Source organism: Cibotium barometz, chromosome 30, assembly GCF_041138505.1.
Source record: "Cibotium barometz isolate CiBa-2024 chromosome 30, ASM4113850v1, whole genome shotgun sequence".
Taxonomy (NCBI): Eukaryota; Viridiplantae; Streptophyta; class Polypodiopsida; order Cyatheales; family Cibotiaceae; genus Cibotium; species Cibotium barometz.
Genome location: NC_141075.1, coordinates 17,767,812 through 17,911,990, shown reverse-complemented (window position 1 = coordinate 17,911,990; position 144,179 = coordinate 17,767,812). Strand labels below are relative to the sequence as shown.

At 39.6% G+C, this 144,179-nt stretch overlaps 1 protein-coding gene across 2 annotated transcripts; it reads left to right on the top strand.

Moving 5' to 3' along the window:
- The first annotated feature begins 41,092 nt into the window (after positions 1 to 41,092).
- Positions 41,093 to 95,122, top strand: LOC147621228 (MADS-box protein AGL72-like). Of its 2 annotated transcripts, none has more exons than XM_086824514.1 (6): positions 41,093 to 41,185; positions 41,499 to 41,689; positions 72,029 to 72,087; positions 72,719 to 72,777; positions 73,791 to 73,830; positions 95,021 to 95,080. In XM_086824514.1, the coding sequence occupies exons 2-3, from the start codon at positions 41,508 to 41,510 to the stop codon at positions 72,036 to 72,038; spliced, it is 192 nt and encodes a 63-aa protein (XP_086680640.1). In that variant the 5' UTR covers positions 41,093 to 41,185; positions 41,499 to 41,507; the 3' UTR covers positions 72,039 to 72,087; positions 72,719 to 72,777; positions 73,791 to 73,830; positions 95,021 to 95,080. The 2 variants fall into 2 exon arrangements, with proteins under 2 accessions (XP_086680640.1, XP_086680641.1); XM_086824515.1 differs by having other exon boundaries at positions 41,176 to 41,230; positions 95,021 to 95,122.
- Positions 95,123 to 144,179: the final 49,057 nt, after the last annotated feature.

Here is a 144,179-nt window from a genome sequence, read left to right as displayed (position 1 = left end):
CATTGCTCACATAGGGAAAGTCTTTGCTTGGCTAATGCAGTAAAGAGATTAGCATGTGCACAACAAATTAATAAGATGGTGAAGGAGAGAGGTAGAATATTCTCCAAAAGTGCCTTGAATTTAGTGCCTCATTAAAGAACCTAGAACTCGATTTGGATGTGTTGAGTTACACATGAGTCACAGTCATAAAGTGAGATGGTTAAACATATCTACTGCCATTCATAAAGTATGTGAATCTTACGAGCCTCTACTATTGTTTTTAAAATCTGAGAATGCACATTTGTATGGGAGAGAGTAAGCAACTTTTAGTTTATCTACTGCATTCATTTCATGGCCAATATGCTTGAGAGGTTGGGCTATACTGAGCAAAACTTCTCAAAGTAATTTTATTGACAGTTAGAAACAGAAACATGCCTAATCCGTGTGCAACTCATTGAGAAACAAAAAGTTAATGTAAATGCTTCTACGTGTGATAGCATGGGTTATCACGTTATTCTTGACCACGGGCCTCCCAAGGGTCATCTCTCACTACCCTCTTTGTGACAATAGGTATAGGTATCTTTTGATTGAAATAAAGCTTGATGGTAGTGATGTGGATAAAGCTATTAAATTTCAAAAAGATTTTGCAAATTTGTGATAAAAAGTTTTTCAAACAAGGATCTCATAGGATGCTTCAAAGCATTGGCACTGTATACGTTTCCAAAAGGTATGCAATTTAAAAAACTATGGTATTGCTAAAATTGAAACATTAACCTCTTATGGTTAAGCAAAATTGCAAGAAAGTGGAGAAACAATTGGTCCTCTTATTGATAAGAGAGATGTCAAAAGCGAATATCAATATTTCAAGGCCCAAGCACCTTGCGAATGGAATGAATGGAGCTTGTGGGACAGTTGGGTATCTATAGGCAAAAATCAAACGATGTGTACTAAATATCCCACGTTGCTTAGATTGGCACATATTTCCATGCACCAATGTGCTAGTATAATAGCATGTGAAAGGGGTTTTAGCATCCAAAGCATAATCAAATCAAAGCTTTGAAATTCTTTGAGTTCAAGAAGGTCGGATGCACTCACGCATGTGTTGCTTCTTGAAGGTTCCCATCCTGTTGATTATGATTTAAATATTACCATTGATATGTGCTGACGTAGCGCAAAAAGTAGCCGCCATATTTATGGTGAAAGCACGAGGTACGTTGCTTAGATTTGTGAGATACTTATTCATAAATATTGAAGTGTTAAATTCTTACTTTATTTGTTTAAACATAGGGTTAATGGGATTCAAAGAGATTGAGGACATTTTGGTAATAATAGTACGTAACTTTTGTTCCCAATGGCTTTTATTATTTATATAAACAATAATTAAAGTTTAGTTTTTAGTTGTATTTACTCTAGGCATACACATCATGGAAAGAGAAAGGCAAAAACCTATTCTTGAAGGCAGCAACAATTGTAATGTTTTGGAAATAATGTTGAAGTAGCATAGCTAGCAATGTTGCTTGTATTTTTTAGCAGATTTAGCTTTGGCAAGCATAGTTCTTGAAACATCATGTTTAGCAAAGGAACTCTACATGTGGAAGCGTTATTAGAGTTCAATAGAGGATCAAAAATAATCTTGGGAGTTGATTTAAAAATTATTCTCCTCATTCAAACTAAAAAGTAGACAATACCCTTTGTAATGTGGTAGTTGTAGTGCTAAGGGTTACATACTTACATGTTACTGAAGTCTTCTAATAAATTTGAAAAAGTTTTCATGTGAATTTATGCTGTAAAAGGCCACTAAAAAGCAACACTCTCCTTTTATAAAGGTTTCATGATGGGAATGTGTGCCTTTATTAGAAGACCCATCAAAATTTACATCTCTCTTTGAGTCCCAGTTGGAATTATAAATTATCACTTGTCTTAGAAAGCTATCTTTATTTTGATTAGATGATAAAACTAGTGGCATGACCCATCCTTGAACAGAGAAGAGTATTCTTGCATGCATAAAAACACAGTGGTGGATGCATCAAAAGAATGGGTTTTACATCAAATGGATGCTAAGAATACACTTATCCTTCCCAAAACAATGAAAGTTAAATAGATTATGGTAAAAAATGTTAACTATATTATAGCAAACGTTGATAAAAATACCTTCAATATCTTATTCATCACCATAAATAAATGAAAATGATCTCCTTGCCACATCCATCCTAAGCAATATACCCGTGATATCAAATACAACACTACACTACACTTATCATTTACATAAGATTTTGAGGTTAGTTTCTCTCTCTCTCTCTCTCTCTCTCTCTCTCTCTCTCTCTATGGATGTTCAAAATTTTGAGCCAAGCAAGAAAAAAAATGCCACTATAAATAAAAGCAAGTCAAAAGAAAAACATTTGCTTATCCAAATGTTTAAAAAAACAAAAAGGAACTCACCGAGTCCCTACAACCATCTCAACAATTTGAACCACCCCTTAAGCAATAGATGGGACACTCCATACTGTGGATCTACATGGTGGCTTTACCTCAATGTCAACCATTTAATCCACAGAATATAAGTAGATTTATATCTATCAATTCAATATTAACGACAAGGGTAGCAGTAGTGTGAGATAAATTGAAGGAATTTTTTCATCCAACTCCTATTTAACTTCATGTCTTCATAGTACAATGAAATAATTTTCATTCTAAATGAAACATCAATCAACTTGAAAGCATGCACACGTATTGAAAGACAACATAGATTGCACCTGTCACATCTTTGCAGACATTCTCCTTTCAAATTCTTACTTGATTGATATAGAGATATCAATCAAGTAAGAATTTCTACTTGATTGATATAGAGATATCAATTCTAAATGAAACATCAATCAACTTGAAAGCATGCATATTTATTGAAAGACAACATAGATTACACATTGATAGGCGTTTTTTTGACTATCCACATTACCACAGGGAGCTATCTCGGCCAAGGAAAATCACATAAACTCTTTGTCATAAATACCTTTTCATTGTAAATAGGCATGTGTGCATTAGGGACTTTACCCATATCTTCTATATATTTTTATATTATTTAAAAAAAAGTTTTTGCTAGCTACTTATCAAAAATAAATAAAATTATTAGACCCATTTTGTGTAAATATTTCATTTCATATAAGGGCCTAAATATGGGAGTCTCTATTTTCTCTAATTATGTAAATACTTCATTAGGTGTGTGTATTATAAAACCTAAGTATATTTTTATTTATTTATTATTATTATTTCATATAAGGGCCTAAATATGGGGGTCTCTATTTTCTCTAATTATGTAAATACTTCATTAGGTGTGTGTATTACAAAATCTAAGTATATTTTTATTTATTATTATTATTATTATTTTCTTCATAATACTTTTGGACCATCATTATACATATGCTTCAAGTTCACCATGCATAAGTAAATCCTATGTCCTCACATTTCTACCCACACCGTGTAGAAAGCGAAAAAAAATAAAAATAAAAATAAAATAATAAAAAATCTACTACCTAAATCACTTTTTTCCTTAGACTATTTCATCTTTTATTCTCTCATCTACCCTAAAATAATGAGGGTCTCCCTCCCTCTTGACTTCCATAGTATAGTATTTTTATATATCAATTACTTTTGTATATTTTATTTTAGTATTTTTATTCACAATTAGATCTTTTTGTTTATTTTATTTTCCTATCATAATAACCATATTATCATGATATGTTAACTAGTTAAAGTACTAGCTTGTTTTTTTCTTATTATGTAAATCCTTCTATAAAATGGAAAAAATCTCCTCTATGCAAGTGTCCACATACACTTGAGTCTCTAAGGTCAGGATATGATGTATTGGGGGCTCACTCTTGGAACTATCAAGAAATTCCACCGATGGGGACCCACACAAAGATTTTGAAAATTCAAAAAATACATGATTCTGCTGAAATTTTTGCGCCCACCTCCACTCCGAATTTGGACTGGTCATCAACAAGAGACAAAAGTTAGCTCATGAGCTCAGGAATATGCTCAAATTTTTTGAGAATTTTAGAGCTAATGGCGGTGAGATGAATTTTTTATTGGACCCCAGTCTGTCCACTTTTCGACAAGGTACACCTAGTCTCTTCTCACCTCCCTTACACATTCATCACCTACACACTTACTCATTCCTTTCTCACTCCATCAAACCTGCAAACTTCATGTCCTCTCTCACCCTCTTCACCTTTGTCCTCTCCTTCCATCTCCATTTGCTCTCATATCTATTCTATACCCATACCTCATCTCCATTTCTCTCCCTACCACTCCCATATTACTAAATTATTTTTCCAATCTCAAAAAATACATAAAAATTCAACATGACTGTATCATATTAACCTCTGCAAATATGGGATTTTCATCTACAAAAACCCCCATGTTCTTTACCTCAATCAACTTTTGTGGTGTCGAATGCAAGAAGGAGACCAACGGTTAACTTAAAGATCTACACATGGGAGAGTCCAAGCTTCTTTGCGGCTTTCAACCACACAAAGGATCTTTCCAAATCTTTACTCCTCTCACTCAACCTCTGAGCCCTTCTCACCCATTTGTACATTGTACTACTAACCTTTTATAGTAACTACTAACCACTAAACATATGTAAATAAGCACCCACTCTACTACTTTTTGAGTAGGCATTACTATAAGTTATTTGCTCAAACCTCTACATCACACTCTCCTCTCACCTTCAATAATTCTCTCACCTTGAGCCCACATCCATGAGACTCAAGGGATAAGACGAGGCCCACTCTCATTTCAAAATAAAAAATACATAATCTATGATTTCTCATAATAAAATTGATTAAGCTTAATCCTAATTGGGGCTTCTCAAACCTATAAATAGAGCCCCTCCATTCCTTGTGAAGGGGAATTACACACATTGTACACCACTCCCAACTCTAGTGTGTAAGGAGATAGTGAACTTGTGAGCTCTCTCTATACATCAACACCTTTGATTGCATAGAAAAGCTTGAAGCTAGTTATGTCATTGTGAGGGCTTGAGTGATGCCATACTCCCTTATCACAATTATATCTTGCCCTTATTGCATAAATAAGATTAGTAATTTGGGTGCAATTGTGTACAAAGTCTTGGACTCCTACATCTCCAAAGTTGATTTAGCAAGCGGTCCGATGTTTGATTTAAGGTAAATTCGATCCTTGTATTTTGTGGTGTGATTTTATGCTTGGCAGCTTGAGGGCCTGTTTTTGATTTGTTGCCTTTTAATCCATGGTAAGAGGGTTGTATGGTGAGAGGGCTCCCGTAACCTTAAGACCATGTGCATACCGACAACAAAATCAAGCTTATATTGTCTCTCTAAGCTCTTCTCCAAGTTTGGTGTGCATCTATTTGTGTTATGCTAGTCTCCTCCACACACAATATCATATGTTTATGAGTGTATGTTGATGGTGGGTGTGCCTTTTGATTGATGTATATGGTTAGCTTGTATTGATTGGCTACAAGGAAAGATCTTTGGTGTCCTAGTTCACACACATAACTAGGTGGTGCCCCTTTTCTTGTTGAGTATGTGGTTTTGGGGTTCTTTATGTTTGTGTTGCATTGTGTCCCAAGCCCATTGAGCAACACGGGAGCCTTGAGGAGTGATTAGAGGCTGCTCTTCTTGTTGCCCGTCCCCCGGAGACTGCCTCAATTTTGGTGCCCCCACTGAGGAACGAGCAGTTTTTGAATGGATTTTTAAGGTACATCGATCTCTATAACACATAAATTTCCTTGTGTGCTTGTTGGGTATCATATTTTAAGAAGGAAAGTTGGTACTTTTGTGTGATCTTTCATGAATAATCCACCTCCTCCTAATCCTCTTGGGATTCAATTCAACCAGTTTCATTGGGTGCGCTCCATTAGAGTGAATGTTTGCATTGATAGAAAAATTTTCTACCAACAATGCATGGTTCTTCTTTTTGGTCCAGAAAGACTAAGAGAGGTTTTAGCATCACCTAATCCTGTCATACTTCCCATTGTAGATTACACCATTTCCTTTGATGTGCATATTTTCATCTTGTTTTAGCTTTGTTTTATGAATCAAGAAGACTTATACCGTAGGCTAATTTCTTATGCTAGGCAAGAAATACACATAGTTGTTGGTAGTAAGTTGCAATTTCAGTGTGTCATTCGTCGTATGTTTGGACCTAGGCAAGTAGCAGCCATTAATGCCTCAGTTAATCCATTTATTTTGCCTTTGATTCATTATGACATAAGCTTTGATGTCTAAATTTTCATTCTACTTTGAAAAAAGAAAAAAAAGAAAAAAAAGGAGTGAGAGAGAAAGAGAGTGAAGGAAGACCTTTGTGCAATCATATTTGTGCTTCTTTTTCTTAAGCATGGATACCACTAGGCAAATGAGTGGCTACCCCTTATTCTTTGGAGAGCCCGGTGAGGATGCCGAGTTGTTCTTATCAAACTTTAGAATGGCACTCCACATAAAGAGAGTGGTAGGAGACCAAGAGTGCTTAGACATGTTTGAGTTGGTCCTACGAAGAGATGCTTCCACTTGGTTTCAATCCCTACCTACACATGCACGAGTAGATTACAAGGGGGTCATACAACTTTTTAGAGACAATTACTTCACTCCTTTGAACACAAAAAAGCTATGGCAAGAAATAGTTGCTCATAAGCAAAAGGATCTAGAGGACTACTTGAGTTATAAGCAAGAATTCTTACGTCTTTTGACTCTTTGGTTGCGTAGTCTTCCTAACCCTGGAGATGGTGCAGAATTCTTGAAGAAGGAGAGATTTATTGCAGGGATGTACCCATCACTAAAATTGTAAGTAGAGTCAGGAGAGCCCACAACATTTGATGTTGCTGAGGCTAGGGCTACCAAGAAACTCCGAAAGATGAGGTGTATGCTAGGGGGGGCTTTATCTTTGATGATTCAAAGCCTAGGGAAGAGGTACAATCTTGCACTCGTAGAGAATTACCTGAGGTCACAGCAGTCGAGGTGATAGAAAAGTTAAATGAGTCTTTAAATAACTTGTCTATCCACTTTGCACAAGCTGTGGAACAGAAGGGCCAAGCCAAAAGGGTTGAAGAACGAGAGCCACGACCTAGGCGACTCTTGCAATGTTGGAATTGCAGAGAGTCAGGGCATGGGATGTATAATTGTCCTTGGCCTCGTGGGGAGCCAGGGAAGCCTAACATGAATTATCCAGTGATGAATGCAGGTGAAGGTACTAGTCAACAACAACCGATGCTTTTGCAAAGGCCCAATGCAACAAGACCACCTCCACGAGGAGTGGAAGGAATGCCGCCCTTGCCGGACCCAAATGTACATGTGGTAGAGGTAACAAAGGCCAAGGAGGTAAACATTGAAGCATATGGTATCAAACGAGGGCGTGGAAAACAGAAGGAAAAGGAGGGTGTGGCATCACAAAGTGACCATGGATGAGGAAAGAAAGTGAAGGAAAACAAGGAAGTCAAGAGGAGACGACGTCGTATAAACCTCCAAGATTTTTCCCTTGGACATGGTATGGCTCCATACAACCTTTTGGAAGACATGAGAGGTAAGGGTCCTGATATCTTGTGGCCTCAATTTCTAGCCTTATGTCCACAAGTTAGGAGAGAATTAACAAAGGCCGTGAGCACTAGGAGAAAAACAAAAGAGAATGTGCCTGTTGTAAAAATTTCACAAGCCGAGATGGATGAGGACATTACACCTATATTAGATTGCTACATCAAGGGAAGGCTAGTTAAGAAGGGTCTAGTAGATGGGGGTGCACAAATTTGCATTATGACAGAGGACCTTATGCAAAGACTAGGAATGCACATTCATGAAACACCTGAAATTAAGGTGAAAATGGCAAACAATAGCAAAGCAAAGTGTCTTGGGATTTGTAAGAATGCTTCTGTGGAAGTTTTTGGCATTAAGAAGGTTGTTGATTTTTATGTTATGTCTACCAAGGAAAGTGGTTATCCATTTATCCTAGGTAGACCAGGGCTAATGAGAATGCGAGCTTTGCAGGATTGGGAAAATGGAAAGTTAATTTGCAGGAATGAAAATCATAAGAAGATTATCTTTGACATGAAGGAGCAACGACAAGAGGAGATAAATGAAGAATCTTCTCAAGGTGAAACAGAGGAGGATTGGAGCGATGACACCTCAGAGGAAGAAAGCAGCAGTAGCACTACGAAAGAGGAGTCTTCCATTGAAGTCATGGGGGTAAGATTCAGAGCAAAAGACCAAGAGACACCCTGTCAAGGTTTGGAGGAGGTAGGCTCTCAAGAAGACCAAATTGTGCATGATGAAGAAATGTTTGATGCTATGCTCTCAAAAAAGCTTACATCAGAGTAAGGAGAGGAGTTTAAATGTGTACTAAGGAAATTTCCTAGGTTTTTTGCTAAAGATTACACAGATGTGCGTGGCGTAGAGGCCATTCAACACAAGATCGAGCTAAAGCCAGAAGCTAAACCTAAGGCACAAAAGCTACGAAAACTAGGAGTCATCAAGGAGCAAGCACTACTCAAAGAGGTGAGGAAGCTTCTAGCAGCGGGGTTCATATATCCTGTAGAAAATTCAGAGTGGGTCTCTCCCATCGTGGTCACTCCCAAGAAGAACGGCAAATGGAGGGTGTGTGTGGACTATCGTCCACTCAAACGAGGCGACAAAATGGTGTCCTAGTTCACACACATAACTAGGTGGTGTCCCTTTTCTTGTTGAGTATGTGGTTTTGGGATTCTTTATGTTTGTGTTGCATTGTGCCCTAAGCCTATTGAGAAACACGGGAGCCTTGAGGAGTGCTTAGAGGCCACTCTTCTTGTTGCCCGCCCCGGACTGCCTCAACATGTCACATCTTTGCAAACATTCTCCTTTCAAATTCTTACTTGATTGATACTACAGAGATATCCACCATGAATGTAGTCTCTGGTGTTTGTAGGTTGCTATATCAATAGCTCATTCTCTACCTTAAGGCATAGACTAAATTTACATTTTTATGCATGCCATTTGTAATACCTCTTTGTAGACAACATTAGATGTGAAGACTTCGTTTGAACCTTCTACGCTGCTTTCATATTCCACAGTATCCTTTACACAAACTTTCATTGCATCAGATGATCCAACACGTGACATAGAAACATACAAGTGTACATGTGTGTGTGGCTAAATAAAGTCCCAACACACTCAATGTTTATCCTTGGGACTTATTTATTGACATGCCAAAAGCTAGCCGCATAGGAAATTGTCTCCTTCTCATGTCAAAAGGTAATTGAAGCATAGTTGATATGAATGTTATATTGGTAATAATTTCTACTTCTATCACCTTTGAGTGAAATTGCTTGCATATCAGTCTAGTACCATTACAAAGTCCCTACCGAGGGTCCAAATTGCAGAGCAGCATGATAGAAGCATTCATCTTTAGAAGCAAGCGGCAAGGAGGGTAAACACCACGTAAGTTCAAACTATTCAAGTAATCAATTGGATACAATATTTTGTCATTCTCAGAAGAAATAACCAAATCTGCACTGAGGCACTTTCAAGACCGGGATCATTGATCTCATCAACCTCTAGATTTTGTGGTGCAAGAAAAGCACGGTCTTTGAAGAAGCATGCATAATCCTCCACTCTTTGAATATCTTTGTACACCCATTCTACCAAACTCAAAACAAATTTCCCATGGATCAACATTCATGGTGGAATTACCACTCTACCATGATTATTTGGATGGCTTATAAAGATCTCTAATTTGTAAATCCCATTTGACAAATTCTAGTTCTGTACAATCAGAAGCACTCAGAATGACCCACATGTTTTGGGTGAGCTTTGAAACATTCACATATCTCCAAATATATGATCGGCACAAAGTTGCATCAACAATATCCTCACGTGATCCCTTTGCCCCACAACAGGTAAGATATGCCTAAAGTCACCACCAAAGAGCATAATTTTTCCACCAAACACTATATATTTTGCATAATGCCTTTTAATGTCATGTCCAATGCTTTAAGAATGCTTTATATGCATATCGATGCATCATTGGAGCCTCATCCCAAATGATAAACCTAACAAGCTTCAACACCTCAGCAAATGGGCTATTACCTTTAATACCACATATGCTAGAAGCATTGAGAACCAATGGGATTGATTCTCTCTACGTAATCGAGATAACAAGGCATTATAAAGATATGTTTTACCTGATCCACCTGATCCATCAAAGAAAAAAAACACCACCATTGTTCAAAGAAATGGCCTAAAGGATAGTATCAAATGCTCTTGATTGACAACTATTTAGACTCCTTTCCATGGAAATAGACAAATCATCCTGTTGAATAGAATCAAACATCATCTCTTCCATCTTAGCAAACCATTGTTGACAGTAGTAACACTTGATCTATCAGGAATAGGCAACCCTTCAAAATCATGCATGGCAACTCTATAGTAGCTCTATCATGTCCTTTGTATACATACTTGTTACAAATACTTCACTGTTGTAATGATAGAGCATACTTCTATGTTAATATTGGCTTTGTATATCATAGAGAGAAAAGAGTTACTATGTAACAACCCATTGACTATCCACACTATGATCCTTTATTTAGATGAAACTACCATCATCTTGTTACATGTAAGTTGGATACCCATTGTCATTAATGATAGTGGTCTCAAAAAACTTTTGAGGAGGATAACGATGTTTATAACTTCCATTAACCATGCAAGGAGAGTACATATTTTGTTCCCCACATGGTCCATTTACATTACAATGACTGATTATGTGTTATGCAACTCAGGACATATCACCTTATCAGGAAGTTCAGCAAATACCAACATATCATAGTGAGCAATCTCAATCGGTTTTTTATATCCACTTTCCAATATCAATAATATATGTGCATGTGGAAAGCCTGTTTTATAAAATTCAATAATAGAAATAAATCTCACTATCATTCAAAATAATGCTTTTTTCACCAATAAGTGCATCATATCCTTATGCTTCTCATAGAAGACCCGTGTTGTCAACTCAAATAGATCTTGGGCCGCCTAATCCGACAGTAAAGCATTACTTATTTCATACCACTTAGGATTGCAAGTAAAGTAATAAAGAGGTCAGGTTTACCCATCTTCCTAAAAATTACCATTAAATCCTGATACATTTGATGCATGTATCGAGGCCCCCTAGTATATGTAGATGGTAAAACTATCCTACATCCAATTATGTCCCCAGAGACTCTATTAACCCCATCACTGATTTTAACCATATCTGCAAGCCATTAGTATACTTCAGCATCATGCAATGCTTTTTGGTTATTACGTATCCATACTAATCTTGATTCTTCCATGCTACTATATGCATCAACAATGTATTATTGCAAAAGTCGACCGCCATGCAAAAGGCAGGAATTTGTATCTTCCCTTATTTGTAATCTATATTCATTATATTGCCATTGAGTTATAGTCTTTATCTCCTCATTTGAACCTTGTCTATTCCTATCATGGAGTGGAATTCCAACATGCCAAGCATCATCTCCTCGAGGAAACATAAGAACATATAATAGAGGCATATATGAATGATGCAAATTAGATATTCTTTTTATAGCACCTGTGCAAGAGATCATTTGAATATCTCTATGACCTATATGAAAATCATCTCCTCGACCCGACATGATAGTAGCTACCTCACTTCTTGTAGGAACCAAGTATTGCCTAGAGGTTGATTGAGCTTTAGTATGATGACCATTCTCAAATCCACATGTGGACTTGACTGAGTCTAGTCTCCAGTTCATGCTCCATATCATACACATATAATTGGGCAAATTGAGGAGCCGCATCTCACGTTTCATCAGGTATTACATAATCAACATAATGATAGGTAGTACCATGGATTCGAAAATTAAATACTCCTCCCCTCTAGTGAGCTGATTATCCAAGTGAGCACCTAGTGAAACGAATGTTAAGGCATTGTTATAAGAGCATATATTCTTCCTCTATTCCTTACTTGAATTATCATTACCAAGTAACAACTCAACCAATGTAGGAGGAGGATTTTTCAAAGTTAGTAAAGAGATATTCCCACTTGCACAACAGTGTTTGCCCACATATTGTCAAAGCTTTCTTGATGCCTCACATTTCCAAATTAGTGCACCATAAAAATGGCACTTATAAGCAAGGGCTCCAAAAGAATGAAGAGTACAATCTCCAAAACATATCACCATAGTTGTGCTGGCTTAACATTCTAAGAAAATGAAAACACATGCCGTATAGAGTGACATTCGGATTTAATACCTTTCACATCGCCAACAGCACAAGAAATAGGTTGAAAATTATTTATAGGACCAATCTCATTTATAGGACCAATCTCATTTATAGGTAGCTCATTTAAATCAAAAGGAATAGGGCCTCATGCCATATCTCTATGTGCCTAAACATTTTGATGTTCATTCATAGGTTCTTGAAGGACTGTAGCACTGAGAGTTACTTTGTTACCCGGATCTAAGTGGATTCTAGCATAGAATTCTCTATGCTTCTCCCCATCTTTAACCCTTCCAAATGCTTGGATTTCATTTACATTAAAGTACTCTATTAAATTAGCAACAATTTATTTTTGAATGCAAGTCCTTGTTCGTGAACAATTACAATGAGACACGCATGTTGCATCCAAAATTTGAAGCTGGCGAACTTGGTTTAAACTTAGGTGTATACATCTCCTAAGAATCTTCAACCTCCTTCGAAAAATAAAAATGCAAATACTAATTTGCTTTTTACAAACATTCTTAGCTTTAAATGGACAACATAATATTACCTTATTACATTTATTGTACTTCAAGTGCCATTATCTTCACCTATGATCTTGGACACATATATTATGCATTTTACCCTACTCTCAGTGATAGAGTCTGCATAGTAGCAAACATGATGTAATTATTAGAGAATTTTATAATAGATAAGTGTGTATAACATATACAATCAATCTCCTTATGATACTAATAAGCGAAAACCTCTCTTCTTCTCTCCAAGGAGAGAGAGAGAGAGAGAGAGAGCAAGAAAAAAATATAGAAATATAAAACATGTTGAAAGACATAAAAAGAAGAGCGAGAGAATAAAATAGAAAGAAAGATATAAAGACTTTGAGAAAATAAAGAATTCAAAAATATCACCATGGAGAGCCAAATTTGGAAAGTTATAATACAATTTTTTCCTTGAACAAAAACATCATTACTCTCACAAAATCTCTACACAACTACCCTAGTTTCCAAACGGCTCATCTTTTTATAATAGCATTGAGTCGATTAACGAATATCTTTAGACTCAATACCTCTAAGCCTAATGCACATACTTGCTCTTTTAGATAATTGGCTTGTTCTTTACATTCCCTACTATTACATCCACCTAGACGTTCCCTAACTTCAACATGCAAATTTTCCATGAAAGAAATCATGTCTAGTTAGTTAGCCTCAATGCGACCACTACTATCGAGAACGCAATGAAGATGATGTGTCAACTGATCTCTTAGCGTATCTCCTCTTTGGCTGCCACTTCCATGGATCTCATCCCAAAGGGAATCTAAGTACTCCTTGCAAAAGCAACTTGATTTTTCTCCGTGTGCTCACATATGTTTGTAATATTTTCTACACGTTTAGAGCTTGGCTATCCAGATGGAGACCTTGATTGAGCAAGGTGTTTTGTAGCTCCAACGTTCATCATTGGGCGGGGTAGACAAAGCTACTTCAGAATTGGAAGCTCCATTTGTAACCACTATAGCATTTGAGTGGTTGTTATCATTTTGGATCTCCATTTTGCTAAAATCCAAAATGAATATCTTAACTAGGTTCTCCAAATATCTCTTTTTATATTTGTCAATATATAACATAACCCTAATAATCCAACTATATACCAATACTATATACTTGTAGATACCTCGTTTATGCAAAAAGTACACACTGTGTACTCTTAGTGAGACACATAATTGTCTCTCTAAAAGTCTAGTAATTGGCCATAAAGAAAGTTCTTTGCTTTTTAAGCACATTTCTCTATTGTTTTAAGGCTAATATAGTATGTATATTCTCTTATTCCCATATATTCTCACTCTAGAACTCTCTCTAGAATCAAAGGCAATGGTCTAATAAATGAAAAGTTTCTAGCTTAGCTAGCCAAGCATATCAAAATTATAAACTCTATTTATGTGCACACACTAAAGTATTAGACATGAAAAAATCATTATTACATTCACATTTGCCATATAAATTATCAATATTAAAACACTCAATGAGATAGAAAGAGATATAGAAAGTATTTTAATGTGTAGTCTCTCTCTCTCTCTCTCTCTCTCTCTCTCTCTCTCTCTCAGCTAACCAAATATATGAACATAAATAAATCTCTTTATCTATGCATCACATATTAACTACAAACACACAAATAGATAGAGAGAAAAAGGATAACAATAAAACTAACCTCAAATTAAAGAGAGAATGATATTCGAAACTGCCAACTCTGCTAGCTGTCGTCCTTATGCTTGCCTGTACACAATCACACACACAAAAACCAAAAAAACATAAAACTTATGGTCTTTCTATTTTTCTGATGCTATCCAGCTACGTTTCATACCAAACACACAGAAAAAGGAAAGAGTAACTATTTATGTATATTGTGTGTGTGTGTGTGTGTGTGTGAGAGAGAGAGAGAGAGAGAGAGAGAGAGAGAGAGAGAAGAGACATCCATCAATAATCTCTAAGATGATTACATCATTATCTTTATCAATTTCCTTATTGGAATGCACTTCAATATTTTCCTAAAAAAGAAGCGCTTTTCCTCGAAGCTCCTACATCTGCTACCCACAATATAAAAGCCATCTAGTAATCCCAATGCCTCTTTGATTAAGAGGAGATTGAGACTGTCATCTAGCCTATATGGCTCTAAGATTACATAAATATACTGTGGATTAGCATCATCCCATCTCATTAAATCCATGAACTTCCCATTTTGGGCTAGGTTGGTATCCATGGTATCCAAAAATACCATATTGTGGTATCTCCTCAAAAAATATCGTATCTGACAATCTATTATTTTCATAAAACAACTTTAAAATGTCTAATGACATGTCTCTACATAGAACATAATCAAACTTTATATTTAAAAAAAATCATGATCTTTTTTATAGTGAGAGAGAGAGAGAGAGAGAGAGAGAGAGAGAGAGAGAGATAGTAGAAGAAAAGAATGAGAGAGATAAAGATAATATATATACAAACTATTAAAATACTAAAAGAGACCTTCTAGCACCAATGGTCACAAAAGAAGAACACACCCATAATTATTTTCTAATGAACTTATGCTTCATAATACATTTACTAACTTTATCAAATACTTGGCGTACTTATGAACTTATGCTTCATAATACATTTACTAACTTTATCAAATACTTGGCGTACTTGATCTCTATCACCAAATACATTATACTTTGTTTCATAAAAATCTATCAAGCCTAGACTTTCTTTAATATACATTAGTGCAATATTTTCATCTACTTTTTTTGCTCTAAACGTATGATAATTTTATAAACATCATCCCATCGAGCAACTTCAACCCGCCATGCCCCAACCCATCCACTATGAAAAAAGCGATGCTCAAACTCTGTAGCCAAATTCACCCTTTCCTTAAAGATAAGATTGCTCCTCATATGCTTAAAAAAAAAATGCAAGTCACCACTTCCATCTCTATCAATCATACATACATATATAGTAAGGTGTTAACATAGGTAAGTAGATGCATGACATATATGTAGATTTGATATGTAAATAAACACGTGCAATTACAAAACATGAAAATTAAAAAGCAACAATACATAAAAAAAATTATATTTAAAAAAATCCTCTAACAATATTATTTTTTGGGTTATACATACACACACACACACACACACAAACAGCAACATCTTCCAAGTCTTTTCCACAATTGAACGATTATAATCTTAGAAACAATTTGTAAAACTCACAAAAGCATCACTATTATGTGTGTATAAAAAGAATAATTGTAACTACTATGTGTGTGTGCATTTGTGTATAAATCATTATTGTAACTACCATGTGCGTGTGCATGGGTGTAAAAATCATAATTGTAGCTACTATGTGTGTGTACATGTGTGTTTGAATTTGTACATTTGGGTGCTTACCCTTTTATATGTGTGTTGAACAATTCTAATTTTAGCAATAATTTGTTAAACTCATAAAAGTGTAACTACTATGTGTGTATAAAAATCATAACTCTGACTACTATGTGTGTGTGCATGTGTGTATAAATCATAATTATAACTACTATATGTGTGTGCACATGGATATAGAAATCATAATTATAACTACTATGTGTGTGTAAATGTGTGTTTGAATTTTTACATTTGGGTGCTTACCCTTGTGTGTGTGTGTGTGTGTGTGTGTGTGTGTGTGTGTGTGTGAGAGAGAGAGAGAGAGAGAGAGAGAGGGAGAGAAAGCACTTCTAAAAATTTCATAAATTTCAATACAAGCCTTTGATGAGGGAAAGTTTTCTCCACATGCAATCAAAGGCAACAAACATGCAAATGTTCATTAAAAATTCAATCAAAGATCAATATTACATTTCAAATTACCATGTGATTGAGCATGTGTGATCTATGTGTTACATGTATCTACAAGTGTGTGAGTGCGGGTGGCATGTCTGTGTGTGAGCACACATGCACACACATATATATTTATCTTCAAGGTAGGCGTATAGAGAAACTTTACTACAAATATATGTAATAACTACAAATATATATTACATTTCAAAATAGCATGTGATTGTGCATGTGTGATTAATGTGTTACATGTATTGTATGCACTACACGTACACATAAGATACCAATTGAACATCTCTTTACTTCATGCATGTTTTTCTAAAATAATAAAATATTATTGAGCTTTATTCTGTGTGTGTGTGTGTGTGAGAGAGAGAGAGAGAGAGAGAGAGAGAGAGAGAGAGCACTTATAAAAACTTCATAAATTTCAATGCAAGCCTTTGATGAGAGCAAATTTAATCCACATATGCAATCAAAGGCAACAAACATGCAAAACTTCACTTAAAGATCAATATTACATTTCGAATTACCATGTGATTGAGCATGTGCATCTGTATGTGATATATGTGTCACATGTATAAATATGTGTGTGAGTGCAGATGTGTGTCTGTGTGAGTGCAGGTGTGTCACATGTATCAATATGTGTGTGACTGCAGGTGTGTGTCTGTGTGTGAGCAAACACAAATATATGTATTTATCTTGAGGGTAGGTGTAGATAGATAGATAGATAGAAAGATACATAAAGAGAGAGAGAGAGAGAGAGAGAGAGCACTTATAAAAACTTCATAAATTTCAAAGCAAGCCTTTGATGAGAGAAAATTTGTTCCACATGCAATCAAAGGCAACAAACATGAAAATGTTAATTAAAACTTCACTAAAGGATCAATATTACATTTCAAATTACCATGTGATTGAGCATGTGCATCCATGTGTGATCTATGTGCTACATGTATCAACATATGTGAGTGCGGGTGTGTGTCTGTGTGTGAGCAAACACATATATATATATTTATCTTCAAGGTAGTCTTATAGAGAAACTTTACTACAAATATATATTGTATAATATATATTACATTTCAAAATAGCATGTGATTATGCATGTGCATCCATGTGTGATCTATGTGTTACATTGTTATGGGATACCACACCTCTCCAAGAGGGAACTCAATGCATTCACCTAAAGGAAGAGCAATAGAACACAACTATCGTATGGCACTTACCAATGCTTCGAACTTGAGTCTCTTGAGGCCTCCAAGCTCACTTGTTAAGCTCCAAACCTCCAAGCTCCACCTCCATGATGTCACTATAGAGTTGCTCACACCATCGCCACATAAGGAAATCACTCTCTCTCACTCTCCCACACATAAGCATGAAACATACAAGCATAGAAGAGGCACAAGTGCTAGAATGCTCTCTCTCAATCTCTCTCAAGACACACAAAGAAGAGCTCTAAATAGCACAAAGGGGGATACATCAACTTTGGCTTTAACAATGGATTGTGAGATCAAATGAAGCCTTCATATTTTGCACCAGAAAATGATTCCAAAACTGTGTCATCTCAGTAAAAGCTTCAATATTGTCTTGGGGGACAATATGGCGTACCTCTTAAGGTTGCCGTTTTGGGAAAATGGATGAGGTGCTAGTATCTCCTCTGGCGGCGAGAGGGTTAGTGGGAAAATCTATATGTGGAGGAATGAGAGTAGAAAAGATGCAGTCAGCATGAGACTTGTTAGTAGGTGGGGCATTAGGGTATGGATTAAGTAGTTTACTAGCGACATTAGAGTATACTATTAGGTAAGTGGAGATGGAAGATGAAGATCGTGTTTCTTCTTGACCATGACCTGAGCTGGGGGGTGGGTGGCTAGGTTTGTGAGATTTCATAAAATCTTGAAGGTCAAGGATATCCTTAAGGATTTATGTTAGGATATTCAATATGGGTGGCATCAAAAGTGTAAAGTACACTGGTTAACATGGATTCTAAATGTTTGTAGATATCATAGTATAGTTTTAGAATTTTGAAAGGGTGATATAAAGAAGACTCACATAAGTTTAAGTGCTGGTGAGTATTGTAGACTTCTAGCCACCCATGGCTTATAATCCATTGATGACTTTGTGCTACCACCTCGTAGTTGTCCGGTGTCTCAGGAATATTATTTGGAACAAACAGGTCTAATTTTTTGACACTGTTGTCTAGAATTTCAAAGTTTTGTAGCACCCGACACCAACTACGAAGGTTTAACACAATAGGGTGTAATGGATAAAAGTAGATAACCTGTGCATTAGTTAATGCTATATCTCCCCGCAAAATTTCCATTATGATAGTGGGGTCAGCATCACGCTCAGTATTCTGCTTAATGAGGGTTAGTTCACCTAGGCCTAGGTCCTCAGTTAGATTTATATTGTATTGAAGTAAGGAGAGGGTTAGTGTAGAAAAAAATAGAGTAAGAGTTTGACGAGGGGCCCGAGGGGTTACTTGCAACAACTGACCTATTTCCAAGGCTCATTCAAGGAGTAGGTGCATTTCATCCATAGACTCTTGTCTTTGACTACGATCCTGTAGTGCCAATTGGCGTTCCAATTCTTGTAGACGTGAGTCATTGGTGCTGAGGAGGTTTGATATGGCTGTTTCGCGGACCATCTGTGTAGCATCCAACTCCTCGAAGAACCTCATTGCGTCCTCCTGGGCATGTTTGGCAGTAGCCTCTCTTTCTGGAGCCTCTGTGATTCTCTGAAGTCTTTCGACAGCAGCTAGTCTTTGGCTATCTTGTAATTGTTGGGTGACTTGTGCAAGCAGGGCTACTCACTTACAACAAGAAAGGAACAAACAAACAAGGCACATGTAGAGAAGGTGAGAGCCCTTAATGATGCGAATAGAAAAGAGAAGAATCTCCAACTTACGAAGGAATTTGAGCGCTTTCCTTTGGCTTGATGGTTTGAGGGCTTGAGGATAACTGTTGAATCTGGCTTTGCAGCCCTTCTTCTTTGGCCATGGACATATGCTAGAGCTCTTGTACCTACTGGGTAGAAATAACTCTTAGCTCGTGGTTGTGGGTAACCTCTTTCTGTAATTTCTCCTTAGCCTGTTCCAACTTTGCCTTGAGATCCGTATTCTCGTTAATTCTCTTAACAATAGTTTGGCTTAGAATCAAATTATTGCTTTCCAGTGATTTGTACCTAGCCTCTTGCTCCTCAGTGGCCTTCAAACTCTTCGTTGATTACATCTCGATGCATGGCCTTTGCTACTATTAAGTGTTCTTTTAAGGTCTGTACTTGTGTGTTTGACTCTTGAACTTGCTTCCAAAGTGCTGTGTTACGATCTTGAAGCATGTGTGTAGTGAGGAGATGGTAGTGCCATATTCTTTGCTCCTGCTCCCATAGTGGTTCACTTGTGCTCGTGGCCCCTTCCAGTCTAGCATGCGGCAAGTGTAGTAGTCCATCCAAGCCTTCCATAGTTTCCTGCATGAATTGTTCATAATCTATATTTTGTAGGAATGACAGCTAGGGTAGTCTTTCTTCATCCTCCAGATGCCTTCTTTTGCTCGGACTGGAAGTATCTTCACCTCTTAGTCTTTTACCTGTATCAAGTGGTGCTGCTGGATCTTGCATTGGGATTAATGTTATTGTCTCAACTTCTTGTGATTCTTCAGCCGGCACTGCTTCGGCTGCTGTCTCTGGCTCCATTTCTCCAGGTGTGTCTGCCATGGTAGAATCCTTAAGCGGGGATAATTTTTTGAATATAAGTTGAGCCGAGCTTGGAGGAGGAGTCATCTACTGCATTTGTTCTTATGCAGAATGTCAGACACTATGCTCAGTTGCACTTAACCTTGACCCTTTTGAAACTGGCTAGCTTATGCCAATGTCTTCTTATGCTTGAATTTAGCTTTAGCTGGCCAGAAGTAATGTCTGCCTTCTTATTCTTAACACCTGCTCCCCCCTCTCCGACCTGAAAGTCATCCATTCCAATTTTCCTCCTTCTGGATTTAACTCTCCCCTGCTTACTGGACTCTGGCTTCTCCATGGGTGCCTTCCCTTTTTCTCTTTTCTTCTTTGCCCTTGTTTCCTTTCTAGCTCCTTCTGCTTACTGGACTCTGCCTTCTCCATGGGTGCCTTCCCTTTTTCTCTTTTCTTCTTTGCCCTTGTTTCCTTTCTAGCTCCTTCTGACTGAGACCTCTGCAATCTGGTTCTTTCGTTAGCTAACATGTCTGCCTCATCTTCCTCCTCTTCTTCTTCAATGGTCTCAAGCACATGTACATTTCCTAAAGGACCTTGAGGTGGTACCTACCCTTAATTCCCATTATTCATCTCCCTATTTCCCACTCCTCTATTTCCTTCAGGCCTTTGAATTATTGGGTATACTCCTCGTAGCTCCCTCCTTGGCTGGGTACACTATGGAGCAATATGTTCTCTTTCCCGACAATTAAAAGTTCTCCATTCTGTTTCTTAGTGGTCTGTTAACCTGTGGTCTTCTAACCTAATTCTGAATGCCCTACATAACAAGGTTCAAGTTCCCAATCTGTTCAATTAGCCTTTGGATTTTTGGATCCAATCCCTCTTGTCCTCTATCTCTCTGACCTCTGCTGCCCTTGCCACTTCAAAACTATGGTCTCTTTCTACATGCACTTCAACTAGCAACAATGGCTCAACAACATGCCCATAAGTACCATGTTCATATCTACCTAACAAAGCTGATTCTCTCTCTTTACGGGCCATCTCTTGCCTCCACATCCTCTTCTTCCACTGTTCTGATGTAAGCCTAATAGCCTCAACATAGGTATCAGGTTCTTTCAGTTCAACTTAATTCTTGATAACGCCATGCAACAGCCCTATGAATCTATCCTTTTTCAAAAAAATTGAGAGGTATCTGATTCTCTGATTGATAGTGGATTCTTGCAGTGTCAGTACTTCATGGTATAATTTAATTTCTTGTGCCAGTTTAGCCTCTATCCTTTGTGATTCCTCAGCCACATCGGGAATGATGCCCCTCATCTTCCTTTCTATTTTCTTTTTCCTCCCTTTCTTTATCTCCTTCATTATGGCTTCTGTTTCTATGAGGATAGCTTGGCTTTCTTGCATCTCCAAATTCTATAGCATCCCCAAACAACGTAGGCTACCATAATCTTGCTTGAAGTACTTTGCAAGCCATGATCTCTCCAGTAAAATGCCCTTGTACTATCCTTGAATGAGCTTCATCCAATATCGTGATGGACTCATCTTCTCTCACACATCTTCTTAGGACATTTGTCTTTACCTAGCTTATATAGTTCTCCTGCAATTAATTGATAAGGTGCAGTAAGCTTGACAAGCCGCCACATTTTATCTTTGTTCAAGGGTTTTTCCTATGGAAAACCATAAGCTAGATAATCCGATATCTCCTCGCTCCATTCGGGTACCATGTCTAGTTTAAACAAACAAGCATCAAGGAGGTCATCATCAACACCAATTACTGGTTTCCCATTTGCAGTTCTTGACATATGATCGGCTAACACATGTTGTACCCCTTTCCTTATCGTACTTGTAAAGTCGAATTCCAATAGTAATAGCAACCAATGTTGTGTGATTCTTCCCGTGGTGCAAGGCTTATTCACCAAGTATAATAAGGCTTGATGGTCCATGAAGAATACGAATTTTTTGGCCAATAGGTAATGTCAATACTTCTTGACAGCATAAACCATGGCCAACCCTCTCGCTCTGTGGTGGTGGTGTAATTCACCTCTATATCATTCAATTGATGTGACTAGCGAAGCAGACTAGATAGTCCAATTTGAACTCACCGGGCTGCTGTGCTTGTACGCATGCAATAGCAAAGTTTGATGCATCAATATGCACATGAAATATGAGGTCCCGATGGGGGGGGTCTTAGAATTAGCATGCTAGCCGCCAATGCTTGCTTTAATCGATCATATGCTTCCTGGCATTTCTCAGTCCATTCAAAGACAATGAGTAGATTGTACAATGGCCTGGTGATTTCAACATAGAAAATTATGAAGCGACGGTAATACCCAACGTGGCCCATAAATCTTTGCACACCTTGAAATTAGTGGGCGGTGGAAATTCTAAGATCAACTTGACCTTGCTATCATTCATGGATATACCATTCTTTGAGACAATGTGTCCTAATATCACACCATGTTTGACCCAAAATTGACACTTTAAAGGGTTTAGGGATATACGATACAATCGACGTCGCTCAAACATCTTCCTTAAGCAAGCCAGATAGTCTGCCCATTGAGAGTGTGCACATAGATCATCAATGAATGCCTCTAACCACTTTTGCAAAGTAATCTTTGAAGGTTGTGCACATCAATTGTTGGAATGTTGTTGGGCCATTAGTGAGACCGAAGGGCATGACTTTACATGCAAACGCCCCCCACATTGTATTGAAGGTTGTCTTATGCTGCTCTTTTGGTGCTATAGATACCTGATTATAGCCTGAAAATCCATCCAAGAAGCTATAAGCTTCTTCACCAGCCACTCTCTCCAAAACATGTTCTATACAGGGCAATGGATAATGGTCTTTCCTAGTAGCTGTGTTGACCTTTTTAAGATTTACACATACCCTAAGTTTTTCTTTTTTTTGGCACTATTACAATTGGTGACAACCAATCTGTGTGTTCTATCTCATAGATAAAATCCATAGCAATGAGTTTCTCTATTTCCTCCTTTACAATTACCGCATAATTAGGATTCATCTGGTATGGTTTTTCTGCCTAGTTGGTCTTGATCCTTACATGATCGGGATCGTATGTTGCACCACCTCAGGTGGTACACCCTTCATCTCCTTGTAATTCCAGGCAAAATAATCCTTAAATTCCTTGAGGAGGGTAATGACCTCATCTTCTTCAGTTGAAGTCAAGTCAAGTCCTTTAAGCAATATATGCTGCACCACCTCAGGTGGTACACCCTTCATCTCCTTGTAATTCCAGGCAAAATAATCCTTAAATTCCTTGAGGAGGGTAACGACCTCATCTTCTTCAGTTGAAGTCAAGTCCTTCAAGCAATATATACAGGTTTGGCTTCCTCCCCTGGTCCCACAATATCAACTTCCTTGACTTCAACTGGGTAACGACCTCATCTTCTTCAGTTGAAGTCAAGTCCTTTAAGCAATATATACAGGTTTGGCTTCCTCCCCTAGTCCCACAATATCAACTTCCTTGACTTCAGCCGGGTAATGACCTCATCTTCTTTAGTTGAAGTTCAAGTCCTTTAAGCAATATATACAGGTTTGGCTTCCTCCCCTGGTCCCACAATATCAACTTCCTTGACTTCAATCGGGCCATCGTATGATGTGGACAGCCCATCTTCCTTAACCCTTTTGCCATCAGTTGGACCACTTTTCGTTCGTTCAACAGTGTAGGTTTTGAAGTGATCTAGTACTGAGAGAAAGACTGGTTTATCCTCATTCTCACTTTTTGTTTTAGCCATGACTTTTCTAGCCTCTCGCTCAGCTTCTACTAAAGCTTTGTTCTGTTTTTTATGCCCAGCTTTTGTAAGCTTAGGTGTTTCTGTCTCTTAAAGTATGTCTTTCTCCTTATGTTTTCCCTCAAATGAGATCTTACTCAATTCCTCACCCCAATCCTTAGAAAACTCATTGTGTAACTTAGTGGCTTCGAGGTATCTCAGCCCCACTGGGCATCTGTGGGTTTTCTTCGTCGTAAATAGAGCATTTTGTCAAGCAATATATCATTTCTGTTTTTGCCATCTTCTGAGGCGTTGAGCATTGGTTAAGGCCTTGTGTTATAGTCCCTTCTATGTTAGAGGCCTCCTTCTGATTCTTCATCAATGGTTTGCCAATTAACCATACAGACAAAGGTCGTAGAAATAATTCCAAATTCCACAAATCGGGTCCCCCTAGGTTGCATCACAGCTATGGTAGCTAGCACATGCATCCAGTTCTCACTAAAGTCCGAACGAGGTAGTGATGCACACATTTCTGTTTCCTCTTCTTCTTTGGAATTTTCCACCATGGACTGGCATATTTGTTCGGATGTGGTCTGCTCCGTTCTAACCAAATCATTACCGAACAGTTGCCCTTCCATGGGGTGTGCTCCCACGTTCTCAGATCTATCTTTAAAATTTATGAATCCCTATGCACATTCATGTGATCTAATGCCTAATCGTGCACCAATTTGGACTCCCTCATAAAGGGTCTCCCCAATATTATGTCATATGAGTCAAGTTGGCGTAGGAAGTCCATTACCACAAATGTATGATGGTAGTAAAACGTAAAGAGTTTGAGTTTCACATTCTCCAAAAGTGCAATGGGTCTTGAGAGATGTTCCGTCTACCATTTTAACGTATATCTGCTCTTTTTAGATTGGGTTTTCCCCAATTTTCCCAGCAACATTTTGTGATGATGTTAATCCCCGCCCCACCATCCAAGATAGCCAGTGCCTGGTAACCATCATGATGAATCGGGATTATAGCATTTGTGTCATCACTTTCATAATAATGTCCCAATTAATTAACTGGTATCTTGATGACTTGAGTTTTCCTTGTGTGTTTTAGGGTTCTTCTGCTAGAGGTGGCAGAACCTCCTCTGTAGTGTCAGCTGGCTTAGTCCGCCTTCTACCCATTTCTTTATGTCTGTCCATAGGGTTGGTGAACTACGTAGCAGTTGCCCCAATAGTATTTGCACAGACGTGGACAGTACAGTCGAGGGGGCGAGGCTTCCTATGTCTCTCGGTTTGGCGATTGAGGGTTCCCTCCATGTGTGTGTCTCGTATTCATTCCTAGGGAAGGAATGGATGGACTCACTCTGCCCATTTTCCTCAAGCATCCTAGACATTGTGTTTGCTTGAGATCCCTCTTCCGTTTCTTCTGGAATTGGAGTAGGTACGTCTAATTCTCTTTCCCTAGTTGGTTTATTTCTTGGATACATTGTATCCCTGACGACCTGGTTAGCCCTTAGCTTGAGCTGTTGACATTCTTCTACTAGGGCCCTTGTGTCTTCGAGCTTCCTTATCTCCTCTTCAGAGCATTTGGATACTCATCAACTCCTTTAGGGATTGATGGTCTCTCCCTTCGCTCCTCTAGGTCTGGCTCTTTTTGGTTGATCATTTAATCCCCTTATTCTCTCGATTGGGTGGATCCGGTGTCGATCGTATCTTCTTCAGATCCATCTTGGATTGTGACCCTTATGTCACCCTTAGCCACTTTTTCACTCATCTCGTGTGGCCAGTTCTGGAAATGGTCACATCTACTCTCGGGCTCTTGTTAGGACATTGAGTGGTGTGATATTTCTAGGCTGCTCACTAATGGTTCGGATGGTGGCCTAATTAGAAGTGGAAGTCAAACCACTTACATGGTACGGACAATCATTGATCAAATGATCATTACCACATTTAATACAAGTGAGTACTGGCATGTCATTGGGCAAAGCAGTCAATTATTGGGGTTGGTGCATATGAACCACATTCTTGTTTGGGCACTCAACAATTTGATGTAGCACACCATAGCCAAAACATTGTAGCGGCCTCATGTTTGAGTTCATGCTCTTTCCCTTCCACTATACTGTGGTTTGAAACATAGGTATTGGTGTGTTATTCTGTAGGACATAGAATTCAGGTGTGACCTCCACAGCTTCCTCATAGTACTCTCCAATAAGTTCTACTTCACGTACCATATCAATAACTTCTGATGGCTCTTCAATCAATACTTGGTTGATTTTAGCCTGTGGTGGTTGTGGTGGTTGAACAAGTGGTGGTAGAGGTGAAGTGTCATGTACCTGAAACATCTCCCTAGGCAAATAGGAAGAGTTGGGTTGCCGTGCAACCGTAGTGATTTGTCCAGGTGGTGTTGGTAAGGCCAATGGAGCTCTAGCTGCCGACAGCTGTGTAACTGTTTGGAACCTTGGTGCACATTGAAGTATCATGATTTCCTAATTTTACATAGTGTGCACAATAGAGTAGTGGCCTTGCTCTCTTAACTGTGGACATTCGGTGGTAGTGTGATTCAATCTACACATGGAGTACCACACCAATTCCCTACAAGAGTAGAGATGGTTATGCCCATGCCTAGATGTTTCCCTTCCCTCCTTTAACTTCAATTTCTCTAGTATTGCATTACTAAGCTCATCTACAATCATGTTTTCGACTTGCTTGCTCTGAGTTCCTATCTCTTGGTGACTCGAAACACACCTTTAATTTAAGTGTTTTAAATGAGACATATAGTCTCTCATCGACTCCATTTTCTTTTGTTTGATATTGTGCAGTTGTGCCATAGGGCTCCATCTGTCACCACTTCTGGTCAAAGCTAGGTATGAACAAATTCTTGAGTCGTGTGAAGTTAACCTTATCCTCGGGTTTGAGGGTTTGGAACCACTGATGTGCTTTTCCTTCTAGGGTCAGTGAGAAAGCATGAATCATTGTCACATCACTGACATGCCCGTAGGTGTCACATGTGGATTCAAAAATATCTGCATGTTGAATAGGATCCACGTCCCCCCCGGAGAACTTTTGGACGAGCTTGGAAATGATGTGTGTCTTCATATGGGAGGGTCGGCATTCTAGAGCAATGCCTAGTTCCCTGACCATTCCTCGGCCCATTTTTGCGGCCATATTCAACAAATCCGTCCTTGTGGTTGCATTAAGATCAATGGTTGGATCCACCCTTGGTCTTTGAGGAATTGCTCCCTCCCTACCTAAACCTTTTCCTCTTCCTCTATTGGCTCTTCTAAGTATCTCCGGTCCCTGGGATGATCCTGCCAATGCACTTTGGAATGACTCATCACTAGTTGCCTTTATACACCTTTGCAAAATTAAAAGTTCCATGTCCTATAGGAATGTAGGATGATTGATCATCTACTCGATGTCCTTTTTGGTGTTTTTTAGATCTAACTCTACTTCCTCCGAGGTTGGGAAGAATACTTGACCCATCTTGGCCGCACTTTCCATGTCCCTCCTCATTCGGGCGGTGTCAGTGTTCGACAACCTCGAATTTGATGTTGGGATGGGCACTTCTTGCCCTGGACCAAGTCCAACGCTAGTTGACGGACCCACGCCCATAGATTACGCTTCTTTGTCGTCATGACTGGTTATTGAGACCAAAAAATCCCCGGGCGATATTAATGATACCATTGGATCTAGTTGGGGAGGGTGGTTTCTCCTCTTCCCCAAACCTACAATACCTCAGTCCTTCTTCCATGGATTCTTCACTACTAGTTTCAACGGTGGTTAAATTCCTTAAGACACTCAAGTGAGTGCTAGTGGCCTGAACCCACACTTTTTTGATAGGAAGATCTTAGGTGATTTGATGTACTATCGTCAAGTGTAAGATCATCTTCGATAAGCTTTCCAAACCTTAAGTGCATGTATGTATGATTGATAAGCTATTTTGTTAGTTGCAGAAAATGGTTCACGTCGTGAACGATTTTCCACCAGTTTCACGTGGGAACTTCCCGTGTCGACGTATGTGATTCTGGGTGCAAAATACTTATGCAATAGTTTTCAAAATAATTGTGCCACGCCTAAGGATTGTAATACAAGTTCAAGGCACAGTTAATGGCTACTTATTTTTTTGATTTTTATGATTTTTTGAAAAGAAGAAAAAATATAACACCAACCTGCTCATTCACGTTGATGATTCTAGTGATGCAAATATCAAAATTAACTAGAAAAAATAGTGAAGCTCTATTCCAAGAAAACTACATCACATGCATACACAACAAACACAACCAATTTTTCACAATTTTTTACTTTTACATAAATCTTATCCATTCATTTCCTACATAATGCATTACCAAAATGCAAAGGCAATCATGAATCTTATGCAATGGAAGCTAAAACTCCAAGAGGAGGGAAGAAACAAAGTTGTTTCCTCGTAGCGGCACCAAAAATATTATGGGCTACCACACCTCCAAGAGGGAACTCAATGCATTCATATAAAGGAAGAGCAATAGAACACAACTGTCGTAGGGCACTTACCAATGCTTCAAACTCAAGGGAGCCATGGCATCATTAGCCAATACTTTCATGGTGTATTTAAGAGAGGAAGGGGAAGATGCAGACCTGCATGTGAGAAGGTTTGAGCAGTATTAGAAAGTAACTAGACCTCAAGATGTGGAAGAGCCAGAACTGAATGAAATCCGTAGAGATGCTTTCATGAATACCTTTAAAGAGAGAGCCACGGAGTGGGTGTCAAGATACCAAGACAACCATTTCTAGACCTATGAAGAGGTCATGACTGCTTTTCTAAGAATATTTCGTAAAATAAAGTTTACAACTCAACTCTGTGATCAAATGAGAGAGCTCCATCAAGATGATATGGACGTAGAAGCTTATGTACCAAAGCTACTAAACTTAAGGCAAAGAGTGGCAGAACAAACTCGATCCTCCATGCAAATTGGCTAACTGGTTTGTCCAAGGGCTTAAGCCGGATATCCATGTAGCAGTCAGAGAAAACAAGCAAAAATTGAAGAAGAGTTTGAAGAATTGGTCAAGCTGGCATAAAAAAGAAGTCAAGAAAGGAGACAAAAGAAGAAGCCCAGAAAGAGCGTCGCCACCGAAGAAGAAGATTCAAGCAACTCTTCGTAGGACACACTAGTGGTGGGAGTGAAAAAGAAGAATGACAAAAAGAAGAAAATTGCAAAGGCACAAGGAAGCACTGGTGAATTGATGGTGAATTGATGCTATGGGTAAAGCACCTGATGCAAGAAATGAAAAAGAGCAAGGGCTCAGAATTTTGCAAGAATGTGTTATGTTCCGAATGCAAGTAGGAAGATCACCTCACGGAGGAATGCACTGTGCCACCAACTTACACTATTTGTAATATGTACAATCACAGTACATGGAACTGCAGATATAATATGAAAAATAGAGCTCCCATGGTGAATAGTATGGAAGGAGTAGAAAGAAGACATCCAGGAATGGGAAGGTATGGAAATAAAGGCCACATAAATTATTCTGGAAGGAGAAACCAAGGATGAGCTGGTGGTTCAACAACCTGGTCACACTAAAGAATAATGTACCATGAAGAAAAAACATGATGAAGAAAGACAAGCAGAACTGATACAGCTCAAAATAAATTCACCAAGTGCCAACATGATGCAAGCAAATGACATACAGAAGGAAGTGTATGACATCTTGGTAGTCAGAAGGGCTAAGGATAATGAATATTAGGTAGTAATAACTCTGCTACATAATCAAAACTCACCCCAAGCCCACAAGAAAGCAGTTGTGGACTAGGATCAACAAGAAAAGGTGAGACTGCAAACTACTAAGGAAATAGAGAAAAGGCAAGGTAATCAAAAAGTGGATGGCTCACAAGAAATGAGCATGGAATTTTCAGACACAAGCAAGCATTCAAAGCACCTCTATAGGGAATACCTGGAAGAAATGAGCATGGAATTTCCAGACACAAGCAAAAGCAAGCATTCAAAGCACCGCTATAGGGAATACCTAGAAGAAAACCAGAGGGAATGCCAGGAAGGAAACCAGAAGGATGCTGACTGGTTACAAACCAATATAACATCAATGCTTCTAGATAAACAATTTTAGGTGACACAAGTGCTAGACTTATGTCTAAGGTTTAAGGCCAAAATCCTAAGGGCAAGCATTGAAGGTTTGAGGAAGGAATTGAAGAACTCAATAGAAGAAGAAACCCCAGAATGTAGCAATATGCAAGCCAAAGAACCCCCAGTATCCAGAGGTGATGAAGTGGCCAAAGTCACAATTCAGCTGAGAGTAATAAACTCATTAGTGTGATGTAGTGTTGGATGGAGGATCCAGAGTGAATGTCATCACCATGGAAGCTGCATTGGGATTGGATCTCAAGTGGGAGTCCATTCCATTCAAAAAACGAATGACAACAAGGTAGTGATACCTAAAGGAATAATATAAAATGTTCTAATGAAAATCAAACAAGTTGACTTTAGGGTAGATTTAGTGGTGAGATTATCATAGAAAACCACATTGGGTCTTACCATGTATTATATTCCCGATTAAGTTTTGATCATATTCGATCGACCTATTTCTGAGGCCCTGAGATTGCAGAGAACAGTTCACGCCGTGAAGTGTCAAAAAACAGTTCATGTTGTGAAATTTTTTTGCTTTTGGGATCAGAATTTCACATTACCTTGTTATGGGTGGTAAATTTTCAAGACTTCCTTAGCCTTAATCTGACTATACTAAGTTTGTGAGTTTGATTTGATTAAGGCGTGAGATTACAGAAAAAGTTCCTGACGTGAAGAGATAAGGTTTCACGTCATGAATAAAAAATGATTCATGTCGTGAAGGTTTCTAAAATGGTTTATGTCGTGAATAAAAAATGGTTCACTCCGTGAGTTCTAAAATAGTTCACGTCGTGAACTATTTTTTGCACGTTCATCAAACAATTCTTATTTTTGTGAGACCTTGTGGTGTCAGAGGTGTCTGGATAAGGATAGGGAGAAGACCGCATGGGTGTCTTTGTGGCAGCTGTTATGATGTTTGGATTAAAAAATGCACTTGCTACCTTCCAGAGAATGGTGCAGGATATTTTTTATGGCTATCTAACAGACTTCATGAAAGCATTTGTAGATGATTTCAGCATGTCCAGAGATAAATCAAAGAACATATACCATTTAAGGTTATGCTTGCATAGGTGCAGAGATACAAGGCTGCAGTAGTTGAATCCAGCCAAGTGTGCGTTTGCAGTAAAATCCGAAACTCTGTGTTAGGACACATTGTGTCATCCGAAGGATTGGCTATAGATTCGGCTAAGGCAGAGGGCATATCCAAAATGTGTGCTCCTAGAATATTAAGTAACTTGAAAGATTCCTTGGCAAGGTGAAGTGGCATGCAAGATTTTTGAAGTATCTAGCTCATATAGCATACCCATTATATGCACTAACGACGAAGAAGGATGCAAAGTAAGAAGGATGCAAAGTATGAATGGAATCCAAAGTGTTAGAAGGGATTTCACTAGCTAAAAATAATGGTATCATTTGCACACCAGTAATGACCAACCCGGAATGGAATCTAATATTCCATGTTTATGTAGATGCTTCAAACAAAGCAGTGGGTAGCGCACTAATGCAGGAAAAACATAAAGGTTATATGTAGCCCATCCATTATGCCGGCAAAGTCCTCACAAGGGAGGAAAGGAACTACAGCACAACAGAACGAGATGGTCTTTCAATGATCTATGCTGTGAACAAGTTTCGACACTATCTCTTGGGAAATAAATTTATTTTCCATGTAGACCATCCATCAAGCTCTCATTTACATGGTAAACAATGCTTTTCTGGTAGGAAAGATGGCAAGATGGATGCTTCTACTACAAGAATTTAAGTTCACTATTCAACACACACTCAGAAAAGAAAATGCAGTGGAAGATTTTTTATCTAGACTAGATTTTGGAGAACCTACTTTGGGGGGTATGGAAGATCGACTCCTCCCAGACACCAACTTATTCACAGTGGCAGCAACAACTGAAGCAGAAGAGAACTGGTATTATGACATGATGCAGTTTCTGGAAGATAGGACATTTTCGAAAGGGTACATTGCTGACAAAAAAAAAAAACAGAATTGTCTTAAGAAGCAAAAATTTCACTATGATTATTGGATAGCTCTACAAAAGAGGCATAGACCAGATCTTACGTAGATGTGTTCCAGAGAGATCATGAACAATAAGCTGTGTTAAGAGAAGCACACTATGGGATCAACGGAGGACACATGGGCGGAGAAATAACAGCCTAGAAAATTTTGCAAGTAGGCCTGTGGTGGGCTACTATCATAAAGGATGCCAATAGTGAAGCAAAGAACTGTGATGTCTGCCAGCGAGACGAATGGGTCAACCCGAAAATGTCGATAGATTTCCCATCTCACACCAATACTGCCTCTATCTCTGTTCATGAAATGGGGACTAGATTTTGTTGGACCAATCAAACCACCTACAAAAAGCAGCAGATGTGAGTACATCATTGTGGCCCACCAATTATTTCACCAAGTGGCCGAAAGCTAGAGCTGTAAAGAAAAACTCCACAGAAGAAGTGGTGAAGTTCCTCTTCAAAGATATAATTGCTACTAGGAATGGGTTGCCTGTAGAAATAGTCAGTGACCAGGAGACACATTTCATGAACAAAGTGATGAAAGGGATGATAGAGAGATACATGATCAATCATCACAAGAAGTCCTCACCCTACTACCCATAGTGCAATGGCCAAGTGAAATCAACCAACAAGGTTCTGACTAAAATTCTCAAGAAAATTATAAATGCTAATAAAAACGATTGGGACTAGAAGCTGGATGCAGCCCTATGGGAATTTCACACATCCTACAAAGTCTCAACTGGCCAAACACCATTCAAACTGGCCTATGGATTGGAAGCAGTTATGCCAATGGAATTTATGGTACCCAATCTGGGAGTAGCCATTCAAGAAAAACTACCAATGGAAGAAACTCAGGAGATCAGAATACAAGAACTCTTAGAAAAATCAGCTCACTAAGGGCAGAGATAGTACAACAAAGAAGAAAGGCTTCGACTGATAGGCATTTCAAGCATAGGATTTTTGAGAAAGGAGATCTTGTATTGGTCTACAATTCCAAGCTAGGACCTCACCCTGGAAAATTCAAAATTTGGTGGATTGGACTATTTATAGAGCGAAGGACCCAATCAGCTAGAATGCCTTCACCTTAGAAAACTTGGATGGTACACCCTTTCCAAAAAAAGTGAATGGCTTCAGGATGAGGAAATATAAAGGACACCCAAATTTACACCAGAAGAAGCTAAAGCGAAAGAGGAGGAGCTGATCCAGAGCATTTGCTGTGGCATGATCTCACGAGTAGAAGTGGATGCAAAAAATTCAAGAGACCAGGAAGCCGCGAAAGGATGGCCAATCCGCAAGGGTGACCAAGCTATAAAACATCAGAACTTCGCAAGGATGGCCAATCTGCAAGGGTGGCCAGTAAAAAAGCAAGTGACCAAGGGGGTGCCAACCGATCCATGTCAATATCTCAAAAGGCCACGATGTCGTCATGAGCAACTGCATGGAGGACACGTTTCACAACATCGTTAAGACCCCACTAACAACTGTAAGACATAAAGATAGCAAAAATTCTTTAATACCACTAAGCCGAGGCGATGATCGTATATTATATCAAGGGTCACATGACATCAAAAAGAGGCAAGCTAAAAACGATAATACTCTAAAAAAGGAAGCAAAAAGAAGAAAACATCGAAAAAAAGAACATAAGGAGCCTAAAAACGCACATTCTCAATCTGCTCTCTTGCTCACATCTCTCGCACCCATTTGTAGCACCCTTTCTGAAAACATCACCATGCCAAAGATCAACAAGCCCTAGAGTTCAAAAAAAAATCCTGAGAAAAGCCTCTGCATGCCCATAATCATCCCCGATATGAGGAGAAAGGAGCATCAGGAGTGGGAAAGGAAGTGTGGATTTGATAAACTGCTAGAGCACCAGTGGGAAGAGTTGTAGGACCTCGAGGATGGGGAAAAACTAATAAATCAATTTTTAGAGACAAATCCAGTTCAGACAGAGGGGAAAGAGTCCATAAAAGTTTTAGAGCTCGCAGTGCATCACACACTAGGGTTATCAATGGAGGGTGCAATGGACACAAATCTTAAACCAAGGGTCAAAGAAGAAATCCCTAAAATTGGAAATATGCATTAGATAAAGGATGTGGCAAATGAAACCCGGTGGGAGTAGTTCATGTTCTTCTTGTAGAACATCATGTTTATGGGCAAGACGGAGGATATGTCAAACAAAAACTACATACTTATCAGAGCAGCAAAAGCAGGGGAAAAAACAAATTGGGCTGCCATTTACAAGGAAAATTTGGCGAAGAGGGCATCCACCTGGGCCAAGGAGAAATAACCCACAGTGGTACATGCGCACTTACAAAGCAATCGGTCAGGCTACTAGGTCTATGGAGCACCGGACATGAGATGTACATGTCAAACACCAGCACACAAGGAGGTCGGAGGATCCTCGAGAGCTATAAAGGTCACCTTTAGTTCATTTAAGGATGACATTGATGGTGAAGAGGAATGAGAAAAGATCACTCTGAGAGCTAGCAAAAGAAGAGGAAGCACAGGGTAGATGAAGAAATATTGCTTGACCCAGAAGAAGTCAAAAAACAAAGAGCAGAAGAAGAAAAAAGAAGGGAGCTCGAGGAGAAATAAAAACAGGAAGCTGTGGAGGAAGAAAGGAAGAAGAAGCTAGAAGAAGAAGAAAAGAAGAAGGAAGAAGAAGGAGAAGAAGAAAAGAGAAGGAAGGATGAAGAAGAGAGGAAAAGGAAAGAAGGAGAACAACAGAGGAAGAAAGAGGAAGCCCAAAAGGGGAAACAACCCATAAGGACATAAGTGGTGATACAAGCATAAATATAGCCTTGGGTTGCAAATCTGGCACAGAAGGTGCAGGAAGGACCAAGCCACAATTTCAAGCTACCCAAATAACTAGAAGTAGGACTTCCCAGCCAGTAGCTACATAGATAAAGGGCTAATGTCTGTAGCCCTGCACATCCTCTCACAAGCCCTCTTGTCTATGGAAGAGTATGAGAAGAAGGCCCTGAGCACAATCAATGACATGTGTGTCTGGAATCACAAACAACATGGGATGCTAGTAATGCCATGGCCAAAGCCAAAGAATTGGAGAACAAAGCTCAGATGATGGCACAATAAAATGAGGAGACACAGAAAAATATTGCCATGGAAGAAAGGGTCCTAGTGCAACAAAAGGAGCTGAGTGAGGGGAAGATCAGAAACCTCATCATCGAAAGGCACTTGCTTCAAGCTTAGGTGGACAGACTATGTGTAGAATTAGCTGAATCAAAGAAACCAGCAAAGGTCTGATGCCATGCCCAAAGCCAAAGAATTGGAGAACAAAGCTTAGATGATGGCACAACAAAATGAGGAGACATAGAAAAAGATTGCCATGGAAGAAAGGGCCCTAGTGCAACAAAAGGAGCTAAGTGATGGGAAGATCAGAAACCTCATCATCGAGAGGCACTTGCTTCAAGCTTAGGTGGACAGACTATGTGTAGAATTAGCTAAAGCAAAGAAACCAGTAAAGGTCTGGACAGACACCATCGAAGGGCTAAAGGATGAATTGTTGGATAGCACAATGGCATTGGCAGTCACCCAAATTAAAGTCCAAGCCTTGAAAAACCAAGAAGAAGAGGAAGTTCTATGCCTCCCACTAGATGCCAAAGCAGCTGCAAGTGCTAAATATAGCAAAGGCTAGACTTAGTAAGGTGTGGGATCAAGCGCTGCAAGGCCGAATAGAGATTCATAAACAGATAGCATGCAAGCCGCAACAGGTCATTCATGACTTGGATAAAGATGATAATGTGGACAAGGATTCACAGCCTCATTAGCAACATCAACCTCAACAATAGTAGCAATAGCAAGCCAGCATGCCAACAATCCCCCAAAACAAGTACCTCAAGAAAAGGAAAGCAAGTGGATAATGAAGGCTATGATTTGGCACAAACTCTGAAGGCCATCATTTGGAAGGTGGAACACTAGAAAAGGAGGCCAAGAAGTTGGTGGAAAGAAATAAGGCGTTACAGCAGGAACTGCAAGACACCACACCCTCTAGAGAATATGCAGATATACTAAGAGAAGTCCTCCAAGAAAGAGATAAGCCAAGGATCAGGAAGAGGATTATAATCAAAGGCTGGAAAGAAGTTCAAAATTTGAATTGGACACCATCAATGAGCTGAACGCACTTGAATTAGAGCTACAGTACTATATGGAAGAGGAGAATCAGCTCAGAGAAGACGGACCCAAAGAGTGGAAAAGTTACAAGACCGCTCTCCATATTCAAATAGAGGAGGCAAGGTAGATGGCAAACAAGGTGTAGCAAATGCATAAGACAAGGCTCCAGTGGAAAACAGAGCTAAGGGAAGCAAAGGAGGAAGTGGCCAGACTTCAAGCAGAACTTGCAAAAGTAAAGGCCGATTTATGTTGAACTAGTCACTGCGAATACAACAATGTTGTCACCCGGAGTACCCAAAAAAAAGAAGAGGGGAGCTAGTGGTGGAGGTTCGAAAATTGACTGATGCAAACCAAGCCTTGCACAAAGAGAATGAGCAACTCAAAGACTGGCCAGTCAACAGCTCACAGCAGTTGCGTGTGGGCCAGCCTGGACAACCCTTTCTTTGAAGCTTCTCATGTAATGTTCTCAGAGCTATTAAGAGCTAATAAGAAACTACCACCATACTTCCAGAATGTAGACAGGATCAGGTCAATACTTGCCAGGAAACCTCTTCCCCCGGAATACCCGTGCTTGCAATTCTTGTTCTCACAGACACTGGAGGGAAGAAGGATGCTCCCACCTAGAATGCAGCCACCCACAAATATCAATGTCTACTAGAAGTGGAGTACCAGAGATCCGGAAGCAGAAAAAGAGAAAAGCTCAGCTATAGATGATCCAGCAACATAGTATGAAGAAGCTGCACAAGTCAAGTGGAGATCCATATCGATGGGCAAAAAAGTAAAATTTAGGGCGGCAAATCCCACTAAAACCAGTGATAAGACTTATTGATCAGAAGACACCATAGACCGACAGCAAAGGTTTGAGATGCACAGAAGAGCAGGCAGAAAAAGTAAAGAGGATGCAAAAGCATGCAGCCTACTCAGATGACATATACATCCTAGACCATACTCCACCGAAAATGTTCATAAGGTTTAAATAGAAACTTGTCAGGGAAACTGGTTCAAGAGCAGAAGCTCAAGCACCGGGCGTGCCAGGTGTTGCGTCCTGCAGCTCAGAGGTGGCAGAAAGCACCGGCAATCCACTTCGCACGTTGTGAGCACCACCTCGGTATCACACATGTGTGAAGGTGGCGAACTGTAACCACCAAGGATCTGTTGCCAAGAACATGAAGACTTAGTGTAAAAGGGCAACCGGTCACTATGTACGGTGACGAGAGGATAGTGCATTGATATGCAGGAATAGAGTTAGATACTGAGATAGCTGAAGAGTGCTATTGTTGTATGCTCTCAACTATAGAGTTGACAGCTCTGTTGTGGAACTAGAGAGTGTGATTGTACTCAGGGAATGCTAGCACTTTTGGGCAATTGCTCTATATTGATCTGTCATATTTTTGGAAAGTAACTAAGAGCAAGTTTGCCATCTCATCGTTGTTCTGAGTGTCTTCTATGTCTAAGTCTGCTGTATCACTATTATGCTAAATATGTTGTGTGTTTATATGAAAGTGTGTGAGATGTTTAGTGGAGTGTGTAGAGAGTGAGTTGAGAGAGTGAGAGTGAAGGCTGACTCTATGGAGTTATATTCAGCGTGACCCCATGACCATATGGGAGTTAGTATTTGTACCCAGAAACTCTGGTGGGTGACTGTACTTCTCCCACAATATTGCCTGACGGGTCTATTACCACAGACTACTATCTTGCCTTTCCACTATGAAGGAAAACAACAAAAAACACTTGGCAATCCTGCAGGTACAATCGCTTTGAACAAGTCTAAAAAGAAATAAGAGCATGGAAGGAATTCTTCGGAGAAGTCAACACTTGGAGAGCTTCCCACAGCTTCCCACATGCTACATGCATGTTCAGGAATCTAAGAATGATGAAAAGTAATGCCTTACAAGAGACCCTCTAGGAAGCTTTCAGTTGGAAGTGCCTTGCACCGTGACAATCAAGAAGGCAGTGCTGAATCTTCTACAACCTCGCATGAACAGGAAGAAGTGTCAGAATTTAGGCATGACTCGAACCAAGAGAAGGAGTGCCAAGAGTGAGAAGCCAGGCATAGTCCGGGTCCAAAAAGCCGAAGAAGGGTGGAACAACATAACTTCGAAGAACAACCACAACAAAACCCCGAAAATGGTTCAAGGGAGCCATGGTGTCATTAGCCAAGAATTTCCCGTTATATTCATGAGAGAAAGGGGAAGATGCAGACCTGCATGTGAGGAAGTTTGAGCAGTACTAGAAAGTAGCCAGACCTCAGGATGTGGAAGAGCCAAAGTTGAGTGAAATCCGCAGAGATGCTTTTATGAATACCTTCAAAGACAAAGCCACACGGAGTGCATGTCAAGATAACAAGACAACCATTTCTAGACCTATGAAGAGGTCATGATTGCTTTTCTGGGAAGATTTCGTAAATAAAAAGTCTACAACTCAACTCTGTGATTTAAATGAGAGAGCTCCATCAAGATGATATGGACGTGGAAGCTTATGCAACAAAGCTACTAAGCTTAAGGTAGAGAGTGGCAGAACAAACCTAACCCTCCATGTAAATTCTGGCTGACTGGTTTGTCCAAGGGCTTAAGCCGGATATCCACGCAGCAGTCATCACAAAACAAGTAGAAATCGAAGAAGAGTCTGAGAAACTAGTGGAGATGGTCAAAATGGCAAAAAAAAGAAGTCGAGAAAGGAGACAAAAGAAGAAGCCTAGAAAGAGTGTTACCACCGAAGAAGACGATTCAAGTGACTCTTTCACAGGACACACTAGTGGTGGGAGTGAAAAAGAAGAATGACAAAAAGAAGAAAACCAAGAAGGCACAAGAAAGCACCTGTGAATTGATGCTGCAGGTAAAGCAACTGATGCAAGAAATGAAAAAGAGAAAGGGCTCAGAATTTCGCAAGAATGTGTTATGTTTCCAATGCAAGCAGGAAGGTCACCTCAAGGAGGAATACACTATGCCACCAACTTGCACTATTTGTAATATGTACAATCAAAGTACATGGAACTACAGATACAATATGAAAAATAGAGCTTCCATGGTGAACAACATGGAAGGAGCAGAAAGAAGACCTCCAGGAATGAGAAGGTATGGAAATAGAGGCCGCGAAAATTATTCACGAAGGAGAAACCAAGGACGAGCTGGTGGTTCAACAATCTTCACGTGTTACTATTGTCAATAGCCTGGTCACATTAAAGTAGAATGTGCCATGAAGAAAATGCATGATGAAGAAAGACAAGAAGAACTGATGCAACTCAAAGAAAATTCAACAAGCACCGACATGATACAGGCAAATGACATACAGAAGGAAGTGCATGATATCTTGGCAGTCATAAGGGCTAAGGCTAATAAATCTGGGGCAGTAATAACTCTGCTACATAATCAAAACTCACCCCAATCTTGCAAGAAAGTAGCTTTGGAGATTGGGATCAACAAGAAAAGGTGAGAATGCAGACTACTAACGAAATAGAGAAAATGAAGGTAAGCAAAAAGAGAATGGCTCATGAGAAATTAGCATGGAATTGCTGGAAACAAGGGGAAGCAAGCATTTAGAGCACCTCTATAGGGAATACTCAAAAGAAAACCAGAGGGAATGCCCGGAAGAAAACCAAAAGGATGTTGACTGGTTACAAACCAATATAACATCAATGCTGTTGGAGAGAGAGAGAGAGAGAGAGAGAGAGAGAACACCTCCAGAGAGATCGAGAGAGAGCACATCAGCGAGGAGAGAAGAGCACCTACATAAACACAAAAAGTGAATCAAGCTTCCATGTAAGAGAGAGAGAGAGAGAGAGAGAGAGAGAGAGAGAGAGAGAGAGAACCCGAGAGCACGTTAGTGATGAGGAGAGGAGAGCACCTGCTGATGTGGAAAGGATGAAGGTTATGGAGGAATCACAGAGCCTCTCTTTTCTTCAGGCTCACCCGCGAGAGAGAGAGAGAGAGAGAGAGAGAGAGAGAGAGAGAGAGAGAGAGAGAGACTTCCCCACAGTGGTTCATATTGCACACATCACATCATCCACCGTGATGTAGCACTGACTGCTCACAGGCTACACGCCTCTCACTGCACAGTTTGTATGCCCCCTCAGTAGGCCACTACTGGCACTTTGGGGAATTTTTCATACTTAGTAATATAGCTCTGTGTTTCCTCAAAAAAAAAAGAGAGAGAGAGAGAGATGTAGCACAACAATATCGTAGGCTTCTCTTCTATAGGCTCACCCCACACAGAGACAGAGAGAGAACAAAAATAACGAAGTGTACCACAACAGTTGCATGTTTGAATTTGAATCGATATAGGGCGGTGGCTTGCAACATCCGATGTTCTCTGTAGATGCTGCATGGAAGGAATGAGGGCGACAGCTTCAATTCTCCACAACATCCTACTTTCTCTGCAATATTCGACATTCCCTGCAAACGCTTGCATGGAAGGAATGAGGGTGGCGGCTAGCAAACAATGCGAAGGTGGAGCCGAATCAGCCAATGCATGGCTGCAAAACAAGTAGAGCCCGGCCCCTTCAAAAGAAAATTCAAACAAGTGGCAGCTAGGTGAATGCCCGGTTATATATATGGGTAGATGGTTTTTCGTGAGCACTACCCGGTTTCATTTTGTAAGGGGTGTCACATTTATTTAATGCAGCTCTGTAAGGTACCCGTAGAGTTGAATGGGGTCAGTACGCAGTCTTGTCAATTAAAACTTTTAAAGGCTTGTACAGGGAAAAGAGCACTTTCCAGCAGGGTTCGAACCCATGACCTGGGTTTTGACAGCGAAACACCTTAACAACTGAGCTACATCCCATGGGTACTAAGCCCGCTTCCTAACGCCCAACTTTCAAAAAAAAGAAAAGAGCACTTTCTTTTCCGAAATTCATCCAATCAAACTAGCCGCGTGAGGTGCCCTAAGTTGAATATCTCACAATCCCGTTGCCCGCGCTTGTGTGGGAGTCCTTGTTGGGCGCCATATGGTGCAGGGAAGCGTTCTCTCACTTGCGGACTGCTATAGGAGGTAAGAGCTCAGCTGGTACGATTGTGCATATGTTTTGCAGGAAAGGTATGCAGTAAATCTATGGCAAAACCTGGGATGGACCATGCCTTTATTTTCTTCTTCTTTTCCTCTCTCTGTGTGCGCCTTCCACTCCACCGGTCGTGTGTGTGCCCCTCGCGCTCTCTCTCTCTCTCTCCCTCTCTCTCTCTCTCTCTCTCTCTCTCTGTGTGTGTGTCTCTCTCGCAGCCCTGTTTTTTCAAGCATTTTACTGAGTTTAACCCTCGGCAGCTCATAAAAAAGGATTTATTGGTGTTCATTTTGGTGTGTGTTCTAGCCGGCGAGGATGGTGCGTCGGAAGATCAAGATCAAGAGGATCGAGAACGCGACGACGCGGCAGGTGACCTTTTCGAAGCGTCGGGGTGGGCTGTTGAAGAAGGCCCACGATCTCTCGGTTTTGTGTGATGCCGAGATCGCCGTCATCATCTTCTCCAGCAAAGGAAAGCTCTTCCAGTTTGCAAGCTCCAGGTCAGTACCTAAGCTCTGGCCTTCGTTTTTGCGACCTAAATATTTGGGCCTCATTTTGTAGTCAAAATTCATTTCTTCCTAGAAACGGCCATGTTCTACCTTCAAACGGCTTTATTCTTGCGAGATTTCCAAGGCAGCCTTTCTTATGCGCGGCAAGCTTTACCCTCGAATTTACACGCTCTGCTTCAAATCTTCTTTTCCCGTATTATTATAATCTTGACTCAGCCCGACCAATGTCTCAAAGAAGAGCAAACAACGCCTATCTTCTTGAATATGAACAAAGAAGGCCTCTTGGAGCTTCGAGCTTCTTTACGGGCATGGCAGCCTTTTTGCCCAACTCAGCCCAGTTGCAGCTAAACCCGGCTTGGACACTGCCAAAACTCTGTCCAAACGGACGACAAGGTCTATTTGTAATTGCAGCTGATGCCCTTTCTTTTTTTAAATCTGTCGTTATTGCCTGCTTAACCTTGGAGACCACCATGTCCGTACATGTTTTATGATGACTCAAAATACCTTACCAACATCAATCATAATGCTACTAAGGTCTTAGCTGCCACGTTTCCTCGCATTGTTGACGCTATAACGTAGGGCCATCATCCCTGCGGAGGCTTGATTTTTGAAGGGCACCCTTGTCTTCCAAATTGACTGGTTTGGTGAAGTATAACAAAATTCTTTGTATTTTAGTGTAATTTTGGACGACATTTTAAAATTTGTAAGTATTTGCGGCCAAAATTCTCGAAAACGGGTGTGACACCCGTTAGTAAGCAACTATGGTCGGGAGAATTCTAGATGAAGCCTCATTTTTGAAGGGTAGCCCTTCAATTTTTTATGAATAATAAATCCACCATCACGAATCTAGATTCTATCAATCTTTGAACTTGACCCTACGCTCACACATCACAAGTACACAGATCAATGGTACTTATCTACAGTTCCTTTCTTAATCCACATATTCCACACGCTTCCAACATTGGGAATTGGGGCATTTTCCATATCGTTCATCGATGTTCATAACCTATAACATGGGACCTACATAACTTCAATATCGAAATCACAAGTATGCACATTGCATTTTTCATCGCATGGAATCCATGATTTTATTTTTCATCATGTAGGCTCCATAATTTTCTTTCTAACATGTGATCTACATAACTTTAATGTGGAAATCACAATAATGCATTATCTATAAATAACATGGGATCCTTGTCATGTATAATACCAGAGAGTAGTGTTTAAACCATCACACTTCCAATTTTGCAAGAAACTCAAAATCATCTTACATCAACTAGCCAATTGCTATTGGCTTTCACCATTATTGTGTGCAATCCTAATTTCTTTATGTTTCTTCCTTTGAGTATAAGCTTATCATTTTGCCTATGTGGTGTGCTTTTAACCATTGTTGTTGCAATGGGGCCCAAAACATGAAAATGGAAGGAGTTTTATAGTCATATGCTTCCACTGCTCAGCTAATGTAAATCTTGCTCAATTGCAACTCGGAGTTTATCACTAGCAAAATGATATGAGATGTTGGTCTTGTACGTAATAAGAGCAAAAGGCATTACCTTCTCTATTTTTCACTTATCTAGTATTTGTTTAATATAGCTCATTAGTTTATGAAGTGATAAAGGTAAATTTTCAAGTATTGTACAAACGCACATGCACGCACTTTGATGGATCCCAAGATCCTAGGTTTGTCTTTTAGAAAACCCAGTAGACTCCACAATAACTGAGCAGTTTTTTTGGATGGTCAGAGTTTTTTCATGATACATAGTTTCATGCACCTTATGCCCTTGCACACGCACTTTACTCCCTTACACTTATAATTTTTCAAACTGTAAGAGCTGAAAGTGTTGAAAACGTGTGTAGGAGAAAGCCACATGTGTAACAAAGTGTGTACATAGCGTGGGATATGCTCCCAATATCTCAAGCTCCACACTGTTTTCCACTAGCCATCCAATCCTCTGATTGATGCCATTGTAGATTATTTTGGCAAGGTGGGTCCCTCCTAAAAGACAGAAACCCCTTGCTAAGGAGGGAGGAGAGGCTTGCTATTTATCGATAACCCTCTCCCACCCCAATTGTTAGAAGTCATCTCTTGTCTTTCTGTACACACTAGGGCCCTTGTTGTGGGTGTGCCTGCCCTTGTAGGTGTTCTCATTTTTCCTCACTCCCCGTATTTCTCCCCCATTTTTTTCATTTTTTCTATGGCTTGGGTGGCACTTCTGTGGTGGCAAGAGATCTTGGTAGGTGGCCAACTGTACCTGCAGTACCCGACTTCAGCTCTGGTGCAGGCCGACTGTGGTACAGGTCGTGGACTCCCTGGCATTGTTGGCTGACTGGTCATAACTGGCTGACTGGGTGTCTATGGGCCGGTCGTGGAGATCTAGGCCTGTCGGCTGCCTATGAGCAGGCCGACTGTAGTGTTGGGGCCATATAAAATGGCCCCATAGCCCCCTTGTCATATTGTATCGTATATTCGGGATCTTGTGTATATAGGGCAGAGTTACACGCCTCTATCTCTCCCCTTCTCGTGTGCTGTTTTTTCTGCACTGTTCTTGCTCAAGTGTTTCCAGATTTGGTCATCATCTCTCTGCTGCAAATTTTGACATTGTATTAGAGCCCGGGCATGTGTGGTCTTGGGCGGCTCAGGCGTGTGTGGTCCTGGGCGACCCCCTCGCGCCTCGGTGGCTTGCAGAGCTCGAATCGAGGGAGGGTGTTGGAAGGTTGGCGATTTTGTGCGTGTGATCTATGGCTAGAAGGTGCCCTAGACTATCCCATAAGTGGAAGCATGGGAAGTTGAAGAGCCATATATAGGCTAGAGTGGCACCTTGTTATAGTTATCTCCTCTGGCTAGTGTTTTGGGAGCTAGCTCACCGAGAGATGGGAGCCCGGTGGAGGGATGCTGCAGTGCCCATTGGGGGTGTTTGTGGTGCTCGATGGTGATGCGTCTCCTACGTGTCTTCCGCTATGCATTCTGACATGGTATCAGAGCCCGAGCATGTGTGGTCTTGGGGGGCTCAGGCGTGTGTGGTCCTGGGCGACCCCCTTGTGCCTCGGTGGCTTGCGGAGCTCGAATCGAGGGAGGGTGTTGGAAGGTTGGCGATTTCGAGTGTGTGATCTATGGCTAGAATGTGCCTTGGATTATCCCATAAGTGGAAGCATGGGAAGTTGAAGAGCCATATATAGGCTAGAGTGGTACCTTGTCATAGTCATCTCCTCCAGCCGGTGTTTTGGGAGGCAGCTCATCGGGAGCTGGGAGCATGGTGGTGGAGGGATGCTGCAGTGCCCATTGGGGGTGTTCGTGGTGCTCGATGTGATGCGTCTCCTACGTGTGTTAGTCTTTCGCTGGAACCTCTCAAAAAGCGAGGCAGGTGGCAGTTGATTACTTACAGAAGGAGGTGGATTCTCCAAGCATTGTGGTTTCGGATTCAGAGGGGATGGTTGGTAGGTTTCAGAAGGCCTTGCGTGGTCTTCAGCAGGTTTCTAGGACTTGGCTTTGCACCATAACAGGTGTTGATCCTTGTGAGCAGTGTGATGCCTCTTTGACTTAGAAGCAGAATGGTTCATTGATTTGGTTGATGGACACTAGATTGGACGCGAGCTTCTTGATGAGGGAATTGAGATCATGGTTGTAGATGACTCTTTTGGAGGTAGGATTGTGTATCTTGTAGTTTCTGCAGCATGCGAAGGATCATGGACTCTTTTACACAGGAGGGGGATTGACTGATGGAGTTCGACTCCACAATTGGAGTGACTCAGATTGGGGAGGAGATCCGGACACGAGGAGATCTACTTTTCAGGCCTAGGAGCAGTTTTATGGAGCAGTAAGAGGCAATCATCTTTTGCCTTGTCGATGATAGAGGCAGAGTATCGGGCTGCTTGTGATGCTGCTTGTTGTGAGGTGGTGAGGTTGCAGAGATTGCATGATGGCGGGATTGGGCTTCCACACCACTGAAGGAACCCACGGTCATCCAGAGGCACTTTGTTCGTGAACAGTTCGTTTTGCTGATGACATCTTGCTAGAGTTCTGTTTGACGGAGAAGAGTACGGTGCACCTCTTCACGAAGTCGCTATCTTAGGATTTGCTCAGGCGGCACCCCAACTCCCTGTGGTTGGTTTCACAGCCAGGAGCTGAGAGGGGGTATTAGGGTCATCTCCTGTCTTTATGTAGACACCAGGGTCTTTGTTGTGGGTGTGTCCACCCTTGTAGGTATTGTTCTCATTTTTCCTCACTCCCTGTATTTTTCTCCCATTTTTTTTATTTTTTCTATGGCTTGGGTGATACTTCTGTGGTGGCAGGAGATCTTGGTAGGTGGCCGACGACTGTACCTGCAGTACTCAACTTGGCATTGCTGGCCGACTGGGTGGCTATGGGCTGGTCGTGGAGATCTAGGCATGTCGGTTACCTATGCACAGGCCGACTGCAGTGTTGCGGCCATATAAAATGGCCCCATAGCCCCCTTGTCATATTGTATTGTATATTCGAGATCTTGTGTATATAGAGCAGAGTTACAGGCCTCTATCTCTCTCCTCGTTTGTTGTTTTTTCTGCACTGTTCTTACTCAAGTGTTTCCAGATTTGGTCATCATCTCCGCTGCGTATTTTGACACCAGCACCCCTCTCCCCCTTGTGGGTTGCTCTTGCCGGCCCAGCCCCCAGACACATATCCACCTCCACTCCACATTTGCCTTTATTTGAAGTCACTAAATCAAGTTATGTGCTTGTTTTTACTTCCTTAGAATCCTTAAACAAATATTATCATACTTTGAACCATAATGTTGCATGCATCATCATCCTCTTTCTCTTTAAGTTTTAGGCATGCAACGCTGAGGCAAAACCTCTCATTGGCCATGTGTGTAGAGTTCACATGGAGTTGTTTGTGAGCATAGAATGTGTGGGTAAAGCAACATCTATGTAAAGTCCTTATCAAGTAGAAATTTTGTGTTCATCATGGATCTTCTTGTTACTTAGCATTATTTACCTCTTCTTTACTTCTATGCAAGACTCTTCAAGAGTTCAAATTGGCATCAATTCATCAACAAAATAAAGACTCTAGACAAACTCCGTCTCTTCTTTCAGTCTTCTCGGGGCAGCTTCTCTTCTTGTGGCAGCTTCTCTTCTCGTGTCCATGTCTTCCTTCAGCTTTTCTTCTTGGTGTGAATCCTCTTCTTGGGAAGAGATATTCTTCTTCTTTCATGGCTGGGGCCATGAGCTCGTCCGTCAGGTCATTTTGCTCCATGTGAGCAACATTTTTAAATGTTTTGCTGACAGATCCTTTGGGCTTTTTATGTTTATTTTGTGTCATTATGCAATGCAAACCCAAATCTATGCGGGAGGTCTCACCTCTTGCCTTATTCTGGACAAGGGCAGTGTCTGTTCCCATTTTTACACTGATGCAATGTGCCCAATACATAATGCGTATAGCATTCATTCTCATGCACATTCCCAAATGCAACTCTGGCTGTGAATAATCTTGAATTTGAGTGAGATTTACAGGCATTAACCAAGGGTTAAATGCAAAATGATGATTTTCACAATTTTATCAGCACAATTTTCCCAGAAATTACATTAAATCAAGGGTAACCAATTTGTACGGGATGGTTGGAGTATCAAACCAACTCCGATTTGAAATCTGAAGTTATAGGGATCTGTATCAGATACCTAATGGTTAATTTGAACCCTCAATTGCACCAAAATACAGTGATTAGTACTGATTAATCACTGATTAGCAAATTAATGCTCTATTTTGTGTGCAAAAAACAGAGTATGCGGGGAGTCCAGATCTGGTGCCTTCCACTTCAAATGAGCTCAAATGCTTTCAAAGGCATCAATAGCAATGAGTCTAGTAGAGGATTAAGCCAAGAAACACAAGATTTGACCAAATAATGAAAGCTTAATCTCTGTTTTACCAAAGTCACCTACAGATTTGATGAAGAGCTTGGATCTCACTGTAGACTTGATGAAACTGAATTCTGTCTTCACCAGCTTGTAGAGCATGCTTGAAAACCCCCGGGGCTAAGAGGAATTAGACCCATTTGATTTGATGAAGTAGAAATCATTGATTTACTGCAGAAAAACGTAGCTTTTTAATCAGCGAAAATCGGGAGCTTCCGTGGGCGGTTTGCGCTTCTGATTTGATGGGCTAGAGCTCCTATGGGTTAGCTATCTTGGGCTAGAAGGGTTTGGGCAATGGTTGAGTGTGCAAGGAGAGGGAGCTCCTCCACTGGCTGGGGGTACAGAGGCTAATTGAAAAAAGAGGGAAAATTATAATTTTCTACTAATCTTGATTAATTAAATAATGGGCTCATAAATCTGATGGATTCTAGGCATGGCTCTGATACCATGTTGAAATTTGAGCATAATGATGAGCTATGGTGGATCATACACTAGAATCAACATCATTAACAAAGTGATTAGTAAATGATTAAGATGTAATTAGTGGATAATTAGCAAATAGATTAATGTAGGCATGGATACTCAAAAACCAGCAAATTTTCATTAGGGCTATGCCTCAATTTATAGAGTTTACATCAAGCATCAAATCCCATTGATTTCTCCATGATTCACTCCCAGAATATCTCCACCTTTTGCCTGATTCTCTCCACCTCTTCTCTTTTCCCTGAATATCTCCCAGAATATCTCCACACTCCTAAATTCCCTCATGCTACCCATTATTCTCTCCCAGTAGATTCTTCTCACCTTTTCACAGGTTCTTTCACAATTACATCTCCTCTTTTACAGCCTCTATCCAAGAGCTTGTTCCCACACACACCCTATTCACTTGTATATTTCAACATAAATGCCCATACTTCTCTATCCAGGTACATGTCCCAATCATTGGGATGATCTTCCACAAGTTTGAATAACCACTTCTGCAACACTCCATTAAAGCTTTCTACCAACCTATTGCATTGGGGATGGCAAGGTGTGGTAAATCTGTGCTTAATTCCCAATTTCTTGGTCATATCTTTGACTAAATTTTCTCTGAACTCCCTCCTTTGATCACTAACCAATTCTAAATGAACTCCAAAACTACAGCAAATCATTTCATATACAAACCTGCAAACCTATTATGTAATAGCATTGCTAGATGCCCTAGCCTTTGGCCACCTTGTCAAATAGTCCACAGCAGTAATGATGTAAAACTTTATACTTTTAGTTCTTGGAAGGGGTCCTATTACATCTATTCCCCACCCCTCAAAATCCCCATGGCTCATAATGTGATGCATGGGCTTAGGAACCAGAATCTTCTTCTGAAAAGCTTGACATTCATGATAGCTCCTACACCAATGGTGGATGTCCCTATTCATGCTTGGCCACATGAGCTTTGTTGTCAGTACCTTCCTCTTTATAATGTCAACCCCATAGTGGCCACCACATCCCTCTTCATGACAAGCTTTTAGACAATTTAGAATCTCATCTTGGTACAAAACTCTTCTCAAAACAATATCATTTCCTTTATGATACAATGTGTCTCCAATCAATACATATTTCAAAGCTCTTCTAACAATTTCCTTCCTCTTTGAAGAATCGAGTTCTCTTCTAGCAAAACCTGTCAACAGGATGTTCTCTTCTTCACAAAGGATCTCTTTACCTTGATATAGTGGTTCTTGGATTGCCACAACATGCAAATCCTTGGAGAAAACCTGCTCTACCAACTCATGGGCTCTCATGTTGTTTTCCTTGGATACATGCCATATCTGAAAGACCTAGAAACAATTTAAGAGCTTCCTCACCTTGAAAAACCAGGTCTTCATCTCATTTTTGTTAACTTTCTTTACTTGCCTTATAACCAGTAGAGAGTCTCCTTTTATAACAAGTCTTTTAATCTTCATTTGTATGCACTGTTCAAGACCCAAATTGAGGCTAGCATACTCAGTCTCATTGTTGCTTCTAACTTGAATCTCTTGGCTACCAAACCATGACTCTTTACCTTGTTAACTCACAAAGACAAACCCAACATCCCCTTTACCTAGATTTCTCTTAAAAGCCCCATAAAAGAACGGAGTCCCCTCTACATTGTGTAGCTCTTCATGCAACTTATGGTCAAGAACCACCTGCTTTTCAATATCCTTAATAGGCTTGGGCTTCACCTGCACCTCTTTGTAGGTCAACATGTTTGCCTTATGGGCCCTCACACTGTCTTCCTTAATAAAGCTCATATCAAACTCATGCAATGCCATGATCCACTTTTGTACTTTTGGGTTATCCCTAGGATACTTCATTACATGTGGTAGAAGGTTAGAGGAGGTAAGCACAAGAAAAGGTTTATAAATTAGATTGGACTTCAACCTCGTGGTAGCATATGCAAATGTCCAGAGACGAGCAATTCAAACTCATGCCAGCCCTTCTCAATCTCACCCTTTGCCCTGCTAATGTAGTACCAAACCCTCTCGCTCTTCGGAGGGGACGTCTCCTCATGAGGTGGGGGTTAAGTCACCGCACTAGCCTGGACCCACAGAACTAGGCAGCATATATACATCACCCTGGTGGTGAAAACCAATTCCCAGTGGCATAGGAGGGGATTGCCCTGGGCCGACTCCCGGCCTCGCTATATCCTCCGCCCGGCTACACAGGCAAGCACGGAGTTAGCTAAAGGGGGGGAGAAGCTGTACCTGCATGTTAGCAATAAACCAGCAGTATATCCAATAAAAAAAGACATAGCCTTTATTCAATGAATTCACACATTAACAAAAACCATCGTTTTGGAAAGACAATGATTCAAAAGCAAGATTATTTTCCTATAACTTTACTTAAGAGTAACCATAAGGTACTTTAGGCCATCTATACTAGGGGTCTAACCTTGGTTTCTTTCCTATTATTTCGAATCTTTGCATTAAGCTTCATAAGAGAGAATTTTACTTAAACTTGTTAAATGACCAACCTGGTTATCGTTTTCATGCCTATTCACTTCAAGAGGGGGCGAAGTCGATTGTAGGGACGCGATTCGTTTCATTCCCTCCTTGGGCAGCGCGTGGTTCTTCAATTCGACGGTGTTTCGGCGCCATAGGAGCACTAGAGTTTTAAGAGGATAGAGAGAAAACGAGGTGAATATAAGAGGTTGGGAGCGTGGAGAGAAAAGAGAGAATTCTACTGGTTCAAACGGATTCGAAAACGGAGTCCGTTTGGGGTAGGAAAAGCTTGTTGGGCTTATGGGTAGGAACGACCTCTTAGCCTAAGTTTAAGTCGCCGCATATGGGGGGGGGGAATTGAGAGGGTGTCCTTAACTTGGAGAGCTCTTGAGAAGAGTGTACGTCTAGGGAGGCCTAGGGAAGAGTAAGGCAAGGGTTGGAGGAGAGGCACACTTTAAGTCTATTCACACGGGGGGGAGAAGAGTGTAGGACATGTCCTAGAGCTTGAGAGAGGGCTTGCGCGTAGGGGCTTGCTGGGGGCTTGTCTGGAGAAGGGGGCTGGGAGGGTCCTTTTATAGGTGCTGGAGGGTGGACGTCCGGGTGCGGGAAGGTGACACCTGGGTGGTGTAGGTGTCCGGGAGAGAGTGTGGACGTGAGACACCTGGGGGTGGAGGTGTCTTGAGGAGAGAGAAAGTGTGACACATGGGGGTGGAGGTGTCCCCAAGAGAGAGAGAGCGCGACACCTGTGGATAGAGGGTTCTGGGAGGAGGGGGTACGTGTAGGGGTGTGCTGGAGGGTGCGTCTAGGTCGTGTACACGCTTGGGTGTCCCGGGCGGATTGTCGGTTTTTTTCACGGGCGACGCCCGTGGTGGGGCCCACGCCGGCCGCCCGTCGTCCGAGGGGGTCAAAAATATTTTTTTGACGAAAATGTCCGGCCTTGCCCCGTGACCATGGGGGCGTATTCCGTTCGTTGATTAGACGCCTGGATAGTTACTATTTTTGGTCGGAAGTTCGCAGATTAAAGGCTTAAAAGCTTAATTAAACCCATTCCGGGTGCCCGTTTTTAGTTCAGAAAAAACTATTTTAAGCGTAAAATTACGCGTAGATTTCAAATTTGGATTCAAAATTACAAATTTCTAAGTAAAAATGGCTCATTTTCCAAAAATAGAAGTTTTTTTGATCGTAAAAATGACAAACTAAGTTATATTTTTCAACTCTGAAGCAAGTACATTGTTATTTACAATGGGTATGTTACACAAGTGCCCGTCCAAGTTGTAGATTTGGACACCATTGCTGATGAAAAATAGGTAGAGGGAGAGGAGACACACAGAGGAGCAAACCCTAATGTATTAGTCAAACCCTAACCATAGAGGGAAGCCATGTCCCATCTCACACAATGCATAAAGCCATAATCCAAAAGCTACAACACACTACATGTGTTGTGTCCACACACACCTAACCCTAGCTACTGTCCACTCACTATGACCAGCTGGACGCGGTCATTATGTCTCACACATGCTACTACCTAACATGCCAGCACATAGTGCAACTGGCACAACTGACATCGAGCTTGAATCTCAACAGCCCCTCTCAAGCTCATGATGTACTGCCATAGATGAAGATGTAGATGAGCTTGGGCTATCAAAGATCTCAAAGCTCTCTAAGCTCTCAACACTCCCCCTCAAGCTCATCCCATGTACTCCCAACATAGTACGAAAGTACTCAAACTTCTCCTTGCTAAGTGGCTTTGTAAAGATGTCGGCCATCTGCTCTTCAGTCTTCACATACTGCAAATCCATTGTACCATCCAACACTTCCTCTCTGACAAAATGATAGTGGACCTCTATATATTTAGTCTGCGCATGAAAGACTAAATTCTTGGCCAAGTGTATGCTGCTCATGTTGTCACAATGAATGACAACCTTGCCATCAATAGGCTCACCCAAATCAGCCAAGAGACTCTTTAACCATACTCCTTCACATGTAGCTATGGCTGCACCCCTATATTCAGCCTCTGTACTAGGTAAAGCAACAGTAGGTTACTTCTTACTACTCCAACTCATCACTGCACTTCCAAATGTAAAGGCATAACCACTAGTAGACCTCCTGTCATATGAGCTACCTGCCCAATCTACGTCTGTGTAGCCGTGTACATCCAAGCCTTTACAATGCTCATAAAGAAGACCATAATGTGTAGTGGTCTTTACATAGCGTATAATGCATCTCACTGCATCCAAATGAGGTTTTCTAGGGCTTTGCATAAATTGGCTTACTAGCCCCATAGCATAACTGAGATCCGGTCGCGTGATAGTCATGTAAATAAGACTGCCAACCATCTTTCTATACATAGATGGATCATCCAACTCTTCACCAAAATCAGCCCGCAGCTTCACATTCTACTCTAAAGGTGTACTCATTGGCTTACACCCTGTCGTCCCATATTTTACAACTAGACTAAATGTTTCATCATAGTCCAAACCTTGGATTTGTGCATAACCCTTAGCTACCAGCCGCGCTTTATGGCACTCAATGGAACCATCTGATTTGCATTTCACCTTATAAACCCATTTGCAACCAATGACATTTTTTCCTTGTGGTAAGGCAGCCAAATCCCAAGTTTCATTATGGACCAATGCGTCCATCTCAACATCCATTGCCTTCTCCCATACATGCTTCCCAATAGCTTCTGTATAGCATGTAGGTTCCACATGCTTCACCAAAGAGGTCATATATGCGTAATGCATAGCAAAATCACGATATGTCAACTTGTCACCAACTGGATACCTAACCCTTTGGGATCTCTGCAATGCATGCGGATCACTCTGAACACCTCACTCTAGCATGTGTAGGCACATATCTCTCCTTCCTTACACCTAGCGTACGTAAAACTGGTATGCCAAGTTCCTCATCCAAACTTTCTGAACTTGACGACTCATAACCTGTAATGCCAATTCCTTCAACCTTATTTTTTCCTTTATCCACAACACTACTCCTAGTGCTCACACTCTCATGTCTCAAGCGTCCTGACCATGGACGTATAGTGCTACCCTTAGACTTTGCTGGCCCAGACATAGAAATAGAACTTGTTTGTGGCAAGTTCACATGCACATCAGCATCAATGGAATCAATGACACCCTCATCCTTTGCCTTGTACCAACTAGCAAGTTCATCAAACACCACATCTTGTGAGATAACCACTTGCCTAGTATGTGGATTGTAACATTTATATGCCTTGCAATCCTGTGCATACCCAACACAAATGCACTTTTCTGCCTTAGGATCTAGCTTCTTCCTTCTCTCATTTGGCACATGCACATAAGCTATGCTACCAAACACTTTGAGGTGTCCAATGTCTGGCCTAAAACCTGTAAGATGCATCTCTGGCATACTTCCATGTATGGAAGATGTGGGTGTCTTATTAAGTACATACACCACTGTGGCACACGCTTCTGCCCTTTAATAGTCTGGCATGCTCTTTTCATTGAGCATTGCCCTAGCCACATCACCAATGACTCTATTTTTCCTCTCAGCAGCACACCATTTTGTTGAGGTGTGTACCTGCAAGTTAGCTGGCTTCTTATACCATTCTTTCTCAAGAAGTTCTCAAAAGCATGTGAGGTATATTCACCACCTCCATCTGTCCTCAAACATTTTATCCAAGAGCCATATTGCTTCTTTGCAAAAGCTTTAAAGTCCATAAACTTTCTCAACACTTCACTCTTCTCTTTGAGAAAGTAAATCCAAGTCATTCTGCTGAAATCATTAATGAATGTCACATAATACAAGCTGCCTTTAATAGATGGATTTTGTGCAAGACCCCATACATCAATATGAACAATCTCAAGTGGCCTGCTACTCATGTTGCCTTCTTTAGGAAATGGCAACCTTGCCTGCTTTCCAAACTGGCAAGCATCATAGACATGCATATTCCCATCATACTTGAATCTAGGCAGTCCACCAACAATGCCTCTTGCGCCTGCATATTCTTTAACCTTTGTATGTTCACATGTCCAATCCTTTGATGCCACATTTCAATGTCTTGTACCACATTTTGGCTTTTAGAGAACATGGCCGATTTCAACTCAAGAATCCCAGCATCCAACTTAAATAACCTGCCTTCTTTCTTGCCTTTGGCAATGACTCTATATCCATTTTTGAAATCCTCAACGAAGCAACCATGCTCGTTGAAACGAACATATAAACCTTGTTCAACCATTTGACCAATTGAGACCAAACTCTTTGTAATAGAAGGCACATACAAGACATCTGACATAGACTTCGTTTCACCATTGTGCGTCACTAATGGTACACTCCCAACATGAGTGATAGCATGATGGGAATCATCACTTGTCTCCACATAGCCTTTCACATCCATTGGCTTCATATGTTCAAACAATTCGCCATGACAAGTCATATGGTTTGATGTGTTGAAATTAGAGCAATGTGATGAGCTATGGTGGATCAAACACTAGAATCAACATCATTAACAAAGTGATTAGCAAATAATTAAGACGTAATTAGCAAATAGCTTAATGTAAGCATGGATAATAAAAAACCAATAAATAATTAAGATATAATTAGTGAGTAATTAGTAAATAGCAGGCACATACAAGACATCTGACATAGACTTCGTTTCACCATTGTGCGTCACTAATGGTACACTCCCAACATGAGTGATAGCATGATGGGAATCATCACTTGTCTCCACATAGCCTTTCACATCCATTGGCTTCATATGTTCAAACAATTCGCCATGACAAGTCATATGGTTTGATGTGTTGAAATTAGAGCAATGTGATGAGCTATGGTGGATCAAACACTAGAATCAACATCATTAACAAAGTGATTAGCAAATAATTAAGACGTAATTAGCAAATAGCTTAATGTAAGCATGGATAATAAAAAACCAATAAATAATTAAGATATAATTAGTGAGTAATTAGTGAGTAATTAGTAAATAGCTTAATGTAGACATGCATAATCAAAAATTAGTAAATAATTAAGACATAATTAGTGAGTAATTAGCAAATAGCTTAATGTAGGAATGGATAATCAAAAACCAGCAAATTCTCATTAGGCCAATGCCTCAATTTATAGTGTTTACATCCAAGCATCTAATCCCACTGATTTCTCCTTGATTCACTCCACCTCTCCCAGAATATCTCCACCTCTTTTGCTTGATTCTCTCCACCTCTTCACTTTTCCTAGAATATCTCCCAGAATATCTCCACACTTGCTAAATCTTCTCATGCTACCCTTTATTCTCTCCTAGTAGATTCTTCTCACCTTTTCACAGGTTCTTTCACATTTACTCATTCTCTTTTACAGCCTCTAACCAAGGGCTTGTTCCCGCACACACCCTATTCACTTATATATTTCAACACGATGCTCCAGAGTCCATATACCAAGTGTCATCACACTGTCACCATGTGTCATCATAGATCCCACAACATGTTTCATGGCAAACAAGTGATTTGCACTACCATCATGACTGCTTATGTAAAATTTCCACCATGTTTTGCAAAGTTTCCACCATGTTGTGCTCTACCCCCTCTCAAATCATTTTGTTTGCAGCGGTAACATTCACGTGCCATATGACCAAACTTCCCATAATAATGGCATTCCACATTTTTCATAGATGCTTGTTGGCCTTGCCAACATCCTCTTCCACGAGGATTACCTCTACCTCTCTGAGGTGTATATCCCACGACCACCTCTAGCACCATATGAAGGCTAAAAATTCTGTTGTGGTGACCTATCCTGCCATCCACGATCATTACCACGACCTCGTGATGCAAATCTCCCCCTGCCTCTAAATCTCCTTTCTGAATAGAAAGCCTGATTCCTACCATTATCATCATGGCTAGTAGATGCATCATGAAAGGAGTCACTGAGTTTGATTTCCTCGAGAACAAGCAAGAGTGAAGCCAACTCATCAAAATATGGTAAACCTGTACTCCGAATAGAGATAGATGTATCAAAAGACTTGTACTCCTTGCCAAGACCACGTAAGGCAATGTCTACCAAATAATCATCAGGCATGTGGGCATTGATAGTTGCCAATGCATCTGCATACTTCTTTATCTCTTGTACATAATCATGAATACTCCTTTCTTTCCGCTTCACACTATGAATGTGTTGTCTCAATTGAGACTTACAAGCACTAGTATCTGTATCAAATAGCTTTAACAAAGTATCCCATGCATCCTTGGGATTCTCAGCATCATGTATATGTATGAGTATAGCATCCAAGATACATATAGACAAGTAATGCAAAACTTTGTATACTCTCTCTGACCATTGTTTATGAGCTACAACTTGTTGTTGTGTAGGTTGTCGAGGTAGATCTGGCTGTGGCTCCACACCTATAACAAGATTCCAAAATCCTTTTCCTTTCAGAAAGCTTTTAATCTTGTACTTCCATGCCTGCAAGCTCTTTCTATCCAACTTCTCACCCACAATCTGTACTAGGTTGTTTGACATATTTGCTCAATGCAAATGCACCTTCTCCACACATCCAATTCTATAAATGAGCCTTCCTCAGCTCAACCCCACTCTAATAAGTGTCCCAGATACTCCAAAGTACTCAACCAACTTCACTGTTGATGTAGAAAATCACACTGATTGCATTCAAATTGAACTGGCATACGTAGTCCAAAATATCCTCTTTTGGCACGCATTCCAAGGCTTCCAAATGCTTCAAATTGCAATATAGTGGTCCAATCAAGTGTGGATAACTTGCATTGAAACCCGAACAAGCTCAATGTTGCATATTAACACCAACCAAGGTCCATACATACGAGAAATATCAAATCCCCTTCTCTGTTTTGAGAAAAAACCAGTAAAACCAGTAGGAAAAGTGCTCTAATTTCTTCAATTCTTGTCCAAATTGAGGGACTAGGAATTCATTAGCTTAGCAATGATGCCTACTAACTCCATGTAAAAGGAATTAGACCAATTGTAAAAGTTGAGAGAGTAATTAGTCAATTAATGACCCTCTGTTTCACTAATCACTATTTATAGCTTTTTTAACCAGCTCATAATTAGCTCCAAAATGCATAATTTCTCCAACAAACCATAGCAACCTTCTCCTCTATGTGTATCACTCTATTTCTAAGAAGATTTTGAGATTAATCAACCACAAGGCTAGTATTTGACCTCCACTTTGCAAGACTATGCAAATTTTGCCCTGTTTCTGGCCTTCAGGCTGCGCCACCTACTATTGGAGGGATTTAGAGAGTTAGTTGTGACTATTGAAGCTATATGTGGGTTCCCAACACTCCTAGGCATGCACCCAAGAAACCAATTTGTTGTTTTTTGTTAGAAACCGGCTCCAATTGCATCAAAATTGAACCTCTATTCTCTGTTTTTGTGAGGGCTTCAAAAGAGTATTTTTCCAATCACTTCAATGCATTAGACTTGCTCCAAATTCACTCTAGGGCTTGCACATGAGTTGCCAACACATTCCCATTTGCCAGATGCATGAATCTTTGCTAGATTTGTAACCATTTGCCTCATACATTCACCACTATATCAAGCTCCAATGGAGAGCTTGCAAAACAGAAATTTTTTCGTTGCTTTGGGCAACTCAAATCTGATGTTGTTTGTGTTTTTGCACCTGCAATCTGCTCAAGGATGTTTAGTATTCCTTACTTGGTAAGCCAAGCTCTTAGATTTGGTGAAAATCGATGTGCTCCAAGCTTCACAACTCCAATGGCAAGCTTCACAGCTTCTTCTCCCTCTTCTCTCACTCACTCATAAACCCTAATAGAGAGCACCAGACTCTGATACCATGATGAAAAACAGGTAGAGGGAGAGGAGACACACACATAGGAGCAAACCCTAATGTATTAGTCAAACCGTAACCATAAAGGGAAGCCATGTCCCATCTCACACAATGCATAAAGCCATAATCCAAAAGCTACAACACACTACATGTGTTGTGTCCAGACACAGCTAACCCTAGCTATTGTCCACTCACTATGACTAGCTAGACGCGGTCATTTATGTCTCACACATGCTACTACCTAACATGCCAGCACATAGTGCAATTGGCACAAGCTGACATCGAGCTTGAATCTCAACAATTGCTTTATATCTTTAATGCATGATCTTTTGGTGTATCTACCTTGACTCCTTGATATAAGATAATGGTAGTAGCTCTTGTTAATCCTAGGAATGGGTTAACAATTCACAACCTATTGAACTATAATACAAATTCTTGTTTGAAAAACATGTCAAATGACGTAACTAGAATTAGCGATTAATTCAAAGACATTGTGGCACTTACCTTTTTGGGCCTGTGAAGATTTAGTGGAACGTGAAGAAAGACCACCATGCATGTCCACATTTGACCCACCAGCCTTTTTGAATGGATCTTTTGAATTGATCTTGTACATCTCCCTCTCTTGCAAGCATATGCGTGCCACCAAAATCAATCCACCATGGAAAATGGGATATCTCCCACTTTGAAAGTCTATGCATGCTCTTTGGATACATGCATGCATCCTCATATCAAGATCCAAATAACCTTTACATTGATCAAGAAACCTAGCCAATCGCTTCTCCTCAACCAAATGTGAAAGGTACCTTACATTCCTAATTTCTCATAATTTCACTCAACAAGATCCAAACAAAAAGTTGATCACAAAAGACACAAACACCGGCAAGAGAATCACAAACTTGAAAACCGCAACATATGCAGCCAATGCCAACTCATTTTTCTTCCGTTGCTTGGGCCCTTCTCCTTTCTTAGGAACCTTTGACTCTAAGGCTTGTTCTTACACTTGCAGAGTGCAGCAAACACATGCTTCCTACCCTCTCGTTTCACACACTCCAAGTAGTTTTTTGAGGATGAACAAATCCATTTACTTTTTCTTGCATCTTGAAGGCATGTTCTAACATTAGACTTCGACCATGGCTTGGAGATAAAATCATCCATCATTGAGAAGGGGTTCGAGTTGGACATGTTCATTGCCAGTACTTTGATTGACATGTACTGCAAATGTCACAACCTTGATGTAGCATGCAACGTGCTTGAAAGGCTTCCAAATAGAGATGTGGCCACATGGAACGCCATGATCGTGGGCTATGGCTAGTCAGGCATGGTCGAGAGATAGCAACAGCACCGCGTATCAATATGTGGTGCCCTCCATGTCTCAATATCTGTTTGAAATGAAGACCATGCATTAAGTCTTCTCTAGTTGAAAGACAACAGCAGCACCGCGTATCAATACGCGGTGCTCTCCATGTCTCGGTAGCCCTTTCAAATGAACGTCTCAGCAACTACATGTTGCTCAATGTCTCTATGAAGCCTTTCGTCACACAACACCGTGTATTGATAATGTCACATGATCCAATGCATATTTTTTCTTTAATTCTCTATGATTTATAGGAGTTTTCTAAATTTTTGAGATTTTATTAGCTACCATCTACTATTTGGAATGATTTTTTACATATTCGTTCGTAATAAAAATAAAATATTTCTCATAAAAATCCAAAAATATTTCAAAGTTAAGAAAAAATCCCCATAATGGTTGTCTTATTTTTCTAAAAGTTGATGTTTTACATTAAAGTTGATACAAAACATCAACTTTTAGACTAAGAGTTGATGTTTTGCATTAAAGTTAATGCAAAACATCAACTTTACCATAAAACTTAATGTTTTGCATCAAGTTTCAGATTCTCTGGAGAAGAAAGTTGGAGGATCAGAGGTTGATTTTCACAAACGGCCTGATTTTGCGATCCTGTCCATGCTAACATACTTAGACAACTTGTTCTACAAATTTTAAGTACTAGCATGACCCTATTTTGAGACAACTTGAAGATTTTACAAAGTGATTTATAGACTCCAAATCACTCTATAACATCCGCAAATCTTACCGAAACAGTGTCATATTAGTACTCAAAATTTGTGGAGCATGTTATCTCATCATGCTAAAGGCGAACCAAATCACAAAATCAAGCCGTTTATGAAAATTGACCTCTGATCCTCTAACTTTGATCTTGGAAGCATTTGAACCTTAATGAAAAACATCAATTTTTGTGGTAAAGTTGATGTTTTGCATCAACTTTGAAGCAAAACATCAAGTTTTGTGGAAAAGGTGATGTTTTGCATCAACGTGATGCAAAACAATAAGTTTTCTGAAGAAATTAATGTTCTACATAGAAGGTTGATGTTTTATATCAAATTGACACAAATCATCCTCTCTTAGCCAAAAATTTGATGTTTTACGTCAAGTTGATGCAAAATATTAACTTTTAGCTAAAAAGTTTTTGTTGTGCATTAAGTTGGCCACAAATGTTGTAGCTAAAAGATTCCTACTTAATGTAGTAATTGATAGGATTTGAACCCAAGCCCCATGCTTGATATTTTACAGAAAAAAAATATTTTAGAAAGTTTAAACCTTTTTCTTCTTAAAGAGAGCTTTTTCATGCTTTCTAAACATGTTTAATAACTAAAATTACCATTTAAACCCTTTTTTCTCACATTAAGGATACATTTTCTTTAAAAATGAGTATGTAACTTTTTTCAAAATTAGACAACTTTTAAATATAAGCTTATTCATGATATTTTAAATTTATCTATACATAAAAAACTCTCCCAAAAAAAGTATATATTATCATTTTTTAAATTATGATACTCAAGACCTTTAAAATTGATTTTGATACTACTCTCATCAAGAGCCAAAATAGGGTTTTATAATCCAGATAATAATTATATCAAGATAACACTTTTGTAATATAATCATATAAATTAATATTTTTTTATAGTTGCACTCTATAGCACATCATCAATCATGTTAACATGGCAGCAGACCCAAGGAGTCTAAGTTTGAAGTATACACATAGAAGAAAAAACATGTATTTGTGGATGGTGAAGAAAAGGATGCCTCATCCACCTTCTTAGGGGAAGGCACATCAACTAGTGATGGTGATGGTATAGATAGCAATGATAATGAGGAACCATAGCTATGCCATGAGCGGTATCTCTAGAAAATATTCTCTTAATAGCATTTAAATACATAACATTCTTCTCTTAATAGCATTTAAATACATAAAATACTGGGCAAAACATTCAAAAAGTAAGCAAAATAAAGTCCTTTTTTAATGTCAATTTTTGTAACAAACATGCAAAGTGCCCAAAATATTATCATTTTTTGGCGGTGTTGTATGCATGTGTAGACCACTTTTTAAAAGAGGTAAAAACTGAACCTTTTTTATGGAATATTTGAAAGATGCCAAATGTTTCTCATTTTCAGGAAATGTTACCTATTTTGTCCACAACAACGTTAATAGGGATTATATCAATGTGCCACATAGCAATCCAAGACTACATAGTTTACAAGAAAGCTATTTTAGCATAATTTTTTAAATTTAGCAAAGCAAAGCATTTGTTTATTTATAGATTTTTTTTAAATAGGGAAGCTTCATTCTTCTCTTAATAGCATTTTAATACATAACATACTGGGCAAAATTATTCTATGTTAGAATATCATGTGTTTATATGTAGAGAAAATTATCATGCATACATTATGTTGCTAGTTAATTAACATCAGGGTAAAATCTTAGTAATACATCTTACTACCTGTAGATTTCTACCACCATGATTGTGTTAGTTTACACCTATTTTATTGGGCCCTACTCATGTGGTGTTGCTTGTGCTAACATATTTCATTCTGCCCTTTTAATCATCCCTCTTTGTCCATAATTCTTGACAATGGTATAGTTTATTTTATCCTTTTAAACAACTAGCAAACTTCAAATTTCCTTTTTAAGCATCTCTCCAAAAGTGTAGTGAAGTGTTAGTTCTAGTCATATCTTTTTAAGCATCCCTCTTTAAGAGTTATCCATAAGAGTAATTATGTGTCGGTGCTTTCAACCCTCCCTTTTAATAGGTTATTTTTATAATGATTTTGGAAGATAATGTGTCATTGTGGATATCATTAGTAGAAAGGGGAATGAGGTCTACCTACAATATCGTAAGCTTTTGTTTTGTATTTTGAAATTGAGGGGAACATAATCTTGTGATATGATGTGTAGAATGTATATTCATTTTAAACTTATCATGCATGTATTAAGTAATGACTTGCTATGCGGTCCTTATTTAATACTAAGATGCACATTTAGTAGGGCCGTCAAAGCAATAGATACATCTAAATTACCTATTTGTCCAATGCTCCCATCTATCTTGTGCCATTCCTCTGTTTACGAACAACTACCTCCTTCATCTGACGTTACGCCTCTATCTTGCTTCTCAATCCTCCACCAGTCTATAAAAGAGATAGTCTTTTATATCCTTTGTTAAACAATCCTAAAATAGGATTGATCATGGTGATAGACATAGATTAAGCAATGTAATTAAGGTGGATTAAACCATACTAAAAACTCCATGAGAGAGAGAGAATGCACACTCCACACTCAATTCTATTGCATATCACAAATGAACCATACAATGATATAGGCTTTCTAGCCTTATCCCACTTTACACATCATCATCCATGTGGCACTCCCTTTTCCACTCTTTTGGTCAACACTCACACACCATTCAATATTACATGTGGCATTCTTATCTTGCCAAAATATCTTGCACCTCTAGGGTGCTTTCCCACATATACACAACATCGTGATTACATCTCTCAACACCCCCTCTTAATTGAGGTGTTCCACAACTCATCCATCACCCATCAATGTAGCATTGCACAACCGCAATCGCTACCTCTCAACACTCCCCCTCAATGATACATTGGAGTGTTCATCAACCAAACATGTGTGCGCATGTCTACCATCTTAGACACCAAGTCCATTTTGAGCCGACTCGCTCACAATGGAACCACTAAGTCTGATTTGACCATAGAACATGATTATTTTCCAATGTTTAGCCACCCAATGTGAATCAAAGCATTTTTTCTTATGTGTAGTAAAGTTTAATAAACATGTGACACACACTAGTCGCCAAAGATGACATGCATGGTGGTTCTCCATATCTAGCATACTCCAAAACTGCCGCAACTTGGCCATCTTCACATCCATGTGACTCATCAAGTCACATCTAAACCAACAACATGTGAACAAGGGCTTAGCATGGAGGATTTTTATACCTTAGGATTTTCAAACCCTATCCTTATTCTTTTCTAAAATAATGAGTGGCCTTTTGCTTCCTCTCTGCAGCTTTCGCCGTCCTCAATGTACCTACGGCTCTTTCTCTCTTCATTGTTGTTTTTGCTTTGGGTGTGCTCTCTAGTGTTGTTCGTTTCTCCAGTAGCTTCGCTCCTCTTTGCCTTGTGCTCTACAACGAGTGACTACTCACCCAACTGCGCCTCTTGCAACTGCTTGTTGTCTCCTCCAAATGCTTGCCTACTAGAGAAAGTCTCCCGCCATAGCTTGTAGACCTCAAAGCAACTACCACAAAAACCACAGGGCTTCTTTTGTGTGTTCTTCTACTGGCCACTAGGGCAATAGCCACTTAGAAAGTTCAACCTATCAGGATTACCAAACTAGATATGCGCCATCATCATGTGGCATTCATTATGTGTAGGTGCACATATGCTTCTTTTCACCTCTCAGAGTGATCATGGCTTTGCTACTCTCTCTCTACCTGCCGAGGTGGTCGAATTTCCTTTTAGCTGCTGCTCATTTGCTCTCATATGGGTTCACTCTCCTTTTATTTGCTTAATCCTCACCATGCTTCTTTGCATCCCCACCATCATGCTCCGAATGGTCCACTCCATGTAGTAGGTGCTACAACAAAACCATCTAACCTGCCACTGCAAAGAAATTGGGCTTCTCAACATCTTCAATAGCTGTAGTATATCCTGCTCCTGCCTTACTCTAAGGCTTCTTTCCTTCTCTTGCTTAGCTTCTTCTCAAGCTTCTAATAGCCATCAATATGGCTTCCATGATCTCCTTGACGAGTCCCAAAACTCACATGCCCTCCTATTTGCATGCCAAATCTTGAAGGGTGCTTTCTCTTCATTGGTTTCCTTAGAGAAACCACAGGTGCACAATCTCTTGAAAGCCTTCAATGGATTCCACACAATTTTGCTCACCTTTCATGAGAAAACTTAACCATGCTCCACCCTTTTGGTGAGCTCAATGCACATGCAAGCTGCAATTTCAGTCCATAACCTCTTGCCCCTTCCTTGGAGGACAAGCTTGCACCTTCTCATGCTCTTTGCCTAAGTGCAAAGAACCATGGGAACCTCTCATTCCATAAATCAGCAACCCTTCTCATGAGCAATCTCTCATGGTCAAACAAAAAATTAATGAGGCAAAAAATCACCAAAATACCTTCATAAATCTCCTTGGCAACTTCTCCTTGATGACACGGAAGACTCCATAGTCTTCATACTTGTTGAAATCTCCATTTTCAGCTTCTTTGATGATGAACAGGCTCTCCATGTTTTGTAAAACTCCCATTTGCAACTCTCTTGGGCCGCTTCTATGCAACCTCCTTGTTGCAAATCTCCTCTCAAACTTGAGAATGGCAGCTCCAAATCTCTCTCAAATCCTCACAAATTCAAATCCAAATGGTAATATGAGTGTGCATATTTTTTTTCATAATAACTAAAAATAATGCTTAATCAAAGAACTCATAACCAAGAAAAACTATATATAAATATTCACCATGACTATCCCACCCAAGCTCTGATACCATGTTAAACAATCCTAAAATGGGATTGATCATGGTGATAGACATAGATTAAGAAACATAATTAAGGTGGATTAAACTATACTAAAAACTCCATGAGAGAGAGAGAGAATACACCCTCAACACTCAATTCTATTGCATATCACAAATGAACCATAAAATGATATAGGCTTTCTAGCCTTATCCCACTTTACAAATCATCATCCATGTGGCACTCCCTTTTCCACTCTTTTGATCAACACTCACATACCATTCAATATTACATGTGGAATTCTTATCTTGCCACATTATCTTGCACCTCTAGGGTGCTTTCCCACATACACACAACACCGCGATTACATCTCTCAACATCCTTTTGAGGGCCTCCATGCAAATTGCAAAGAGAGAGAGAGAGAGAGAGGGAGGGGAAGGGGAAGAGATGGTGGGAGAGGGAAAGAGAGAGGGAGAGGGACGGTGGGACGGTGGGAGAGAGAGAGAGAGAGAGAGAGAGAAGTATTTACCCTCTACACAAAACATGTGAGAGAATTTCTTGAGCCCTCCTTCCTTCCTCTTGACCCCACAACAGCAACCTTACAGCATTGTTGAGAGAAATATAGTTGCTCGATGGTCTCTTCCACACATGTTGCAGTAACTTATGTGCTTCAATTTTGTGTGTGTGTGTGTGTGTGTGTGTGTGAGAGAGAGAGAGAGAGAGAGAGAGAGAGAGAGAGAGAAATGAAATGTTATATTAACGTCGTCAAAAGTCCAAAGTGACCTATGAGACCAAAGTTACAACCATGTGACATCTGATACACTGTCTGCAAAGAAAAGAAAGAACTGAAGGTAAGTATCTAGCCCTACAATACATCAGCAGGGAGCATCCGAAAAAAGCAGCAACTAGGGAGAGTGGAAAGCTCATGCTACTAGTTAAAATGGGGTACATGAGTACATGGATACATGAATATATAAATATGGGGGAGTACAAAAGTGACAGTGAGGACAACAGTATATGGCTGGAGTGGTAATCATCCTAGGAGCTCTAGCATGGGTCTCTGCCGGATGGCTTGGATATCTGCCATAGTGGGATGCCTGGTCGGATGAGCTCGATGCCTCGCAATGATGCTCTGAATCCTCTGGTGTAGGCATCATCTCCGATGTGAGGATCCGCGAGCCCTCGGGCATTTGGATCTGCCCACTTGGAGCCATGTTTTGTGAGAAAAAAAAAATATAGTTGAAAACTTTTGCGAAGCAAAATAATGTCAAGATCCTTAATCTATCCCATCTTGTAATAAATCCATATGTGTTGCTCATCAATGTCTATATCTCTTCATAGAAGCTCAATGAAAAGATGGGGTTCCATATCAATATCACTATCATGATCCAATGAAGTATTGCCATGATTGATAGGTGACTCATTATCTTCTTCAGATTGATGTTCCTTGTGCTCTTGATTAGCCCCCTCCAAAATGTTTTCTTCATCGTCTTCTTCAAATGAGCCAATTTGAGGTAGTACTTGCACCTCATCATCCAGAGATTCAACCTCCACATCTTGATCTTGAAAGATATGTTTTGAACGAGGGGAAACTTGTATAGCATACCACCACTTTGGATCAATTTGATCGGCATCAAACACAACCTGATATAACAAATCAAAGGGGTTACACTTTTCTTATACTACATTAAGATTTAATTTGGGATTGGTTGGGCTACTAACCTGCTGACAGTGTGGAGGTAGTATGAAAGTATCTTTCTCATCATTCCAAAACTTGGTGGAATAAATTTGAAATAACCCATTTGGATGTTGCATCTCATGGCTGCTTGAGCACCTCTATATATCACCTTGAACCATTTGACATCAAAGATGAATAAACTAAATGCTATAAATCTAACCTCAAGAATATCTTGAATAGTTTTACAATACTCAAGATTGTCCTCTATGACATTGGTATCATGTCTACTAGCTCTCCTTTCTTGCTCAAAAGTTGCCATCACACCACAATCAAATGTGTTTCTTTTAGAATCCACACGCTTTATGAAAAAGTGCCTTTCCTCTGACCATATTGCATTATATAGTTTGTACTAACATTAACGAAAATCATGACATTTAGTATAGTGCATTATATAGTTTGTACTAGCATTAAACAAAAGCATGACATTTAGTATAGTGCATTAAACATGGTATATACATGAGACAGAGATGAAAAATGTACTTACTTGTGATGGTCACATCCTCTTGCATACTCATGCTCTTCTCTTGTGATCATCTCTCCATTTTGCAATGCCATTGATATTTCCATATGAAGCCATTCTATATTGATCACATTTGGTAGAGGTTCCAAGACAAGTGGGAATGGCAAGCGCCTATTTGCTCTTCTAAAAGATCTTCGCTCATCATTTCATCTATTGATTGCATCCTTGTATCTCCCAATCCACTTCTCCATGATAGGACTATTTAGAATGAAAAATGTATTCACCTTGTGGTGTAATTATTCATCCAGTCTTTGTTGCCTTCTTTTCTATGAGACACATTAGTGATTAGTCTGTCATCCTCCTCATTGCTCAACAATCGTGACATGGAAGGATCTATGTGAGATAAATGTTTTGAGATATACACAGAGACTCTTGCATAACCATCCATCTACCATGCTTGCTTCTGGCCTTGCTCTTTGTCTCACAAAGTCCTTTAAGGTTTTCATGAACCTTTCAAGAAAAAACATCCATCGAAGATGAACAACACCACACAATGCCACTTCATCAACAAAATGCACCACAAGATGCAATTGGCTAGTGAGAATTGTTCTAGGAAAGTTTTCCTCGACCTACGTACATAGCAATCATGTGTACTATTTACCAATATATAACTTCTGAGCGCATGAGAATACCAAATAAGCAAGATAACTTAGCTAGTGGATTGAAGAGAAGATTCATACCTCACCGAGCTTCCCATTTTGTAAATAGCCTCTCTCACCTTCTTGCCTCCCCAACCAACTATAGAAATTAGAAGAATAAAATATGCATAGAAAAAATGGAAGTTAGTATATAAGCCTACAAATTATGTACCACAAAGAGAAAATGAATAAGCGAATATTTATATACCTCTAATATCTTGTGCCAATCATTTGTCTTGAGGCCATATAATTTTACACCCTTCAATGAATGTATTACTCTCATTGGTTTACGAAAAGAGACAATCACTCTTTTCACCTTATTGTGCTCCTTCTTGGTTTATACCCATGGTGCCTTTGGTAGGACCATGTTGCCACTCTCACTTTCAATTGGCCATGCATTTTGAAGGCTTTGTAAGTCATCCCTTGCACCCTTTGTATCTCTTTTACCAATTAAATGGTCCCAAATATCTTGAAGATATGCATGGGATCTAAGAGATGATTGATCTTCATGTCACACTAATATGGAAGTCGAAATAAGATTGAGTGTCTAGACATCCCATTTAGTTGTGGATTGGGGGTGCTTCTTCATGCCTCAAACCAATTTCTACCTCTCATCACAAGTGGCGAGATCTCATGTGGCACATACTTGGAATGTGAAGGAGGGATAAATCAATGATGTTTATCATACACCACCTTCTTAAGTATAGAGGGTCTTTTCGAAATATGTGATGGTCCACAAATCAGACATGTATGATGTCCGAAGATTGCCAAACCTATTTTAAAATTGAGATGATTGAGATAGAGATATAAAATTAAAGTTTAAAGGTTAAAGCTTAAAGTTATTGGGCTCAAGTAGGTACCTGAGCACTTCGAGAACCCGTGATAGTTATGCATCATCCAAAGCAAAACTCCTTTCACCTCCGCCTCTGCCTATTTATTGGCTTTGAAACTTCATGTACTTTGATACGTCGACATAGTGCCTCAAGCTCCTCAATCAAAAGCTCGAGGTAGACATCCATGTTCACTGCCTTATACTTGCCTAGTACAAGGAGACCAAGCATGATATGACCCTTCTTGATTCCCGCCCATGGAGGGAGGTTGTAATTCACCAATACAATAGGACAAGTAGACCATAATCTGGACTTGAAGCCAAATGTGTTAACACCATCCATGCCTAAGATGAGACGTAAGTGACGGGGCTCATCTTTAAACTCTAGCCATTGATACTCCACATGTTGCCATGCTAGTGAATCAGCTAGGATCCTCATGATGCCATTGTTTGAGTGATGAGTAGCATGCCATGTCATGAATTCTGCAATCCCGTTACATTTAAATATGTGTTGGATGTGAGGAATGATAGGGAAGTGTCTCAAAACCTTTCAGGGAACTTTATCTCCTTGCAAATCATCCCTATAGTGGCTCTCCCCACATTGTAGACATTGTGTTGCATCTTTATTAACCCCTCTAAATAGCATGCAATCATTGGGACATGCGTGTATTTTTGTGTGATCCATACCTAGCATTAGAGAGCATTTTACGACACCCATCTCGTGATTTTAGTAATATATTTTGAGGGGGAAGAATATTCTTGAGAAGCTTACAACATAACATAAGAAATCATATGTCAAACTATTAACAAGAAAAGTATATAGAACATGACCCATTTTCTATTTGAGACAATAGAATGAGACGGTCTTATCGAAGAAGACCGGTGACACTTGCATCACTCCATCCATAAGTTGTTTGCAAGTTTAATAGCTCCAAGTTTGCTTGCATTGTGGAGTACAAACATCCCATAAAGGGGTGCTTGGCTCTCTATGCAAAGTTTCTTCTTCTTGTGACACTAGAGCTTGCTCACTATAATCTATGATCTCCCCTCCAAAGAAGTCATTCACCATATCATCCATGATGATATTCTCTTCCTCCTTATGTGGCAATGGTGGAGACACCTCATTCATTTGTTGGGGAAGATGAGTCTGAGCCATGCTTTTCATATGAAGCCTTGCCACCTTCCGCACTCTACCCGATGTCAGTGAATGGTGTGGAATGTTACCTAGCACTCTCTTATGGTTCTCCTCCATGTCATTATCCACACTTGGTTGTGCCAATGCCTCATGAAGACCATATGTCCAAACATGCTCAATTGTTATACAACATTGTTGTATATATTGACCCTTGCATTGATCGCACACATAATGAATTGTTTCTCTCAGCCATGCCTCGGAACCAACTTCCAGCCCTTGATGATCACTAATAGACATCTTCAACCTGGCCAAAACTGATTTAGGGTTCAAACAAAACAAACAACACCATCCAAAACTATTGACAGAAAATTACCCAATTCTTGCCTACTATATAGTGACTACAACAACGTTTTTTCGCTGCCCAGTAGCAAAAATCCACTGCTCAGCATCAAAATTTCACTGCTAAAGCAGTGACCTAGGAACTGACACTCCTGCCTAAAACGCTGTGCTAATGGGAGTCAAGTTCTACCTACTATTTTCCTTACCCTGCACATGCAGAGGCTACACCTGCAACCTATTTGTTCCTCCCACCACACCTCTTCTTTCAAGGCTATTCCATCAATCATCTCTTCCTCTCCAAGGTTAGTGCCTCTTTCTTGCTTTCTCCCAAGCTTTAATGGAAAGCTTCAATGCTTTCTCTTATTCCAAGATTGGGTGGTTGCAAGATCAGGGTACCCAGTTTTGTCCACTCAGGCACCCTATAAACAGTAAAAAAACAGGCATTTATTTACCTTTAGTGGCTAATTTCTCCTAGTAAATGAAGGAATTTTGTTTCAAGTTCTTTTATTGGAACATCATATTCAAAGTTGGAAATATAATTGCATAATTTGATTAAGCATTAGATAGCCAAAAGTCCTCATTTTCTTAGGTACAAAGTCAATGTATACACCCTGTCCCAAATTTGAACTGATTCCATAAAATGCTAATATCTTTCACATATAAACTCATATGAGATTCCCACTTTGTACCTTAGATCTTCACATAATATGGAGCTTAACTTGATTTTTTGAGAAAATTTTAAGATATCTGTCTATTTTCTTTAAATATTTCAAGGTCTTTAAAGTGTTATAATATATGCTACTTTTTGTACCCATAATAGCTACCACTTAAAATCCTCAATCTTGTAGATCAAAAGAGTGGGTAGATATTGAGACATTAGTAGAATGTGGTGGTTAGTAAAAATTACAAATCCAATGGTTGGATTTGTTATGATCACTTTTTCAAAATTCTTCCACACTATCAGAAGGCCTGTAAATATTAATAATCTAATTAGTAAAATTACATTTTTGATGTGAATCATCTAAAAACTATAGGGACTAGTGGACTTGTAATGGTGCATCTATGGAAAAATAACTTGGATCACTCTAAGTATGGAAAGATCATTTGTTTATCATTTCATCATATTTATGATTAATTTTGATTAATTAGACTAATTTATATTAATTTAAGTTATATTAGGTTAATTTAAGAGCAAGCGTATTTTCTATTATTTGCTTGATCTCATTTTAAGTACCTTGCCCCCCAAAATTTGCTCTCCAAGCATTGTCCCAGTCCAGCATAAACTGGATAAAATTGGACACCCTGATCTTGCAACAACCCGATTTTATGAAAAGCTTGTACAAAGCTCTATGTGAGCTTTTCTTCCCCTTTCCCTCTCTTTCCTTCCCCTTTATCACTTCCCCTCTCTTTTCTCTCCCTTGCCGTAACCCTAGCCTAATGCACAGAGCTCTAATAGAGAGCTTTAATGGAGATCTCTCCATCAAAGCTATCTATTAAGCATTCTATGCATAGAGCTAGGGTTTAGGCTTAACATAAACTAATTTATTTCGTTCACTTATGCATTAGAAGTAGGGTTTAGGGTACTCGCCTCTTTTTCCTCTTGTTCTCCCTTGCTTGCTAATGTGTTAACAAGAACTAACTTTTTTATTTACTATATTTTTTTATAGGTTTATTTAAGTGAACAAGATTTTAGGCCAATCCTCTCATACGACATCTCATTAGAGAGGTAAGCCCACTTTTTTCATTTTTTGTTATGCTTCTTCTCTTTGTGTTTTTGCACCCTTGGGTGTCGGGGATTAGGGTTAGGTCAATAGGCTATGCATAAGCCTTATGCGCAAACCCTTATGCAATAGGCTATGCAATAATCCTTATGCAATAGCCTTATGCATAAGCCTATTGCAATAGACTATGCATAGGCCTTATGCAATACGCTATGCATAATCCCTTATGCAATAAGCTTATGCATAGCGTATTGCATAAGCCCTTATCCAATAGGTTTATACATAGCCTTATGCAATAGCTATATGCAATAGGTTTATGCATAAGCCTTATGAATAGCCTAATGAAATAAGCGTTATGCAATAGGCTATGTAATAAGCCTTATGCAACAGGCTATGCATAAGCCCTTATGCAATAGACTTATGCATAAGCCCTTATGTAATAGGTTTATGCATAAGCCTTATATAATAGGTTTATGCATAAGCCTTATGCATACCCTATTGCATAAGCCCTTATGCAATAGGCTTATGCATAAGCCTTTATGCAATAGGCATATGCATTAGCCTTATGCATATGGCCTATTGCATAATATGTTAAAATGAACTAACTTTTTGATTTACTATGATAATTTTTTGTAGGTCTATTCAAGCGAACAACCACCAAGGGTGGCTGGCTCATACGGATTCTCAAAGAAGAGGTAAGCCCTCTTTTTCCATTCTTTGTTTATGCTTCTTCTCTTCAAGTTGTCTTGGGTGCCGCAGATTAGGATTAAGTCAATAGGCTATGTATAAGGGCTATGCATAGGGTACGCATAGGCCATACATAGCCTATGCATAGGAGCTATGGGCCCTATGCATGCCCTATGCATAGGGTATACATAGCCCCTATGCATAGCGCTTATGCATAGACTATGCATACCCTGTGCATAGCAGCCTATGCATAGGGTATGCATCGACTATGCATAGGCTATGCATAGGGGCTATGCATATCCTATGCATAGCCGATGCATACCCTATGCATAGCCTATGCATAGGCTATGCACAGGCTATGCACAGGGTATGCATAGTCTATGCATAAGTGCTATGCATAAGGGCTATGCATAGGGCTATGCATACCCTATGCATAGCCCCTATGCATAGGCGATGCATGGGGTATGCATCGGCTATGCATAGGCTATACATAGGGGCCATAGTCCCTATGCATAGCATATGCATATCCTATGAATAGCCCTTATGCATAGCTCTAATACATAGCCTATGCATAGGCTATGCATAAGCGCTATATACATAGGGGCTATGTCCCCTATGCATAGCCTTTGCACACCCTATGCATAGGGTATGCACAAGGTATGCCCCTATTATGCATAGCCGATATGCATACCCTATGCATAACATATGCATAGGGTATGTATAAGCACTACGCATAAGGGCTATGTATATAGGGTATGCATAGGCTATGTAGCGGCCATAGCCCCTATGTATACCCTATTCATATGCTTACGCAATAGCCATTATGTAATAGCCTATTATGCATAGCCCTTATACAATAGCCCCTATGCATAGTGCTTATGCATAGTCACTATGCAATGCCTATGCATACCCTATTTATACGTTTACGCAATAGCCCTTATGTAATAGCCTATTATGCATGGCCCTTATGGAATAACCGTTATGTATTCACCTTCAGTTTTTCTCATGTTATGTTTTGTAGGCTCAGCATTGTTGTCCTCTCCTTGGCTGACATTGTGGAGGTAAGATCTCTTATTCATTCAACCTCGTGTTTATTGCATCCTTGTGTGCTGGGATTAGGATTTAGGCTTATGTATAGAGATATGGGACGTTGTTATAGGCCATCTAGAATGTTGTTTATGTCATGTTTGGAGTGGTTATCCACGAGTATGTGGCTATAGTAGATGGGGATCCCTCGATCTTCTCACTATCCTTGTCTTATAAAAGAGGATTTGCCTTTGGCTTTAATAGTGGGGAGCATGTGGTGGGAAGTCCTCAGAAGCTATCATCCAAAAGGGGCACTGTCCACCCGGCTTGTCTAAGCAGTATTATAGGAGGTTTCAACAATGTTCTAATATCACATGTTGCCTTTTTTTTGTCTTAAGATTTAAGCATGGCTTTTGTTAGAGCAATTGTGTTTTGTTGCCTCATGCATGTATGTATAGGCAATGTCGATCGACCCCTCACAAGCCCCATATGTGGAAAATCTCCTATCTATTATAAACAAACAATATAGGTAGCAAGCTAGGTCTCAGTTTACTCAGACACAGATATGGTTTCATCAAACCTTTTTCACATACACAGTTAAACTTTTATGCATTCTATAAGTCTTATTTTTAAATCTTATATGCAAGAGGGCTTACAATTGGGCTAGTCCAATGCCATGGGGGTAATCTACCCCACTTGGCTAGTCGGGTAGACCACACCTTTGATAGGCGTGGGACTGAGTGGCATGGAGCCAAGTGGTGCAGGCCCATCACAATATGGTTGTGATGAGCCCACACCATCTTCCTCAACTAGACCCACCCCCGCTCCCTCACATCCATCTTGACCACGACGAAGATGTAGTAGGGAGTCTGGGGGGGGCTAGTAGATGTGCTAGCGACGGGGGAGAAGGCCGATTTTACTTTGGCAAAAGCAACACTAGGTCTCCAGATGTGTCTCCCCGACAGGGGGGCTCTTCATCTACACACAAATGCTACTAGGAATTCTATGAAAACTAGGAGTAGTAGTTGTATATGAAATCTCTCCACAGGTAATAACTGTAGAGAAGTATCCCAACATATCTAATACTAGAACCTCAGGTTTATGCTCCTCATGGTCTATGATGTGCTCATCAACATGTGAAGTGTCATCCCCATGTATAATCAAGAATGTTTGACCAGCAGCCTAATGATCATGACTAGTTAAAGGCCCATCAAGATCATGGGATGCATCACTATGGTCATCACTAGGAATAGAGATAGGTAGCTCTATGATGCTCGCAATGCTCAATGTGCTCACTGCCATCTCTGCCCTCGAGATCATGCACACATGATCTAACTCACACACATCACCCTGACTATCACTATCACATACATCATCATCATTTGCATATATGACAGTGATATCATGTGCACATGTATCACTATCATCATGTGTATGTGTGTGCAATACATCAATATCATCATGTGTGTGTGTGTGTGTGTGTGTGTGTGTGTGTGTGTGTGCAATACAGTATCATCTTGATCATCCCCATTATAATATAATGAATGAGTTGGTCTAAGTAAATGAGAATCAATGAGATGATGGCTAGTCGATGTCATGGGTGAGTCGTAGAAGCTCTCAAGGCCCAATGCGAACACCACTACTGTGATAGCGACGAAAGTGGTAACATGCTCGATCCATGTCCTCCAAGGATCCAAACCTGTCGTGCCATAACTCAAAAAATGTATCCCATGAATGATTACTACGATCATCATCACCCATATAATCATCTGTAGTCATAGCATGAACATCATCACCCATTCAATGCATGTCATAATGATACCCATCCTTAGGGATATAATCATCAACAAATGTAGGGCACTCAATCAAGTCCCCACATACATCATCCCATGCAAGTAATACCGAACCATCCCTATAAAGATAACCACATAGATTCTCAACAAAATCACCACATGTAATACGTCTAGACCATCTGGCATGGACATCCCCCTCATCAAATAAGTGTCTAAACTGTCTAGGCAACAACATCTCAAGCTTAAACATCCATAAGTGACATGAATATGATATGTCATCATAGCATGATGTTGGTGAAGACAGATCTAGAGGTTGAAGCCGCGATGTGCCAAATGTATGTATAAACTCAGCAAATGATATGTATCTCCTCATCTGAAATGGTAAATCAAGATGATGGACATGGAGCTAGAGTGATAGAGTATAAGTGGATGCCACATGATCAGCGTCTAGGATGGAGTCGTTAGTGATGTCGATTATGATGATGGTGGGTAGCACGGTGATTGTAAGCGGGGTAGAGGTAATAATAGATCCCCATTTCATCCCAATGCCCGAGATTTATGAAAAAAAACCCTAAAAATGTACTCAAGAATGCCACACCGCGTGTGGAAAGAGCACAATATGCTCAAATGGCCACCCGCACGTGAACAAAGGTCAAAACAATGACCAAAATTTTCACAATGACCACCCACGCATGAACAAGGGCCAAGATGCACGTGTGAATGCCTAAAATACACTAAATTATCAAAAGTGTGGGCGTGAACACCCAAAATGCATCAAATTGGTCACACGGCACACAAACCACTTCCACGAAGCTCAAAGGATGTGAACAAAGGTCAAAACAATGACCACAAAATGGAATGGCTGCCTATAATGTGAATAGGTCAAGTGGGATGGAATGTGAATGGCCACAAGATGGAATGACTGATTGCAATATGAATGGACAAGGTCCTAGTGTGAATGATTCAAATGTGTAAAGAGTAGTGGGTAAAAACCTTAAGTTTACCTATTTCTCATAATTCACCTCTTCAAGCCACGCTTGAGCCTGAAGAAGGCGATGATGGCTTCTTCCTTCCTCTCTCCTTTGGCGGCGGCTGAGAGCTAGCTTTCACTCTATGAAGCCTATCCCTGTTACTCAAGAGGTGAGAGCTATTGAAAAATTACCATGACCTGTTGAAACACCGTGATGATGTGAAACACCTACCCTTGTTGAATGCGCTACAGTGTGCTTGTTGAACGACTGAATCTTCTGAGAAGGTTGTGAAGCCTCTATGTTGTCTTATTTGTTTGCTTCTTTTTTCTTTTTTCTTTTTTTTTTTCCCTCATGTGTTTAGAGACATTGTAAAGGTGTTTTGTGATGCTTAAACATTGTGGAATCTTTGTCTGTAGCTCCGTGTGTTCTCATCTATTAAGATGAAGAGTTGACTAAGGACAAGGTTATTAGTTAAAAAAGAAGAGATATCTAGAAGAAATGATGCATTTTTGATACCTCAGTGTGGGGAATTTTCCTCCCTATTTCACATCTGTGGTTGAGTTTTAAACTCACAAATAATGAGATATTTTTATCTCTTCTCTCTCCTGCTTCAACTAGATCCAAAAAGTAAGCTAAACTGAGTTAAAAAGTAAGCTAAACTGACTTAAAAATGGTCAAAAATTGACCAAACTGATTTGAAAAATTCTAGAATCAGTTTGCTTGGTTAGAGGCTCACTTTCTCCTATAAATGAAGCATCCCCCTTTGTAAATGCTTAATAGTGTTTTATGCACTGTTACTCTACTCCTCCCCAGAGCCAAAAATAATGAATTCATTGATAATTCATTTGTTTTTTACCATTTTCTCTTCAAAAGCATTGGTGGCCACTCTTGTTGCAAACAAGAGTAGATCCCTCAAACCATCAAGCCAAAGGAAAGCTCACAAAACTCCTAGTAAGTTAGAAATTCTACTTTTTCTTATTCTATTTTATGGTTTTCTGATTTTTGCTTTCTTTAAAATGAAAATGGATGTTATGCCTTGCTGGAAAGGCTTTCCCCCTTCTCTTCATTATTGAATTTAGCCTTTCTTTATCCTAGATGTGTAATCAAATTGATGGAATTAAACTTTTCATATTGTTTACTCTTAATAAAGTGGAAATTGATTAGATTAGAATGATTTAAATCATCTTGGATAATTTCTAGTAAATTTTAGAGAGTGAAAAAAAATTAAAAAATTGTCAACCATACAAAGGAGGTTATGGTAAAATTTTCTTAAATTAGGTGAAGTAGGTTTTATCTTTTTATTATTCAAAACGAGTAATCCCCACCGCTTGTGTATTCTAAAAGTGTTATTTTTATTCTATGCATAGAAAAATGCATATTAAAAATATTTTTATTATAAAAGTGTTATTTTCATTAGAATTAATTTCTATGCATAGAAAGATGCATATTGGAAATATTTTGATGATAAAAGTGTTACTTTCATCAAAATTGATTTTTATGCATAAATAGATGCATAAAAGAATTTTTATTATTATAAAAGTGTTACTTTCATTAAAATTGAATTTATGCATAAATAGATGCATAAAAGAATTTTTTTAATTATAAAAGCGTTACTTTCATCAAATTTTAATTTTATGCATAGAAAGATGCATAAAGAATTTATTTTTATTCCAAAAGTGTTATTCTCATCAAATTTTGATTTTATGCATAGAAAGATGCATAAAGAATTTATTTTTATCTCAAAAGAGTTATTCTCATCAATTTTGATTTTATGCATAGAAAGATGCATAAAGAAATTTATTTTTACCTCAAAAGAGTTATTCTCATCAATTTTGATTTTATGCATAGAAAGATGCATAAAGAAGTTTATTTTTATCTCAAAAGAGTTATTCTCATCAATTTTGATTTTATGCATAGAAAGATGCATAAAGAAATTTATTTTTATTTCAAAAGAGTTATTCTCATCAATTTTGATTTTATGCATAGAAAGATGCATAAAAGATTTTTTTTATCTCGAAAGTGTTATTCTCCTTAAAATTAAATTTATGCATAAATGAATTTTTATAAAAGTGTTATTTTCCATTGAAGTTGTTCTTATGCATAAATAGATGCGTAAAGAATCTTTATATCAAAAATAAGAATTCTCTTACATTCTATAAATAGATATGATAAGATGTGATATGAATCAGATAGATGAGAATGAATAGAGAATGGATGTGATGAGAATAGAAGTGATGAAATAAGAGGTAAATAGATGAGATGAGATGTGATGTGAATCAGATAAATGTGAATGAATAGATGAGATGTGATGTCATGTGAATTAGGATGTAAATGAATGATATAGGATGTAAATGAATGTGATAGCATGTGAATCGGGATGTGAATGAATGATATAGGATGTGAATGAATGTGATAGCATGTGAATCGGGATGTGAATGAATGTGTTAGCATATGAATCGGGATGTGAATGAATGATATAGGATGTGAATGAATGTGATAGCATGTGAATCGGGATGATGTGAATGACTGATTGAAAAATGAAGATTCCTGAATTTTGGTTAAAATGTAATAAACTAAGCAAAACCACAACGAGGATGAATGGGACGAGTCCCTGTAATGATGTTCGTTAGCTGGAATGACATTAATGACTTCAGCAAATCACTATGAGATTAGTGGATTGTGCTGGCAGATTGCTGCTGTTAACACTTGACCTAGTGGATCAAGTTAAGGGATGTCAAATTAAAAATCTGTATAATTGAAAATTTCCATGAAGGATTGTTCAGATAGAAATTTCGGTCTAATGGACCATTATTGTGATAAGGATTGAATGTTATGATGTGAGTGAATTATTATCTGATGACGAGTTTTATATAAGGGATCTTTATCCCAGAATTCTGTTGGGTTCACAGACTATAAGAAATCCCAAAATCAGTTGGATCTTAAGGAAAAAGAGTTCTCCTCTAATTTTGCGAGATGAGGACATCTCGCATTTTTTAAGTGGGGTAGGATGTAAGATTCCTCCCTCCACCTTTTGAGGTGTGCAGGTGTGTAAGAACCTCCCCTTCTGATCTTATAATTATTTCCCTCTCTGAAATAAAAGAAGGATCATGTTTTACCCTGTTTTGGCTTAGAGAGAAAATGTCTAGAGGGAGGTAATTCAAAATTGAGATATTTTTGGATATAAAAATCTTCCTAGTGTCTAAATTGGTTTCCCCTGAAACACATATTCAAAAAGAAATTTTGAATGTGCAATTGGAATAAATTGAAATCAGGTAAAAAGGACCTTAGCAGCCTAAGGGTCCAGATTTTTTGAAATTTTTGAATTATGGTTCCTATGGATCAATTAGATTAATCCAAATGTAGGGAGGAGATAAATGGAAGAATAAAAGAAAATCTCCCAAAAATGAGTAAATGCTCTTATAAGATGAAGAGTTGACTTAGGACAAGGTTATTGTGTTGGTAAAAAAGAAGAGATATTTAGAAGAAATGATGCATTTTTGACACCTCAATGTGGGGAACTTCCCTCATGAAGGAGGCACCTATTTCACATGTGTGGTTGAATTTTAAACTCACAAATAATGAGATATTTTCATCTCTCCTCTCTCTTGCTTCAACTAGATCCAAAAAGTAAGCTAAACTGACTTAAAAATGGTCAAAAATTGACCAAATTGATGTGGAAAAGTCTAGAATCAGTTTGCTTGGTTAGAGGCTCACTTTTTCCTATAAATGAAGCCTCCCTCTTTGTAAATGGTTAATAGTGTTTTATGCACTGTTACTCTACTCCTCCCCAGAGCCAAAAACAATGAATTCATTTGTTTTTGACCATTTCCTCTTCAAAAGAATTGGTGGCCCTTGCCATGTGTCAGGCGTTTTTCTGGGAGGTATTTTGGGCTTGTGTACATACGTGTGCATGGCAAGTGTGAAGAGGTTGGCTTTGAATGCGTCTTCAGGTGTACAAGGTAGATGGTTTTGATTTGGGCTTATGCAGGCCTGTTCGGAACATAGCTGCTGGAGGTGGTATCAGCCGCTCGATGGCTCTGGAAATGTGTACACGTCCCTTTAAAAAAGTGGGCACTCGGAAGGTCGTGTTTGAAGAGGTATGGAAGCATGGGCATTTAAGGTTGAAGGGACAGTGTTGCCTTGGACATGGTGTGGAAAGGAAAGGTAGCCATTATTGAAGCTCTTAAGGAAAAAAATATAATAAACATGGCCCATAAAACAAAAGCCATGTAGAGATCAGCACAACGGCCAGCATGTGAAAGGAAGACGCAAGGAGTTCTGGAAGGCTGCAGAAGCGTGGAAAGTTGGCGGGAGATGCGCAGCCTGCAGATAAAAAGGAGAATGGCCGCCTTGTTTTTTTTTGGGGCTTTCAAGCATGTGCAGCTACAAGCAGGAGAGAGCTGCAAGGTTTTGTGTGGCTAAGCGCAGCCGGGAGTGCCCTGGTCAGTCTGCAGAGACAGACGTTAGCCTGAGGTTCGTGGCTGGAGGCCCCCCTTGGTGACTGAGTGGCGGCTGCTGGTGTAGCGACGGGGAGCTGACTGGAGACGTCGACGTGATTGAGGCCTTGGCGATGACTGGAGCAGCGAGATAGCTGGCGCAGAGGCGATACAAGGGGTTGCTCTTGTGATTTGAAAAGGGCCAAAGCAGAGGTGGCTGGTAGGCCTTGGGTTAAAATGGGCCGCCTGGTGCGAGGAGAAGTCTCTCGGGTGGAGCGCAGACGCTACCGGCAGCAGGTTGTGTGGGCTAAGGAGCCGCCTTGTGAAGGACCTTGGTAACTGGTGACAAGGTGGCTGATAGCGCAAGGAGATGATGGTCGAGCTGTTGTGCTGGCGTCAAAGGCAACGGGTAGGAGACAGCGAAAAGGGACGCATGAGAAGTGATAGGTTGGCGGAGGCCTTGGAGGTGATGATAATGAGCTGGATGTGGAAGCGAAGGCAGGTGAACAGCCTGTGGCTGTGGGTATGGTAGAAGGTTGGCGGCTGTGAGGAGGTCGCCTAGGAGACAGGGCTGTGGACAAGTGATCGTGCAGAGGCTGGTGGGGCTGATAGCACGTCAAAGACAAAGACAAGGGATAGGTGGTGCTTGGGTTTGTGGTGAGGCTGGCAGAGGATCAGCACAGAGAGAGAGAGAGAGAGAGAGGTGTTTGGGTAGCTGCTAACTACTGGCGACACACACAGAAGTGATGGGCTGCACAGAGAGTTGAGGGTTAGCTGGTGGGGCGCCCTCTGAAGAGTGAGAAGTGGCCGGGTTCTTTCTGGTGTAATTGGCACAGCATGCAGGCGAGAGGTTCGCGGTGATTGAGGATGTGGTGTATCCTCGGCAGTGACAGGCCTGAGTGAGTGTTTGTATGGTTGTGTGAGTAAGGCTTCTGTGTCGGGAGAAGCTTGTATGAAATGTTTTGACTGGGAATATATTGCTGGGTGTTTGCTTTGTCTATGGTGCCCCTATTTTGTGCTATCTGTCTGGCGTGGGTTGGGTGGTGAATTGTGGAAAGTGTTCCAGCCGGTGGCTGGTGGTGCCTCCGTTGTGTTAGTGTTTTCCAAGTTTGGGAGATGAAGGGCTATAGAGGCGCAGGTTCTTTTTTCTTTTTTTCACCTCACACCATGCCCTGAACCAAAGAAATTACATGTCATTTTTGTAGCCCTCTGAGTTGCCAAAATTTGGCAACAAAGCAAAAAGGATGTTTGCCTTTCAATTGTGATGTGGCTCCATCATACAACACCTAATGCCACTTTAGTGAAAAGCCTTATTCTTTTAGCCATTTATCATGAAGAAAAAGGAAACATTTTGCAAATAATGTATCATGATTCATGCCTTCTTAACATCATGTGATAGCATACAGTAATATGTTATATGTTAAAAAAATGGTCGCTTGACTTGAATGCTAGTGCATATATTGAATCTCATTATTCTCTTTGAAAGAGTAATTTTTCAGCACAACAGACACTACCACATCATGTGCAAATCTCAATACAAATCCCTTAAACTATTCATCCTAACACCTATAGACAAAGTTATGCCCAATGAAACTTGTGAGGTGTGTTTGGAAAAGCAACACAAGATCCTTGCAAAGCATCTTCTTGCATACCATATCCTTTTGTGTCTTCTTCATCAATTCATGTTTCCATGTCCTAGAAGATCTTAATAGACACATGCAAATCATTCTCAACTCACTCTCATGGACACAACACAATTCTTTCAATGCCACATGCATCACAATTTCCCATTACATGTTTGTGTACATGAAAAGAAGATCCACTAGTTTTGGGACATAGTATGGATTCCCAAAGAGATGTAACAATCTTATGTGCATTCTTTTAGGACTTACAACCATGAATCCTATCTTATCTCAACATACATGCTCCATTATGCTAAGTTGGTGATGGTGTACTTGATTGACTACATCCTCCCTCCGGCTTTTGAGGTGTGAAGTGTAAGAACCTCCCCTTCTGACAACCTAGCATGGTAAGATGCTACAAAAAACATGATAATGAGAAGAAGGCAACCTTGAGTTAATCCTAGCAATAAAATAGCTACACTCAATGAAGCTATAACTATTTCAACAAACCTAACCTTACACAATACCACAATGTCTGTAAGTTCCTAAAAAAGAAAGTGAATAATAACAAAGTTAATCCATGCCAAAATAAAATATATCCATGGTACTAGAAACCAATCAATGAAAACATGGAAATGTATGTTCAGAAGAGTATTCTGAGTGTGGATCCTCACAAATCATCAATTGGATTATCTACGACAAACACCTTGTAGGCATCACCCACATCCTCCTCCACATGAAACTCCAAGTGTGCCTTCTTAGCACTAGCAGTCTGCACCAAAGGTTGTACCACACCATTGATTATGCCATCATCCTCAATGAAAGAGATGCATGGTCATGTAGAGGCCTAACAAAATCACACATCGTGGGAGTTGTGCCACACCCCATCTCCAACACAAGACCACTCTGGGGACATAAAAGGTGTATAAAATGCAAGAAACATAAGTTGTGGATTTCTCCACAACACCATGCCAAGTATTGGTTGATGATGGCCTGACTATCTTAAGTGCCTCTCCGGGAGGTAGTGTGTCCAACAATCACTACCTTGCTAAAGCTCCAACCTCCTAAACAAAGACATGCTCTCCTCTAGATACACTAGAGGCCGGAAACCGACTCGCCATGTGCAAACACCAACAAGGATGAACTCATCTACATGAAAGAGGTCTATAAATCATGTGACAACGGTCAAATTTAATTCACTAGAGAAATGCAAAGAATCTTACCACCAATTCGATGCCAGCTTGGTAATCATATCCATGTGGTAATTTTTTGTGGTGTGGACAAAGATGCGACACCCAACCTCAAGTCCTTGGACATGCAGGTAGTACTCTAACCAAGCTATCGCTTGTCCTAAGCAACAGAAAAATAGTTAGTAGATTAGTCAAACAATTTTTTATAAGGGAAACAAAACAAGAAGCTCAGTATGATGGAACACCTGCTAGTGGTACCCATAACACAACCATCCACTATCCGCTAAGGATGCTTCTCCCACTCTGATGCCATGCTAAATGTGCCCCTCGCTTAGCATGTTCCAAGGGTGCATACCACCTCCCACCTCCAACTCGTACCTTGTAGGAAAGTGAATGAAGACCAAGTCTATGGCCCACTTGACTACCTTTCCCATCCTCTTATATGTGTGGTCCTCCCTTGCTACTTCGGTGAAGAAATCATGTACAAGTTTGTATGAGGAATTCATCTTGCCAGCTAAAAAATCAAGCCCCATGGACACGTAATGACCTACCATGCATCCATAGGACACAACATGGCCAGAGAGATGCAACATTTCAATAGGGGATGGTGGAACAAAAACAAATGTCACAATCTCTTTTGTAGCAACTTTGTCCGCTGCATGTTGTGCCAAAAATGAATATTAGATTGAATAGAACCCTATTGTATTACGTACTTACATCAATACAGTAATATGGGAATGATTACCCTCTTAGCATACAACGTTAATTGGAAAGGTGACTTATAATGCTAAATGAATACAGAAACGATTATACACAGTGTGACATGGTTAATGTTCCACAAACTACATAATTATCGCATGAAACACAGATTGATTGATTGATTGCTTTGTATACACATGTGTATAGCCTTTTAAAGAGTTACATAGTCATGGGATTCAAACAGGTGTGACCTCTTGTTTACACCCCTTGAGATCCAATAATGACTATTCATGTAGGGTACGCACTGCGGCTTTACACTTGCGGTCCGGACTCCAGACTTGTGGTGTGCGGTCTTGCAGTGTGCGGCCCACATAACACCGGCACGCGCGGTGGACTGTGCGAACCCACAAAAAGAACTGTTGCAATCCGCAACAACAACACTTTAAGGGGTTTAAGCTACAGTTCGCAGAAGTTCCAAAATGTTGAATAGAGGTCCCGAACACACTGAGATCATCCAGAAAGACCCGCATGAAAGCTGTCAAGAATGGCCCAAAAACTTCATGCATATCCCTTTGAAATGTACCCGGAGCATTCCTCAAGCCAAACCGCATCACTGTACACACAAACACACCCCAGGTTGTGATGAATGCTGTCTTAGCTTGATCCATTGATGCCATCCGAATCTGATTATACCACATCATCCAAGATGGTATCCATGTATGGCAAGGGAAATGGATCTAGAACAATAGCCACATTGAGTTTCCCACAGATGCGTATCTTCTTATTCTTCTTGGGCACAATCATGATTGGAGAAATCCACTCTGCATTCTATATTGGAGCACTGAATCCAACCTGCCAAGAGATGATCCAGCTCTTCTTTAACCTACTTTGCAACATGCGGATTCATTCTGTACTGCTGCTGTCTGGAAGGAACTGCATCTGGCTTTAAATGAATGCAGTGCTGATAAAACTTCGGATCCAGGCCCTTCATGTCTGAGTAATCCCATGCAAAGACATCCATAAATTCTGTCAAAAGATCCACCAGAGCCTCCCAGAACTTCTCATCCAGGAAACTGCTAACTTTCACAGGTTTGGATCCCTTATCTTTTCCTAGAAAGACAATCTCCAGAGCATCTTCTTCGACTCTGGTAACCTTACTCATTTGCGCCTCAAAGGTTCTCTCTTGTTCCAGAATATCTTTTAATTCACCATCTAGGGGATGACCATCCACACCAAAAAATGGCTCCCCGGGGATTTCTCCGGTATAGGAGCCACCATCCGTATGCAGGCTACATCCACCACACATAGTGGGACCAAATCCGCATTAGCCCACAAAAATTTCTCCTCTTCATCTTCATCCAAGCCTTCATCCATATTTATTGTTTTTGCAATCACCGTCCAAATGGTACTACTCAGCTCTGACGATGCTCCCATAATGCAAACTTCACTTTTTTCTGACCCCGCCACATAGTCATCTGATTGTGTTCCCAATTGTGCCGCACCTTGGCTTGTCGCCGCCCGTAACCATGGACGACCAAACAAAAGATTGTATTCTTGATTGGAGTCTTCCATACTAAGGACCACAAAAGACATCACAAACATAATTCTCGCAACCTCAATCACTATTCCTTTCAAAATGCCCAAAGGACAAACTCGCGCTAGTCAACCATCCACACCAAAATGGGACCGGTTCCCATTCCAACCATCCCATCTTCTCATAAGCCAATTGCATCGCAATATTGACACCCGAACCACCATCAATCAGAACTTGATCAATGACAGTCCCATGATGAACCACTGAATCTCCGGAATACGTGTCTGTCACACCGGAATATCAGGGAGGACTGGTTCTTCCTCAGCTTCAACCGCCCGCAACCACTGCGGGGGGGGGGACACCCTACCTAGGTCAACAGTTGCCAACAAGGACTGGTGAAAATTGCTTACACAATCCCAATTGCTTGTTACACAGGGTTGTGAACAAGAGGTAGTGCCTTAATCCACAATCAACCCTGGGCGCTGTAGATCCCTCCGGCACGTACGGACTACTTCTAGACGGCTCGAAAGAACCCAAACAATCACTGTAACATTTTCCCAAAAGTGAACCACATCATGTGAGGTTTTTGCAGCCTCTACTTTGGGTGCTTGCTCCTGAACCTAAGAGGTAACTTAATGCCGCACTTTTTCATGTGCTGGCCAATCAATGCTAGACTAATCTGCTGCGCTTGAGCTAGAGGTTGACTCTTCTTACCCGAGTGCATCACCACGCAAACCTCTGGATCTCCTTGCTCAATAAGAGACTTAATTTGGACCATGGATACACTTGGTTGCTTCCCTGCGGCTTTTTCTTGTCCCTCTGCCTTCCTGTAGTCATACTCTTGCACCTCTGGGCACTCTGATTGCCAATGCCCTTCCTTTGTGCAGAACAAACAAACGCGTGGTCTTTCGTCACCTCGGCCACCTTGAACTCAACCACGCCCTCCTCAACAACCCCGACCTCCACTTATGTAGCCATAAGCATTATCCGAACCACCTGCTGTTTGAGCAAATGCCACCGCATGATCTTTTTCCTCTTTATCCTTTCATTGAATGGGACCTCTAGCTCATTGACCCCTCCCATTATAATAACAATCACTGGTATTATGAGAATTAGAAGTACAAATGGCACACCATTTCTCATTGAGTGCACACTCCGTTAGCAGGATGACCCGGATTGCGGCACATCGAGCACCAGATCTCTTTCAAAACGACTTAGCAACCGAGGATTCCCTAGACACTTGTTGAAATCTCTTTCTTTAGAGTTCAACGAGTTTATCTTGTTGTGTTCGGATTAAGAAAATTTAGATTTTTCCTTTGTTGGCATTTCTTTCTCTAGTTCCGTACTTTAGGTGATTTATACAGTAGACCTGATGGTTTATGGATGGACATATGTGACTCATCGAGACGTTGATGACTCTCTATGTTGATATGGGTAACTTGGAACACCGATTATTCCATGAGCAGACGTGGGTACATCGGGCTACCGATGGATACCTGGTTCTTGCTGTTATAATGCCATGTTTTCCTACTTTATTCTGAATGGTTTACAATGAGGAAATTACTTTGAGTATGAATTTCTCTGATAATCCGCCGCAGTTTGATGGGCAAACAGAGCGTATGAATCAGATTATAGAGGATATGCTTCATGCATATGTCTCTAGAAAATCATCATATTGAAAAAAATATCTTCCAAAATTGTCGAAAATACCTTGCAGTGACAAAACGGGACCGTAAAACGCACCCAAAATTGTCGAAAATACCTTGCAGTGACAAAACGGGACTGTAAAACGCACCCAAAATGCGAATCTGGCTGAAAAATGTGGTCTAGTAGGACAATATACCTACCTTGTAGCTGTGCTCCCGTGAAGATAGCTCCTCAATCGGAGATGTGTAGCTCCCTGAGCTACTGAGGGGGTGTTGTACCTAAACCAAGAGGGAAAAGAGATGATGGTGCTCTTACCCATGTAGTACCGCTTCCTTCCTTGCTTGTTCTTGCCTCTTGCTTGACTCCTTAGCTCTCACACGAACCATGCTCTGATACCATAAAGAGAATGTGGGGGAGAGGGAGAGCTTCAAACCCTAGCAAGCAAACACACACACACCAGAGAGAGCAAGACACAAGAAAGAGATGGATAGCTGAATTTTCTTCTATCTTCTTCTTCTCTACTCAACGAACATAACATAAAGATAAGAGTACACACTATATGGGTTAGTATTCAACTACTACAACATACAAGGGTTGGTTCATAATGTGAACTCGACTAAATGAGCTGGCGCTATAACTCTGTGCCAGTCTCTAGTAATCCAAAATGGCTATTACATAGCCTATCATCCCACTGGCCACATATCACCCATAATCTCACCAACCATGCCAATGGTGTAGATGCGGAAGCTATCACCCAGGCGGGTCATCAATGTATGTCGTAGCACTAGTTGAGCGTGATATCTCAACAAAGGCTCTAAAAGACTGTAAGACATCGTCAGTAGCAAAGTTTCTTTACAAAACTATCATGACAAGATTTAGGTGCCCAATAAAGATAGTCAACAATAAAGGGAGCCACTTCCTCAATGAAGTGATTAAGAAGCTGACAAAGCAACATATGATCATACATAAGAAATCAAGAGTCTAATACCTGCAGGCAAATGGGGAAGCAAAATCCAGCACAAAAATGAATTCTGGTCAAGACAGTAAATGAAAACAGGACGGAATGGACATGAAGTTGCATTTAGCATTATGGGCATTTAGAACAGCTTACAATAATGCCATGGGACTTATGCCATTCAACATGGTATAAGGACTGTAAGCAGTAGTGCCTAGGGAATTCCTCACAAAAAGATTTAGGGTAGCTGTGGTAGAAAGACTCTCTCCAGAAGGTTCATAAGTGCACAGAATTAAGCAACTCTTTCATCTACATGAAAGGAGACTTCATAGTGTGTGGAGGACGACCGAGATTGTATACAAGAGGAGAAAGCTGTGGACAGACAAAAACATAAATTTCAAAAAACTCAAAGAAGGAGACATAGTCCTATTCTCATCAAGAATGGGACATCATCCACAAAATCTGAAGATGAGGTGGACATGCCCATTCAAAATTGTCAGGAAAATTGAAACGGGAACCTTAGAACTATCAAGTCTGGATAGTGAAAGGCTCATGAAACTAGTGAATGGGTAGCAAAGTTTCTTCATGAAAGTAACATGACAAGATTTGGGTGCCCAATAGATATAGTCAGCGATCAAGGGACCCACTTCCTCAATGAAGTGATTAAGAAGTTGATAGAGCAACATATGATCATACATAAGAAATTAACATTCTACTACGCACACGCAAATGGGCAGGCAGAACCCACCAACAAAATCTTGAGAGGAATTCTGGTCAAGACGGTAAATGAAAATAGGACCGACTGGACACAAAGAAAGTTGCATTCAGCATTATGGGCATTCAGAACAGCTTACAAGAATGCAAAGAGACTTATGCCATTCCACATGGTGTATGGATTGAAAATAGTAGTGCCCATGGAGTTCCTCACACAAAGCCTCAGGAAAGCCATGGCATAAAGACTCTCTTCGGAAGATTCTAAGTGCAAAGAATTGAGAAACTCCTTCGTCTAGCTTAAAGGAGACTACAAACTGCGCCTCCTTAGATCCCAATTCTTAGTATCCTTGTTATTATTCTCTATTGTGATTAAATTTAATCTTTTATTCTCTCTTATTATTCTCTATTGTGATTAAGCTTAATCCTTTATTTTGATTAGCATTATTAATCATAATAAAGTTGTGTTTAGGCATCTTTAGATTTAACTTTTAACTGGCACCTCTCTCTCTCTCTCTCTCTCTCTCTCTCTCTCTCTCTCTCTCTGTGAAATTTTCATAGAGGCTCTCAAAAGGATGTGCAAGGCTCTCTTTTGTATAGAGTGGTGAAGGATTGAGAAGCATGGCAGCGGCGTAACGTCCGTCTTGATAAAGGATGTAGTTGTGTCTAGAATGTTGAAATATACAAGTGAATAGGGTGTGTGCGGGAACAAGCCCTTGGCTAGAGGCTGTGAAAGAGAATCTGTAAATTCGTGTGAAAAGGTGAGAAGCATCTATTGGAAGAGAATAAAGGGTAGCATGAGGAGATTTAGGAGGTGTGGAGATATTCTAGGAGAGGTGGAAAGAATCAAGCAAAAGAGGTGGAGAGAGAATCAAGCAAAAGAGGTGGAGTGAGAGAAATCAGTGGGATTGGATGCTTGGACATAAACTCTATAAATTGAGACATTGGCCTAATGAGAATTTGCTGGTTTTTGATTATCCATGCCTACATTAAGCTATTAGTTAATTGCTCACTAATCACTAATCACATCTTAATTATCGTCTAATCTCTTTGTTAATGATGTTGATTCTAGCATTTGATCAACCATAGCCAATCACATTGCTGTAATTTTAACATGGTATCAGAGCCTAGCCTAGAATCCATCAAGTTTATGAGCCCATTATCTAACTAATTAGGATTAGTAGATGATCAGAAAATAATCACTTTTTTTTAGTTATTTTCAAGTAGCCCACTATACCCCCAACTAGTGGAGGGACTTGATCTCCCTCCAGGAGTAACATTAGCTCAAGCCACTTTAGGCATACATAGCTAACTCACTTGTGCTCTAGCCCATCGAATTAGCGCAGCAAACCGCCTACTAGAGCTCTAGATTTTTGCTAGTTTTTGCAGGCACCTTTTTTCTAAGGAGAAATTGAAATATCTGCTTCATCACATGCAATGGATCTAATTTCTCTTGGCCCTAGAGGTTTTTAAGGGTGCTCTACAAGCTGGTGAAGTCAGAATTTGATTTGATCAAGTCTACAATGAGATCCAAGCTCTTTATCAAATCTGTAGGTGACTTTGTAAAACAGAGATTAAGCATTCAATGTTTGGTCAAATCTTGTGTTTTGTGGCTTAATCCTCTACTAGACTAATTGCTATTGATGGCCTTGAAAGGATTTGAGCTCATTTGAACTCTAAGGCCTCAAATCTGGGCTCCCCGCATACTCTATTTTTTGCACACAAAACAAAGGATTAATTTGCTAATCAGTGATTAATCAATACTAATCACTATATTTTGGTGCAATTGAGGGTTCAAACTAACCATTAGGTATCTGATACAGATCCCTATAACTTGAGATTGCAATTCGGAGATGGTTTGATACTCCAAACATTCCGTACAAATTGATTACCCTTGATTTAATATAATTTCTGGTAAAATTATGCTGATAAATTTGTGGTAATCATCATTTTGCATTTACCCCTTGGTTAATGCCTGCAAATCACACTCAAATTCAAGATTATTCATAGCCAGAGTTGCATTTGGGAATGTGCATAAGAATGAATGCTATATGCATTATGTATTTATTGGGCACATTACATAATTGTAAAAATGGGATCAGACACTACCCTTGTCTTGTGAATAAGGCAAGAGGCAAGACCTCCCGCATAGATTTGGGTTTGCATTGCATAATGACACAAGATAAACATCAAAAGCCCAAAAGAACTGTCAACAATACATTAAAACATGTTGCTCACATGGAGCAAGAACTGACGGACAAGCTTATGGCCCCAGCCATGAAAGAAGAATAACATCTCTTTTCAAGAGGAGGATCCACACCGAGAGGAAGAGCTAGACGAAGTATTGAAGGAAGACATGGACGCGTGAAGAGAAGCTGCCACCACAACAAGAAGACTGAAGACAAGAGAAGATATAAGGCTCCAAAGAGTAAGGATCCATGTGAAAATCTCTGCGAGAGAGAGAGAGAGAGAAAGAGAAACCCCACAACCCAATGTAACCTGCCCCAACAGAGTAAAACCACCTCTGAGCCACCGATGATATAGGCCATGTGGTAGATGTATGTGTGAGCACTTTAGTCAAGGTCATGGGCACTTGTAGTAGCCTTGGACGACACATAGAGAGAGAGAGTGTCAAGGACTATGAGTTTAGGGACTTGAGACACTGGTCGCGGACTATCAAGTAAGAAGGAAACTTGGTATAGGGTCCAGGTGTGCTAGGATTGTCCACTTGAGGGGAGGTGTGCTAGGCACTGGTCGCGGACTATCAAGTAAGAGGGAAACTTGGTATAGGGTCCAGGTGTGCTAGGAGTATTCACTTGAAAGTTGATTTTCTTGAAATTTGTACAAGATCTTTACATTCTGTACAAGAAATCTTCAATATCAAGTTTTATTTAGTCACAAATGCATAAGAAATATAGACAGAAGTGAATCTTGTTGTGTTGGAGTGCAAGAAAGTGTAAATCTTGCAAGATAGCAAAATTCTTGATAGATTACATAGTTTGATGTAAATCTTGATGTATGTAAGTGAATATTGATGCAAGAAAAGGAATCCATGGTTTGAAGTTAACAAATTTGTAGAAAGTTGATGTATGCATGTTAGAGATGATGTATATAAGGCATGAAATAATATATGAATGCACTATTGAACAAAAATTTGTTGCAACTGTTTGTTGATACTCATAAGCTTCTTGGATGCTCTCAGATTAGGACATACTTGCAAGCTATAGATCTATAGAAGAAAAGAGGAATAACACCATTGATTTAAGAAACACAAAGAATTGCAAAATTATAGAACACTGCAAATCTGGAGTACCAATACTGACAAACAACACAGAAGGGACATGAGCTTTGCCAGTATAGCAAGAAAGGGTTAGAAGTTTGGCTAGTAGCAAAGAAGGGAAAATCTGCATTGTAAAATCATATGTACATCTCTGTGGAAGCACATTGTGGAGATCAGATTGGTATATTGCTTCCCATCTAATTCTAGGAAACAAAGAAAGGCAACTAGCACACATCTCAAGCTCAAGAAGAGTCCAATTTCAAGCAGTAAGTAACAAGAAGAAAAACAGTAAAAACAATCATCTATTGGCTGGTTGTAGCTTGCAAGAGAAGCATTGATTTGGTTGCAATGTTAATAGCTTACAAGAGGCTCAATACAGCACGTAGAGAGAATATACTCAGACTGCAATGCTTCTTGATCTAAACATTTGACAGTGCAACACACCGGGTTGGTTGTCCGATACACCTCGGCAATGCTTCATCGGTAGCCAACAGGTGTTGCTTCATTATTTCACTTTGTTGCTTCATCGGCTAGCAGCAAGCATTTCTTTCCCACTTTCAAACACACACAAACTCTAATACAGCATGCACAACAAGGTGACATGGCATCGAATGGCCCAATGTCATGGCTACAGTAATGGTGAAAATGCATGTGCGACTGGCATAAGAGAGCAATAATAAACACACAGGCTTAAAATTGTTGGTAGTTAGGCTCAGTGTAGACATTTGGTAGTGTAGGCTAAACAATAGCCTTGTTCTTCTTTCTGTTTCTTGTCAGTAGCTAGCCAATCAGATTTGCTCTGAGTTTGTAGCAAAACAAAGTTGATCAGCAACAATACAAGTGGTCAAGACTGTTCAACGTGCGATTCTTGCTACAGTTACAATTACAAATCAAACTGGGAGCATTAATAGTGCCTGCTAGATTAGCTCCAAGCGTAGAGCATCGGTTTGGGGGATATCGTGGCAAACCCAATGGGTGCGAGCATTGGTAGATGATCAGTAGCCTGGTCCAATCTTTGATGAAATGTTACTGTTAGCATTGCAGCTTGCCTATCGGCGCAGAAGCCCCTTACAACCTCTCTAATGAAAGGCGACTATCAGCGTTGCAATATGTCGTTGTTTTCAGTACCCTAGAGCCAACAACGTGACGTTGGGATTGGGTTGTTCACTCTTGAGGCTAAGCACAGACAGCAATGCACCATCTAAGAGCATTTACTCATTTTTGGAAAAAAAAAATTTATTCTTCCATTTATCTCCTCCCTACATTTGGATTAATCTAATTGGTCCATAAGAATCTTAATTCAAAAATTTCAGAAAATCTTGACCTTTAGGCAGCTAAGGTCCTTTTTACCGACTAATGTTCTTTTTACCTGATTTCAATTTATTCCAATTGCACATTGAGAATTTCTTTTTGAATATCTGTTTTAGGGAAAACCATTTTAGACACTAGGAGGATTTTTATATCCAAAAATATCTCAATTTTGAATTACCTCCCTCTAGACATTTTCTGTCGCTAGGCCAAAATAGGGTAAAACAGGATCTTTCTTTTATTTCAGAGAGGGGAATAATTATAAGATTATAAGGGGAGGGATGTAGTCAATCAAGTACACCATCACCAACTTAGCATAATGGAGCATGTATGTTGAGATAAGATAGGGATCCGTGGTTGTAAGTCCTAAAAGAATGCACATAAGATTGTTACATCTCTTTGGGAATCCATACTATGTCCCAAAACTAGTGGATCTTCTTTTCATGTACACAAACATGTAATGGGAAATTGTGATGCATGTGGCATTGAAAGAATGGTGTTGTGTCCATGAGAGTGAGCTGAGAATGATTTGCATGTGTCTATTAAGATCTTCTAGGACATGGAAACATGAATTGATGAAGAAGACACATAAGGATATGGTATGCAAGAAGATGCTTTGCAAGGATCTTGTGTTGCTTTTCCAAACACACCTCACAAGTTTCATTGGGCATAACTTTGTCTATAGGTGTTAGGATGAATAGTTTAAGAGATTTGTATTGAGATTTGCACATGATGTGGTAGTGTCTGTTGTGCTGAAAAATTACTCTTTCAAAGAGAAAAATGAGATTCAATATATGCACTAGCATTCAAGTCAAGCGACCATTTTTTTAACATATAGCATATTATTGTATGCTATCACATGATGTTAAGAAGGCATGAATCATGATACATTATTTGCAAAACGTTTCCTTTTTCTTCATGATAAATGGCTAAAAGAATAAGGTTTTTCACTAAAGTGGCATTGGGTGTTGTATGATGGAGCCACATCACAATTGAAAGGCAAACATCCTTTTTGCTTTGTTACCAAATTTTGGCAACTTAGAGGGCTACAAAAATGACATGTAATTTCTTTGGTTCAGGGCATGGCAAGGGCGAGCACGATGGATAAAGAGTGGATCAAGGGTATCTTACACATGCCCCAGTACTTCTCAAAAGAAGGAGACATCGAAGGTAAAGTGTTTCTATTGTGGCAAGCTTGGTCACAAAGAATAGTGATAAAGTGGAATTAGAGCTATTTGTGGCAATAGAAGAAAGATGTATAAAAGAATAAAATTCCTCAACATCCAATGGCTCATGGATTATCGATAATGGATCATCCTCATATATGACTAGTTACTGTTATACCTCCCTCAAGGTTATGGGGGATTCCGTCCTAGTAGCAATTGAAAAAGATGCCAAATGCTGAGTCATGGGTTCACGTACCATTTCTTCTCTTTCTAGTAACGGTGATTAAGAAGTTGTCCGATGTCCTTTATGTTGTTCCAGACATCAACTTAGGGGAATCTATTGTCTATTTGCTGACCGTGACTTGAAGGTTCTCTTTAATAAGGTTGGTGCAATCATCACAGATACTAGTAGAAATGACGTTTTGGGAAAGAAATCCAACATAACAACTTGTATGAGAAATCAAATTATATAGCCCGAGCCAATGCGGGGATAGCAGTAAGCTATAGCATGAGAGATTAAGGCCCTTGAACTTTATAGGCTTGGGATTGTGGTACATCTGCCAACATTTTCAGAGATGTCAGATTTGTGTGAAGTTTGTATGATGGGAAAGCATCATTGGCATGCATTTCCATAGGAAAGTAAGAATTTTATAAAGGCTCCTCTAGAGCTTGAACATGTAGATCTCTACAATAAAATGCCAACGGTCACTACATTGGGTAGTTCTTCCTATTTCTTTTATTGATTAATGACTTTAGTAGGAAGATATGGGTGTATTTTCTTTGGGATAAGTCTAACGCTTTTGTAAAGTTCAAAATATAGCATAACTTGGTAGAGAATGAGACATGAAAATGGTGAAGAAGTTTTTAACATATCGAGGAGGAGAATTCAAATCAAGTGAGTTCAATGCCTACTACAAGGAGTATGAGATCAAGAGAGATTTAACAACTACTCATATTTCATAACAAAATGATATTAGAGTGTTGGGAATGTTAAGGAGTATGCTCAAAGGGAAATAATTACATATCCTTAATAGGAGTTACATAAAGGTAGTGAACGGCATGGAACCTCAAGAATCTTACTCATGTAAGAAACCTGAGTTGCATATTTGAGAACATTTGGGTATGACTATTATGTGCATGTTCTAGACTTATCCAAAACCAAGTGGGATTCCAAGAGAAGAAAGTGTATCTTCTCAGTGTATAGTATAGAGTCAAAGTGTTATCAACTATATGACCTTAAGACAAAGAATATAATTTTCAGTCGTAATGTGTTGCTCAAGGAACAACCTCATCAAGTGGAGGAGAGAGATCCATCCACACTATCCTTTAATGAAGAAGTATCCCAATAGACACAATTGTTGAGATGTCAAGCTCAACACTTATGACGTGCTGCTTGGGTGATCGTTCTACATGTATATCACTGGTGCATTTAATAGCTAACACAATGGATCTTTACCAGTGATTGTACAAGTGGAATACACCCGCCTAGTCAAATGAAGTTATTGCATACATATCTCGCCAGCTTATCTACCTAGCATGTTCATAGTAATGGACCGCTTGTACATGGTGCTCTAGTACTTATGTTTGTTTTCACTTATTTTTGGTAGACCTCTATTAGGAGTAAGTAGAAGAAGATTTCAGCCTTCCATCTTTGTGTGTGTCTTGTTGTGTGTGATTTGTAAGAGGTCAAGCTCTCTCTTCTATAAGAATATGGCACAACAAAAATAGATACAGCAAGAGAAAGTACACTAGACAATGCAATAGAGAGAATGGAGAGAATTTTGAAGTTCTGATTATACCAAACAAGAGATAGGTATAATATGATGGTGTTGTCCACCCGTGTGCTCTAGTGTAGAGCTTAGATGGCAATATAGACAGACTCTAGATGAAGGGCGTACTGAGAGTATAGGGAATATATACTCACAAGCATTGGATGCCTTTGTTTGTGCCAACTATATCCATTTATTGTGTTGCAGTTAGTGCGGTGGATGTGTCCAAGACGTGGGTGGATATGCTGCATTGACGCGGCTCACCCGCTTGCTTGCGTATTCATAATGTGTTCCCACTGACCACTGCCCACTAATGATGAACTTAGTATTCGAAGAAATATTTCAGGGAATATTCCCATACCATTTTGGACCAGAGCTAATGCTTGTACCCCTCATCATCTCCTAACCATCAAAGGTCACAACTATGACCCCTTCCAGCATCTAAGCTGGGGTTCCCACTAAAGATCTGTGCACCACAATGGCTTCTCCTCATAATGGGGGCCATACAAAAGTGCACCACACATCAATGTGATACATGCTGAGAGGTAGGCATTGAACATATACTAACATCTTCTCCCCTAATATTTTCATGTTATCAAAGCTTGGTTTAGGCTAAGGAGCTAAGAAACAAGCAAAGAAATAGGAGAAGGAAAAGGAAGAACTACATGGGTAAGAGCATCATCAGCTCTTTCCCTTCTCATTTTGGTATGACACCCCCTAGGTAGCTCTAAGAGCTATATATCTTCAATTAAGGAGTTGTCATCTTCATAGGTGCAGAGGTAACTGTTTGGTGTGCGTAGTACTTTGTACTAAAAATTTGGTGAAGACTAGATTTACATTTTAGGCATGTTTCAGTCTTTATGCGGCCACTTTTAGGTGTTATAGAGCATGAGCAGTTTTGGGAAGTTTTGGTTTGGAGCTGTTTCTATCTAAACTTGAGTTATTGTAGCTTCGGAGTGTATTTTAGGTGTGCAAATAGTGATTACACATAGGGTATTGTTGAATATTAAGGGCATTGAAAACCTGGTGAAGATATTCTAGACAAACACAAAGGAAAGGATGTTGTACCCTATAATAGGAGCTCCATATACTGGGAGAAAAGAACTTGTCTATCAATGCATATGAATTGAAGATCAAGGGTAATGTTGAATCCCTTGGGCCTATTACTATCTTAGTGGCGTTAAAATTTAAGGGGGAAAGAAAAGTGAACCATTCATAATGAAAATAGACTTGATTGAATTGTTACAAAATTTCTTATATATAGGGCTTATATAGCCATGAGAGGTACACTCAATCTAACTGGATATGTTTCTGGGATGACATCATTGCTTATGGAATTTGGTGGTGGATTACATATTTGATCTTAGACTAAAATATATCCTATGAAAAATAATTAAAAAGACTAGGGACTACAAGTTGTGCTTATTGCCCCCCTTAAGCCAAACTTGAGAAAGACACTCAATACATAGATTTAGCCTACAACTATCCTCCTTAAAACCACTAATGTTAAAATTAGAAACCTTTTATTTGAATTTAAAGAAAACAGTTTCCCTCTTCTAAAGGAGAGAAAGGAGGGAAATTTCCTTGAATCCTTCACCAAAACCAAGCTACCTCCTTTCTTCGAGGAGGGCACCACATGGAGATTCTAACCAAGATCACCTTTCCCAACTCTCTCAGCCTTGCACTTCCTTTACAGAGATTCCTCTCTTGCTAGATATTGCTCACATAGAGCTGAAGCTCTTGGTTGTGTGTTGTACACTATTTGAAGCAACATTTCTCAAAAGAATTTTATTATAGTCACACAGAGGAAGAGCCTCACACACAAAGCTATTGGTTTTGCATTGGTTGCTTTACACACTGTACTCATTGTTCATTGCACACATGGTGCGAAAAGAGAGAAGCTTTGAGGGCCATAGAAAAACAAGATTGAACACTTGATCAAGGGCTATGGCTACCACCTAGGCTATAGTTCCCAATGCCCAATGTAATGCACACATAGTTGAATGACGATGGCTACTACCCACACATAGTTGAATGTGATGGCTCCTACCCACATAGATTCTAGCTTTGTTGCTTTTTGCCGCACAAATTTTCTGAAATTGCTGCTCACACATAACTATAACTTTTGGCCACCTTATGTGTGGTACCCCTCACACAGATTTTGCCACAAAAGAGATTTAAAGTTTCTCCACCCAATTCCATTACCAAGGTTGCCATTCTTTTTCCCAAAATACTTTGCTGCTACGCTAGGGAACGAACTGCCTAGATAACAGAGAGCTTGATGACCACCATGAGAAGCTATATAGGTTACCCTTTTGCTACTTATGTAGCACACACACAATTGATTATCACACAGAATGAATTTATCTCAAACAAATTTTGGAAGACTTTCTTTTCCCTCAACCTCACACACAGAATGAAGAGACTTACCTCTCTCTCTCTCAATGTACCACTCATTATTAAGAAGAGACTAAAGAACCATAATTCTTTTCCTCCCTCACTCCTATGTATGCCACTTACACAAGCATAAAGGGAAATGCATGTCACAAAACAATGCTCACTAAGATGTTAAGGTTGTTGGCCTTCTTGATGCTTCAAAGTTCCACTCTAAGAAGCAAGAATCAACCCTCAAATGCAACAAATGAAAACAATGAATCTCTCACTAAAAATACCACTTAATGATGATCACTTAGTGATGATAAGAGAGGATGCTTGTGAACAAATCACACATACACCCACAACCATGTAGATGTATCCTATCAACACATAAAGGGCTACGCTCCTATTGAAAGGAGCTCTGATACCATGTTAAAAGACATGATGTGAGCTTAAGCTTGGCAAATGAATCACACAATGGAGATGATTACCACATAAGATAACTCACACCAATGAAGCAACACGTGAAATCACTTAGATTAAGATGAGATATGACCAATTAGCAATGGAATCTGTTCAAGAGTTGCCACTTACGCATAACCATAAATACATGCTAATGAAGGGAGTATCTCCACAAAGGACCACTTAGTATATTAAGCACTAACCAAGTACACAAAGTACGGACTCTACTCTCTCCTCATAGCTCTCTAGTGAATGAGTAGAATACCTTGTTTATATAGGCTCATGAGAGGGTGGCACCTTGAGGACTAGAATCACTCCACCTCCCCTAAGATCTCTCACATGACTCACCTAAAAGAATCAAGGAGTTACCTATTTCACCTACACACAATATCAAGTAAAAAAAGGGTCTTCTAACCTTAGACCATTTATTCTATGGTACCACTAAGGGTTTCTCACTAAGGATGGATGCTAGATCATATATTTTCTAATAGATGGTGGCCAAGTTTGTCTAGATTGTTAGGAGATGACTTATGTAGACTTGGCACTCTACCAAGTACGATGAATGCTTGTGCAAACTAAGTGACCGCATTATTTGGATATTGGATAGCAAACCAAGGAGACATTGCTCTTGGGTTATGTAAAGTGCATACTTCATAGTTCACACTTGATACTTCATAGTTCATAGTACATCTTGTTGGTGGATACATGTGGTCGTGCGTAGGGTTTGAAAAAAACCAACCTACCATATGGGGTAGTATATATGGGGGGATTTGTGGAAATCCATAGTCATCAAGCTCATTGTGTTCAAGCACTCTTGTAAGCAAGATATTTTCCATCTAGAGTCTGCCTATATCGACATCAAATATCCTTACCCAAAGCACATGGGTGGTGGGCAGACACCATCAATTTGTAATCAAGTTTTGCAAGAAGTAATATCCACTTATTTCTATAATTCAGTGCTTTGTATTGTGTTAATCCAGCTTCCATTTCTGTGTATCCTTAAATGTAATGCATAATAACTCTTATAAATTACGTCTATGAAATGTAATGCATAAGATCTCTAAACATCATATCAATGCATAGAATTCTTATACATAAAAGTTCTATGTATAAAATCTAATGATTAAGAGCTCTATGTATAAGGATTTTGTGTACCCCCCCTCATCTTTATTCTTATTTTAAGTAATGATTGATTGTTTGTTGGGTCTTATAGGAAACAAGGAAGCCTCTTCGATGTTAAAATGATCTCATTGTCACACACTATGCAGTAAGGGCTTTCTCCTCATCTTTGTTGTACATATAAATAAGGTACCCTCAAGTGCAATGAGATTTTACAAGTGCTTATTTACTCTCATAAATACATGCAGAAGAGCATTTGTAGAGTACTCAATTAAGAAAAAAATCTAGAAACTCTTGCAACAAAGGATTCTTATCACCCTTGCTCTATGAATACAAATGATAACACTTTGTATGGGCTTTCGCTCACCAAGAGAAATAATGTGAGCTAATACTTTCCCTAAAGGATATTTAGGAGGTCTCCAAAAGTGTGGGGCTATTTTACATGCAAAATTTTAGCTTCAAAAACATGACCTAAAATTAAAAGTTTTGAATAAGTTATAGAGAAGTATTACCTGTACCTAATACTTCTATACTATCAAGTTCATTAAAAATTTACATTTGCAAGCCTATATACATATACATCTTGGCAATGGCCTCTTATTGTTTAAGGTTGATTATAACCTCTATGTGTTGTTTCTCTCCCTATAAGAAATACTTTCTATTGGTGTCTCCCTACTAAGATGACCCTCTTCTTATAGCTTAGAATTTTTGTGGCTCCAAGAAGTGCATCCCTAGAACTATATCATACTTTTTGAGAGGAAATTCATGAGAATAAACTTTAGTTGTAAGCCCACATGCAAAATGACATACTCACATAACCCCTACAAGTATGTTTCTTCCAATATGCATTTTCTACCATTAAGATTCTGTGTTTAGATTATGATAGCAATTTATTGTGCTCAATTATTTGACAACATTGGGAGACACAAAGCTATGTGTAATCATCACTAAATTGACACATAAAAAACTTCTTTTCTAGTCTTCATAGCCCTTTTATTAATTTAGGATTGATTTTGATACATTACTTGCATCAATAAATGCATAGTCCTCCTTCACATCCCCTATCATTATAGCAAAGACATCTCCCTTTGTTCCATGAGTCTATTCACTTCTTTCTTGCTCGCATACATGTTCTATAATTTTTTTTAATATTTTCTCACTTGTAGCCTCTTATCTCATAACCCTTTTATTAATTGAGGCTTGGATTTTGATAGGCTCCTTGCATTAATAAATATATAGGTTTGGGAGCCACTCATGCATGCACTTGTAGCATGCGGATAGAATAGATAACGTCAATGCTCAAAATTCAGCAATCAAGTAGATGTGCACAAAATAGAGAGAGAGAGAGAAAGAGAGAGAAAAAGAGAGAGAGAGAGAGAGAGAGGACATAGTATTGGGTCCCAAATACCCTCTATAAGGCCCCCACCACGAATGGTGTATTTACTTTATTAGAATGATGTAAATCTGAAAATAAATATTGACTTTTGACTTGCACTTTTCACCTTGGTTGTAGCACTCCCCTTGGCTATCTTGGCCCTTGGAATGCAACAACTTGTCATGAATAATGAGATGCCCAAATTGAATTATGGCTGGGCTTTTTATTCCCTCTACTGATGCTAGTCGGCAATATAAGCCAGGCTGCTGAATATTCTCATGACTAGGTAAAAATAGCATTTCATGCACCTTTTTTGCCATCGTTCCACACTGGATAGAGGCTATCTAGCCTTACGCATGGACTAGATGGTGTCCAGAGGCTGGTGGGTAGCCATGCTAGTGTGGGGCTGCCCCCACACAAGTTGACTAGTTGGGCAAGGCCTAGGGCCGTGTCGGCTAACTGCCTGCCCGATTCTTTCTAGGGCTAGTGCACATGGGGCCCTCCTGACCCCTTGGTGTGGGGGATGTGATTTTGGATACTCGAAAGGGTCTTAATCCTTTGTACTAGAGTTTTTTTTTTTGTGTGCTTCTGACAGCATACATAAAGACAAGTCTCCCATTTTTAGTTCTTTTTGTTTCAAGTTATTATCAAACCAACGCTTCTTTCGTAATTTTTTGACCATAAGACCATGTGATGCAATTGGTTAAGTTTCTCTTAGTCAACCAACCTTTCGGCTAATACATTCTCTGTTAATCGTTCTTACATTGCAGTTCATAGGCTTATAACTAAGTACTCCATAGGCATTATTGCCTCAATACCGCAAGCGAGACGGAAGGAAGTATATCCCATCACTACCTTATACGATGTTCAATATGCCCATAGAGTTACAACTAGCTTATGATCCCAATCCGTATAACTTGCTTCTAATGTTTTTTTAAAGATAGTATATAATGTCTTATTTGTACTCTACGCTTGACCATTTGCCTGTGGATAATAAAGAGATGACCTCCTATGGACTACAAGACATCCAACAATAAATAAGTGATCAATCACCTCATTAATGAAGTGTGAAGCATGATCACTGACTAATTCTAATGGACAGTCGAAAGTTGAAATGATTTATTCATATAAGAACTTAGCCGTGTTCGTGCATCAACTCGCTTAGACACTCTGGCTTCTGTCCATTTCGTAAAATAGTCTATGGCCACGATCACATATCGAGCTTGTGATGAATGCGTGACTAGACTAATAGGTCCAACAAAATCAATTCTCCATTTCTCAAGAGGTTGTCTTACAATAACAGGGATAAATGACATCCTATCTCTTTGTTACGGAATAGCAAATCATTGATACTCTTCGCATCTTTTTACAAACTCCATGGCGTCCCTGAATAACGTTGCCCACTATAGTCCCGCTTGAAGCACCTTGCGATCTGTAATTTCCCCAAGCGAAGTGTCCTCCAACTATTCCTAAGTATGCTTCATCTAATATTGTGACAAATTCATCTTCCCGCTTCTTAAGACATTGTCCTTAACTAACTTGTATAATTCACCAACAATCAGTTGATAAGATGCAACCAACTTAATAAAGCCAACACATTTTATCTTTGTTCAAGGGTCGTTCTTGCGAAAAACCATAAGCTAGGGCATGTCCACCACGCCTACTTGCAACCCGCAATGACAACCCACCACAACGTCAGCCCTGCCTTCTGTTCTTCTATGACGACACCTACCTACTTTCAACCAATATGAGAGCACTTGATTGGCAAGCAAAAGGTCGTGTAGCTCAGCTGAGCAACAGAGGAGAGGTCGTGTGGTGACGCGGCTCCGGAGACGGGCAAGCGTACCAGAGCAAGGCAACATGGCTCCACAACAGAATCGAGATGGCATGATGGTGGTTGTCGTCTCATGGCAAGCAAGAAGTTGAGTCGGCATCTGTTGTGGTCAAGAAAGGGATTGTTTGCTTTTCTTAAGACCGGCTGGGCTGAATCAAGAATTTAATATTAGTAAATCTTGCCAGGCACAAGAAAGGCTGCGTAAAAATTTTGCAATTTTCAAGGTACACAAAAATGAAAGCCCAAATATTTAAGGTCAGTTAGGCCATAGCTTGTGTTCTGACCTGGGGCTTGCAAACTGGAAGAGCTTATGGCAGCGACCTCGGCATCACACAGAACAACGGAGAGATCGTGGGCCTTCTTCAACAGCTCCGACAATGTCACCAACCGCGTGTTGATCCTTGTGATCTTGATCTTCCGATGCACCATCCTTGCCGGCTGGAAAAAACAGACCAGTAAAAACCAAAAGATCTGTATGTGTGAGCTGCCGAGGGCTAAACTCGGCAAAATAGTTGAAAAAGCAGGCTTGCATCGCACGCACACACACAGAGGCGGGCACAAAGAAAGAGAAGATGAAAAGAAAGAAAAACTTGGTCTTTTATCGACAGACTGCAAGTTTACCCGGGCCAAGCATGCCTTTCTTGCAAATACATCGACATTGAAGTAGCAGTGCAGATCTTACCTCTAGCACCAATCTGCAAGTAAGAGAACGCTTTGCTTCACCCACAGTTATGCTGACCACTACGACAGCAAGCCCTCACTCCTATGGGAGGCCGTGCAAGCTGTACTCAGAGGACCCGTGCAATAAAAATTGTGAGAGATTCGAATAGGGTACGAGACGAGATTCATTACCTTGACGCTGCGGGGCGGCGGCGTTTGATTCGATGTATTTAGTACAAGCCTATGAAAGTTTAAATTGACAAGACTGCCGAGTGGCGATTCCTATCTTTTCCGTCTCTCTCTACGCCTACGTGTCCCAATATAGTCCTTTGACGACGTCGGCCCATAGTATAAATTTGAAATTTCTTAGAAATTACCCTTGGTAACAAAATCAAAAACTTGAGTTACCATCTAGAAACTTTCTAGACTTTTAAAGTTTTGGATTGGTTACTTTCATACCCGAGATGATTACCCAAAACAACTTGTATAGGCAGAGTGCATGGTAAGTTGCAGGCATGAGACATGTCATACATCCTGATAAAGATAATGATGGACATTGGATAAATCAACATGTAAGGCACTCTTATAAAATCAGATCCACATGACAAGATTATAATATTGATAATGAAAGGACAAAGCCTAAAAACAAATTTGCTACTCTCCATGAAACAAAATGTGGAGCCTCTAGCTAAGCAAGTTTTAGTAAGAAAGCTGAAGCAACTAAGCTCAAATAAGTACCTGATAGTGAGAGCCTCATTATATAGGCTTAAGTACAAAGATTTCTTAACATCAGCTAGGATTCCCTTCCATCACGATCACGTAAGAATGCCAGCCCACTGGGCCCAGTCTCGAGGGACTGGATGGGCTCGGGTGAGAAGAGGACGGCCCTCTCTGTGAAGGAAGGAGGGCAGCTTGTACACTCCAACAATATTGTTCTCACCTATGTAGGAACACATCAAGATAGGTATATCGTCCTCGCTCACAAATCTGGATAATGCAATCAGCTTAGGGGCTTCTATATCTGTGCCAGTCGTAGTCTTGGGAGAGGTGTGGGTGTATTGAAGATCCAACTTCGAGGGTGGACCTGATTGCATTTCCAATTGCGTCAAAAAGAAGCAAGAAAAATAGCGAGTTCATGAAAAATGCCGTTCATACAAAGTTGCATCTGTCTTATTTCTCATCTTACCATGGTTGAGTATGATTTGATATAGCCACCCAACATCACCAATCAAAACCTTTGGCATATCCAGAACCACAACCCATGACAAGTCGTCTAATGGCTTCTACTTTGATGTACATGTTAAATATAACTCTCTCTCTCTCTCTCTCTCTCTCTCTCCACACTTGTTGAAGTATAACTCTCCCTCTCCCTCCCCCTTCCCCAGCTCTCTCTCTCTCTCTCTCTCTCTCTCTCTCTCTCTCTCTCTCTCTCAATGCACAAACAAATTGTTCAACTATCTCTATCAAAAGGTGCACACTTGACATGAAATTTGAATGGCTGTTTATGTAAACATATTTATGCTGCAAATATGTATACAAATGATAGATTCAAGGCCAAATTATCCAAATCCAAACAACTTGCATCCATCTTTTCACAGAGTGTATTAGTAATAAGACCATGACAATAAAATGATAAAACCTCCACAAACCTAAAAATATGTTGCTTTCATAAGTGTTGTCAGAGATGAAACAACTTATCATGTAGTGTATGCACTTAAAGTTCAAGGAGACAAAAACCCTAATGTATTGTGAGGCATCTAAATATAAGAGTCACTAAATATTGAAGTTATTCTTCTACGTTGCATTATACGTTATACGAGTTATACGTTATACATGTTATACGTTATACGAGTTATACGTTATATAAGTTATACGTTATACATGAATAAGGACGTATTTAGTCAAATACACTTAAAATACGATCGTATTATTCCATGCCACGTCAGTCATTAGTCGACTTAATGTTTTAGTCCCAGCAAATCGATCATATGGTATATGATCGAATGTCATACGATCGAATGCCATATTGTCGAAAGGTATTCTATCATATGCCTTTCGTTCGAATTCAATTCTGTCGAAATAATTACTATAAGCTATATAAGCTTGCTTATGGGCTGCATTGTTACTGTACAATTCCCCGAGTTCCTACAAAAGGAATCTGCCTCTTGCCACTTGTGGTAAGAAAAAAAAAACCTAATTTAGTTAGAACTATTAACTTAGCAATTTAGATAAGTTGAGACCCTTGTGTTTCAAATAGTTCACACTAGGGTTAGTGAGTCTTAGTTAGAATCCCTTGTGTTTGAAGATTGTTCACACTAGGGTTTAGATCAATTAAAGTAGCTAGAATTCCTTGTGTTGGAACATTGTTCACACACTAGGGCTTAGGTAAATTAAAGTAGTTAGAATCCCTTGTGTTTGAACATTGTTCACACTAGGGCTTAAGTAAATTAAAGTAGCTAGAATCCCTTGTGTTGGAACATGGTTCACACTAGGGTTTAGGTTAATTAAAGGAGCTAGAATCCCCTATGTTGGAACATCGTTCACACTAGGGTTTAGGTTACTTAAAGGAGCTAGAATCCCCTACGTTGGAACATAGCTCATACTAGGGGTATAGGTTATTAAATTATAAAAGCTAGAATCCCTTGTGTTCGAACATAGTTCACACTCGAGTCTAAGGGGTGGGACATTGTTGATAGACCGTTGTTAGAAGCTAGCTTCATAAATGGCATTGGGGTAGTAGGATTCAATAAGCGTGGATATTTCTTGTTATTTGTATTTGCTTCTTTATCTGTGTATACAATTATTTTTCAATATGAATTCTGAATTAGAAATAGAAATTTTAAAGTGTAGAATGCATAATGGTAGATGTGTAGGTTATTTCATGGCATCAATGATCATTTATTGATGTAAAGTTACTCATGAGTCATTTTGTGCTTTAAATAGCTTAAGATTACGATGGGTGGATCCCGAGGGCCTGAGTGGGACTATGTAGAAGAGTTGAAGCATGGTAGATACACATCTCATGTTAAGTGTAAGTCTTGTGGCCATGAATTTCATGGCAGTGCAATGAGGGTTAAGAAGCATCTATTCAGAGTCGGTGTTAATGTTGCATCTTTTTCTAATCTGCCACCTAACGTTAGCACTAAGTTATATAAGTATGTTGCAAAACTAAAAACCAAGGCAATATCCGTGGTAACCAAAGGTAACGAATATCGCCACATATTACATGAATCATGCTCTCAAGGATGCATTTGTCAGGATGAGGACGCGGTATGTCCACAAGTGAATGCGTCAGTAGCGTCAGGGAATGCGTCAGTTCAACAGCAAGAGAATGCTCCTTGCAAATTGGGGAACCCTCTAACATGCACTCGATGCCTTCTATGTGCACTGCTGCCTTAAGATGAAGTAATGGTGTGAGCAAACAGTCTAGTCCACTATATTCTACCTTTGATCGAACTGCAACATTGGAGATGCATTTGAAGTGGACACAAGCATTTGTTGCTTGTGGGATATCATTTAATGTCATGCGTAACCCTGCATTTCAAGATGCGTTGTTTTGCACAGTAAAAGCACGATCAAAATTTACTATTCCACCTTACAATGCACATAGAGTACTTGGATAAAGTAAAGCATACAATGGAGCAAAGCCTTGCATATATAGTGCCTGATTTTGTGCCAGGAGAAATATTCTAAGATTACATGGGTGCCATGTGCTACGCAGACATTGAATTTGTTGTTAAAAGATATTGAAAAGATGAGTTTTGTTCAGCGAACTCTTGTAGAAGCTAACCATATTGTGAAATTCATTCGCGAATATCAATTTACTTATGCACTCTTTCGTACTAAGAGTGATAAGTTCTTGCAAATATTCTACGCCACAAGATTCGCGACAAGCTATTATGTGTTAGAAAGGCTTTTGTGGGTTCGAGTTGCTTTACATGAAATTGTGGCAGATCGACGTTTTCAGGCGTGGACAAGCAAGCATGCCGCCCATACTATGGCTACCACAAGATGTGTCAACTTAGTGACCTCGACTTCTTTTTGGAGTAAGGTACAAAAAATTCAAAGTGTAGCTAAACCATTTGTGGAGTTGCTACGCATTGTTGACACTGATAAATTTGGCATCATGGGCAAGGTGTACTGGCTGATGGCTCAAGCTATCAAAACTACTGAATCTCATGAAACACTTACAACAAGAGAGCGAAAGGAGATTTCTTTTTGCGCTACAAAGAGATGGACTATGATGCATACTCCACTTCATGGTGCGGCCTTTGCGTTAGATCATCCAGCCTTTCAAATGCATGAGCAGTCTAGCAACAGTGAGGTCATGGCTAACTTCAAAGAAGTGTGTAGCACATTATTGCAAGGTGAAGAAGGTAAAGATGCTTATCACCAGTGTGTCCAATTTAGCAATAGAATTGAAAACTTTGGTGATGAATGGTGTTTGGATGCCATCAAACACTTACGTCATTTTAATTGCAACACATTGTTGTGCGTGTGTTGAGCGTTGTTGCATTGTTAGGTAGTTGCGAGAGAAATTGGTCAGTGTACAATTTTATTCACAGCAAATGACGTAACAGATTAAAGGCAACAAGAGCTTCGGCACTTGTGTACTGCTTTTGCAATATGAGGTTGCTACATAAGCCCCAATCCATTGCAACAACCTGAGTAGTAGAATAAGATATACGAATAGCTCCAAAGCAAACACATGAAGTGATTGCCGAGGAAAGGGGAAGTGAATATGAAGAAGAAGAATGAGAGATAGACTCGAATGCCTCTCATGTATCAGAGATCGATGATATAGCTTCCGTTTTGTTTCGAGATGATTAAAATGACAAGACTTAGTACTTCAAAACTTTCATTTTTAAACACAAGCCAGAATCAATTTAAAGATCACCAAGAACTTCAAAAATTTTATTTTCATACACACAAGTTAGAATCAATTAAAATAACATCAAGTACTTCTTTTCATTACGCACAAAATTTTGGTGCAGTTACAAAATTTGTAGTAAAGTTCATGTCTACAAAAGTTTAATATAGGGGGATCAATGTCTATAAAAGTTTAATATAGGGGAATCAATGTCTATAAATGTTTAATTGAGGGGGATCAAATTTAATCATCCCCTAAGTTAATAGGCGATGGTGAAATGGGCCTGTTAAGAAGATCGTTCAAATGAAAGTGTTGAGATTCATCTGGCAATGCTCCATACTTTTCTTCATACCACACAAGAGCTTTGCCTCTTGCACTCTTATGGTTCTTTGTAGCTCTTCATTCTCTCTTTCGCAAGGCTTCATAGTCTTACAGTAGTTGTTGCGCTGTCGTACCTTGAGTTGCTAGTGTAACTCCTTCGACGATAAAAGATTGAATGTTCATGTGCTCATGAGGTTGGAGCACAAGAGGCTTTGTTCGTTGTACTTCTCTCCCCTCCATCTTTGCTCTCTTTTTATCAACTGGGCGACCTTGAGCCACACCCCCTTGTGGTGGCTTATCATTCCAATTGACTTGCTTGTTGAGGAACTCCTCACAAAAAAGTTGCTGAATGAAGTATAGGGGCACTTGATGATTATTTGGAATCGTTTTAGTTTTCTCCACAAATCTCTTCAAAAGAATGGTAGAAAGTTCCACATGTTGAAGATCTAACAACTTCGGTGGGTACATTCATTTCGGATTCTTTTGACAGGTTCTATCCACTAGTCTAAACAACTATGTGCACACAAAAGAGTCAGGGACTAGATTCTTGCATTGCTCCAAGTTGAGTGGGGGGGCCTCATCAAAGTCCCTCTGTTGGAGGTTACACGTATTCGAAACCCTCTGGTCCGCTGCTAGATATCCTTGCATCCTCGTCCTTGAGGATGCGGTTGTGCTTCTTTGTGGTCTAAATCTTTCGGAGCAAGAACTGGGAATGGAACTGTAACATTGGGGATGTCCTCTAAATCCTCCCATTCTTGATTCGCCTCCATTGCAATGAAGTCCGGCATGTGACATGGTACATTGAAAAAACAAAATAGAGAGCTAGAATGAGAACCTTTGTACTGACAATTAGAAACATTGGACATTCACCGAGACAATAGACAAACAATAAGACAATAGACAATCAACGAGACAATAGACAATCAATGAGACATTAGACATTCACCAGAAAATGAAAAACATGAAAGAGATATTACACATTCATCGAAAATTGAATCACTTTAAAGAGACATTACACAACCAATACCCAAATCGCAATTGCTAGATTTGTTTTCAAAGTACAATTGACTTAGTCAAGACTCAAAAGGGTGTAGGCCAGCATGGCGAGGTAGATATACATCGTATTGGGGGGATTTAACTAAACACATCACCAACTCATAGGCCGACGTCCTTTTATTTGGGTCTTCATCGGTGGCTCTCTCACACGCAAGCTCTATGTGTCTCAGGAAACCTCTCTTTGGATAAGATGGCGGGAAAGAAAACACTTGGCACAATTTGGATATTATATATCCCAAGGAGAAGATATCTTATGCTTTGTTGAAGGGAGGTGGATGCATACACAGGCTCTTAGGCACCATCCAAGGCCAATTTTGTCTGGCCTTTGCCTTTGCTAGGGCAGTGTCTCGATTCAAGGGAACTGCATGCTTGCATGTCAAGGATCATGTAGACCTTCCCCAATTTTTGATACCAGCATAAACTTCATCATTTGTCATCAAGAAATGAATGAAGACATTGCCGACATGCAAATCGTTATGAAGTAAATCATGCTGTGCATATATTCCATTGTGTGCATTATGGAAATAATAATGTGGAAGATATGTTTTTGGAAGTGCAACTTGTCATTGGGATCCCTGGCTAAACTCACAAAATTATTGAGGGGAGCTCTTTTGCCATCTGCGGTGCATACCCACATGCAATTGTGAAGGTTACCGCCATTCCAGTGCTTGAAAATGATCATGGGTTCTTTTTCATCGCGGCATAGTCCAAGAGGATTAACTATGCCACGATGAATGATGTCCACTGCAGTGGCCTCGACGGTTGCTGCATGATCTCTTCCTACGTTCACTTCATCAGTCTTTATTACCTTGCAAACATACCATTGTTCCAAAAAGTTATTGTGTCATGAACCTTGCATTTGGTGGCGTATGCAAAGGTTCCCTCCTCCAGTCGTGGTGAAAGGACATCAAACTCTATTTGATTTAGTCATAAGATAAATAAGGTAGGAGCTCTCCAGACATTGCAGCTCCATGAAATGATGCCTGTGCTTGGAGTCACGATACCTGTGGTAGCGGCTATGACCCCTAACTTGGAGTTGGAGTTTCACGTTGCTTTCTCTTTCCCGTTGCTATGCTTCTCTTTCTCCATACGGCCTCTATATACTGTAGCTTTGCTTGAAAGGCTGGATCTGACCTTTTCTAAGCAAAAAAGTGACCAATGGAGTGAGAGATTTCTCCTATGCACCTTAAGCATTCCTTCCCTGATTTCCCCATCTTTAAGTAAATGCACGTGCAGCTTAAGGGAGGGATCATACTCTATCAAAGCCTTCCATGCCGGGCCACCATGATACTAGAAATCTCTTGGAGATTGTTGTCAGTTGTCTGGAGGAGCCGATCTATCTTTGCTTCAGGTTTAACACTCAAAACGTTCCCAATTGCCATTATAAGTTCGTGACGTTCGTCCCTTGTCAATTGGAGTTTTCATATAAATCCCTCAGGCAGTTGCTCTAGCACTTGCTCTGATCCCTGCGCTGGCGCTTGCTCGGCTATGATAAGCTCATGGCTGAATCCAGGTATACCAGTAAACCTATCGAGATGAAAATGGACAATTTATAACAATACATAGATGGAGACATTCACATTAGTGCGTACGTGTGTGCATTAATATTTGTGCGATAATGCTTACATAACCAATTTGACTACAATAACAAACAAAGGACAAACATTAATACGTGTGTGTGTGTGTGCATTAGTGCTTAGACGTTTCAGTTCTGCATTTCGTTTTGTCTTTGTGACGGGGTAAAACGTTTCATACCAAAACTCTGTGTTTTGACATGAAACGTTTCACGGTGACGTTGGTGTATCCACATTAATACATGAAGACAATAACACCCAAAGGACGTGAAGACAATAATAAACAAAGGACAAACATTAATACGTTCGTGACGTTGGTCCCTTGTCAATTGGAGTTTTCGTACAAATCCCTCAGGTAGTTGCTCTGGCACTTGCTCTGACACTTACATTGGCGCTAGGTGCTTGCTTTGGCTCTGAAAAGCTCATGGCTGAATGCAAGTATACCAGTAAACCTATTGAGATGAAAATGGACAATTTATAACAATACATAGATGGAGACATTCACATTAGTGCGTACGTGTGCATTAATATTTGTGTGATAATGCTTACATAACCAATTTGACTAAAATAACAAACAAAGGACAAACATTAATACATGTGTGTGTGCATTAGTGCCTAGATGTTTCGGTTCTGCGTTTCGCTTTGTCTTTGTAACGGGGTGAAACATTTCATACCAATACTTTGTGTTTTGAAATGAAACATTTCGTGGTGATGCTGGTGTATCCACATTAATACACAAAGACAATAACACACAAAGAACATGAAGACAATAACAAACAAAGGACAAACATTAATACATGTGTGTATGTGTGTCCATTAGTGCTTAGACATAAGCGCGTATATGCGCTAATATATGTGTATACGCATAACCAAGACAAGACTCAAGAGATGAAGTAAAATGGGTAGAATAGTCAATGGATATATGCGCTATATATAGTCAATGGGTAGAATGTTGATTCCACCAGAGATATACCTAAGCTATATGGTTAGGAGATAAAGAAAACTATGGATATGGCTAGTTTCAAAGCTATAAACCTAAATCTAAAGCATGATAGAATCATGAATGTTGATTTCACCATGCATGGCTATGCAAAAGTTTATCATAATGAATGGAGTGAAAGAGAGTATCAAGCTAGCTGAACTTCGATACCACCCGTAACAGTGGCACAGACGTTTGCCAATCTCAACACTAGCTCTTCCTACCATTCCTAGGGAACATAAGTGCTCAAAGTGCCACCCGAATCAGTGGCACTGAGTACAAATGCTTGGGGTGTTCTACTAATCTATATTCTAGAATCTACGATATGGAAACCTGGAAGTACAACAATGCCACCTGAACCAGTGACAAAGTTGTACACAGGTGGTGCCTAAAGAGAAGAGGGAAATACTCGGAAGTGATACATTGCCACCCGAAATAGTGATAGAGTACTATCACAACACAGGTGAATACAAACAAAAACCCGAAATTGCACAATGCCACCCAAAATAGTGTTACAATGCACATAGGTAGCAAACAAACAAACCTACAATCACCACCCATCGCATCACTTAGCAGCAGTGGTGAAGTAGGCTACAATAATCACAACAACGTCCGATTCAACATTGCAATGACATTGCAATGCAAATGCAAATGAAGATATTTTTTTTAAAAATTTAAATATGTTTTACACACAAATTATTGTCCCACAACAGTATCCGGTAACAATAGCGGAGAGGGACAACATATGCAATACAAATGAGAATAATGCATTTTTGAAAAATTTTAAACAAATTCTAATTTGAAAACACATTTGCAAATTCTAATTAAAAAAATCTAAAATTTAAATTTTTGCTTTCTTTACCTATGCAAATGGTAAAAGAGAGAGAGAGAGAGAGAGAGAGAGAGAGAGAGAGAGAGAGAGAGAGAAATGGTGAAAATGGGAGGCAATTTTGTGTTTTTTATTTCGGCGCTTTTTATTCGATCGAATGGCTTTCGATCGAAAAGTTTTCGATCGCATGCTTTTCAATCGAATGGCTTTCGTTCGAATATCTTTCGATAGAATCAAATGTTTAAAAAAATGTTATTCCTTGAATTATACATTTATTCACATATATCCTCGTATTTTTCGGTAAAATATCATTATACGAGACGTATAATGCAACTTAGTTATTCTTCATGCCATCGACCATGATCCTTCAAATCTTTCCATATATTTTCCACTCTTTTCCAATCCACTTCCTCATATGGAACCCTTGTCATAGAAATCATCATATGAGCATCCAATGTGTCAAGATGCAAGAGGCTCCTTAGCTTTGATTTCACTTCATTCTACTTCCAAAAGCCTCTTTCACATGTTGCTGTACTTACGGGAACAACCAAAATTCTTTGCCACAATCTCATTATTGTAGAAAACTCTTCGAATCACTTCCCATTGAGAAGCCCATCCTTTGAGTAACTCACATCTGAAATGCAGTATCTCCATGCACCAAGCATACTTTTGTGAGGACAAGCATTGTACAAAGCCTCCACAAAGCCTTCTCTTTCAACATAGCATGTTGTGGGATCTACACCTCCAGCACTAAAATGCTCAAAAAGAGTCTTCAACCATGTCGAAGTTGATTCACATCGTCTTCTTGCAAGATCTGGATACCCAACTGGTTCAAAAAAATTCATAGCCTTGAAAAAAAGAGCTTGAAGTAGACGTTGCACATGCTATTTTGCTAGATCCTTTCAATTTTCAAGTGAGCCAGATTCAGCATTTCCAGCATGCTCTCCTTTTATGTGATTTTTGATTGATCTCCTAAGTTGCATTATACGTCTCGTATAATGATATTTTATCGAAAAATACGAGGATATACGTGAATAAATGTATAATTCAAGGAATAATGTTTTTTTAAAGCATTTGATTCGATGGAAAGATATTCGAACGAAAGGCATTTGATTGAAAAGCCATTCGATCGAATAAAAAGCGTCAAAATATAAAATGTGAAATCGCCCCCCATTTTCACCATTTCTCGTACTCTCTCTTTTACCATTTTCATACGTTAAAAAAGCAAAAAATTTAAATTTTAGATTTTTTTGATTAGAATTTTCAAATGTGTTTTCAAATTAGAATTTGTTTTAAATTTTTCAAAAATGCATTGTTCTCATTTGTATTGCATATGTTGTCCCACTCCGCTATTGTTACAGATACCACTGTGGGGGACAACAATTTGTGTGTAAAGCATATTTAAATTTTTTTAAAAAAATTATCTTCATTTGCATTTGCATTGCAGTGTCACTGTAACGCTGAATCGGACGATGTTGTGATTACTGCAACCTACTTCACCACTGCGCTAAGTGATGCGATGGGTGGTGATTGTAGGTTTGTTTGTTTGCTACCTATGTGCACTGTGCCTTTGTTTTCGATTGGCATTGTGCACTTCCAAGTTTTTGTTTATATTCACCCGTGTGAATACTCTGTCACTGTTTTTGGGTGGCAATGTATCACTTCTGGGTCTTTCCCTCTTCTCTTTAGGCACCACCTGTGTACAACTTTGTCTCACTGGTTTGGGTGGCATTGTTGTTCTTCTAGGCTCCCATATCGTAGATTCTAGAATATACATTAGTTGCTACTAGAACACCCCAAGCATTTGTACTCAGTGCCAGCGATTCTTGTGGCACTTTGAGCACTTATGTTTCCTAGGAATGGTAGGGGGAGGCAGTGTTGAGATAGTTGAACATTTATGCCACTGTTACGGGTGGTATCAAAGTACAGCTAGCTTGATACTCTCTTTCACTCTATTCATTATGATAAGCTTTTGCATAGCCATGCATGGTGAAATCAATATTCATGATTCTATCATGCTTTAGATTTAGGTTTATAGCTTTGAAACTAGGCATATGCATAGTTTTCTTCATCTCCTAACTATATAGCTTAGCTATATCCATGGTGGAATCAACATTCTACCCATTGACTACATATAGCGCATATCCATACTTCATCTCTTGAGTCTTGTCTTAGTTATGCGTATACACATATATTAGCGCATATACACGCTTATGTCTAAGCCGAATGTTTTGAATGTCAAACCTGAAGCAGAGATAGATCGGCTCCTCCAGACAACTGACAACAATCTCCAAGAGATTTTTAGTATCATGGTGCCCACGGCATGGAAGGCCTTGATAGCGTATGATCCCTCTCTTAAGCTGCACGTGCATTTACTTAAAGATAGGGAAATTAGGAAGGAATGCTTAAGGTGCATAGGAGAAATCTCTTGCTCCATTGGTCTTTTTTCTGCTCAGAAAAGATCAGATCCAGCCTTTCCAAAGCTATAGTGTATAGAGGCCGTATGGAGAAAGACAAGTACATAGCAACGAGCAAGAGAAAGCAACGCGAAACTTTAACGATAGGTACTGTGACTCCAAGCACAGAGATCATTTCATGGAGCCATAATGTCTGGAGCTCCTACCTTATTTATCTTGTGACGAAATCAAATAGAGTTTGATGTCCTTGTATAACTCAGGTTGAGCCATTAAAGGTGCAAGTGTTGATGTCATGCTGGCTTTATCATGAGAGAAGAGCATTTTTTCGAATGAGGTTTTGTGAGATTTTTTTAATCTTGTAAGGGAATTATCGAATTCCTCACGTGCTTTCTCAAGCCTATAGTTCATACAATCTGTTTCAAATGACTCTTCTGTAGAGAGTATGTCTTCCTCTTGAAAGGGAAAGCAGCACTCATCTAGGCTTTGTATTTTGGTTGCTCTTTTAGGATTGGCATTATGAGGCTCAATCACAACTGGTGACCCTGTAAGACATTCAACCACGCTAAGCATGCTCTCCTGAGCTTGCTTTTTGCGTTCCGCATATGTCATGTGATTATCATTATCCATTTGGGGTGTTTGGGTTCGTTCAAGTTTCTTGATTGGTCTATGTGGTGCACTGAGCGAAGAGTAAGAACTTGTTTCATCCTCACTTAGTGATGTACTAGAACTTGTTTCATCCTCCCTTAGTGATGTACTAGAACTTGTTTCATTCTTTGACTTTCTTTGGTTTGTCAATTTTAAATTATGTTTACCCATACAACGAGATCGAATTTTCTTTTGGGTTTTTGTATTCTGTGTCGTACATATGGGTGTTGAGGTTTGTGTGGTGGTCTTTGATGTGGATGCTTCTGCATCCTGTATAGCTTTTGGCTCTTTCGTGTTTATGTCCCCTTTTGGGTTTATGTCCTGTATAGATTCCTTTTCCCTGTCTCTTAATTCAACCTTGGTTTTTCGACAGTTAGTTATTCCTTGTTTTTCTTGGGTATAGAAGGTTTTGTTTTCTCTTTTACGTTCTATTTTGAGCATGTTCTTCTACCCATGTTGAGGTGTTGTCTTTTACATTCCTTTTGACTGTTTCTCATGCCTTGGCTTGTAAGTGTGTAAGCACATTCAAGGGTACCATGGCCAGTTGCCCGTTTTGTACACTTAAGATGTTAAGAGTTGTATTTTGTGAGACAAGTTGCATTGAAGCAACTCGTCTTGGGCAATCTTGAAACATGTGATCAATGCCACATTGTTTACACATTGGTCGCAAGATGTTAGCGACTATGGGCATGGAAGTATTCCAAACTGGTATTCCAAACTATGCAGTCTGCCACCTTGTGAGGTCCATGACAATAGAAACACTGAAGTGTCCGATTAACTGTTGCCTGAGCAATTTCTACCCTTTGGACTATTTCTATTTGGTGCATGGGAGATAAAGGTTTTGAGTCCATTGTAAATGAAGCGCGACACTTTTTACTATCATGGTCAAAGGTTTTACAATATATACAGTATAGAAGAACAGGTGCCTTATATGCACAATGAGGATTATGATGGTCGTAGTGATTGCATTCAACACAAGGCATTTTGCTCGTCACTTTTATAGGCATGAAGGATATTTGGTTTTGAAGGTTTTCATCCTCTCTTATAGATGTTGGTTGTAAGGTTTTAAACAAGGCTGCATAAAATTTGGGGAATGTCAATTCTGAGATTGATCTTTCTTTTGCCATTGCTTCATTTGGTTTAGATGAGGAACACCTCGTAGCATGATCATCTTCTAGCATGTTGTCATCTAAACATATTGCTTCTTTACAACATTGCTTGAATGTTTCTGGATTGGATACAATGATCAAGTTGTGTAAGCTGTTATTCTTCAAGCCCATCATGAAACATCTCCTCAATTGAACATCATTTAATTTTTCCCGTGACTCACAACGTGAGTCCAAGAGTTTTATCATAAGGATAAAGTCTCTAATGGATTCATTGGGTTGACACTCAATTGAATAGAATTCTGTCACTGCACTCCACCGATCACCTTATGTGGAAAAGCCATTTATAAAGGCTGATTTCAAGGTTTTGAAGTTGGTCTTGATTGCTGGCATCAATGCAATGAACCATGGACTAGCTTTTCCTTCTAAGCATAAGTTCAACGCATGTACCTCAGTGGGGCAGTTGGGATTTCCAAAGGCTTCACATCTCTGTTCAAACATTTTGAATTGAACAGGTTCTGTTATTCCGTCATATTTGCCCATAATTTTGAAAATTTGTACGGCCCTATTTCTATATGAGTCACTAAGGCCATATGTGAGTGCTCTTGTTGGAAGAGACTCACTGAGTCCTTAGGCCACGCCCCTTCCTAGACTAGTCAATATGTCCAAGGTGTGGACATTCAGGAAAGGGTTGGTACTTATAGGATTTGCAGGAATGTTAGGCAAGGGTTGGTACTTAAAGCCGATGACACACTTGTTATAGGCATAGCCAATGGCATTGAAGGTGAATTTGCGGCATAGATCTCAATGGCTCGAAGATGTTAGCCATTGGGTTCAGTCCTTATGTAATCCCCGACAATTCCTCTATTGTGGCCATGTCAGAGTGCCTAAATGCTCCTTAATGAGCAATCACAATTTTCATTGTTTGTTTGTTTGTTTTTTGTTTTTTATTTTTTTTTTCTTTTTATACTTTTCCACAGCCTGTTACAACCTCAAGAGGCTTCGCGTACTCTTCGTTGGATCAAATGGGTGTTCATTTGCCCTAATTAGCTTAGGCGTTATCGACATTGACACATTAACCTTCTTGCCATTCACCAAAAAAAAGGAGTGGTATTTTCCCCAGGAATCTGGAAACTGATTTTCTTTACATGTACAGATGTCGACCTCAAACCTCAAAGTCGCAGAGACCCCCACAGTAACATAGGCCAATGCTACAGGCTCCTCGGTGAGTCACAATAAGAAGCTCGTGGGGACCAAAGATGAATTACTTGGGGCCCATATGCCCAAGCCTTCCATGGTGCCATCATCAGCAAGGAGATCTATACGGCCCATGGAAAGGTGGCGCTGTAGTATCACAACCCGAAGTGCCTCCAAATCCTGGAAGAGGCAAAAAAGTAAAGGAAAAGCTAGAGAAAGTGGGCCTCGAGAATGGCTCAGATTCTTCCCAAGAACATCGACACAGAGCTTTATGTCGGGTACATTAAAACCTTTGACAAAGCTACCAAGCAGGGCACAGTAACGAAGGCCGATGGCACCACAGAGTAGGTCCTGATCATGAAAGATCTAATCTGTGAAGCTCTGCAGCTCCCACCACCAATCAAGGTACACGCCCATTTTGACAAGATGCCTTTGGATGCTATGCTGAAGAAGAGCTCATATAATTCCAATGGGACTGAATATGAGAATATCAGAGATGAGGCCACAGAAAAGGCATGCAGGGCAATGTCATTAATCATGTAGGTGAAGCCAATGGACCTACAACAAGGTACCATTAAGCAAAATTATAAATGTCTATGAAGAGGAGGAGGAGGAGGACTGGGCATACTACATACACCGGGAGATGGAAAACTACCTCAAATCCCATCAGTCCAAGATATGCAACCATACCTGCTGACACAGATCCTAAACCATGTGGTGAAGAGGACCCTTGCAGAACCCGAACCAGTAAAGTAGATGCAGTTGGCACTACTTCCAGAGCAACTAGCGCTGATAGTTGCAGAGATGCAAGAAAGCCAAGTTGTCCTCATAGAAACACAAGCCATAATGAAGGAGATAAATAAAGGGAGGAAAAAGAAAATAGAAAGGAAGATGAGGGGCATCATTCCTGATGTGGCTGAGGAATCACAAAGGATAGAGGCTGAATTGGCACAAGAAATTAAATTATACCATGAAGTATTGACACTGCAAGAAGCCACTATCAGTCAGGTCACACAAGAACAAATGCAGTAGATGACTCATCCTCTGAGCTTGGCTCAGCTTATATTCAAAAAATTGTCCCTGCTCAAGGATTCTACCATGGCAGACACACCTGGAGAGATGGAGCCAGAGACAGCAGCCGAAGCAGTGTCGGTTGAAGAATCACAAGAACTTGAGACAACAACATTAATCCCAGTGCAAGATCCAGTAGCACCACTTGATACAGGTAAAAGACTAAGAGGTGAAGATACATCCAGTCCGAGCAAAAGAAGGCGTCTGGAGGATGAAGAAAGACTACCTCAACTGTCATTCCTACAAAATATAGATTATGAACAATTCATGCAGGAAACTATGGAAGGCTTGGATGGACTACTAAAGCTGCCGCATGCTGGACTAGAAGGGGCCGCGAGCACAAGTGAACCACTATGGGAGCAGGAGCAAAGAATATGGCACTGCCATCTTCTCACTACACACATGCTTCAAGATCGTAACGCTGCACTTTGGAAGCAAGTTCAAGAGTCAAACACACAAGTAAAGACCTTAAAAGAACACTTAACAGTAGCAAAGGCCATGCATCGAGATGTAATCACGAAGAGTTTGAAGGCCACTGAGGAGCAAGAGGCTAGGTACAAATCACTGGAAAACAATAATTTGGTTCTAAGCCAAACTATTGTTAGGAGAATTAACGAGAATACGGATCTTAAGGCAAAGTTGGAACAGGCTAAGGAGAAATTACAGAAAGAGGTTACCCACAACCATGAGCTAACAGTTATTTCTGCCTAGTAGGTACAAGAGCTCTAGCATATGTCCATGCCCAGTAGGTACAAGAGCTCTAGCATATGTCCATGGCCAAAGAAGAAGGGCTACAAAGCCAGATTCAGTAGTTATCCTCAAGCCTGAAGGAAGCAGAAAACAGGGCTACTCACTTTACAACAAGAAAGGAAACAAATAGGGCTACTCACTTTACAACAAGAAAGGAAACAAACAAACAAGGTACATGTAGAGAAGGTGAGAGCCCTTAATGATGCCATTAGTGCCAATCAAATTGAAATGCAAAGAATAGAGATAGCACACCGAGAGGCAATGGCACAAGTCACCCAACAATTACAAGACAGCCAAAGACTAGCTGTTCTCGAAAGACTTCAGAGGATCACAGAGGTCAAGAAAGAGAGGCTATTGCCAGACATGCCCAGGAGGAGGCAACGAGGTTCTTCGAGGAGTTGGTTGCTACACAGATGGTCTGCGAAATAGCCATATCAAACCTCCTCAGCACCAATGACTCACGTCTACAAGAATTGGAACGCCAATTGGCACTACAGGATCGCAGTCAAAGACAAGAGTCTATGGATGAAATGCGCCTACTCCTTGAGTGAGCCTCGGAGATAGGTCAGCTCCAGTAACCCCTCGGGCCCCTCCTCAAACTCTTACTCTATTTTTGTCTACACTAACCCTCTCCTTACTTCAATACAATATAAATCTATTTGAGGACCTAGGCCTAGGTGAACTAACCCTCATTAAGTAGAATACTGAGCGTGATGCTGACCCCACTATCATAATGGAAATTTTGCGGGGAGATATAGTATTAACTAATCCACAGGGTATCTACTTTTATCCATTACACCCTACTGTGTTAAACCTTCGTAGTTGGTGTCGGGTGCTACAAAACTTTGAAATTCTAGACAACAGTGTCAAAAAATTAGACGTGTTTGTTCCAGATGATATTCCCGAGACACCAGACAACTACGAGGTGGTAGCACAAAGTCGTCAATGGATTATAAGCCATGGGTGGCTAGAAGTCTACAATACTAACCAGCACCTAAACTTATGTGAGTCTTCTTTATATCACCCTTTTGAAATTCTAAAACTATACTATGATATCTACAAACATTTAGAATCCATGTAAACCAGTGTACTTTACACTTTTGATGCCACCCACATTGAATATCCTAGCATAAATCCTAAGGATATCCTTGACTTTCAAGATTTTATGAAATCTCACAAACCTAGCCGCCCACCCCCCAGCTCAGGTCATGGTCAAGAAGTGACACGATCTTCATCTTCCATCTCCACTTACCTAGTATATTCTAATGTTGCTAGTAAACTACTTAATCCATATCCTAATGCCCCACCTACTAACAAGTATCATGCTGACTGCATCTTTTCTACTCTCATTCCTCCACATATAGATTTTCCCACTAACCCTCTCGCCACCGAGGAGATACTGGCACCTCACTCATTTTCCCAATGACAACCTTCTTAGGAGGTACGCCATATTGTCCCCCAGTACAATATTGAAGCTTTTATTGATGACACAGTTTTGGAATCATTTTCTGGTGCAGAATATGAAGGCTTCATTTGATCTGACAATCCATTGTTAAAGCCGAAGTTGATGTTCAAGGTGTTAATGCAAATAATACCATTTGAGCCAACTCGAAGAATTCTACCCGAGGCCTACTTTGAGGTCACGCCAACAAAACAACATTGTGTACCATACCCTTATCCAGATTTAGAAGAACTACTCCCTTTGGCTAGAGAGGGTACATTGTGGTCTAATGTGGCATGGCAGACAAAATTAGCCAATCCACAATTGGCCGAACTGGAAATCCAAATAGTTACCTTCCTGAGATTAGTTATTGCTTTCTTTTGGAATACAGCCAAACTGGAGAAAGGAATTCTTAACAATTCCAGAATACAACCATTCCTATATGTGTGTGCCACCAACTCAATGAGTTGACCCATTATACATGCCACTAAAGAGAAGATAAACACCACTGGAGTTCCAGGAGGCCAAGAAGCGCGACTCGCATGTCTGTTTACAACTTCCCAATCTTCATGCCAGCAATCTTTACAGACATACGGGAGCAAAGAAAACAGATGCTCACTTGGATACAAGCATGGCGCTGTATCCCGGACCCAACAATTGTGGCCAATGTTAGATTCTTAAAATTTCTTGTGGTCCTGATTGATCAATCCAAAGAAGCGATATGATGGATATGAAGCTGAACAACTACAATTTGACATGAATCAAGGTCCTTCTGACAGAGGTATGATGTTGTACTATCATCACCTGTGCGATGTCTTCCTACATACATGCATGTCACATTCGAGGACATGGTGGACAGAGGGTTCTGGTGTTCACACTCAACATTCACAAGAACCCTCAAAAAGCTTCAATCACGCTGAAAATTCTACCGTCATGAGCTGACAAGGTCTTTCGACCTCGGTAATAGGTTCTGCGGACAAAGCCTACATCAAGTAAGGGGGATGTTATTTCCATTTTGGATTAACAAGTATGCTCCTCCAAATCGGCTCCACCCACTTGAGTGGGCCTCGGGTGTGTACGAAAAAAAAAAGTATGCTCCTCCAATTGAGGACATTAATAAGTTTCATGAAAAGACACTATAAAAGTTGTACATTATGAGATATTGGCCAGCCAAGACCTTAGTGAAGTAAGTTTTGGGTGCCCAAGTGTGAATAAGGGCCAAATGTATATAAGGCATTTTCTCATAATTAATGAAAAGACACAATCCCCCTTTGTGCTAGTGAGAGCTCTTCTTTGTGTCTTAAGAGAGATCATTCTAGCATTTGTGCCTCTTCTATGCTTGTATGTTTCATGCTTGTGTGGAAGAGTGAGAGCGAGTGATTGCCTTATACGATGGTGTGAGCGACTCTACGATGACAGCTTGGAGGTGGAGCTTGGAGGTTTAGAGCTTAACAAGTGAGCTTGGAGGCCTCAAGGGACTAAAGTTCAAAGCATTGGTAAGCGCCCTACGACAGTTGTGTTCTATTGCTCTTCCTTTAGGTGAATGCATTAAGTTCCCTCTTGGAGTTGTGGTAGCCCATAACATGCCTTAGTTAAGTAAGTTTTGGGCACCCGTGTGAATAAGGGCCAAATGTATATAAGGCATTTTCTCATAATGAAAAGACACAATCCCCCTTTGTGCTATTTAGAGCTCTTCTTTGTGTCTTGAGAGAGATTGAGAGAGAGCATTCTAGCACTTGTGCCTCTTCTATGCTTGTATGTTTCATGCTTGTGTGGGAGAGTGAGAGAGAGGGATTTCCTTATGCGACGGTGTGAGCAACTCTACGGTGACATCATGGAGGTGGAGCTTGGAGGTTTGGAGCTTAACAAATTAGCTTGGAGGCCTCAAGAGATTCAAGTTAGAAGCATTGGTAAGTGCCCTACGATAGTTGTGTTCTATTGCTCTTCCTTTAGGTGAATGCATTGAGTTCCCTCTTGGAGGTGTGGTATCCCATAACAATGTAACACAGATCACACATGGATGCACATGCATAATCACATGCTATTTTGAAATGTAATATATATTATACAATATATATTTGTAGTAAAGTTTCTCTATAAGACTACCTTGAAGATAAATATATATATATGTGTTTGCTCACACACAGACACACACCCGCACTCACATATGTTGATACATGTAACACATAGATCACACATGATGCACATGCTCAATCACATGGTAATTTGAAATGTAATATTGATCTTTTAGTGAAGTTTTAATTAACATTTTCATGTTTGTTGCCTTTGATTGCATGTGGAACAGATTTTCTCTCATTAAAGGCTTGCTTTGAAATTTATGAAGTTTTTAGAAGTGCTCTCTCTCTCTCTCTCTCTCTCTCTCTCTCTCTCTCTCTCTATGTATCTATCTATCTACACCTACCTTCAAGATAAATACATATATTTGTGTTTGCTCACACACAGACACACACCTGCACCCACACACATATTGATACACATGTGACACATATATCACATATAGATGCACATGCTTAATCACATGGTAATTCGAAATGTAATATTGATCTTTAAGTGAAGTTTCAATTGACATTTGCATGTTTGTTGCCTTTGATTGCATATGCGGATTAAATTTGCTGTCATCAAAGGCTTGCATATGCGGATTAAATTTGCTCTCATCAAAGGCTTGCATTGAAATTTATGAAGTTTTTATAAGTGCTCTCTCTCTCTCTCTCTCTCTCTCTCTCTCTCTCTCTCACACACACACACACACACACATAGAATAAAGCTTAATAAGATTTTATTATTTTAGAAAAACATGCATGAAGTAAAGAGATGTTCAATTGGTATCTTATGTGTACATGTAGTGCATGCAGTACATGTAACACATAGATCACACATGCACAATCACATGCTATTTTGAAATGTAATATATATTTGTAGTAAAGTTTCTCTATACGCCTACCTTGAAGATAAATATAGCAACATCTTCCAAATCTTTTCCACAATTGAACGATTATAATCTTAGCAACAATTTGTAAAACTCACAAAAGAATCACTATTATGTGTGTATAAAAAGCATAATTGTAACTACTATGTATGTGTGCATTTGTGTATAAATCATAATTGTAACTACCATGTGCCTGCATGGGTGTAAAAATCATAATTGTAGCTACTATGTGTGTGTACATGTGTGTTTGAATTTGTGCATTTGGGTGCTTACCCTTTTATATGTGTGTGTGTGTGTGTTGAACGATTCTAATTTTAGCAATAATTTGTTAAACTCATAAAAGTGTAACTACTATGTGTGTATAAAAATCATAATTGTGACTACTATGTGTGTGTGCATGTGTGTATAAATCATAATTATAACTACTATATGTGTGTGCACATGCATATAGAAATCATAATTATAACTACTATGTGTGTGTACATGTGTGTTTGAATTTTTACATTTGGGTGCTTACCCTTGTGTGTGTGTGTGTGTGTGTGTGTGTGAGAGAGAGAGAGAGAGAGAGAGAGAGAGAGAGACAGAAAGCACTTCTAAAAATTTCATAAATTTCAATACAAGGATGAGGGAAACTTTTCTCCACATGAAATCAAAGGCAACAAACATGCAAATGTTCATTAAAAATTCAATCAAAGATCAATATTACATTTCAAATTACCATGTGATTGAGCATGTGTGATCTATGTGTTACATGTATCTACAAGTGTGTGAGTGCGGGTGGCATGTCTGTGTGTGAGCACACACATTGTGTGTGTGTGTGCGTGTGCGTGTGTGTGTGTGTGTGTGTGTGTGTGTGTGTGTGTGTGTAACCCAAAAAATAATATTGTTAGAGGAGGACCTTTTTTAAATATAAATATTTTTTTATGTATTGTTGCTTTTAATTTTCATGTTTTGTAATTGCACGTGTTTATTTACATATCAAATCTACATATATGTCATGCATCTACTTACCTATGTTAACACCTTACTATATATGTATGTATGTATGATTGATAGAGATGGAAGTGGTGATGCATTCTTTTTTAGCATATGAGGAGCAATCTTATCTTTAAGGAAAGGGTGAATTTGGCTACAGAGTTTGAGCGTCGCTTTTTTCACACACAGAATGAAGAGACTTACCTCTCTCTCTCTCAATGTACCACTCATTATTAAGAAGAGACTAAAGAACCATAATTCTTTTCCTCCCTCACTCCTATGTATGCCACTTACACAAGCATAAAGGGAAATGCATGTCACAAAACAATGCTCACTAAGATGTTAAGGTTGTTGGCCTTCTTGATGCTTCAAAGTTCCACTCTAAGAAGCAAGAATCAACCCTCAAATGCAACAAATGAAAACAATGAATCTCTCACTAAAAATACCACTTAATGATGATCACTTAGTGATGATAAGAGAGGATGCTTGTGAACAAATCACACATACACCCACAACCATGTAGATGTATCCTATCAACACATAAAGGGCTACGCTCCTATTGAAAGGAGCTCTGATACCATGTTAAAAGACATGATGTGAGCTTAAGCTTGGCAAATGAATCACACAATGGAGATGATTACCACATAAGATAACTCACACCAATGAAGCAACACGTGAAATCACTTAGATTAAGATGAGATATGACCAATTAGCAATGGAATCTGTTCAAGAGTTGCCACTTACGCATAACCATAAATACATGCTAATGAAGGGAGTATCTCCACAAAGGACCACTTAGTATATTAAGCACTAACCAAGTACACAAAGTACGGACTCTACTCTCTCCTCATAGCTCTCTAGTGAATGAGTAGAATACCTTGTTTATATAGGCTCATGAGAGGGTGGCACCTTGAGGACTAGAATCACTCCACCTCCCCTAAGATCTCTCACATGACTCACCTAAAAGAATCAAGGAGTTACCTATTTCACCTACACACAATATCAAGTAAAAAAAGGGTCTTCTAACCTTAGACCATTTATTCTATGGTACCACTAAGGGTTTCTCACTAAGGATGGATGCTAGATCATATATTTTCTAATAGATGGTGGCCAAGTTTGTCTAGATTGTTAGGAGATGACTTATGTAGACTTGGCACTCTACCAAGTACGATGAATGCTTGTGCAAACTAAGTGACCGCATTATTTGGATATTGGATAGCAAACCAAGGAGACATTGCTCTTGGGTTATGTAAAGTGCATACTTCATAGTTCACACTTGATACTTCATAGTTCATAGTACATCTTGTTGGTGGATACATGTGGTCGTGCGTAGGGTTTGAAAAAAACCAACCTACCATATGGGGTAGTATATATGGGGGGATTTGTGGAAATCCATAGTCATCAAGCTCATTGTGTTCAAGCACTCTTGTAAGCAAGATATTTTCCATCTAGAGTCTGCCTATATCGACATCAAATATCCTTACCCAAAGCACATGGGTGGTGGGCAGACACCATCAATTTGTAATCAAGTTTTGCAAGAAGTAATATCCACTTATTTCTATAATTCAGTGCTTTGTATTGTGTTAATCTAGCTTCCATTTCTGTGTATCCTTAAATGTAATGCATAATAACTCTTATAAATTACGTCTATGAAATGTAATGCATAAGATCTCTAAACATCATATCAATGCATAGAATTCTTATACATAAAAGTTCTATGTATAAAATCTAATGATTAAGAGCTCTATGTATAAGGATTTTGTGTACCCCCCCTCATCTTTATTCTTATTTTAAGTAATGATTGATTGTTTGTTGGGTCTTATAGGAAACAAGGAAGCCTCTTCGATGTTAAAATGATCTCATTGTCACACACTATGCAATAAGGGCTTTCTCCTCATCTTTGTTGTACATATAAATAAGGTACCCTCAAGTGCAATGAGATTTTACAAGTGCTTATTTACTCTCATAAATACATGCAGAAGAGCATTTGTAGAGTACTCAATTAAGAAAAAAATCTAGAAACTCTTGCAACAAAGGATTCTTATCACCCTTGCTCTATGAATACAAATGATAACACTTTGTATGGGCTTTCGCTCACCAAGAGAAATAATGTGAGCTAATACTTTCCCTAAAGGATATTTAGGAGGTCTCCAAAAGTGTGGGGCTATTTTACATGCAAAATTTTAGCTTCAAAAACATGACCTAAAATTAAAAGTTTTGAATAAGTTATAGAGAAGTATTACCTGTACCTAATACTTCTATACTATCAAGTTCATTAAAAATTTACATTTGCAAGCCTATATACATATACATCTTGGCAATGGCCTCTTATTGTTTAAGGTTGATTATAACCTCTATGTGTTGTTTCTCTCCCTATAAGAAATACTTTCTATTGGTGTCTCCCTACTAAGATGACCCTCTTCTTATAGCTTAGAATTTTTGTGGCTCCAAGAAGTGCATCCCTAGAACTATATCATACTTTTTGAGAGGAAATTCATGAGAATAAACTTTAGTTGTAAGCCCACATGCAAAATGACATACTCACATAACCCCTACAAGTATGTTTCTTCCAATATGCATTTTCTACCATTAAGATTCTGTGTTTAGATTATGATAGCAATTTATTGTGCTCAATTATTTGACAACATTGGGAGACACAAAGCTATGTGTAATCATCACTAAATTGACACATAAAAAACTTCTTTTCTAGTCTTCATAGCCCTTTTATTAATTTAGGATTGATTTTGATACATTACTTGCATCAATAAATGCATAGTCCTCCTTCACATCCCCTATCATTATAGCAAAGACATCTCCCTTTGTTCCATGAGTCTATTCACTTCTTTCTTGCTCGCATACATGTTCTATAATTTTTTTTAATATTTTCTCACTTGTAGCCTCTTATCTCATAACCCTTTTATTAATTGAGGCTTGGATTTTGATAGGCTCCTTGCATTAATAAATATATAGGTTTGGGAGCCACTCATGCATGCACTTGTAGCATGCGGATAGAATAGATAACGTCAATGCTCAAAATTCAGCAATCAAGTAGATGTGCACAAAATAGAGAGAGAGAGAGAAAGAGAGAGAAAGAGAGAGAGAGAGAGAGAGAGAGGACATAGTATTGGGTCCCAAATACCCTCTATAAGGCCCCCACCACGAATGGTGTATTTACTTTATTAGAATGATGTAAATCTGAAAATAAATATTGACTTTTGACTTGCACTTTTCACCTTGGTTGTAGCACTCCCCTTGGCTATCTTGGCCCTTGGAATGCAACAACTTGTCATGAATAATGAGATGCCCAAATTGAATTATGGCTGGGCTTTTTATTCCCTCTACTGATGCTAGTCGGCAATATAAGCCAGGCTGCTGAATATTCTCATGACTAGGTAAAAATAGCATTTCATGCACCTTTTTTGCCATCGTTCCACACTGGATAGAGGCTATCTAGCCTTACGCATGGACTAGATGGTGTCCAGAGGCTGGTGGGTAGCCATGCTAGTGTGGGGCTGCCCCCACACAAGTTGACTAGTTGGGCAAGGCCTAGGGTCGTGTCGGCTAACTGCCTGCCCGATTCTTTCTAGGGCTAGTGCACATGGGGCCCTCCTGACCCCTTGGTGTGGGGGATGTGATTTTGGATACTCGAAAGGGTCTTAATCCTTTGTACTAGAGTTTTTTTTTTGTGTGCTTCTGACAGCATACATAAAGACAAGTCTCCCATTTTTAGTTCTTTTTGTTTCAAGTTATTATCAAACCAACGCTTCTTTCGTAATTTTTTGACCATAAGACCATGTGATGCAATTGGTTAAGTTTCTCTTAGTCAACCAACCTTTCGGCTAATACATTCTCTGTTAATCGTTCTTACATTGCAGTTCATAGGCTTATAACTAAGTACTCCATAGACATTATTGCCTCAATACCGCAAGCGAGACGGAAGGAAGTATATCCCATCACTACCTTATACGATGTTCAATATGCCCATAGAGTTACAACTAGCTTATGATCCCAATCCGTATAACTTGCTTCTAATGTTTTTTTAAAGATAGTATATAATGTCTTATTTGTACTCTACGCTTGACCATTTGCCTGTGGATAATAAAGAGATGACCTCCTATGGACTACAAGACATCCAACAATAAATAAGTGATCAATCACCTCATTAATGAAGTGTGAAGCATGATCACTGACTAATTCTAATGGACAGTCGAAAGTTGAAATGATTTATTCATATAAGAACTTAGCCGTGTTCGTGCATCAACTCGCTTAGACACTCTGGCTTCTGTCCATTTCGTAAAATAGTCTATGGCCACGATCACATATCGAGCTTGTGATGAATGCGTGACTAGACTAATAGGTCCAACAAAATCAATTCTCCATTTCTCAAGAGGTTGTCTTACAATAACAGGGATAAATGACATCCTATCTCTTTGTTACGGAATAGCAAATCATTGATACTCTTCGCATCTTTTTACAAACTCCATGGCGTCCCTGAATAACGTTGCCCACTATAGTCCCGCTTGAAGCACCTTGCGATCTGTAATTTCCCCAAGCGAAGTGTCCTCCAACTATTCCTAAGTATGCTTCATCTAATATTGTGACAAATTCATCTTCCCGCTTCTTAAGACATTGTCCTTAACTAACTTGTATAATTCACCAACAATCAGTTGATAAGATGCAACCAACTTAATAAAGCCAACACATTTTATCTTTGTTCAAGGGTCGTTCTTGCGAAAAACCATAAGCTTGGGCATGTCCACCACGCCTACTTGCAACCCGCAATGACAACCCACCACAACGTCAGCCCTGCCTTCTGTTCTTCTATGACGACACCTACCTACTTTCAACCAATATGAGAGCACTTGATTGGCAAGCAAAAGGTCGTGTAGCTCAGCTGAGCAACAGAGGAGAGGTCGTGTGGTGACGCGGCTCCGGAGACGGGCAAGCGTACCAGAGCAAGGCAACATGGCTCCACAACAGAATCGAGATGGCATGATGGTGGTTGTCGTCTCATGGCAAGCAAGAAGTTGAGTCGGCATCTGTTGTGGTCAAGAAAGGGATTGTTTGCTTTTCTTAAGACCGGCTGGGCTGAATCAAGAATTTAATATTAGTAAATCTTGCCAGGCACAAGAAAGGCTGCGTAAAAATTTTGCAATTTTCAAGGTACACAAAAATGAAAGCCCAAATATTTAAGGTCAGTTAGGCCATAGCTTGTGTTCTGACCTGGGGCTTGCAAACTGGAAGAGCTTATGGCAGCGACCTCGGCATCACACAGAACAACGGAGAGATCGTGGGCCTTCTTCAACAGCTCCGACAATGTCACCAACCGCGTGTTGATCCTTGTGATCTTGATCTTCCGATGCACCATCCTTGCCGGCTGGAAAAAACAGACCAGTAAAAACCAAAAGATCTGTATGTGTGAGCTGCCGAGGGCTAAACTCGGCAAAATAGTTGAAAAAGCAGGCTTGCATCGCACGCACACACACAGAGGCGGGCACAAAGAAAGAGAAGATGAAAAGAAAGAAAAACTTGGTCTTTTATCGACAGACTGCAAGTTTACCCGGGCCAAGCATGCCTTTCTTGCAAATACATCGACATTGAAGTAGCAGTGCAGATCTTACCTCTAGCACCAATCTGCAAGTAAGAGAACGCTTTGCTTCACCCACAGTTATGCTGACCACTACGACAGCAAGCCCTCACTCCTATGGGAGGCCGTGCAAGCTGTACTCAGAGGACCCGTGCAATAAAAATTGTGAGAGATTCGAATAGGGTACGAGACGAGATTCATTACCTTGACGCTGCGGGGCGGCGGCGTTTGATTCGATGTATTTAGTACAAGCCTATGAAAGTTTAAATTGACAAGACTGCCGAGTGGCGATTCCTATCTTTTCCGTCTCTCTCTACGCCTACGTGTCCCAATATAGTCCTTTGACGACGTCGGCCCATAGTATAAATTTGAAATTTCTTAGAAATTACCCTTGGTAACAAAATCAAAAACTTGAGTTACCATCTAGAAACTTTCTAGACTTTTAAAGTTTTGGATTGGTTACTTTCATACCCGAGATGATTACCCAAAACAACTTGTATAGGCAGAGTGCATGGTAAGTTGCAGGCATGAGACATGTCATACATCCTGATAAAGATAATGATGGACATTGGATAAATCAACATGTAAGGCACTCTTATAAAATCAGATCCACATGACAAGATTATAATATTGATAATGAAAGGACAAAGCCTAAAAACAAATTTGCTACTCTCCATGAAACAAAATGTGGAGCCTCTAGCTAAGCAAGTTTTAGTAAGAAAGCTGAAGCAACTAAGCTCAAATAAGTACCTGATAGTGAGAGCCTCATTATATAGGCTTAAGTACAAAGATTTCTTAACATCAGCTAGGATTCCCTTCCATCACGATCACGTAAGAATGCCAGCCCACTGGGCCCAGTCTCGAGGGACTGGATGGGCTCGGGTGAGAAGAGGACGGCCCTCTCTGTGAAGGAAGGAGGGCAGCTTGTACACTCCAACAATATTGTTCTCACCTATGTAGGAACACATCAAGATAGGTATATCGTCCTCGCTCACAAATCTGGATAATGCAATCAGCTTAGGGGCTTCTATATCTGTGCCAGTCGTAGTCTTGGGAGAGGTGTGGGTGTATTGAAGATCCAACTTCGAGGGTGGACCTGATTGCATTTCCAATTGCGTCAAAAAGAAGCAAGAAAAATAGCGAGTTCATGAAAAATGCCGTTCATACAAAGTTGCATCTGTCTTATTTCTCATCTTACCATGGTTGAGTATGATTTGATATAGCCACCCAACATCACCAATCAAAACCTTTGGCATATCCAGAACCACAACCCATGACAAGTCGTCTAATGGCTTCTACTTTGATGTACATGTTAAATATAACTCTCTCTCTCTCTCTCTCTCTCTCTCCACACTTGTTGAAGTATAACTCTCCCTCTCCCTCCCCCTTCCCCAGCTCTCTCTCTCTCTCTCTCTCTCTCTCTCTCTCTCTCTCAATGCACAAACAAATTGTTCAACTATCTCTATCAAAAGGTGCACACTTGACATGAAATTTGAATGGCTGTTTATGTAAACATATTTATGCTGCAAATATGTATACAAATGATAGATTCAAGGCCAAATTATCCAAATCCAAACAACTTGCATCCATCTTTTCACAGAGTGTATTAGTAATAAGACCATGACAATAAAATGATAAAACCTCCACAAACCTAAAAATATGTTGCTTTCATACGTGTTGTCAGAGATGAAACAACTTATCATGTAGTGTATGCACTTAAAGTTCAAGGAGACAAAAACCCTAATGTATTGTGAGGCATCTAAATATAAGAGTCACTAAATATTGAAGTTATTCTTCTACGTTGCATTATACGTTATACGAGTTATACGTTATACATGTTATACGTTATACGAGTTATACGTTATATAAGTTATACGTTATACATGAATAAGGATATATTTAGTCAAATACACTTAAAATACGATCGTATTATTCCATGCCACGTCAGTCATTAGTCGACTTAATGTTTTAGTCCCAGCAAATCGATCATATGGTATATGATCGAATGTCATACGATCGAATGCCATATTGTCGAAAGGTATTCTATCATATGCCTTTCGTTCGAATTCAATTCTGTCGAAATAATTACTATAAGCTATATAAGCTTGCTTATGGGCTGCATTGTTACTGTACAATTCCCCGAGTTCCTACAAAAGGAATCTGCCTCTTGCCACTTGTGGTAAGAAAAAAAAAACCTAATTTAGTTAGAACTATTAACTTAGCAATTTAGATAAGTTGAGACCCTTGTGTTTCAAATAGTTCACACTAGGGTTAGTGAGTCTTAGTTAGAATCCCTTGTGTTTGAAGATTGTTCACACTAGGGTTTAGATCAATTAAAGTAGCTAGAATTCCTTGTGTTGGAACATTGTTCACACACTAGGGCTTAGGTAAATTAAAGTAGTTAGAATCCCTTGTGTTTGAACATTGTTCACACTAGGGCTTAAGTAAATTAAAGTAGCTAGAATCCCTTGTGTTGGAACATGGTTCACACTAGGGTTTAGGTTAATTAAAGGAGCTAGAATCCCCTATGTTGGAACATCGTTCACACTAGGGTTTAGGTTACTTAAAGGAGCTAGAATCCCCTACGTTGGAACATAGCTCATACTAGGGGTATAGGTTATTAAATTATAAAAGCTAGAATCCCTTGTGTTCGAACATAGTTCACACTCGAGTCTAAGGGGTGGGACATTGTTGATAGACCGTTGTTAGAAGCTAGCTTCATAAATGGCATTGGGGTAGTAGGATTCAATAAGCGTGGATATTTCTTGTTATTTGTATTTGCTTCTTTATTTGTGTATACAATTATTTTTCAATATGAATTCTGAATTAGAAATAGAAATTTTAAAGTGTAGAATGCATAATGGTAGATGTGTAGGTTATTTCATGGCATCAATGATCATTTATTGATGTAAAGTTACTCATGAGTCATTTTGTGCTTTAAATAGCTTAAGATTACGATGGGTGGATCCCGAGGGCCTGAGTGGGACTATGTAGAAGAGTTGAAGCATGGTAGATACACATCTCATGTTAAGTGTAAGTCTTGTGGCCATGAATTTCATGGCAGTGCAATGAGGGTTAAGAAGCATCTATTCAGAGTCGGTGTTAATGTTGCATCTTTTTCTAATCTGCCACCTAACGTTAGCACTAAGTTATATAAGTATGTTGCAAAACTAAAAACCAAGGCAATATCCGTGGTAACCAAAGGTAACGAATATCGCCACATATTACATGAATCATGCTCTCAAGGATGCATTTGTCAGGATGAGGACGCGGTATGTCCACAAGTGAATGCGTCAGTAGCGCCAGGGAATGCGTCAGTTCAACAGCAAGAGAATGCTCCTTGCAAATTGGGGAACCCTCTAACATGCACTCGATGCCTTCTATGTGCACTGCTGCCTTAAGATGAAGTAATGGTGTGAGCAAACAGTCTAGTCCACTATATTCTACCTTTGATCGAACTGCAACATTGGAGATGCATTTGAAGTGGACACAAGCATTTGTTGCTTGTGGGATATCATTTAATGTCATGCGTAACCCTGCATTTCAAGATGCGTTGTTTTGCACAGTAAAAGCACGATCAAAATTTACTATTCCACCTTACAATGCACATAGAGTACTTGGATAAAGTAAAGCATACAATGGAGCAAAGCCTTGCATATATAGTGCCTGATTTTGTGCCAGGAGAAATATTCTAAGATTACATGGGTGCCATGTGCTACGCAGACATTGAATTTGTTGTTAAAAGATATTGAAAAGATGAGTTTTGTTCAGCGAACTCTTGTAGAAGCTAACCATATTGTGAAATTCATTCACGAATATCAATTTACTTATGCACTCTTTCGTACTAAGAGTGATAAGTTCTTGCAAATATTCTACGCCACAAGATTCGCGACAAGCTATTATGTGTTAGAAAGGCTTTTGTGGGTTCGAGTTGCTTTACATGAAATTGTGGCAGATCGACGTTTTCAGGCGTGGACAAGCAAGCATGCCGCCCATACTATGGCTACCACAAGATGTGTCAACTTAGTGACCTCGACTTCTTTTTGGAGTAAGGTACAAAAAATTCAAAGTGTAGCTAAACCATTTGTGGAGTTGCTACGCATTGTTGACACTGATAAATTTGGCATCATGGGCAAGGTGTACTGGCTGATGGCTCAAGCTATCAAAACTACTGAATCTCATGAAACACTTACAACAAGAGAGCGAAAGGAGATTTCTTTTTGCGCTACAAAGAGATGGACTATGATGCATACTCCACTTCATGGTGCGGCCTTTGCATTAGATCATCCAGCCTTTCAAATGCATGAGCAGTCTAGCAACAGTGAGGTCATGGCTAACTTCAAAGAAGTGTGTAGCACATTATTGCAAGGTGAAGAAGGTAAAGATGCTTATCACCAGTGTGTCCAATTTAGCAATAGAATTGAAAACTTTGGTGATGAATGGTGTTTGGATGCCATCAAACACTTACGTCATTTTAATTGCAACACATTGTTGTGCGTGTGTTGAGCGTTGTTGCATTGTTAGGTAGTTGCGAGAGAAATTGGTCAGTGTACAATTTTATTCACAGCAAATGACGTAACAGATTAAAGGCAACAAGAGCTTCGGCACTTGTGTACTGCTTTTGCAATATGAGGTTGCTACATAAGCCCCAATCCATTGCAACAACCTGAGTAGTAGAATAAGATATACGAATAGCTCCAAAGCAAACACATGAAGTGATTGCCGAGGAAAGGGGAAGTGAATATGAAGAAGAAGAATGAGAGATAGACTCGAATGCCTCTCATGTATCAGAGATCGATGATATAGCTTCCGTTTTGTTTCGAGATGATTAAAATGACAAGACTTAGTACTTCAAAACTTTCATTTTTAAACACAAGCCAGAATCAATTTAAAGATCACCAAGAACTTCAAAAATTTTGTTTTCATACACACAAGTTAGAATCAATTAAAATAACATCAAGTACTTCTTTTCATTACGCACAAAATTTTGGTGCAGTTACAAAATTTGTAGTAAAGTTCATGTCTACAAAAGTTTAATATAGGGGGATCAATGTCTATAAAAGTTTAATATAGGGGAATCAATGTCTATAAATGTTTAATTGAGGGGGATCAAATTTAATCATCCCCTAAGTTAATAGGCGATGGTGAAATGGGCCTGTTAAGAAGATCGTTCAAATGAAAGTGTTGAGATTCATCTGGCAATGCTCCATACTTTTCTTCATACCACACAAGAGCTTTGCCTCTTGCACTCTTATGGTTCTTCGTAGCTCTTCATTCTCTCTTTTGCAAGGCTTCATAGTCTTACAGTAGTTGTTGCGCTGTCGTACCTTGAGTTGCTAGTGTAACTCCTTCGACGATAAAAGATTGAATGTTCATGTGCTCATGAGGTTGGAGCACAAGAGGCTTTGTTCGTTGTACTTCTCTCCCCTCCATCTTTGCTCTCTTTTTATCAACTGGGCAACCTTGAGCCACACCCCCTTGTGGTGGCTTATCATTCCAATTGACTTGCTTGTTGAGGAACTCCTCACAAAAAAGTTGCTGAATGAAGTATAGGGGCACTTGATGATTATTTGGAATTGTTTTAGTTTTCTCCACAAATCTCTTCAAAAGAATGGTAGAAAGTTCCACATGTTGAAGATCTAACAACTTCGGTGGGTACATTCATTTCGGATTCTTTTGACAGGTTCTATCCACTAGTCTAAACAACTATGTGCACACAAAAGAGTCAGGGACTAGATTCTTGCATTGCTCCAAGTTGAGTGGGGGGGCCTCATCAAAGTCCCTCTGTTGGAGGTTACACGTATTCGAAACCCTCTGGTCCGCTGCTAGATATCCTTGCATCCTCGTCCTTGAGGATGCGGTTGTGCTTCTTTGTGGTCTAAATCTTTCGGAGCAAGAACTGGGAATGGAACTGTAACATTGGGGATGTCCTCTAAATCCTCCCATTCTTGATTCGCCTCCATTGCAATGAAGTCCGGCATGTGACATGGTACATTGAAAAAACAAAATAGAGAGCTAGAATGAGAACCTTTGTACTGACAATTAGAAACATTGGACATTCACCGAGACAATAGACAAACAATAAGACAATAGACAATCAACGAGACAATAGACAATCAATGAGACATTAGACATTCACCAGAAAATGAAAAACATGAAAGAGATATTACACATTCATCGAAAATTGAATCACTTTAAAGAGACATTACACAACCAATACCCAAATCGCAATTGCTAGATTTGTTTTCAAAGTACAATTGACTTAGTCAAGACTCAAAAGGGTGTAGGCCAGCATGGCGAGGTAGATATACATCGTATTGGGGGGATTTAACTAAACACATCACCAACTCATAGGCCGACGTCCTTTTATTTGGGTCTTCATCAGTGGCTCTCTCACACGCAAGCTCTATGTGTCTCAGGAAACCTCTCTTTGGATAAGATGGCGGGAAAGAAAACACTTGGCACAATTTGGATATTATATATCCCAAGGAGAAGATATCTTATGCTTTGTTGAAGGGAGGTGGATGCATACACAGGCTCTTAGGCACCATCCAAGGCCAATTTTGTCTGGCCTTTGCCTTTGCTAGGGCAGTGTCTCGATTCAAGGGAACTGCATGCTTGCATGTCAAGGATCATGTAGACCTTCCCCAATTTTTGATACCAGCATAAACTTCATCATTTGTCATCAAGAAATGAATGAAGACATTGCCGACATGCAAATCGTTATGAAGTAAATCATGCTGTGCATATATTCCATTGTGTGCATTATGGAAATAATAATGTGGAAGATATGTTTTTGGAAGTGCAACTTGTCATTGGGATCCCTGGCTAAACTCACAAAAGTATTGAGGGGAGCTCTTTTGCCATCTGCGGTGCATACCCACATGCAATTGTGAAGGTTACCGCCGTTCCAGTGCTTGAAAATGATCATGGGTTCTTTTTCATCGCGGCATAGTCCAAGAGGATTAACTATGCCACGATGAATGATGTCCACTGCAGTGGCCTCGACGGTTGCTGCATGATCTCTTCCTACGTTCACTTCATCAGTCTTTATTACCTTGCAAACATACCATTGTTCCGAAAAGTTATTGTGTCATGAACCTTGCATTTGGTGGCGTATGCAAAGGTTCCCTCCTCCAGTCGTGGTGAAAGGACATCAAACTCTATTTGATTTAGTCATAAGATAAATAAGGTAGGAGCTCTCCAGACATTGCAGCTCCATGAAATGATGCCTGTGCTTGGAGTCACGATACCTGTGGTAGCGGCTATGACCCCTAACTTGGAGTTGGAGTTTCACGTTGCTTTCTCTTTCCCGTTGCTATGCTTCTCTTTCTCCATACGGCCTCTATATACTGTAGCTTTGCTTGAAAGGCTGGATCTGACCTTTTCTAAGCAAAAAAGTGACCAATGGAGTGAGAGATTTCTCCTATGCACCTTAAGCATTCCTTCCCTGATTTTCCCATCTTTAAATAAATGCACGTGCAGCTTAAGGGAGGGATCATACTCTATCAAAGCCTTCCATGCCGGGCCACCATGATACTAGAAATCTCTTGGAGATTGTTGTCAGTTGTCTGGAGGAGCCGATCTATCTTTGCTTCAGGTTTAACACTCAAAACATTCCCAATTGCCATTATAAGTTCGTGACGTTCGTCCCTTGTCAATTGGAGTTTTCATATAAATCCCTCAGGCAGTTGCTCTAGCACTTGCTCTGATCCCTGCGCTGGCGCTTGCTCGGCTATGATAAGCTCATGGCTGAATCCAGGTATACCAGTAAACCTATCGAGATGAAAATGGACAATTTATAACAATACATAGATGGAGACATTCACATTAGTGCGTACGTGTGTGCATTAATATTTGTGCGATAATGCTTACATAACCAATTTGACTACAATAACAAACAAAGGACAAACATTAATACGTGTGTGTGTGTGTGCATTAGTGCTTAGACGTTTCAGTTCTGCATTTCGTTTTGTCTTTGTGACGGGGTAAAACGTTTCATACCAAAACTCTGTGTTTTGACATGAAACGTTTCACGGTGACGTTGGTGTATCCACATTAATACATGAAGACAATAACACCCAAAGGACGTGAAGACAATAATAAACAAAGGACAAACATTAATACATGTGTGTATGTGTGTGCATTAGTGCTTAGACATAAGCGTGTATATGCGCTAATATATGTGTATACGCATAACTAAGACAAGACTCAAGAGATGAAGTATGGATATGCGCTATATGTAGTCAATGGGTAGAATGTTGATTCCACCATGGATATAGCTAAGCTATATAGTTAGGAGATGAAGAAAACTATGCATATGCCTAGTTTCAAAGCTATAAACCTAAATCTAAAGCATGATAGAATCATGAATATTGATTTCACCATGCATGGCTATGCAAAAGCTTATCATAATGAATAGAGTGAAAGAGAGTATCAAGCTAGCTGTACTTTGATACCACCCGTAACAGTGGCATAAATGTTCAACTATCTCAACACTGCCTCCCCCTACCATTCCTAGGAAACATAAGTGCTCAAAGTGCCACAAGAATCGCTGGCACTGAGTACAAATGCTTGGGGTGTTCTAGTAGCAACTAATCTATATTCTAGAATCTACGATATGGGAGCCTAGAAGAACAACAATGCCACCCAAACCAGTGAGACAAAGTTGTACACAGGTGGTGCCTAAAGAGAAGAGGGAAAGACCCAGAAGTGATACATTGCCACCCAAAAACAGTGACAGAGTATTCACACGGGTGAATATAAACAAAAACTTGGAAGTGCACAATGCCAATCGAAAACAAAGGCACAGTGCACATAGGTAGCAAACAAACAAACCTACAATCACCACCCATCGCATCACTTAGCGCAGTGGTGAAGTAGGTTGCAGTAATCACAACATCGTCCGATTCAGCGTTACAGTGACACTGCAATGCAAATGCAAATGAAGATAATTTTTTTAAAAAAATTTAAATATGCTTTACACACAAATTGTTGTCCCCCACAGTGGTATCTGTAACAATAGCGGAGTGGGACAACATATGCAATACAAATGAGAACAATGCATTTTTGAAAAATTTAAAACAAATTCTAATTTGAAAACACATTTGAAAATTCTAATCAAAAAAATCTAAAATTTAAATTTTTTGCTTTTTTAACGTATGAAAATGGTAAAAGAGAGAGTACGAGAAATGGTGAAAATGGGGGGCGATTTCACATTTTATATTTTGACGCTTTTTATTCGATCGAATGGCTTTTCAATCAAATGCCTTTCGTTCGAATATCTTTCCATCGAATCAAATGCTTTAAAAAAACGTTATTCCTTGAATTATACATTTATTCACGTATATCCTCGTATTTTTCGATAAAATATCATTATACGAGACGTATAATGCAACTTAGGAGATCAATCAAAAATCACATAAAAGGAGAGCATGCTGGAAATGCTGAATCTGGCTCACTTGAAAATTGAAAGGATCTAGCAAAATAGCATGTGCAACGTCTACTTCAAGCTCTTTTTTTCAAGGCTATGAATTTTTTTGAACCAGTTGGGTATCCAGATCTTGCAAGAAGACGATGTGAATCAACTTCGACATGGTTGAAGACCCTTTTTGAGCATTTTAGTGCTGGAGGTGTAGATCCCACAACATGCTATGTTGAAAGAGAAGGCTTTGTGGAGGCTTTGTACAATGCTTGTCCTCACAAAAGTATGCTTGGTGCATGGAGATACTGCATTTCAGATGTGAGTTACTCAAAGGATGGGCTTCTCAATGGGAAGTGATTCGAAGAGTTTTCTACAATAATGAGATTGTGGCAAAGAATTTTGGTTGTTCCCGTAAGTACAGCAACATGTGAAAGAGGCTTTTGGAAGTAGAATGAAGTGAAATCAAAGCTAAGGAGCCTCTTGCATCTTGACACATTGGATGCTCATATGATGATTTCTATGACAAGGGTTCCATATGAGGAAGTGGATTGGAAAAGAGTGGAAAATATATGGAAAGATTTGAAGGATCATGGTCGATGGCATGAAGAATAACTAAGTTGCATTATACGTCTCGTATAATGATATTTTACCGAAAAATACGAGGATATATGTGAATAAATGTATAATTCAAGCAATAACATTTTTTTAAACATTTGATTCTATCGAAAGATATTCGAACGAAATCCATTCGATTGAAAAGCATGCGATCGAAAACTTTTCGATCGAAAGCCATTCGATCGAATAAAAAGCGCCGAAATAAAAAACACAAAATTGCCTCCCATTTTCACCATTTCTCTCTCTCTCTCTCTCTCTCTCTCTTTTACCATTTGCATAGGTAAAGAAAGCAAAAATTTAAATTTTAGATTTTTTTAATTAGAATTTGCAAATGTGTTTTCAAATTAGAATTTGTTTAAAATTTTTCAAAAATGCATTATTCTCATTTGTATTGCATATGTTGTCCCTCTCCGCTATTGTTACCGGATACTGTTGTGGGACAATAATTTGTGTGTAAAACATATTTAAATTTTTAAAAAAAATATCTTCATTTGCATTTGCATTGCAATGTCATTGCAATGTTGAATCGGACGTTGTTGTGATTATTGTAGCCTACTTCACCACTGCTGCTAAGTGATGCGATGGGTGGTGATTGTAGGTTTGTTTGTTTGCTACCTATGTGCATTGTAACACTATTTTGGGTGGCATTGTGCAATTTCGGGTTTTTGTTTGTATTCACCTGTGTTGTGATAGTACTCTATCACTATTTCGGGTGGCAATGTATCACTTCCGAGTATTTCCCTCTTCTCTTTAGGCACCACCTGTGTACAACTTTGTCACTGGTTCAGGTGGCATTGTTGTACTTCCAGGTTTCCATATCGTAGATTCTAGAATATAGATTAGTAGAACACCCCAAGCATTTGTACTCAGTGCCACTGATTCGGGTGGCACTTTGAGCACTTATGTTCCCTAGGAATGGTAGGAAGAGCTAGTGTTGAGATTGGCAAACGTCTGTGCCACTGTTACGGGTGGTATCGAAGTTCAGCTAGCTTGATACTCTCTTTCACTCCATTCATTATGATAAACTTTTGCATAGCCATGCATGGTGAAATCAACATTCATGATTCTATCATGCTTTAGATTTAGGTTTATAGCTTTGAAACTAGCCATATCCATAGTTTTCTTTATCTCCTAACCATATAGCTTAGGTATATCTCTGGTGGAATCAACATTCTACCCATTGACTATATATAGCGCATATATCCATTGACTATTCTACCCATTTTACTTCATCTCTTGAGTCTTGTCTTGGTTATGCGTATACACATATATTAGCGCATATACGCGCTTATGTCTAAGCACTAATGGACACACATACACACATGTATTAATGTTTGTCCTTTGTTTGTTATTGTCTTCATGTTCTTTGTGTGTTATTGTCTTTGTGTATTAATGTGGATACACCAGCATCACCACGAAATGTTTCATTTCAAAACACAAAGTATTGGTATGAAATGTTTCACCCCGTTACAAAGACAAAGCGAAACGCAGAACCGAAACATCTAGGCACTAATGCACACACACATGTATTAATGTTTGTCCTTTGTTTGTTATTTTAGTCAAATTGGTTATGTAAGCATTATCACACAAATATTAATGCACACGTACGCACTAATGTGAATGTCTCCATCTATGTATTGTTATAAATTGTCCATTTTCATCTCAATAGGTTT

Bases quoted from the DNA above. Each gene is read 5' to 3' on its own strand.
- LOC147621228 (XM_086824515.1), top strand. From the start codon at position 41,508: ATGGTGCGTCGGAAGATCAAGATCAAGAGGATCGAGAACGCGACGACG.